Source organism: Mytilus californianus, unplaced genomic scaffold (assembly GCF_021869535.1).
Source record: "Mytilus californianus isolate M0D057914Y unplaced genomic scaffold, xbMytCali1.0.p SCAF_1, whole genome shotgun sequence".
Lineage (NCBI taxonomy): Eukaryota > Metazoa > Mollusca > Bivalvia > Mytilida > Mytilidae > Mytilus > Mytilus californianus.
Window position 1 is genome coordinate 91,949,888 of NW_026262581.1, and position 122,197 is coordinate 92,072,084.

The following is a 122,197-nucleotide window of genomic DNA, read 5'->3' on the forward strand; positions in this document are numbered from 1 at the left end:
GTAGTCCATTCCATAACACTGATCCAGAATAAATAAAAGATTTCTTAAATAGCTCAGCTTTTGGCTTAGGAACTATCAGATTACCTTGAGTGACACCTCTCAAGGAGTAAGGATTATTATCTGATTTCAGTTTAAACTTTTGAACTAGGTACATTGGTGCTTCCATACGCATCAATTCATATGGAAGTAAATATTTGTCTTATTTGATTATATTGTCAACTGTCATCCACCCAAGTTCTTAAAATTGATTCAGGTTGACAGAAGGCGCTTAAGTTGTAACAAGAAAGTGGCAGGGGACTTCGGGAACTGAAGTTATGTTTGTTTTGTTGCATGGAGAACATTATAATGTTTTGTGGACACACATGTATCGACTAGACCAATATTGTATGAAAAACATCGATCCGGTTTGAGTATTTTGGGCCAGTATTACTCTAGGTGGCAGGCTAGTGTGCTAATTAAACTAATCCAGCCATGTCGACATTTTGATAATATCACATCATTTTGACATTGATTTGAGGAAGGTTTAATGACCAAATTTGTATTTAAAATGTCTACCGAAGCACAACATATTACGGACAAGTACAACTAGGAGTGAAGTAAAGCGTGCAAATGTTGATTTTGATATTTTGGTCAGTCGAAGTGCCAAATTGAGGTAATTTAAATTTAGTTTACAACCTGTTTAACTTACTTTAATGAGGATCGTACTGTTGTAGGAATTTTTAATGAGACTTATCGCCGACTTTGGACATTAGTAACACGATGGGTGTCATATGTGGCTCAGGATCTGCTTATCTTTCTAGAGTACATGGGATCACCCCAGATTTGTTGGGGTTCGAGAAGGTTAGTATTTAGTTTTCTTTGTTGTGTTTTGTAGATATTTTTTTGTTTTGCCTTTTCGTCGTTTGTCGCTTTTTGTCATGTCGTTATCAGTTTGTCCTCTACCTACGAGTTTGAATATCTATTGGATATAAATTGCTTATTTTCACATGTCCGTTGACTATGATACCTCATTTATAACCGACATACATTGAACAATAACTTTAAATGACACCGAAGTAAAAGTTTACGGTATCAGCGATAAAAAAAAGTTTCTAACAAAGATCATTTCCGTAGAATTTCGTTTTTTATAGAGACATTCCATCCTGTTCACGTAACTGTTCAAATCAGTAAGAATTATTTTTGAATCATTTGAAGCTACTACAAATACACCATGAGACAATGTATTACGGCTTATATTACAAATCAATCTATGAAAATCCGATTCGGGGTTTCAGTCTGTAACAACCTGTTAGCTTATACACGAAATATTGAATTAGATGTGTATAGAGATTTAGTAATTACTATACCAACAGACTTCTTAAAAATCAAGTTCTGTACCATTCGTTTTGTCGGTACTGGAAAATTACTGGTGTTTAAATTCCGTTCGCAAAAATTCGGTTGATGTTCATTTCGATTTTAGTCTTGGCATGCCGAAATATTATCGAAGCATAGAGGCAATCATTCAATCTATGAAAGAGGAGAAAATATAAAATTGGTTTAATTGCAGATAAGGTATTGACTTATGTAGCTATGGGATTGAGCTATTCTTGTAATTTATTGAGAAATTCAGCTCAGTAATTCATTGAATTGCTGAGAGAAAACTAGATTTTTTTTTACATGTTATACCTCCATTTTTTTTAGTTTTGTATGAAGAATATGTCTTCTTAGTAAATCTGAGAAGACAGTTGCCAACAACAAATTTGTATCATTCGATCTAGAATTGGATTTGGTGGATATCAAGCTTCCACTAGACAAACGGGAAAAGAACGTTTGGTAAATTTGTCCACAGGAATTAGACGCCCAAATTTTAAAATACATTTTAATTAAATCAGAGTATTTAAAATAATCTCAGTCCTTGATCATGTAAACTGGCGCTAATAATATAGATTTAGAGGTTTTCTAGGATTTCATTGATAACAGCATAAAGTAACAAAAATAGTAAAAAATCAACATTTCAGGGCCAATTCCAAAAGGGGTTGTCAAGTTTTCCGATCTACAATTCACACTTTTAACCTGGCCCGTATTGGTTTCAAAATAACAGCAAACAAATGCGAAAAATTGAGAAAAATGTATATTTCATTTGTTTGGCAATATCTCTAAAACAGGCACCAAATTAGGTTTAGAGATACTAGAACTTGGTAAGCCATCTAATGAGTAGGAGTCAAAATTAAGACTATTGTATTTAGTTGGCTGGTATAGATCCATTGGTTAATAGCAACCATGCTGTAAAATGTATGTATTTAAGTATATTGTTAAATTTTTAGTTGGTTTAGTTTTACTCTAACAAGGTTTGCGAGGAGTCTTTGAACACTGACTGGCTTGGTTGTGTAAAAGGAATATTCTATACATTTGAAGGATATGTATATGTTATACGTTTGCATCGGGGACATGGATCCTTGGCTCAAAACTCAAATTTGAAATACTGGTAATAATCAAGCAATTCTATAAGTTGTGAGTCAAGTTTTAAAGTGTTGTATATAACTGCCAAGGGGACATTGGATGCATGCAACCAGAATAAGGGCTGATACATATATTTATAAGTTATATTGTTGCATTTTCCGTTCCGTTTGGTCACCATTGGTGTTGTCGTAACCCGGTTGTATTGGCTTATCATTGGACACTAACTTAGATTTGAGGTATTGTTATAAAAATTGGATTGTGAATGTAACTCTATCTTTCATGAAGGGTTTTTATTATTCATTTTAATGTTGTTTAATATATGAATTATGGATATAATTATATATGATTATCTTTTAAATGTTTATTTATCAATTTATTTTCTATTTCATTGACCATGCAAACGTTCAACACCTACGTATCCTTAGAATGTATAGAGTGTTCCATATAAACCAACAAAGGCAGTTTCCAAAGACTTCACGTTAGAATTAAAGTAAACGACAGTTATACTGAGTAAGCCTGTGGTGTCAAAAAAATTACTTTTTATGATTAAATGTAGCAAATGTTTTGTCCAATATAAATTCATGTGTATCTAACAGACAAAACGTACACGTAACTTTAGTTCCAGCTGATTTTTGGTTTTTGGTTAAGTATCATGCTTTATAATACATATAATTACTCAACATTTGCCAAAATCTACCAATTTGTAGCGTTGATTCATATTATAAAATTGAGAATGGAAATGGGGAATGTGTCAAAGAGACAACAACACAACCATAGAGCAGACAACAGCCGAAGGTATATAACATTTGATTTCATATTCCAACTTGTTGTTTAAACCTCAAAAATCGCCTATAAAGCTGTCATACTGTGAAATTAAGATATCTTTAGAAGATTTTCAGAGAAAAAAACCTAGTGTGAAATTAATCATGGCAAAACCAACTATTTTGTCGACATTAGCGTCGGAGATTTAACTGAAATATTACCCATTCTTGTCGCAAATGCATTTTCCTTTCCACTTCTTGGAATAAATTTACATGCGTTATTACAAAAACTAGTTTCATGGTACAAGATTGTGTTAGCAATTAAAAAAATCATTTCGCAGTAAACCTATAAATGCTCTCATTATCTGTAGAAAAATGTTATTTCATGTTTCCAATAGTAAATGATAAAACTAAAATTTCATAGGTCGTCTTTCATAACAAAAACATGGCCAATGATGTAGAAAATTAACATAGAAAAGTAATGTTTATGACATTCCGTAAACATTGGCTTCCTGCGCTCCTTCGGAAAGTTAGATTAATGTCATTTGTCTGATCAGGGAAAAAATAAATCAGACTTATGTATGATCGTCGTGAAATATTAAGATCACTATCACCGCGGGTTAGTCGAAAGCGCACGGTGCGTGAAGATTGTACTTTCAATCTATAATTTACGATTACACAGAAAGTTTCATTTTTCAATGATTAGTTTTAACAAAAACACAATAACAATCGTGCTGTTATTCCTCGAATCGTGTATCGCAAAGACAATTGGAATAGAGAAACAATTAAGACATTTAAGGTCGATATTAGAAACTAACGCCGATGTAAATGTTCAGGTGGCATTTTATACAAACAGAACATTTATCCACGATGATTGTCTGTGCTAGTTTAATGTTCTGTATAGTAATGAGGCAATAATCAGTTACTGTATAACATATAATTAATTATGATATTCTTACTTTAGAATTTTATAACACTTTAAAAAGTATGTTGTCATATACTGGACCTTATTTAATGACCACTGTAAAGGTAAAACATCTGGATCATAAACACAGAACATATTTTTTGTTTGTCGAGTGTTGTTGTATGACATTTCTGCCAATTTCTTTTTATTCATTAATTTAGTAATATATTGATTAACTTTCAGTGGCAAATATTTCAGGGTTTCCCTTCCAGAGCACCTTAGATCACCCCAGTTTTTGATGGGGTTTGATTTGCATATCCTTCAGTTTTCTATGTTGTATTCAAATATCCCTTTGGTATCTTCCGCCTCTTTTTGAAGAAAAAAAATCTAATTGATAGGTTCTGCAAAGTTGGTAGATTGAGGTTCGGAAATTTAGACGATTTTCACCTTAGGAGCCTTCCTTTAATCTTGTTGATACCTGATTGTTTATAACTCATAACTGATCTCAAAAGTCTATCTTTTCGCCTAACAATATTCAGTTTAAATGACAAAAAGTATAAAAACTTCTAGGTAAATAAAAAGGGTGATAGTCCATAAAACCTGACAAAATCAAACACTCGACTATATCAACTAACGGAACAAATGGAAAATAACTGTCATATTCTTGACTTGGTATAGGTATTTTCTGACGAAAATGGTGGGTTGAAGTTCAGAATTTCGTGGCTATAGGTGAATTTATCCACCAAATTAATTTCCCTGATGACACAGTTTAGCTTCATCTGCGAAATTAGTAATCACGAACATAAATGAATCCAAAAAAAATTTCATCAATTGATAAAAGAACAGAGTTTCAATGTTCCCCGCGTTGCACATGTTTTATCTGTCCAAGGTCCAAGGGCAATGACTAAAAAACCTTCTTTTTTTTTTTGTTCTTTAATTTTTTTTATATGAAATGAAGGCTTGAGTGCAAATCATAATGCAATGCAATTTCCAATATAATCAATATTTCCAAGGGGCCTAACTCGTTAATCATATTGGATCAGCAGTTATTTTCGTGCCAAGACATTGCAGATATAAACCTATGATATAAATTTTCATAAAAATACGGGGAGAATTGTATACATGAGAACGCTCACAATGCAATTTTCCATATAATCAATATTTCCAAGGGCATAACTCTTTTAAAAATAATAGATAGGTACTGATTTTCGAACTTGTCCAAGACATTGCTGATATAAACCTATGATATAAATTTCATAAAAATATGGGGAGAATTGTACACATGAGAACGCTCACAATTCAATTTTCCATAGAATTAATATTTCCAAGGAGCATATCTCTTTTAAAAATAATTGATCAGCACTTATCCGAGACATTGCTGATATGAACCTATGATATGAGTACTATAAATATCTTGCAAGAGTTGTACACATGAGAGCGCTAACGATGCAATAATCCATATAACTAATGTTTCGAAGGGGCATAACTCTTTTAAAAATAATTGATTGGCACTGATTTTCAAACTCGTCCAAGACACTGCTAATATAATCTACAATATAAGTTTCATAAAAATCTGGCAAGATTTGTACAAATGATGCTAACGATGCAATTTTCCATATAATTAATGTTTCCAAGGGCATAACTCTTTTAAAAATAGTTCATTGGCACTTTTATTGAATAACAAAAGAGCACACTAACGACGAATGACAAAATATGGGTGTTTTTTTTAATTCAATATTACATTTGTGAACTACATTTAGTTTCCGCAATCACCGAGCCGTAATGCTATTTTGTGAAAGTTTCCATTAAATCTATTCACAAGTTTTATGAATTCGGACGAAGGAAGCTTGTATTATTATCTCAATCACTATCTCATATCCATTTAATATATATTTAATGTCTCTTCTGCATTTCGAAAACGAATTCGGTGACCTATAAATTTATGTAATTTAAATCATATCAATATCAATAATAAAAGTACATAAATAATTTTGCAATAACAATAAATTTGTTTTTGCTTAGGTCTTCAATGTAATAAAATCGTTTTGTTTAGAAACAATTTATCTAAAATGTTATCAGATGTGCTTTAGTGTTAACTTGTCGTAGAAACTAGAAATCGACGGAAAGTGGAAATGCATCTAGTTCAACTAATTCGAAGAACTAGAGCAGAAAAGATACGAAGTGAAACAGGGTAAACGTAGCAGTATTCCAGCGGAGCCTGCATATGGAGTATTTATCTCCCAGTTGATACGATATTCCAGGGCTTGTATTTCCTATTATGATTCCTTTGATAGAGGGTTACTGCTCACAAGGTAGCTATTAAACCAAGAGTTCCAATTGGTGAAGTTGAAATCATTCCTTCGTTAATTTTACGGACGCCATTTCGAGTTTGTCGACCGTTCTGGAATATCTATTTCACAGATGACGACGAATATATTCCAATTGTCGTAACGACAATCCGGTCCTCTCTTCCCCGAATATGCCCTAACGAATTAGACTTATCACCGGGTTTGTACTTACATGAGCAACACGACGGCTGCCACCTGTGGCGCAGGATCTGTTTGCCCTTCCGGAGCACCTGAAATCACCTCCGGTTTTCGTGTTGCTCGGTCTTTAGTTTTTCTATGTTGTGTTTTGTGTACAGTTCTTTGTCTTTTTGTCTTTTTCTTATTTTGCCATGGCGTTGTCATTTTATTTTCGAGTTGTGAGTTTGAATGTCCCTTTGGTATATTTCGCCTCTCTTCTAAATAGTTTACAACAGAACACACATTTAACTATGCTGAATTATCAAATAAAGGTGACCGTCTGACATTAAATAATCTATTGTACAATACTACATGCAATGAAGACAACATGTTTCAATTAAGAGTCCATTTCGGGATTGGAATCTGAACAAATATAGTTAAAGGATAAAATATATTTTATTATAAATCAGCATCGTGTATTTCCGCCATAGACTCCAATTTCCTGATTATCGTAAGTTTTTTTTATGAAGAACATCTAAAGTGCTGTGAAACGTTTTTACTGTTTGCGTTAGCTTTCGTGTTTATATGAATATGAGGCCTGAATAATATACAAGTATCAGTTAAAATAATAGATGTTTAAATAATATAATTTTAATTCAATCTTAAAATGAATTGTCAAAAAGCTTTTTAGAATAGCAGTTAAAGTAGCCTTTCAGTTGTCTCCCCTTTTGTACTTCTAAACACTCAATCATTTTTCAAATAAAAAAAAAGTAATCGTTCATATATTACAATTACGTCATCTTGTAAAACATCCGGGCACCATCCGCATACAGATGAAAAGTTATATCTAAGTGGTTTGTATTTAATCACTTATGAAATAAATAATTAGAAAATTAATTAATTTTTTTTTTCAATGTCGAAATAAAGCGAACTCATTATTAATTCAAGTAAAATTTGTTTTTATCGAACAGAGTGTTTTAAATGTTGACTGCTGTACCCCAATTATTGACATTTTTACCTATTACGTCTGTTTGTTTTGCTCACACATTGTTGTCAATATAATGAAATTCTATGCATTGTTGTCAATATAATGAAATTCTATGCGATTGTCATACAAGTGAGAGGTTTAGCTAGCTATAAAACTAGGTTTATTCCACCGTTTTCTACATGAGGAAATGCCTGTACCAAGTTAGGAATATGACAGTTGTTTTCCATTCGTTTGATGTGTTTGAGCTTTTGATTTTGCCATTTGATATGAGACTTTCCGTTTTGAATTTTCCTTGGAGTTCAGTATTTTTGTTATTTTACTTTTTTTAGTTCACAGTGTTCATTTTCATTAATTTGTAGTTTTTTTTTGTACAAATGACGACTGAAGATGTTATTTGTAAATAAAAACTGTAACGCTACACACATGAAGGAAAAAATAAATATGAGATTTTCAAACAATAAAGTGGACTGGTATTTGTAGGATATACATCTAGGATTTATGTTTTTCAAATGTAGTGTCATCTTGGCACAAAGAAGTTGAGATATATATTATATTTCAAATTCAAAAGTAGGTGGTCACTCTCGTTTGAATTGTTTTGTCATGATGGGGTCTTTTATAGTTTACTATACGGGATATGGTTTTATGTTTTCTTATGTTTTATGGCAGCACAGCCATGACAAACAAAGGGGGGGGGGGGGGGGGGTTAAAACAAATAATTATAAGATCTAAACCACAAAGACAATAATTGAAGAAACTATTTACGCAATAAAATACAATTAACTTCAGTATTGAATGTGATTGTGTAATGAAGTTCAAGAGAACGGATTAGAAATCAGTATTACCGTTTATGGATATGAGTACTATAACCATTATACAATGAATGCAAAGTTTCAGATTGTATTATATCCTTTTGAATATAGATTGACATGAAATTCCACGTGTTGTGCCGCAGTATTTGCCTTTTAAAACAATTTGTGTTATCGATGCACAGATCTTTAAACTTGTATATCTTAATTGTTTTTATTTTTTTTTTTTTTTTTTTTGCTTTTTGTATAGTTTCGTTATTTCCAGACGATTTACCTATTGAGTTTGCTGGTTGGTTGTTTTCTTAATGCTCTTGAATATTTATGTTCCCTACTCATTCTCATACCGTATGAAAAGACGTAGATGAGAAACAATCATTCCACCAAAAAATGTCATTAAAAAGCTTATTATTACCTAAGTTCGCGAATAAACAGTCTTTGTTTGGGTGTTTCTTTGGCATTACAAGATTTATGCGTAACTGTTATTCAATATCCCGTGATCGTGCTGACTTAATGTTGACAAATGTGTCAATGTAAGTGGTGTAAATGTAAGATTATGGACATTTGCCTTGTCCGGATGTCGAGATGATGACCAATCACTGATTGCTTTACTGATTACTACAAATATATCATGGATTTATTGACTTTCATGCCAACAATTTTGTCATGAATAAGGTTTCTGTCTTTTATAGGATCTAAATGCTATTCAGTGGCATTGCTATAGATGTGTTGAAAATTATTATGCGTTGGTAAAAATTGTAATTTGAGACTAAATTTTAAAAAAAAGGAACATACACGTACGATATAGAAATATAAATATGTTAACTTATGATTTAAAAAAAAAAAGAAATATTTAATTTAGATAATCCAGACAACTTCAAAATTTATGGTTGTTTGTTTTCTGCAAAGAATAACTTATCATAGAAATCGAACTTTGATGTGGACTGTGAAAAGGACACAAACATGAGAAGGTCCGGTAAGGGCTAATTTTGGCCTAAAATTCGAAGTACATCTGATGAAAGATTCTTGTCATTTTTTATACAATTAAGTGTCTTCTTCAGTCGATTCAATCAATTAATATTAAAGTTTTTCACTGATTTGGTCATCAAAGAGGCTCAAATTCAAGCTTAAATATGAAAACTCTGTCAAATATTCCATAAAACGTCAATTTTCAGATGGTTTTTGTCTAAAATGGAAGTGGCCGCATTCGTGTTCAGTCTCAACATTAATATATGTTATGTATTATCAATAAATACAGCATATATCTAAATATCAAGACTGAACACAAGTGCGGCCACTTCCATTTTAGACAAAAACTGTCTTAAAATTAGCACAAATGCTAAAATTCTGAAAATTTCAGTATTTTTGCATGAAATAATGATGCTAGTACCTGATGCATGTCCATTGTACTGTCAAAAACAGCCCATATTTATGAAACAAAAGTATTCTACTTTCCAATAAATAGCTAAAAGTTTACATTTTCAACATCTTTGTAAAACGCTGTATTTTGGGGCCATAAAGGGGTCTTACCGGACCTACTCCTTTATAGTAAATTGTTCTTGTGATATAACCCTTCGATTATAATAGAAGAAGAATGCAATAGACGATATAGCACACTTCCATGTCATTCTATACAGCTTTCGACAGGAGAAATGTGGTGCGTTAATATCAACTATTTTCACCTAAAATTGATATACTTAATTTTTAATATTATACAGACTAATGCAGAGTCGTTAATCTATTCTTGGGTAATAATGTCCCTCGCAGTTATAGCAAGCTTCGCAAGCTATTGTAACATGGTACATGTATACTGCTCGGGACAATACTCCTCAATGTCAGTACTATAACCATTTAATAAATTTAATAAATAGAATTCAATATTTCAGTAACATTCATTAGACTTCGTCCAATTCCTGCAGCGCTGGTGCCTGCAGTAAGGACGAAATGTTCATTTTCATCATCTTGCTTGTTTCTCGTTTGCATGCGTGTAAATATCTTTTTACTAGTAATCGGAACTTCTCTTGTGCGTACCAAACTTTTAGTTGAATTATTGAATGCAATATCGGTCAAGATGCAATATTTTAACTCATCGGAAATGCACTACTTTTTTATAGGTATATTTATAAATAAAGGCTAGGAAAAATGTCGTCAAATATCACATTTTTACTTTACAAAAGCATCAAGATGGAATACTTTATAATATAATACTAAATACCGTTGTTTCTATGTTTGGGGGAAATAGAACATGATATGTTTAGTATATACATGTAGTTAAAAAAAATTGTCCTTACAAAATACGCGTAAAAATCGAAATTAAAGTGTCAAGTCATCGTATCGAACCATCTGCATTTGTTCTTTTCTAATTGTTATAGATAAAATTTCATCAAACCGAATAAAGATATTATTTATTTAAATGTCAAACAGGTATTGTTCTGTTAGGTGAAAGATATCATTTGTATACGGACAATGTAACACTGCAACGACTACATCTAAAGTTAATTAATTTTTACGCTAGCTTACGTGTAACTACAACTTTGATGTTAGTTTGTACACAATCCTTCATGTTTACCAAATTTATGTAATTCATTCAGAATATAATGATGATAAAACATGGAGTATATTCAGGGGCGGATCCAGGATTTTGGAAAGGGGGGGCGTAGTTTGTAAAGTTCGCCGAGCGGCGCGAGGCGAAATTTTTTTTTACCTTTTTTGGGCTAAAAAACATAAAATAAGTGAAAAATGCACATTTTTAACGATTCCTGACGTGGGGCATGTATATTTTATATTTAAAGTGTAAGCTAGGGTTGGACATTTTTGATGCCGCATTCTCCCCATTAATTGTCTATTATAAAATGATTGAATGGATCCAAAGCTATGTACTAATATATTTGAAAAAAATGGACATATGGAAAATTCTCGTTTGTTGTATGGTTAATAAGAATAACCTCACAGATTTCTTGTTGTAAACATGATATACGGCTATTCAATGAAGTTTATAATACGACCGACACGAACAAAGACAAACAAGCAATTTTTATCCAAATGTTTGGTTGAAATGTTTCACCCAACAAGGGAAGTGAGGGGTTCCAAATCAACCAAAGGCTACGAATGAGTCTGAAAATCAAATGACAACGAAGTTGTGAATGACGGTCAACAAATGGAGACATAAAGGCCACACCCAGCAGGCAGGTTGCAGTTGGGCCTTGAAAAAAGTATTCAGTATATCAGTTCGGCGAAACAGACATTCCGGTCACATATGGGATTTACATGCAAATCCCCCCAAAAAATTACGCCCGTTTTTTATTCACCATGTTCATTTAATACTGAATAATTTTGTTGGATTTCTTTTTTTTTCTTATTTCAAAAAAGGGGACACGATAATTGTTTTCAATACAGATACGGCCAGAATTTTTGTTTAAGGCAAAAACCAGGGTCAAAATTTTTTCTCTAAAATATCTGACTGCCCTATCAAATCAAATGGTCCGTACCTTAGACTTTAAATCTATCTAGAGCTTACTGACTGGGGATCATTATTCAGCAATGTTATTAACTGGCTGGGGCGTGTGGGGTTACACATATTTTCGTAGGTGAATAATATTGCTTTGGAACTTTTTTTTTCATGAGAGTGTAATAGAGTATTACTTTCTGTTGAGTGGAATTGTGAAATAGAAGTCAATACGTTCTTGCTCAATCCTTTGTCGCTTTGAAGGCGTCATGCTTGTCATCTTCCGCCTAAGCAATGTGTTACCGGTACTGTAATTTGAATTTCAAATTGCATGACTGAGTGTCGTTTTTTCGACGTACTGATCAACTCAACCGTAGCGAATCACATGACTTCAACATAATCAATAATATATTACAGTAAATACGAGCGAAAAATATCTTTATAAGTTAAGAATTGTCGCATAAAAATTAAATACACTGCCGGGAAATGGCAAAGTTCAATAAGTCTAGTCTGATTAATAATTTTACAAATAAAAAAAAAAAAAGTTCAAGCAAAGGGGGGGCGTACGCCCTCTACGCCCCCCTCTGGATCCGCCACTGATATTATCACACCACTCACACTGCTGAAAAAATATACTTTTCTTCATACGAATCTGTGAAACAATTTATACAGGATTACCCTTCCGTTACATAACTATTTTTTTTTAAGCAGTAAACAAGAAAAGCAATCACAATTAACAAGTAAAAGAAGGACAGACAAATGCGCGCCTAAAGATAAAAAAAAACCCAAAACAACGAGTAAGAAAACACAACACCTAAAGGCTGAGCAAACAACAGAGTTAGAAAACACAACACCCAAAGGCTAAGCAACCAACAAAATCAGAAAAAAACACAACACCTTGAGGCTGATCAACCAACAAAGTTAAAAAACACAACACCTAAAGGCTGAGCAACCAACAAAGTTAGAGAAACATAACCCCTAAAGGCTGAGAAAACAACAGAGTTAGAAAACACAACACTAAAGGCTGAGCAAACAACAGAGTTAGAAAACACAACACCTAAAAGCTGAGCAAACAACAGAGTTAGAGAAACACAATCACTAAAGGCTGAGCAAACAACAGAGTTAGAAAACACAACAGAATTTTCATCGACATTTGTATGGCTATAAGGCCGTTTAGAGTCCAGGCATTTTTTATTATATTTTCTTCCATTTTTTTTATGTTTAATTTCTGGACATATTAATTGAACATCTCGGTCTATAGTATTTACTTAATAACGAATAAAGCACAGGTATCGGGTATATTTAAACTGCCTTGTGATGTTTAATTGTTTGGTTGAAATATATTTTGATCAAGGAATTTACGATCATCAAATGTTGGTGGATATCCAACATCTTTGAATTCTTCCTCTGACATCCCTTTCTGGTATAATTGAAGTATGTTTACTTTTCTTTAACTCAATTTGTCACATTGCACAGCATCAAGTACCATCCTAGATTCCGATATACAGAACTGAGTGATACTTTAAAAAGATAAAGAACTCTTAGGACATTGATTTTCCTACATTGATAGGAAAATGTCATATCATCGGTTTTCTTGTTGTTTTACCCAATATAAACGCTGGACATCATTGAAGCGTTTGAAACATTACACAGTGATACATGATATGCATGCGGAGATCAATTATCCGGAAGAACGTAATGAAAGCATTATAACAATGATTTATAATTAGTAATTTTTGATTTACTACAAGACATAATTCACACTCTGGTCTAATACTGTATAAATCTAAGCGATTATATTACAAAGCGATGTCTATAATGGATATAAAGACATTACGTGTATTGAATGCCAGAAATATTTTTATAAAACTGAGAAAGATAGTAGGCTGCTTTAAATGTTCCGTATTAATGAAGAATAGTAGTTTACAAGAAAATCATTCAGGGTTGTCAAATTAATTGGTTTGCGTCGTCTCAATAATACAGCAGCTGTAAATTACTCAGGATAAATGTTTGTTGTTGAATAACATAGCATCCAAAATATCAACAAATTTCAGCATTATATTTTATAATAAGGCATTAATAATTCTCGGTAAGATAAAGTTGATGAATAAGATAATAGGTTTATATTAGAAAGAGGGACTTGTAGCAGATCCAAATGGCATAGTATTTCTAACAATTCAACGCGGAGGTGCAAAGAATATTTGAATTTTGATAAAAGAGAGGCGGACAAAGCCATGGCAAATAAAAGAAGAAAGTGTCTTAGGACACGAATGCCCCCGCTCAAGCTTTGCAATTTTACAAGTTAAAACGGGGCGGGTCATAACTCTATAACAGTAAATGACTCACTGCCCAAATTCGAACTCTGTCTGCAAGTTTTGGTTCTCAGCATTGTGTACGAGTTTCATAAACTTTAAATGATGCAAACTTAAGTTAGAGAGCAGAAACGAAAACAAATAGCAGTTTTCCAAGTTATAAAGGGGCATAACTCTAGAATGGTAAGTGACTCACTGCCCAAATTAGAACTCTGTCTGCGACTTTTGGTTCTTATCATTGTATATGAGTTTCGTGAAATATGGAAAAGGAAAACTTAAGTCAGAGTGCGGAAACGAGAATAGGACGGACGGAAGGACGGACAGTCATCGGTAATACTAAATACCCCTTTCACCTACGATGGAGCGTAAAAATGTAATACGACCAAAAGAAAAATAACAGTATACCAAATACAGCATAGAAAACTAAAGACTATCGCTTTGCAAAAATTTAAACGTAAAATATATTGTTTGTCAACATCTGTTCAATTGTTCACAGTCACTCTTATTATCCTTTAAAGATTGGAAATATACAGTATTAAGCAGTTGCATTTTGTTTTCGAAATACAATATAACTCATCCTGTTTTCCTCCATTTTATAGACCGGTATACTCGTATACTCATTACCTTATTGACGATGTATATTCTTTTTAAAACTAAAAATTCGGACGGAAATATCTGATTAATCTTCATTTAATTGCTCTATATTTTAGTCTTCTTTACCTTAGTCATATATAATTTTCTCAGGAAACAATCTCTATGTTTACGATCAAAATAAAATATCTTGTTTCTAATTATCTATTACTAACAAAAAAAGACGATTAGCTAGCTATATAGCTTTTATTACACAAATTTAACTTAAATTCAAAGCAATATATAATGATGTGTCCTGCTTGCCGGGTATGTTTTTATTCAGTGAACAACTATATATCGAATTTCATCGTTGTCAGCTGATATCTTTTGTCTCTTTCTTCTTTTTTTTTCTCTCTCTCTTCCATTTTTCTTTGGAGGCGTGTGGAGGGGGAATCAATATGTATAACTGTATCAAATAACATGCTGCTGACATTCACAAGATATCAGTCCGTCAGGTATCAATATTTTTATTTTTGTCTTGCATATAAGTATTTTGTGAATTTTGTTTGACAAACAGGGTTTCAAACGGCTTGCATTTAATGCAAAGCTATACAACGTTCCAAAATAGTAACATATTAGTACATGTAACACCAAAAAGCACATTTCTCTACAATATGTCTTATACAAAATATACAAAGATAGTTGCTTATTACATAGTACTTTAAGAAACTTGGATATGTTTTGTGCATGTACTTTTGTTTTAATGTGTGTTATGTGTTTTATATATTCGCACAACATATAGACCTTGTGTTTTATTGTTTTAAGCTTTATGAGCCAAAATAAAGTTTTTATCTTTTCTTATCTGATCTTAAAATTTAATCAGCGGCGTAATCTTAAAAAAAGAAAAAAATATACAAAATATGGGATAAATTTTAGTTAGAAGCTATCTTTTGTCTTTTCTATATTTGAGTTTTACAAAAGCTATTATAGATATTGAACTGATGACCTACAAATTATGGACTAAGTGTAAGAAGACAAGGTTATTTCATTATCAACAGATAATGTACTTAAATGCATTTAAGTTACCGTATCCATCTCTTAATATTATTAAGTCTTGTTTCTATTTTCTATTTGCCTCGGTGATGTCGGCGTAATTAGATAGTTCTTTTCCAGTTTTTACTTGTGTCTGTATTTGTATGTTTGTTTAAAACTAAAAAGGGCAATGCCGAGCACTCAATGAACTTATTCAACCCGACTCGTGGTTATATGCATGTTCTAAATCAGAAATATTGCGAATGGTTGTCGTTTGCTCTCCATGATTTGTCTAATAGCGAAAGTGGCATTACATGTAGTACTAATAGATATTTATGTGATCGTCCCTGTTGAAAAGATACCATGTGATCGTTGAAAAGTCAAAATTTAAATAAAGAGCTTGTTATAGAGCCGATAACAAATAACCATATACATCATAATGTAGTCTAAGAGCTTTCACAAAATAGTAAACATGAATATGGGCACATTGAAGCTCGTATAATGACTTTCAGAGGTCTATTTTTGTTAAATTTTATTTCTGGCTTACATTCTTATTGAAGTTGACATCTCCTTTTTATGTTTTTTATGAAGGTTAATTGATGTTTTTTGAACGAAGTCCTGTTAAGAAAATTACTTTAAAACTCGAAAATAGACAGATTATACGTTGAAAAATACCTATGGTAGAAGTTCTGGTGTGTGTTTTGTTATCATGTTAAAACAGTATTAGAAGTATGAAACATGTCGTGTCCAATATTAATAATCATAAACAAGAGTTTAGTACGTTAAGCGCTTTTAAAAAAGTATCAAAGTACAAAGTAAACGATTCAAATGCACAGAATTGACAACTATGTCCACCCACAGGCAATACTAATATTTCTATTTGGCTTTTTCGTTCTCTAGTTCTCAAAACTCTGGAGAGTTTTCGTTAAATCTGGTAACACCTTCGTATCAAATAGTAAGTCTTTCATATTATAGAATAGATGAAGAATAGACTATTTTCATACTACCGACTTTTGACTCCGGATTATATAATTTGTCGACTGGTTACCTTGGACATCATGGTACCAAGTCAGGTAAGAGCAAGCTAAAGAAGTAAAACCAAGCTTTCAATCGGTACAATTTTTGGGGAAAATTACCTGCTTAACATTTTTTTTTCACTATAAAATCATTGGAAAACAGTAAACTTTCCCCTCAAATTACACCGATTATATGTTTGATTTTACTTATGTTGGTTGCTCTAACTTGACCGAGTACCATGATGTCCAAGGTAACCAGTCGACAAATTATATAATCCGGAGTCAAAAATCGGTATTATGAAAATAGTATATTGACCTGTCGGAATCTTTTTATAAAGGCAAATACACTGCGAAAAATGGAGAGCAAAACATTTTGTGAATTATTTTAAAATAAGAATTGGAAGAAACAATCAACTTTGCTTTTTTTTAAATCATGGGTTGCAATGTAAACTTTACAATACTAATTAGTGAAGAGATTTGTTTTAAACTCTGTTGCTAACTAATTAAGACCATTAAGGAAACCTCCATACTTTGGTTGATCATGCACGCTAAATAATTATTTATTCATTATTCATGTATAACATTAAATGCATCAATTTAATGTCAAGTTTTCGTGTATGTTGAAATGTTTAATTTAAAAATTATGCATAGATTTTAATGTATAGTTATGGTAAAGTGCTCGTTTACTTTAGAAAATTAAATCACATGCTTTCAATATAAAAGTATTTGTACTATATCCATTACCTTTTACAAAATAAACATTCATTATTTAATTGTAATGAAAACCACAAATATTGCAATTATAAAGTTAAAACATTAAATTCTCAAATTAGCTTAATAATTAATTGTGTAATGCATTGTAAACAACACGAATCAAAGACCATTAGATCTAAAACTGCACTTATAAATTTTATGTACCTGAATAGTTAATTAAAATTAGCAGATGTTGACGTCGGTATCAATTAGAAATCGCCAAAGTGGTAACGTCACCCACATTTTACATTTAAATAATACATTTATAGTAAATAACTAGTCAGTATATTTGATCACAAAACCAATATCCAATAAAGCTAGAATTAGATCAAACTTTTTCAATTTGGTTATAACCAAGTTGTTAATAGCTAAATTTAATTTGCTTTGTCTAGTAACCATATTTTATCTGAATGTTGCCAGTTTTGTCGAGGTTGATGTATTAGCCTGTTGGGTAATACATCAGATAACGATATTATCATGTTTGTCATGGTGATTTCTCAATACTACTGATCAATGTGTGGACGATTTTTTTTCTTTTTATTCACGTTACTAAAGTCAGACCTTTATTAAACTGTGGAACATTTGGTCGTTCATAGCGAAATTTGTCGTAAGCACGTTATTTGTTTTTTTACAAAGTAATTGTGAATAAAAGATAAATAATTGGGGTAAAAGTACAACGGGACAGGAACCCAACAAAAAAAAATCCAAGAGACATCTAGAGGGCGAAATACAGTCATTTACTATACCATTTTCTATCAAATATTCCCGATATACTAAGTAGTGGTGACTATAAGTACTTCAATTTTTGATAAAACTGCTAGTGCTTTCGCATTCACAAAGAATACGGGTTGAATTCTTTAACTCAATATTAAAGTTCCACTATTATCCAAGGGATACCAGGAAGCAAGGAAAAAGCTTCTTCATTACCATTCCTTACCGGGGGAAAACTTAAGGGTCCACAAATCTTAAACTGAACCAGACTTTGTGAAGTGTTGAGATGTGTTAAAACCTTATTTAAATAGGTAAAGTCTTAATAAAGATTTTGTAAAAAAACTTTGTGTCGACAGGCGGACAACAATAAATCGCCAATATCACGATAAGATCGTGAAAATTATCGTTTAAGGCAAATATTCTAGTATATTCAAATATGGTATGAACTATTATACTATAGCATTATATTGTATTGGTATATATGAAGTACTCTAATTACAAAGTTTTGACTGCAAATTTTAACGACTATTTAGAACTATTATAAAAATTGACTAAGTCTATAATTTCTAAATGTATAATTACCGGTACTCGTACATGTAACTACTTTTTGATAGTCATACTTAAATCCATTTTGTCAATATAAGATAACAAAGGTTCGAGATGCAATATTGTCAGGTCTTTATAACGCAAAAGTTACTTTAAACTTAGAGATACATCAGATGTATATTTACACTTTAATTCGCATCGACTTCATTCATTAAACTAACCAATATCAATTGCTTATACATAACAAGATCATCATGTTGCATATATTATAAAAAATATATTTGAAATGTATTATATATACTAGCATCTTGTCTCTTTACAAGAACACAAATGTATTTCGTTACGTTCATTTTTTGCTTTTTCTTAGAAACACGTTGGTAGTATTTAGTTTTATCTAAATTCTGTCGGATTGTTTGACAAAACTCATACAATATTACTTTATTTTCACGTTCATGCTAAACTATACATAATTGAAATCTTAATTATCAGTTGAAGACACTAATTCTATTAATCACTGGGAAAGCATGAATTTATGTTGACAATACATATAACCATGAGTGAAGTGCTGGTGGAACTATCTCTCAATACTTACTATAGGAATACAACTCAGTTGTTTAAAATATCCATGTGATAGATTTGGATGGTCTTATAAACATCCATCTATTAGATGGAGTATTATCAGAATAATTGGTTCATCCAATTTGATAAATGGCATAAACAGAAAATAAATTTGAATTTCCATGATGTACAGAACGATTTTGTTTTAACACAGACTAGAAAACAACAGCTTTATAGAGGCAATAATAATAGGTAGTCAATTTCAAACAACTATCGAACTTCAGTTCTGTTTCATTGTCTTCTGTCTGTATAATTCATTGTCAATAAATTCCCCTTTTTTCTTACTCAATAATCAAATTCCGGTCCGAAAGAAAAAATGGAAAACTGTATGAATAAAATGAAATTTGAATTTAAATAGAGTGATACTAAATTGATCTGTTAAGTACGAAATTTAAGACAAAACATGTTAAAATAAAAAGAGCAAAATTATAGTTTTTACTTATTTCAAATTCGTCTGTTATGTAATTATAGCTTTGCTAGGCTGACAGCATACGAATGACAATAAGCTTAAGCACTAGGTAGTCCATTAAAAACAATCGCTTGACAGTCGAGGAAAATTAAGTGGTCTACATCAAAATCAAATCTCCTTTCAAATTAATTAAAACACCAGTTTTAGATTAAAATTGTCATTTCTGTTCTGTATTCTTTAACTTTTTTTTTTTTTTTAAATGTTCATCAGAATCGATTAAACTAGAACAGTTGACATTTTTCCGTTGGGTATTTTTAAGTTAGCATCTTAAAACGTTGTCAAGTGTTACTTGTGTGAAATAAGGATGAATGGATATAGTGAGTTGGCCTATACCCCACATTTTCAATCTGTTCTTAGAAAAAAATAGATACTAATAATGATAATACAAGTTTGTAAATAGAATCACGTGATAGGACATTTGTCCTATTCAGTAGTAATTAATATATATAAATAAGGTGTGGTATGAATGCCAATGAGAAAGCTCTCCATCCAAGTCACAATGCATAAAAAGTGAACAATTATAGGTCAAAGTACGGCCTTCAACACAGAGCCTTGGCTAACACCGAACAGCAAGCTATAAAGGGCACCAAAATGACTAGTGTAAAACAATTCAAACAAGAAAAAACGAGAAACGAGAAACACTTATGAACCACACCAACAAACGACAACCACTGAACAACAGGCTCCTGACTTAGGACAGGTGCATACAAATGCAGCGGGTTTAAACGTTTTAACAGGCGACAACCTTCACCCTAACCTGAAACAGTAGTGTAACATTACAACATAAAAAGACACACTATAAAATATCAATTGAAATGGCTTAAATCGATCAAAAAGACATATAAACAAAAACAAGTAAACATACACTGAACGAATAAGTTTGATCTATGACACAATATAGATGCAATATTAATGAAAAAAGATGTACGAACAATGTCAAAACGACAACTCTAACCTGGGACAAAATGACGTTGAATAAAATAACGTACACAGGTAAATCCAAATAGAATAATTTTGTTGTTAGGAGTACGGAAACATTTTTTAAAAAATGGATAAATTTGTTGTTCACAGTACGAGTACAGAAAATTTATCGTCATACTAAATACTTATCAAAGGGGGGACATGTTAAAAATAATGTTTAAACATACTTGTTTTAAATAGAATAACCTGTATGACTATATCGATGTTTAGATTTGTTACATGAATGTTACGTAAAGTATTGTGTGTTTTGTGAAGGATCATATATGTATATGTCCTTCCAGGGACCTTATTTGGAAAATAAAATATCGTGTATTATGAGTATATATAACACATAAAAAAAATCAGAATTGAATATACTAGTTCTTACAATGTAATTTGTATGCAACTTCCCAATGATTTTAAGAGCGTCAAAACAAGTGTTATAAATAGAACAAAATATAGGTGCGTTTGGGGTTCTTATGCGTAAATAAAAGAAATGTGAATGACTGCTTATTGTGCAAGTTATATTCTTTATTCGTGATTTATGTAAGAAACCACTGTGTTGTCTTGTATTTTCAGCATCGTATATCCCAGCAGTAATAACCGTACTGGTTCATCAGACTTCCTTTATTTAACTTTTATTACTTATTTACTGAATACCAAATGATATTATACAAGAATTGGACGCAAAAACGTCAAAGAAATTCGTTTATTTTACTCTCCTTTGTTTTCTTGAATAGTGAATGAGTACTTTATAGTCGCTATAAAGCTGATGTTCCACAAAGCAGGAGGAATTATCTTCAACTAATCAGCTTAATACTGATTAACTACTTCAACGTGAATTTTCTTCAAAAGACGTCCGTCTTCGTGCATATGTATCAATGTAAAATGTCTTATTTATTTCTTTCTCGACTGATTATCCTTTAAAGCTCGGTGAAAAGAAATCAAACAAACAAAGATATGTTAGAATATATAATTCTTATGGATAGTAAAACCTGTTTGTTTGACACTTTTTAATGTCACTGAATATTTACATTATAAAAAGAATTTAAGCACTGAACAAACACATTAATGGTAAGTATTAATGTTCAAGAAAAAATCAATGTCCTTGCATAGGTATTAAATGAAAATGTAAGCAATGGTGTGATAATATGAAATGTATAATATGCTAATGTGATTGTCATGTATAATTTCCATCAGTTTAAACATTTTTATTGAAATATTTGAAAATGAAAATAACACATTGAAATGTTGGAATAAGCTCCATGATTCCACAAATAAATTCCATGATCCCACGAATAAAGTCCATGATTCCACAAATAAATTCCATGATCCCACGAATAAAGTCCATGATTCCACAAATAAATTCCATGATCCCACGAATAAAGTCCATGATTCCACGAAGATAAAATATAATAACTACACTATCTTAATGAATGATGACATCTAAAAAAAAATTCTATAAAATGTCATTAACCAAAAAAGGTACGAATCCGATTTTTGTTTCTTCATCACTTAAAGACTGTGCGATGGCATGCAGGCACTTAAACAATCAAATAAAACATAGTAGTATAGTCTCAGCAACTGATTTAGAACATAAAAGGTCTACACAAAATGCCTTTTCCTCTATATCATAAGTGGTAGGGTGTGAGTTTCAAAACAAATTTAATGCATTTTGGCCGGTTTGCACGAAGTGTAACGCCGGCTTATAATATAGTGATGTAGAAAGATGGCACACTTATTGAACTTTTGCATATGGTATTTTGCAATTGTTTGAGGACTTTTCTTTCGTTTTTGTGTAATCAAATCCTTCTGCAGTTTTCAATCTAGATCCTTTCCAACATATTGCAATTGTGCACCTGGTATTATGAAATTGTTTGATCAATGTTTTCCCTTTTTTTATTCAAATTGGGAATTTAGTAATTTTCTATTTACATCTTCTATTTTCATATATTTGAATGTTCATTATGAACCATTCTCCATTGTTTAATATATATATATATTTAAAAATTACCCCTTTACAACGGGGGAACTTGCGGACGGGGTATCCATAAATGCGTCTAACAGCATATACAATGAATGTATACAGACAAGTAAAAATATTCATATGTCATTTTCAGAGTTAAAAATTGGTACATTATAAAATAAGACATCTTACATAAGAAAAATACACATTATGTACAATATAAAATATGAACTAAACTAAGAGTTACGTAAAACATATTACATAAACAAAAAAAACATTTAAAGTTTAGGTTCCAAAACCAAAGATCTCTGAGAGTACATTTCGCTCAACTTTTTCTTACTTAAACTGTCCAAAGTATTACTGATATAAGGATCAACCTGATAAAAATAATCACCAATAATTATTTGTATTTTATCGTAGGACAATAACTCTGTGAAGCAGAGGCCCGGGAAAGTAAAACTTAACTATTCATTTATATCAGTTAAGTATTTATTTCGGATTGAAGAAAAGCCAGAACACTCTAGAAGGAAATGTTCAATAGACTCGTCAGAATAACATAAACATATTTGGCAAGTGGGACTCTCGCTAAGTTTCATCCTATACAAGACTTGGTTCACAGGTAAACAATTTGTGCGTGTTAAAAATTTTAGTTTTGCAGACTTAAAGTCCAGCAAGTTCGACAGATAGGGTTGCCTTCCTTGTGCAAAATTAAATTTGGAGAAAATGTCTAGACTGCTTTTATCATTTGTTTCTTGTTCCCTTCTACGAACAAACCTTCCAAAAAACTGTTTAAATATATTAGAGTTAACATTCAAGTTGTAAAAGTGATCCAGACCAACCATATTGAATAAATTTATCACATATTGTGGATAATCCCACCCCCTGTGAAGCGTTAGGGACTTAAGCTCTTCAAATACAAGTCGACACAATTTACTTGTGTCAAGGCCTTGAATCCTAGCAAAATAAGACACCCTTTGTCTATCAAGAAAAACGTTTATATGCTCCCATCCCAAGTCTAGGAAAAGGGCAGCTTTTGGGATATTCATCTTAGTATAAAAAATCAGTTTCGCCGTTTTATATTGCATTGTTTCAAGTATTTGTTGACTTGAAGCTTGGCTTTAATAAACATTCCGTGCAACCCGGCCATTTGAGTCTTTAATCCTTTTTATACTTATGAAAGTAGTTGTTTTAAGTCTGTAATCATAGTGATTTTTCTGCAATTGACAAATATTTCATACATATTCAAGACGAGAACGAATTAACAATGATATATTGGTAGGAAGACTGGTGTGAATGTAAAAATAGATAGAATTTTTTGTCTGCAACAGTCCACCTACGGACCCATCGGAGATTTATTGCAAGGGTTCTTTAAAGTGCAGAGAGCATGACACTCATCCAACACGGGGTAATGGATCTAACGTCCCTATTCCCCGTTCCAACCGGACGTGGCTGTGTAATCATACATCATGTACATAATAAACTACCTTTCCACTTAAACATGGGTTTAACTGCCATCTAGGGAAATTCCAAGGATGACCATAATTCTGCACGTCTGTGTTGGCATGATTTATCATTGATATGGCTATATTTATAAATCAATTGTTTACAAAAACTTTAAATTATACGAAATATTTAGGATCTTCTACCCCAGGAATAGATTACCTTAGCTGTATTTGGCAAAACCTTTCTGAACTATGGGTCCTCAATGCTCCTCAACTTCGTACTTTATTTGGCCTTTTAAACTTTTTTATTCGAGCGTCACTGATGAGTCTTTTTTGCGTCGGTATACACAATTATAACATTGGTATCTTTGATGAGTTTTTTCCATACCTCAACCATTGGAAAACATGGCTTCTTTTAAAACATCATTTTACACGATACACCTTTCGAAATAATACGGGTTAGGTTGCTATGCAGTGATATATGCTGCTCGTCAAAATTTTGCCCAAAAGATAAGTTTATATCTTTTCAATTATCCCCGGATTACTATGGCTGTTACTATGTTTTTGTGAATTCATGCAGTGTTGTTCAATAAAAATCGAAGGCATGGTACATCCTATACATATCGCATGTTATCACATTCAACAATCTTTTGATACAACCTCTGACAATAAAGTGTCGTCTGTTTAAAATTTATTAATCACAAATCAGCATTTAAGTGAAGCATATTGAACGATAAAATCTTGAAAATATCTTTTATTTCTGTTTATTTTTTATCAATAGGAATTATGGGAAAACAGCATTTAGCACTTACACAACAAGACAACCGGTCGTGCAGGCGAAGACCCATCATAGCTTTATATCTTGTAGATAGCATTTCGGAAGGAAGTTTTTATTCAAATTCAATAATGGACGGACTTGGGTGAAGATTGTAAGAACTGATATTGACTGTTTTATTCCATTAGCTACAGAGTTGTTGCTAGATAGCACTTTCGTATAGGATTTACCAATATTTAAGCTTATCAGTCTTCAGTTTTGTCACTTAATTTAGCTAGACCATTACTATCAAGCAAAAATGACTCTAGAGGATATATGATCGTGGTAATAACATTTGATATTTAATAGTTGGTGTTCTATGCAGAAGTTTTTTTACGAGATCAAAAGATCGTGTGTCTCTCAAAATTATAAGTAAGTGTCACAATGTTAATTATCTTTTTTGTTTACTACTTCTGGGTCGATACCACTGTGAGTATCCTGTTAGTCCTCAAGGACATCGTATACTATTTAGTCTATTTTTCTTACTAGCCATGAATTATTGAGTATATGTTAATAAATTTCAATTGTCAGTTGTATTTATATTTCAAAAATTAAAGTTGGAGCCCTGTAAGATGACTTTCAATGATATCAGCTCCTCTTTAAGATTTCTTTTGTATATTTTTCTAAATGTATGTATACATATCTTTCGCCATGTTGTATCATTTATAAGACTTTATAGACAGAAAATAAAATTGTTTTATTGTAAAAAGGCAAAACAATAAGAAAAAATAACAAATTGGAATTTAAAAAGATGTAGCTAGGATATGCGTCAATGAGACAGCAATCCAACGACAAAATAACCAAACGAAAGACATCTAAGGGGCAACATACAGTCTTCAATGATAGATAGGTGTCTCTACAAAATGTCAAGCTATAAATCCGAGTCTATAAAAGTTGTGATATATAATAAGACAAGCAATCAAAGTTCTTTCATCAACACCAAATGGTTTTGTCAATATTGTTCAACATAAAATTATAACTGTTTTTACAAAGTTCAAGGCATATCGGAATTCTCAATAATTGTTTCGTAATGGGATTAAAAAAAACATTTTTTCTAATTTCTTTTGTCTAACTAATGTAATTCAATATTTGAATTCTCCAAGGGTCGGTGAAAAACATTTTAAACAACAATTGTACTCACAATATCTGCAAAAAATTAAATATCTATATAATAAATCTCGACGCTTTTCTCCTGAGGAATAGGGTATCACCACTTTTGCCCATGAAGATGTATCGTATGACGTTCTCGACAAAATAATGTTTAAGCTATTTTTCTTAAATTTTACACACTTAGATTATAAAACTTAAATATACAAACTGAGAAATACAAATTATATATGTCACCGTACGGCCTTCGGCAATGATCAAAACTTATACTGCATAGCAAGCTAATAAAAAAGGCCATGAAATGACAAAGCTTAAGTCAATTCGAACAAGAAAACAAATATGATACACATCAATCGATAGTAAGTGTAGGGCGGCATGCTTTATTACAATGTATCTTCAGATTAAATACTTTGTGCTTGCTTTCAGTAACTTCGAGCATTCTATGATACAGTATAGTTTGATAGTTATTTTGTGTTTTGTTTACTATTATATCATTATTGTAAAGTTATGTGCTTTCCCTGTACTATATTTTATTGTATATTCTTTTGATGTACATTCTGTTTATCTACTGATCGAAAATATAAAGGGGAGGTATGAGATGATTTGACATTTCATATGCCTGTATCAAGTCAGGAAGCTGTCCAGTAATTGTCGCATGTCATATCTTTATGTTTTCTTTATTTGGAGATTGGGGTTTTAAAGGCATTGGTTGTTTCTGTTAGATTTATTCACAACTTTTATAGATTTAAGACGGCTTCCTTATTATTATCAAGAACTGGTGGTCCCATAATTTCTTAGTATGCAGCAACCTTCTTTTTAAGGACACGATGATAGGAAACGCAAGCTTTGGAATAGCGTATCAACTTGAAAACCTAAATATAAATGCAACAGTTGCTGAAATATTGCTTCATAAAGATGAAAAAAAGTTCGTATTGAGAAAATTGAAGTCATCTTGTTTTAAGCAAAAAAGGTTCTTGTAGTAAAAAAATAGTTTAAAAAAGATTGAATGTTAGTTTTCATAATTGAGATTTTGATTTTAGCGCCCCATTTCACCACAAGTAACAAAACAATGCATTTGTTTTATTATGTAAAATTTTCTTAAATAATACATTTTACAATTTACCAAATTATTTTAGGTTGGGAAATATAAACGTTAATATCAAAATAATATTTATCTCAGATGTATTGAAACTACGATCATACTTTCTTGTATATATGTAATTTCCATTGAGAATTGTGGTATTAAAATTTTCAATGTAAAATGTCGGAAAAATGAATTTTCTGCAGTTTATGATATTTAAGAATTACTTTTGTTTTTATTTAGAGTGAAGTACAAATATACAGGTATAAAAGAGAGGCGTATGATACCAAAGGGATAATCAATTCATAAGTCGAAAACGAACTGACAATGTCATGGCAAAAACGAAAAACGGTCAAAAGACAAACAGAAATATACAAAACACAACATAGGAAACCAAAGACTGAGCAACACGAACCCCACGTCTAAACGGGGGAGATCTCATGTGCTCCGGAAGGGAAAGCAGATCCTGCTTCATATGAGGCACTAATTCTAATCTAAAAACGGGTATAAAACTGGTAGTTTTTATTTATTTTATTTTTTTTTATGATCAAGCCATTTCTAACTGATTTTTACAGTCTGTTCTCATATTGTGCTGTAGCACAACAGGGGAGGATTGAGCGCTCGCAAGCGTGTCCAACCCTGTCAGTCATTCGGACTCTGGTGGATAATTGTCTCATTGACTAACATAACACATGTCCTTATCTAATTTTTGCAGTATAACAGATTTTATTTTTCCAAACTGAAAGTTTCTTAAATATCAATATAAAAGTAATATCAAACCAGCGTAAAATGGATGGCTTCCGAGCTAGTATTACCTACTTAGACTTGCAGAATATCAAAGAAAATAACACTTTGTCCGTCTAATGTAGTATACAAAAATTAAAAATTATCGATGTTAATTTGCTTCATAAGAGCATGTCATCATTGTTCTCCTCTTAAACGGAAATTTTCAACTATAATTGATGACATAGTAATATCATTAATGCTACCAGACTAATCAGGAAGAAACTCAGTAACTACACATTATACAATTATGAACAAAATATGAATCAATACCCGTATATACAACATATGTGAAAGCTAATATTTAAACAAAAATTATCATCAGTAACTACATGTACGTGATGGTGTGTTTTAATATAACTATATGGCATATAGTCGTTACATATCCTTGCATGCCAAACTTGATTAAACCCATGATACAGGACTTCCATTTCTGGCTAAATTTCAAAAAGTCCTAACAAATTCGTACTGGGTAAATAGGTTAACGATATATGCAATATTTAGACAACACTTTTTATTCAAAGACGAATAACTCAATAATCACTTTCTAAAAATATCACACAAGGCTTTTATGAAAGGTTATTACAGTGTGTGCAGTATGTTAAAATATTTACATTAACAAATAGTTTTTGATAAAAGATATCCAGTTTAGTCTTCTGTGTGAGAACGACATAGATTAGATCGCTCCCGATGAGAACAGTTTACAGCATATGCTGGATGTCCATATGGTCCGACTGGTGCTCACATGGAAATGTCTATCAATATGAATAACGTCATTCTTTTATTTTAATCCGAACTGTTTTGGATGTTTCAATCATATAATTGATTGCTGTGACAGTTGCACATGTTTAGGTGTCTGTATAAATGAACATTCAATCTTTATTTAGAAAAAAAAATTAATGTACGGTAGAAGCTTTTTGGTCACGAAGCAGTAGACATGGAATACAGCGATTCAGAAAAGATCCTGATAATAGTTTCTTTCTGTTCGAAAAATAAATCAACTGCTGCTTTAAAAGGAGATATGAGATATATCTTGTTCAGCAAAACAGCAAATCAACTTTTGTAGACTCGTATGTATTGATGACACAATTATATCGTAAACAATTTGGAAGTGTATTTCAGGAAGACAGAAAGCGTGAACTTTTGAAGTAAATATGACCATTAATGTGTTTATTCGTAATCTTTAGATTTTTTTTAAACGCAAATGCAACTGCTTTAAAAGAAACCCCAGAATTTTCAAATAAACAAGCTTTAACACTAAATACATTTAGTGTTAAGTGGAAAAAGCACAGATTTTCTTTTGATTGCTTTGTGTTACATAAAGTTCAAGTAATACCTTAGACAATAGTCGACCCCTGTGCTATTTGTCCCCTCACCCAGGTTACAATACCCATTAGTTGATGTTTTATGCAAACGATATGTTGTTGTCCGAACCATGACTAAAATTCTAATCTAAAAAACGGGTTAATGACCATTCACATAAAATACGATTGAACCAAAAGTTTCAAAGTCAACAGACCATTATTGAGGGGACAGGGCTGAATAATCTCTATGGAAATGAGATGTGCCAATGTGTATACAACTGCATACCAAATATAGATCATTTATTTACCATTAATGGTCCCCTTGAACTGACCTAATAACAAACTTTAACAAATGTCGACGCCGCCGCCGCTGCCACCGGAAACACATACTAAACATAGCTTTTTGACTCTATCAAGACAAGACAAATGTTCGATAGACGCGAAACATCTATTTTTTTTCTACCTAAATATAATACGAACCTATTCAACGATAAGTGGAAGATCTTGTTCGAAGACTTTTTATTTTATGCAGATCGGTTGACATTTATGGTGGTTCTTATACCAGTTTATAGGGACATCCATTGAACAATACTGATAATCATATTTGTAATTTCTACTCAAGATTTTTATTATCATTCTGACCGGAATATTCCATTGAAAGTCGTTTATAACCATTTCTCAATGTTCGTGGTAATTTAGACTTGGTCAATAAAGTTTTTGAATAAAATTTGTTTCCCCATGGTAAAAGGGAACGATTGTTACTTGTCACTTGTACACTGTAATTCACTGTATTTATGTTATAAATATCAACTCTGTCAAATAACCATTATCATTCATGTATATGTTATATAAAGTCTCTATAAACTAATATGGTAGCTTCGGTTAGCTCTAAGTCAAGGTGGCAATATTAATTTTATATATCTTTAGTATCGAATGTGATAAACTATACAGTGTCTAAATTGTGGGCAAACCTAAACATGAAACAGCGTAATAAAACTGAAATCGGATTCTGAATGTGTGGTTTTCTAGTATGCTTTATTTGGATCTAGTAATTTTAAATTCAATTGAAGGAACATACAACATAATACTACTAATGGAAGCCTCTTTTATATCAATTACTGAAAACTGTGCTTAATTTGAAACGAGCTTATCAACACTCAAAACCAATAAATGAGAGTTAATTCGTAAAAAGACATGAATCAACCTATCTGATTGCTGCCTCTTATAATGTTACAACATAACATCCCATGAGAGTTTATATCATTGAGATATTTCTAGGAATTAAACGGAAAAAGGCGAGAGACCGTAAAATGCGTCAACAATGTATGTTATAACACTAAGTGTTATAATCATTATGGATTCTGGAATTGTTTAATCAAAAGATAGTGTCTCAGTGCATATACATGACATTAGGCACTGATACTTTTGAACGATTCAATAATAAGTTTTACTTTAATAGAACAAAACAAATCTATTTTCACAACGCTACATGCATGACTTTCGTATGTTTTCGAGACAACAAACTACTGGATGACTAATTGATTATCATTACCCACTGTCATGTAGCTTATTCTTTTGCAATTCTGATAACACAGTATTGGGAATCTTTTCAACTACTTTTAAAACCCGACTTATCCTGTTAGGTAACCTTTGTCACATTGAGTTTACCATAAAGACTGATCAACTTTAGTCTTATTTTTTATACAGAACATTCCGTTTTTCTTTTTTCTGGTTTTTGTAATTTTCTCTTATAAAGATCAGTAATATTCTAATTATTTTTATCACAACGATGCTAAAATGTTACATTTTACGTACTAGACAAGTTTCGTTTATTTTGTCTTCCTATCTGCTCAGTGACAACTCTATATGGAATAAAATATTGTTTCAGTTTAGAGTTATTTTAAGGATTGTTCCGCTGACATTTACATATGACATTTTTCATCTGAATTTATATTGTCCTATTTTCCTTTTTCTACTTGAGCCTTTTTATTTAAAACAAATGCAAACCCTTTTGAAAATATTGTTACCCATGGAAGGGCCGTTTGCGAAGTTTGTCAATATCAACATTCAAATACGTGACCGTTGACATTTTTCTTTACAGACGCAATTGATAGTTATTTTGATAGGAGATAACTCATGTATATACATAAAACAAATTACACATTTATGATGGACGACCGTTAATCTATTATTTTCCCACTAAACATATGGGGTCTATTTAATGTGATTCTCTCTCTTTAATTTTACTCCCGCATAGTTAATAAGAGATAATATTCATTAAATGCATTTACGTCGTAAATAGTTATTTGCTCGTAACAGAAATTCCCCTCAGTCCATGTGAATTACAACTGGAAATACATATCGAGTGTAAAAAAGATTTTGATGGTGATTAATGTGTACTACAGTGTAGTTTCCCTTCTGAGAAGAACACAGACGAGTAGAGGATGGCAGTTAACAATTCCTGAATACTTAAAGAAAATTTTGGAAATCAGTTTTAAATCTGAGAGAGGATTGGATTTCAGTTCGGACATACATTTTCTTGACTCTGAGAGATTCGTATATTTTGTTCAAAATTTCACATAAGAAATATAGAAATAAAAGGGGGTAGCATTAGATATCCGATACGACGACAACCCTGTTTTAACTAGGAATCTTGTTATTTTGTATTGTGGTTGCGATACGATTATTAAATATAGCAAACCATTATGATTGTTCATATGGAATATAATCAATGCAAAGGGGTTAAAAGAAGTTCCCTTATAATTGGCTACGTGTTATGCCAACTAATAGCATGGGCTATAATGATAGCTTGCTGTATTAAACCATTTCGTCCTGCTACTGAATTAAAATGAGTATACTATCAAACAAAATACCGACGTTATATCGCTTTTATTTTTTCATATGCACTACACAATTCAACTTCAAACAGAAACATTTTAAAATTAAAATAAACACAACATTCTAAATTTGAGTTTGACGTACTGTTAATTTTTAATTAAATTATAACAATATGTTAATTAACATATAAATATTAGTGGAATCTAAAGCGCGATGATATTTCTTCCAAAATCATATAATCAATTTGATGTTGGAGTGTAGTAAAATTTTCTCTCGCATCGGCTTGCTAAAAAAAAAAAATACAAAAATTATTATGTTATATTTCTGATTAGATAAGGATTATGTTTTAAATGCGATTTACTTTCTCTGGTAACAGGTCTAATCTGCCATAATTATATGGTTAAATATAAGTAAAATAGTAAAAAAAAAAAAAACGACAGTCGTCAAATTTCCGTTATACACCAAATTGGAAATTCGAATATGGTTTTAGGACAACTAGAATTACTGATTCAAGATTGGTTATTTCCCAACAAATAGTATTCCTTCAATTTCATTTGTACTGTCTGGGAAACAAAACACTAATGCACGTTACAAATGTATAATCAATACAAATTGGAAAGTTTTAAGCAAAACTCGAGAAACCGGGAATGACTATGATCTTCAAATTTACACATCTTTAGATATTAGCATGTGTTTGCTAAAGTAAACAGCTTTTATTGTATCAATCAAAACGATTCAATAAATATATCGTTGCATATAAAGAAAATTTGAAGAAAATTTAGATACATAAAACTAGTGGTACTATGAGAAAAGGAATTCTGGAATTCATTGTTAAGGTATACTTATTATGATGGAATAGTCTGTCTGTTAAAAATTGAGTAACACATACGTTATGATTTAATCGTTTTGTAATTTTTGACATCATGATTTTTCAATCAATGTCCACATACAGAGAACCCTGCTGTAATAAAATGTCTACATAATTGTATTGGCAAATACTTTATAAAGGAATGTAGTCACATTTTGTCTCACGGCGGCTTGCTAAAAATAAGAAAAAAAACCAATTGTGTGTATTATATTTTTGATTAGATTAAGATTATGTATTAAATGTGATTTACTTTTTCTGATAACAAATTTAATCTGGGAAATAATTAATTTGTGTGTTAAAATATAAGCAATATATTAGAAAAACAACCGTTCTCAAATTTCCGTAAACACCAAACTGGAAGTTCGAATACAGTTTTATGACAACTAGAATAAAAAAATCCCGATTTTTCAAAAAGTATTCCTTTAATTTCATTTGTACTGTCTAGGAAACAAAACGCTAATGCACGTTTTAATTAATCTAAATTGGAAAGTTTCAAGCAACACTCCAGAAATCGAGAACTACTATCTTCAAATTTCCACATCATTAGATACACATGTACTCGCATGTGTTTGCTGAAATAAACCGCTTTCATCGTATCAATCAATATGATTGAAGAAAAACATCGTTTATTGCATATAAAGAATACAATTTAAGACAACAAATACTATAAAACACATTGAAATTTATAAAACTAGTGGTACTATGAGAAAAACTCACAAAATGATATGACCCTTCCCCACATACAGGCATGGTTACGTCCAAGAATTGCTTTTAAAAAAGTTAAAAGTTGCCAAAAATAATTCGGTTCAAAAATAAAATAGGAAGCGTTCCATGGCATTATTTGTTGCAGATTCTGAGAAATTGCATTGAACTCTGATAAAGGGTAATCCACGATTTTCTACATAAGGAAATGCATGTACCTAGTCAGAAATAGGACAGTTGTTTTCCAATCGTTTGATGTGTTTGATGTTTTGATTTTGCCATTTGATAAGGGACTTTCCGTTTTGAATTTTCCTTGGAGTTCGTTTTTTTTTGTTATTTTACTTTTAAGAAGGAGATGCGGATACTAATGGGTATAACAGAGTGCGGTTATGAGTCTATGTCATGCTAGAATAAACCCCAAAAATCATTCGGATGAAATAAATAGTGCGTGCTAAAACATCATTTAAGTAATATTCTGTGAAAGTTTCAAAATTTCTGTCAAGCGTTTCAGGTACAAACGTGGGACGGAAAGACAAACAGACGGACTCTCCCATCACTATATCCATCCAGATTTAAAACGCGAAGAAAAATAGTAATAGTAAGCAGAAGCGACGGAGGCGTCTTTCCAATGTTGAAAGTCGTATGGTCATCTCTAGATTTTAATTTTAATTAACAGTTTACTTTCAATTTGTTGGGTTTCTATCCCATGTACGTTAACCTCTAATTTTCTTTTATTCATAAATTAGTACTTATAATACTACAGGCAAACTTTGATGATTGTTTGACTTAAAGCATATCTGAGTTTTGATTTTGTTTTTAAATTGAAAAGATACTGAAACGGGAGTACAGTAAACACAAGATTTTAATTTCGAAAAGATTCTGCAAATATAACACAGACGAAGTACTTTTTCTTTTATATGAAAATATTTGACAGCAAATTGGTATCATATTACGTTCTTATGTAATCAGGTATATATTAACGTAATCCTGATTATTTGGTTAATACTGGACAGATCAGCACGTATGATTTTTAAAAGATAATACTATAAGGATTATTTCTTACTTGTAATGTATTGTTTATATTATATGTCAATTTGGATTACGCCTTATCTTTCTTGTTTTAAACAAAGACAAAAACATATCTGAGTTTTGATTTTGTTTTTGAATTGAAAAGATACTGAAACGGGAGTACAGTAAACACAAGATTTTAATTTCGAAAATATTCTGCAAATATAACACAGACGAAGTACTTTTTTTATATTGTCTCCTATATGAAAATATTTGACAGTAAATTGGTATCATCATTACTTTCTTATGTAATCAGGTATATATTAACGTAATCCTGATTATTTGGTTAATACTGGACAGATCACCACTTATGATTATTAAAAGATAATACTACAAGGATTATTTCTTACTTGTAATGTATTGTCAATTTGGATTACGCCTTATCTTTCTTCTTTTATACAAAGACATATAATACCAAAGTTTCTGGTTTATCTTATAAGAATTAATACTTGAACTTGAATTAAAGAGTTATTGTTTCATATGCAACTGCATCATATTTCATTAGTTATCACCATTACGACACACAGTTCGCCATATAGTATCATATATTTTCACAATCACGTATTGAATAACTACAAGGTACTAGAGCACTGATAATGAACAACATATTTCATTACTTCCCTTTCTTAAAACTTTACTGTATCTTGGCATTGCACAAGGTCATGTTTTTCTCGGACTGTTTATGACATCTTTACACTAAATCCATTCGATGTTGGATGTGTACTGATTGATAATTTAGTCTTAAATGCATGATTTTTTTTTATAAATTGTTATTGGCTTTGAACTAGCTGTCAGTAACTGCGAGTAATTTCAGATCTGTACTTAGTGTCTTCTTGTTGTTTGGATGTACAAGTACCCGTCCACGTCCACTCTGTGGTTTTGTTAGATGTACAATGTATTTCTATTTGAATCCATCTGATGAGTTTAACCTTTTTCAACTGATTTTTATAGTTTGTTCTTATGCTGTACTGTTACACCATTGTCCCAGGTTAGGGGGAGAGTTGTTAATTTCTGTGTCATTTGGTCTCTTGTGGAGAGTTGTCTCATTGGCAATCATACCACATCTTCTTTTTTATATGTTAATATTTTTCCTATATCTATATTAAAAAAGGAGATGTGGTATGATTGCCAATGAGACAACTATCCAACCGAGACCAAATGAAGCAGATTTAAGTAAAATAGGTCACCGTAAGGCGCCTTCAACAATGAGCAAAACCCATACCATATAGTCAGCTATAAAACGCCCTAACATGACAATGTGAAACAATTCATAGAACAAACTTACAGCCTGATTTATGACAAAACAATAATTTTTCAAATACAGTTTAGACGGTTTTGAAAAAGCGTGTCTTTTGAATTGAACATTTGATAAACAATGAAAGTAAAAATAAAATTGACAGTAAGACATTGGATATTCAACGAAGTCACAAAAAGAAGGATTGTGTTAGGATGGTTGATACCTATCTTCTTTTCTTGTTGATAATACAAACATGAAAATTACAACGATTTCATGATAGGGTATTGCAGGTATAATTCAAGTATTTTTCATGATTTTTGAGATGTTAAGACTTTAATGTTTTTTTTAAATATTCAATGGAATCTCCAGTAAGATTTCGAAGATTTTATAATCTCTGGCATTATATGTCTCTTTTCTGGATCAACATATATTCCTGTTCTAATATACTGTTATTGCCAATTATTCATCAGAAAAAAATCTTGCGCATATTCCATGTCTACGTTTATTACATAGTAACTACCCCCTGTTTCCCTCATAAAACTTTTAATGATTATGTGGGGTTCCAACAGTTTATTGCAACATAAGGTCAAGGAACAGTATATGGGCTATGTCACAGATTTTGGTAAAATTTTGCATGCAAGTTTGGCTCTATGAACTATAATAACTGAATATCGAAAAAAAAGTAATGCATTTATCTCTTTTACTGTCTGAAAAATAACTGATTAAATTCTTTCAATTTAGGTGATCATTTGTATAGAAAGCACATAAAATAAACGAAAAACGTTCTTAAATTTGTCTTTGAATCATAAAATCTCCATTTTTCAAGTCCATAGATTTTTCTCATAAAAACTATATGTTGTTGATATCTTCATTTCCGTTTTAATGATATAAAATAATCATAGGGTACCGACTTCGTTTTTGGTGTATTAACCAATCTGTTACATAGGTGGTAGTGGAAAACGTAAAAAATCGACGTTTTACGGCCATCAACGCGACGACGTTACGCTTATTTCGACGTTTTGTGGTATTTTTTTCACCGAGAACACTACTTTGAATGAAGTGTACCGTATAACAAAGTCGGTGACCCTATTATTATTTTACATCATTAAAACGGAAATTTATGTACCAACAACATATTTTTTTTAGAAAAACATTCCGTTTTCCTATTTTCTGGTTTTTGTAATTTTCACCTTATAATGATCAGTAATATTCTAATTATTTTTATCACAACGATGCCAAAATGTTACGTTTTACGTACTAGGTCAAGTTTCGTTTAGTTTGTCTTCCTATCTGCTCAGTGACAACTCTATATGTAATAAAATATTGTTTCAGTTTAGAGTTATTTTAAGGATTGTTCGGCTGACATTTTCATATGACATTTTTCATCTGAATTTATATTGTCCTTCTATTTTCCTTTTTTCACTCGAGCCTTTTTATGTAAAACAAATGCACATCCTTAAATATAGCAGTCAAAACATACAAGAATGGAGTCCATTATACTTGACCAATTTTGACTTGCTAAAAGACAAGTTTGGAAATTTAATAAAAGCAAAATGACATTATTGCTCTTCTTTAAAACATGGAAGTTTGAAAGTTACCTAATATTTTGTGACTCACATGTCATGAGAATGTAAATAAGAAAACCTTTTTAAAAAATCTCAATTAACATTTTTAATAGAAACTTGAAATTTTAAGAAAAAGTTTTTTAAGAGTATATATATAATTTTACAAACAAATTTTTCCATAAAAATAAAAAATGCAATCAAATAATCGGCATTGAAAACAAAGCTTGTACAAATGTTTTCACTGTTAAATAGTGCATGTATAAAAGTTGTAATCTAGTGTGTTGACATTTTTATGATTTTATCCTATATGATATAGCTCTCACATGTTTTTGGATAAAAGTAATTGAATTGTAACTAATTACATTGGCAATGTAATTGTAATGTAATTAATTACATTTGGAAATCAATGTAATTGTGATGTAATTAATTACATCAAAACAAATAATGAAATTGAAATGTAATTAATTACTTTGGCATGTAATTGACCCCAGGTCTGGCTAGGAATCTTGTTCTTTTCTATTGTGGTTTTGATACGATTATTAAATGTAGCAAGCCATCATGATTTCTCCCATCGTTGGTTAACATGGAATATAATCGATGTTAAGGGGTTAAATTAAGTTCCCTTATAATTGGCTACGTGTTATGCCAACTAATAGCATGGGCTATAATGATGGCTACCTGTATTGAACCATTTCGTCCTGCTTCTGAATTAAAATGAGTATAGTATCAAACAAAATACCGACGTTATATCGCTTTTTTTTTATATGTGTTACACAATTCAACTTCAATCAGAAACATTTTAAAATTAAAATAAACACAGCATTCTAAATCAACTCATCATAGATACCAGGATTGAAATTTTGTATTTACGCCAGAAGCGCTTTTCGTCTACAAAAGACTCATCAGTGACGCTCGAATAAAAAAAGTCAAAAAGGCCAAATAAAGTACGAAGTTGAAGAGCATTGAGGACAAAAAATTTGAGTTTAAAGTACTGTGAATTTTTAATTAAATTATATCAATATGTTAATTAACATATAAAAATTAGTTGAATCTAAAGCGAGATGATATTTTTTCCAAAATCATATAATCAATTTGATGTAGGAGTGTAGTCAAATTTTCTCTAGCAGCGGCTTGCTAAAATTAAAACTAAAAAAAATATTGTATGATATTTCTGATTAGATAAGGATTATGTTTTAAATGCGATTAACTTTCTCTGCTAACAGGTCTAATCTGCGATAATTGTATGGTTGAATATAAGCAAAACAGTAAAAAAAAACGACCGTCGTCAAATTTCCGTAAAACACCAAATTGGAAATTCGAATATTGTTTCAGGACAACTAGAATTACTAATTCAGGATTGGTTATGTCCTTACAAATAGTATTCCTTAAATTTCATTTGTACTGTCTAGGAAACAAAACGCTAATGCACGTTTTAATTAATCTTAATTGGAAAGTTTTAAGCAACACTCCAGAAATCGAGAATGACTATCTTCAAATTTCATCATCATTAGATACACATGTACTCGCATGTGTTTGCTGAAATAAACCGCTTTCATCGTATCAATCAATATGATTGAAGAAATACATTGTTTATTGCATATAAAGAATACAATTTGAGACAACAAAAACTATAAAACACAATGAAATTTATAAAACTAGTGGTACTATGAGAAAAATGCACAAAATGATATGACCCTTCCCCACATACAGACATGGTAAAGTCCAAGAATTGCTTTTTAAAAAGTTAAAAGTTGCAAAAATAATTCGGTTCAAAAATGAAATAGGAAGCGTTCCACGGCATCGTTTTGTGCAGATTCTGAGAAACTGCATTGAATTCTGATAAAGGGTAACCCTCCATTTTCTACATAAAGAAATGTCTGTACCTAGTCAGGTATAGGATAGTTGTTTTCCAATCGTTTGATGTGTTTGATGTTTTGATTTTGCCATTTGATAAGGGACTTTCCGTTTTGAATTTTCCTTGGAGTTCGGTTTTTTTGTTATTTTACTTTTAAGAAGGAGAAGCGGGTACCAATGTGTACAACAGAGTGCGGATATGAGTCTATGTCATGCTAGAGTAAACCCCCAAAATCATTCGGATAGGAAATAAATAGTACGTGCAAAAGAACAAAAGAACATCATTTAAGTAATATTCTGTGAAAGTTTCAAAATTTCTGTCAAGCGTTTCAGGTACAAACGTGGGGCGGAAAGACAAACAGACGGACTCTATCTACACTACATTCATTCAGCTTTAAAACGCAAAGACAATAGCAATAGTAAATAGAAGCGACGGAGGCGTCTTTCCAATGTTGAAAGTCGTATGGTCATCTCTAGATTTTAATTTTAATTAACAGTTTTCTTTCAATTTGTTTGGTTTCTATCCCATGTACGTTAACCCCTAATTTCCTTTTATTCATAAATTAGTACTTATAATACTACAGGCAAACTTTGATGATTATTTGACTAAAAACATATCTGAGTTTTGATTTTGTTTTTAAATTGAAAAGATAATGAAACAGGAGTACAGTAAACACAAGATTTTAATTTCGAAAATATTCTGCAAATATAACACAGACGAAGTACTTTTTCTTTAATATTGTCCCCTATATGAAAATATTTGACAGCAAATTAGTATCATATTACTTTTTTATGTTATCAGGTATATATTTACGTAATCCTGATTATTTGGTTAATACTGGACAGATCAGCACATATGATTATTAAAAGATAATACTATAAGGATTATTTCTTACTTGTAATGTATTGTTTATATTATATGTCAATTTGGATTACGCCTTATCTTTCTTCTTTTATACAAAGACATATAATACCAAAGTTTCTGGTTTATCTAATCAGAATTAATACTTGAACTTGAATTAAAGAGTTATTGTCTCATATGCCACTGCATCATATTTCATTAGTTATCACCATTACGACACACAGTTCGCCATATAGTATCATATATTTTCACAATCGTGTATTGAATAACTACAAGGTACTAGAGCACTGATAATGAACAACATATTTCATTACTTCCCTTTCTTAAAACTTGACTGTATCTTGGCATTGCACAAGGTCATGTTTTTTCTCGGACTGTTTATGACGTCTTTACACAAAATCCATTGGATGTTGGATGTGTACTGATTGATAATTGAGTCTTAAATGCATGATTTTTTTTATAAATTGTTATTGGCTTTGAACTAGCTGTCAGTAACTGCGAGTAATTTCAGATCTGTATTTAGTGTCCTTTTGTTGTTTGGATGTACAAGTACCCGTCCACGTTCACTCTGTGTTTTTGTTAGATGTACAATGTATTTCTATTTGAATCCATCTGATGAGTTAAACCTTTTTCAACTGATTTTTATAGTTTGTTCTTATGCTGTACTGTTACACCACTGTCCCAGGTTAGGGGCAGAGTTGGCGCCTACAAACTAGTTTAACCCCGCCACATTCTGTATGTGCCTGTACCAAGTCAGGAGCCTGTAATTCAGTGGTTGTCGTTTGTTGCTGTGTTACATATTTGTTTTTCGGTCATTATTTTGTACATTAATTAGGCCGTTAGTTTTCTCAGTTGAATTGTTTTACATTTATTATTTCGGGGCCTTTTATAGATGACTATATATGCGGTATGGGCTTTGCTCGTTGTTGAAGGCCGTCCGGTGACCTATAGTTGTTAATTTCTATTTCATTTGGTCTCTTGTGGAGAGTTGTCTCATTGGCAATCATGCCACATCTTTTTTTTTATATGTTAATATTTTTCCTATATTTATATTTAAAAAGGAAATGTGGTATGATTGCCAATGAGACAACTATCCAACCGAGACCAAATGAAGCAGATTTAAGTAAAATAGGTCACCGTAAGGCGCCCCCAATAATGAGCAAAACCCATACCATATAGTCAGCTATAAAACGCCCTAACATGACAATGTAAAATAATTTATAGAAAAAACTTACAGCCTGATTTATGACAAAAAAATAATTTTTCAAATATAGTTTAGACGGTTTTGAAAAAGCGTGTCTTTTGAATTGAACATTTGATAAACAATGAAAGTAAAAAAAATTGACAGTAAGACATTGAATATTCAACGAAGTCACAACAAGAAGGATTGTGTTAGGATGGTTGATACCTATCTTCTTTTCTTGTTGATAATATAAACATGAAAATTTCAACGATTTCATGATAGGGTATTGCAGGTATAATTCAAGTATTTTTTATGATTTTTGAGATGTTAAGATTTTAATCTGTTTTTTTTAAATATTCAATGGAATCTCCAGTAAGATTTCGAAGATTTTATAATCTCTGGCATTATATGTCTGTTTTCTGGATCAACATATATTCCTGTTCTAATATACTGTTATTGCCAATTATTCATCAGAAAAAAATCTTGCTCATATTCCATGTCTACGTTTATTACATAGTAACTACCCCCTGTTTCCCCCATAAAACTTTTAATGCTTATGTGGGGTTCCAACAGTTTATTGCAACATAAGGTCAAGGAACAGTATATGGGCTATGTCACAGACTTTGGTAAAATTTTGCATACAGGTTTGGCTCTATGAACTATAATAACTGAATATCGAAAAAAAATAATGCATTTATCTCTTTACCTGTCTGAAAAACAACTGATTAAATTCTTTCAATTTAGGTGATCATTTGTATAGAAAGCACATAAAATAAACGAAAAACGTTCTTAAATTTGTCTTTGAATCATAAAATCTCAATTTTTCAAGTCCATAGATTTTTCTCATAAAAACTATATGTTGTTGATACCTACATTTCTGTTTTAATGATATAAAATAGTCATAGGGTACCGACTTCGTTTTTGGTGTATTAACCAATCTGTTACATAGGTGGTAGTGGAAAACGTAAAAAATCGACGTTTTACGACCAACAACGCGACGACGTTACGCTTATTTCGACGTGTCGTGGTATTATTTTCACCGAGAACACTACTTTGAATGAAGTGTACCGTAAAACAAAGTCGGTGACCCTATTATTATTTTACATCATTGAAACGGAAATTTATGTACCAACAATATAATTTTTTAAGAAAAACATTCCGTTTTCCTTTTTTCTGGTTTTTGTAATTTTCACCTTATAAAGATCAGTAATTTTTCTAATTATTTTTATCACAACGATGCTGAAATGTTACGTTTTACGTACTAGGTCAAGTTTCGTTTAGTTTGTCTTCCTATCTGCTCAGTGACAACTCTATATGTAATAAAATATTGTTTCAGTTTAAAGTTATTTTAAGGATTGTTCGGCTGACATTTTCATATGACATTTTTCATCTGAATTTATATTGTCCTTCTATTTTTTCTTTTTTCACTTGAGCTTTTTTATGTAAAACAAATGCACATCCTTAAATATAGCAGTCAAAACATACAAGAATGGAGTCCATTATACTTGACCAATTTTGACTTGCTAAAAGACAAGTTTGGAAATTTAATAAAAGCAAAATGACATCATTACTCTTCTGTAAAACATGGAAGTTTGAAAGTTACCTTAAATTTTGTGACTCACATGTTATGATGAGGTAAATAAGAAAACCTTTTTAAAAAATCTCAATTAACATTTTTTATAGAAACTTGAAATTTTAAGAAAAAGTTTTTTTAAGAGTATATATATAATTTAAAAACAAATTTTTCCATAAAAAATGCAATCAATGAAAACAAAGCTTGTACAAATGTTTTCACTGTTAAATAGTGCATGTATAAAAGTTGTAATCTAGTGTGTTGACATTTTTATGATTTTATCCTATATGATATAGCTCTCACGTGTTTTTGGATAAAAGTAATTGAATTGTAATTAATTACATTGGCAATGTAATTGTAATGTAATTAATTACATTTGACATTCAATGTAATTGTGATGTAATTAATTACATTAAGAAAATAATGAAATTGAAATGTAATTAATTACTTTGGCATGTAATTGACCCCAGGTCTGGCTAGGAATCTTGTTATTTTGTATTGTGGTTGTGATACGATTATTAAATGTAGCAAGCCATCATGATTTCTCCTATCGTTGGTTCACATGGAATATAATCAATGTTAAGGGGTTAAATTAAGTCCCCTTATAATTGGCTACGTATTATGCCAACTGATAGCATGGGCTATAATGATGGCTTGCTGTATTGAACCATTTCGTCCTGCTACTGAATTAAAATGAGTATACTATCAAACAAAATACCGACGTTATATCGCTTATATGTTACACAATTGAACTTCAAACAGAAACATTTCAAAATTAAAATAAACACGACATTCTAAATAAACTCATCAGAGATACCAGAATTGAAATTTTGTATTTACGCCAGAGGCGCGTTTCGTCTACAAAAGACTCATCAGTGATGCTTGAATAAAAAAAGTTAAAAGGGCCAAATAAAGTACGAAGTTGAAGAGCATTGAGGACCAAAACTTTGAGTTTAAAGTACTGGAATTTTTAATTAAATTATATCAATATGTTAATTAACATATAAAAATTAGTGGAATCTAAAGCGAGATGATATTTTTCCAAAATCATATAATCAATTTGATGTAGGAGTGTTGTCAAATTTTCTCTATCAGCGGCTTGCTAAAAAAAAAAATTAAAAAGATTATTGTATTATATTTCTGATTAGATAAGGATTATGTTTTAAATGCTATTTACTTTCTCTGCTAACAGGTCTAATCTGCGATAATTGTATGGTCAAATATAAGCAAAACAGTAAAAAAAAACGACCGTCGTCAAATTTCCGTAAAACACCAAATTGGAAATTCGAATATGGTTTCAGGACAACTAGAATTACTAATTCAGGATTGGTTATGACCTTACAAATAGTATTCCTTAAATTTTATTTTTATTGTCTGGAAAAAAACGCTAATGCACGTTACAAATGTATAATAAATACAAATTGGAAAGTTTTAAGCCAAACTCGAGAAACCGGGAATGACTATCTTCAAATCTCCAAATCTTTAGATAGTAGCATATGTGTTTGCTAAAGTAAACAGCTTTTATTGTATCAATCAATATGATTCAATAAATATATCGTTTATTGCTTATTGCATATATAGTTACAGTTATAGACAAGAGAAACTATGAAGAAAATTTAGATATATAAAACTAGTGGTATTATGAGAAAAGGAATTCTGGAATTCATTGTTAAGGTATAATTATTATGATGGAATAGTCTGTCTGTTAAAAATTGAGTAACACATACGTTATGATTTAATCGTTTTGTAATTTTTGACATCATGATTTTTCGATCAATGTCCACATACAGAGAACCCTGCTGTAATAAAATGTTTACATAATTCTATTTGCAAATACTTTTTAAAGCAGTTTAGTCACATTTTGTCTCACGGCGGCTTGCTAAAAATAAAAAATACACAATTTTGTGTATGATATTTTTTATTAGGTTAAGATTATGTATTAAATGTGATTTACTTTTTCTGATAACAAATTTAATCTGGGATATAATTAATCTGTGTGTTAAAATATAAGCAAAATAGTAGAAAAACAACCGTTGTCAAATTTCCGTAAAAACAAAATTGGAAATTAGAATACAGTTTCAGGACAACTAGAATAAAAAAAACACGATTTTTCAAATAGTATTCCTTAAATTTCATTTGTACTGTCTAGGAAACAAAACGCTAATGCACGTTTTAATTAATCTTAATTGGAAAGTTTTAAGCAACACTCCAGAAATCGAGAATGACTATCTTCAAATTTCCACATTATTATTTACACATGTACTCGCATGTGTTTGCTGAAATAAACCGCTTTCATCGTATCAATCAATATGATTGAAGAAATACATCGTTTATTGCATTTAAAGAATACAATTTAAGACAACAAAAACTATAAAACACAATGAAATAAAACTAGTGGTACTATGAGAAAAACGCACAAAATGATATGACCCTTCCCCACATACAGGCATGGTAAAGTCCAAAAATTGCTTTTTAAAAAATTAAAAGTTAAAATAATTCGGTTCAAAAATGAAATAGAAAGCGTTCCATGGCATCATTTGGTGCAGATTCTGAGAAATTGCATTAAATTCTGATAAAGGGTAATCCTCCATTTTCTACATAAAGAAATGTATGTACCTAGTAAGGTATAAGACAGTTGTTTTCCAATCGTTTGATGTGTTTGATGTTTTGATTTTGCCATTTGATAAGGGACTTTCCGTTTTCGAGTTCGGTATTTTTGTTATTTTACTTTTAAGAAGGAGAAGCGGATACCAATGTGTACAACATAGTGCGGATATGAGTCTATGTCATGCTAGTTAAACCCCAAAAATCATTCGGATAGGAAATAAATAGTACGTGCAAAAGAACAAAAGAACATCATTTAAGTAATATTCTGTGAAAGTTTCAAAGGTTCTGTCAAGCGTTTCAGGTACAAACGTGGGACGGAAAGACAAACAGATGGACTCTCTCATCTCTATATTCATTTAGCTTTAAAACGCAAAGACAATAGCATTGTAAACAGAAGCGACGGAGGCGTCTTTCCAATGTTGAAAGTCGTATGGTCATCTCTAGATTTTAATTTTAATTAACAGTTTACTTTCAATTTGTTGGGTTTCTATCCCATGTACGTTAACCTCTAATTTCCTTTTATTCATAAATTAGTACTTATAATACTACAGGCAAACTTTGATGATTATTTGACTAAAAACATATCTGATTTTTGATTTTGTTTTTAAATTGAAAAGATACTGAAACGGGAGTATAGTAAACACAAGATTTTAATTTCGAAAAGATTCTGCAAATATAACACAGACGAAGTACTTTTTCTTTAATATTGTCCCCTATATGAAAATATCGACAGCAAATTGGTATCATATTATTTTCTTATGTAATCAGTTTATATTAACGTAATCCTGATTATTTGGTTAATACTGGACAGATCAGCACTTATGATTATTAAAAGATAATACTATAAGGATTATTTCTTACTTGTAATGTATTGTTTATATTATATGTCAATTTGGATTACGCCTTATCTTTCTTCTTTTATACAAAGACATATAATACCAAAGTCTCTGGTTTATCTTATAAGAGTTAATACTTGAACTTGAATTAAAGAGTTATTGTTTCATATGCAACTGCATCATATTTCATTAGTTATCACCATTACGACACACAGTTCGCCATATAGTATCATATATTTTCACAATCATGTATTGAATAACTACAAGGTACGAGAGGACTGATAATGAACAACATATTTCATTTCTTCCCTTTCTTAAAACTTGACTGTATCTTGGCATTGCACAAGGTCATGTTTTCTCGGACTGTTTATGACGTCTTTACACTAAATCCATTGGATGTTGGATGTGAACTGATTGATAATTAAGTGTTAAATGCATGATTTTTTTTTATTAATTGTTATTGGCTTTGAACTAGCTGTCAGTAAATGCAAGTACTTTCAGATCTGTAATTAGTGTCTTTTTGTTGTTTGGATGTACAAGTACCCGTCCACGTCCACTCTGTGTTTTTGTTAGATGTATTTTTATTTGTATCCATCTGATGAGTTAAGCCTTTTTCAACTGATTTTTATAGTTTGTTCCTATGCTGTACTGTTACCCCACTGTCCCATGTTAGGGGGAGAGTTGGCGCCTTCAAACTAGTTTAACCCCGTATTTTGTATGTGCCTGTACCAAGTCAGGAGCCTGCAATTCAGTGGTTGTCGTTTGTTGCTGTGTCACATATTTGTTTTTCGTTCATTATTTTGTACATAAATTAGGCCGTTAGTTTTCTCGTTTGAATTCTTTTACATTTGTTATTTCGGGGCCTTTTATAGATGACTATGCGGTATGGGCTTTGCTCATTGTTGAAGACCGTCCGGTGACCTATAGTTGTTAATTTCTGTGTCATTTTGGTCTCTTGTGGAGTGTTGTCTCATTGGAAATCATACCACATCTTCTTTTTTATATGTTAATATTTTTTCTATCTTTATATTAAAAAAGGAGATGTGGTATGATTGCCAATGAGACAACTATCCAACCGAGTCCAAATGAAGCAGATTTAAGTAAAAAGGGGCACTGTACGGCGCCTTCAACAATAAGCAAAACCCATACCATATAGTCAGCTATAAAATGCCCTAACATGACAATGTGAAACAATTCATCGAAAAAACTTACAGCCTGATTTATGACAAAACAATAAATGAAAACAAATACCAACGACAACAAAATTTATTACATGCTCCGGACTTGGTACAAACACATATAGAATGTGACGGAGTTAAACCTGATTGTTAGCTAACAACCCTCGTTCTTAACCTGGGACAGTGGTGTTACAGAACAAATAAAGTACGAACTGTAAAAATAAATTGGAAAAAGACTAGACTCATCGGATAGACACGAAGCGCACAAAAAAGTAAAATTAAGACAAAAGACACAAAGTACCGATCTAAGACTACTCACAGTTACTGAAAGCTAGTTCAAAGCCAATAACAACTAATAAATAAATCATGTTCTCCCATATTTAAGTATTAATCAGTACATATCCAACAGATTTGATGTAAAGACGTAATAAACAGTCTGAAAAAAGTATGGCCTAGCTATAGAGACATATAATACCAGAGATTTGTAATTCCAATAATGAACATGGTATGTATTGAAATTTTATAGGGTTCTTTAATAATTGTTCAAACTTACTTTCACGTACTGACTTATTCCTTCTGTTTTATTTTTATTTTTTCTCTTAAGAAATTTTTAAATATAGTTTAGAAGATTTTGAAAAAGCGTATCTTTTGAATTGAATATTTGATAAACAATGAAAGTAAAAAAAATGACATTAAGACATTGAATATTCAACGAAGTCACAAAAAGAAGGATTGTGTTAGGATGGTTGATACTTATCTTCTTTTCTTGTTGATAATACAAACATGAAAATTACAACGATTTCATGATATGGTATTGCAGGTATAATTCAAGTATTTTTCATGATTTTTGAGATGTTAAGATTTAATCTGTTTTTTTTTAAATATTCAATGGAATCTCCAGTAAAATTTCAAAGATTTTATAATCTCTTGCATTATATGTTTCTTTTCTGGATCAATATGTATTCCTGTTCTAATATACTGTTATTGCCAATTATTCATCATAAAACAAATCTTGCGCATATTCCATGTTTACGTTTATTACATAGTAACTACCCCCTGTTTCCCCCTTAAAACTTTTACTGCTTATGTGAGGTTCCAACAGTTTATTGCAACATAAGGTCAAGGAACTGTATATGGGCTATGTCACAGCTTTTGGTAAAACTGTGCATACAAGTTTGGCTCTATGAACTATAATAACTGAATATCGAAAAATATAATGCATTTATCTCTTGTATTGTCTGAAAAATAACTGATTGAATTCTTTCAATTAAGGTGATCATTTGTATAGAAAGCACATAAAATAAACGAAAAATATTCTTAAATTTGTCTTAAATCATAAAATCTCAATTTTTCAAGTCCATAGATTTTTCTCATAAAAACTTTATGTTGTTGATACCTACATTTCCGTTTTAATAATATAAAATAATCATAGGGTACCGACTTCGTTTTTGGTGTATTAATCAATCTGTTACATAGGTGGTAGTGGAAAACGTAAAAAATCGACGTTTTACGGCCAACAACGCGACGACGTTACTCTTATTTCGACGTTTTGTGGTATTTTTTCACCTAGAACACTACTTTGAATGAAGTGTACCGTAAAAACAAAGTCGGTGACCCCATTATTATTTTAAACCATTAAAACGGAAATTCATGTACCAACAACATATAGTATTTTAAGAAAAATCTGTGGACTTAAAATTGTAAATTTGATGATTTTTAGACAAATTTATGAACGTTTTTCGACGATTTTATGTGCTTTCTATACAAATATTCGCCTATTTTGAAAACAATATTTCAGAAAATAAAAATAATAAATGCATTAGTTTTTTCAATTCACAGTCATAGTTCAACAAGCCAAAGATGTATGCAAAATTTTACCAACGTCTGTGACATAGCTCATTTACTGTAACTTGACCTTAAATTCACACATAACTCATTAACAACATTTAGTCGGTTAGTTGATGCACAGTTTTCCCATATTTCGTAGAAATCTATGCACTTTAAAGTAATCTAATAACATGTTCTCTGATGAATATATAGTGGAAAGCCTACTTGGCACTAATAGTCTATATCAAACTAGTTAATCAAATTTTGAGAAGAAAACAATACAAATTTCAGTACTATTTGCAGCTTGAAAAGAAGACAAACAAGGATTGTTCCAACTTGAAACAATATGGTTAGTATTTCACAAGGAATAAACAAACCCAAAGTAATCACGATATATAGTTTGCTAATTAATTAAAATCCAAACTCTAGAAAGATCAAACATTATCTTTAGTGTTTCTAAAAGTGGCGTGTTCATTAAATGCCTTTAAAACTAATCTTGCATTGTATTCTCTTCTCAGTAATTTTATTATAACACATAAAAGTACGGCTGTCAAAATTTGATCTTCATTTTCTAATATTGACTAAACTTAATTGAGTAGACAAACAAATTCACGAAGGTAATTCAATTATAATAACAAGACAAAGTGATCCAGTTGTAATTTGAAATACTACAACCGTAGTTAAATGCCTTGGTGGTTGATATAAAACATAAAATTGTTAAAACAAAACACTTACTTGACTTTATATTTACTGGAAACACATAACACCAACATTTCTACAGGTTATTGCAACAACTATCAGAGCAGACTGGTACGTTGTGTTTCGAAAAGAGAGATTTTTAAAGCAATACAAGACTTCTTTTCGGTAGAACCTACAAGAAAATGTGTGTGCGTAAAAGATGTATCAATAGCTGGACACACAGTACGTATCAACAATGATTTGAATACTGAAAGTCTCATCTTGAAAGGGTCGTTTGAGATTGAAACGCACGAAAATAAACGACTCAAGACAGATGACCAAGACGAAGATGTTTGAGCAACAAAGAACATTTTTATTAATATTTTGTTGAATATTCATATAAAAATAAGGATGTGGTATGATTGCCAATGAGACAACTATCCACCAGAGAGCAAATGACGAGGATGTACATAAGGAACTTAATATTTTCAGACAGAAAAGGGTCTCATAGTTTTAAGACATAAATGAAAATTCAAACATTTTCAGTCTAACGTGATACTGGACAAAAGAAAAGAGTTAGATAAATCCCGACTTCGTATCTGAAATATTGAAAAGTGAAATGCAGAGTCATATCTGAGGATTCAAGTGGTAAATGAAAAAAAGAAAAGCAAATTGACATGTGAACTACTACTCACTAATGATACCCCGCTATAAGTATTCGATATAGCAATAGCAATATGTGTGAAAACCCATCACACGGAATACGTGCTCACAGGAAAAATGTTACCAAATTTCGACCTAAGGTGTTCTGATTCATAGTTTCTGAGAATCTGCGACGGAAATATCATGCATGGCCATTATGTGTAAGAAAATATCAGTATTCGGTGAACAGGTTGATGAGCAATGACATTGAAAACGTGTCATATGGTATAGCATGCTCGCAAGAAGCATGCCACCAAATTTATTGAAACTCTGATTCGGAATTCCTGAGAAAAATGCAACGGAAATTTCATACATGACCAATATGTGTATGAATGTAGAAGTATTCGGTAAACAAGAAGTTAGTGAGCGATGAATGTTGATGCGTTACACGATAAAGCATACACACTGGTAGCTTGCTACTAAATTCAAGGAAGTTCTGATTCGTAGTTCTTGAGAATGATAAGACAAAATTTAATGGAACGGACTAACAGACGGACGGACAAGTAATAGTATACCGTTTTACTTGGCGCGAGGTATATAAAATGTTTCTTATCTTATCACTGTTATGATAGTAGTTTACAACTAGACAGCAATGCCTATGTTTTAATATGATAATATTTCTATTTTTATTGTGTTAGTGTTTGGATAATATGTAGATAAATTAGTTTTGCCAACATCATTTATGCAAAAAGGTTTCTTTTTTCAGCTGATTAACTTAATACCACTAATCACGTCTTAATCTATTTTCAGATATTGGGATAGTATAAAAGTCTCACAAGGAACTTGCAAAATAAAGCAAACTTAAGGTGACATGCAAATATTGTATTACTTTTTCTTTAAGAAGAAATTGTATGTCTAGAAAATTGTGAGGAAAATGATCCCTGAAATAAAATGTATCCTGAAATCACATGGTCACATGGCACTATTTATTTGCAGAGAGGTAAACAAGTTGAATAAAGAAAATGAAACTTTTACTTATCTGACAAATGTAAGTCAAATGAATAAGGAATATTTATCAAACTGGATACCTTATTGTAATCATTTAATATATGTGTATACCCTGCTACCACCTTCACGTTTTGCAACAAACTTTATTGATCACTCGGTCATATTTTGCATGTTCAACAAGAGGAATACAATAATAAAATACACTAGTAAACCAATTTTGAACTGAAACGGTCAATTTGATCTGAACTGCTCTTAAAAGACTGAACAATAAATTATCTTGTCATGTTCAGTCTTTTAGTCAATTTTCAGACTGATCCGCCACCGATAAATTCAGTATTGTTTAGACAATTCGATTGCAGTCAATTAAGATCGGTTTAGTCTACGTTCAGATGTTCAGTCGTTGTCATTTACCTGTACATAACAACAACTTACTGAATTGTCTAAAATAAGCTACTGCGTAGTACTGGATTAAATGCAAGCCAAACGTATGAACGATTCTGAATTTACAATGAGGAAATATCTGAAAATCAACTTAAACTCATAACACGACTTACGCTTATAAGGTTCAGACTTCTCATATGTATGACAGTTTAAGACTAAAATCCGTTTAGCTACAAAAAAAAAAACAACTAAACTGGATATGACAAAAAAATACACAAAATATCAAAGTCGATTCCCAAAACTTTCAGAAGTTTACTGATAAACTGTGATATATATATATATATATAAACAAGTCTAAATTGAAAACAACGTTCAAACCTATGACTGCGTTAGATAAAAACCGCAATTTTTGTACGTGTGCATGCAAAACAAATTTCTTGGTAGAGGGGTCTAAATACAGCACAAACAACATTTTCCAAATGACCAAATAAGTGAAAAAGTATATTTTAACAAGACGCATTTGACTAGCAGGTCGAACAACGGATGTTCTTAAACCCTGCTGACTGCCATTGGCGATTGCCAAATAAACAGATCACCAGATGTAACAAAATGGATCTTAACTATTAACTTAATACCAAACAGAAAACAATAAACTTGCGGAAAAAATGGTATACCAGAAACAAAAGGTGCAAAAATTAGTACACCATATCCGGATTTCGACAATTAATGTCTCTTCAGTGATGTTAGGAATCGAAACGGTATTTGGAAGGCCATATAATTTACCTCAATTTAGGATAGACTCTTGAAATTTGAAGAGTCGAAATAGGATGAACGGATCATATAAACCCGAAGGCAAATATAATACAATCCCAAACGAAAAAAATATAAACAAGTCTAAATTGAAAACAACGTTCAAACCTATGACTGCGTTGGATAAAAACCGAAATTTTTGTACGTGTGCATGCAAAACAAATTTCTTGGTAGAGGGGTCTAAATACAGCAAAAACTTCATTTTCCAAATGACCAAATAAGTGAAAAAGTATATTCTAACAAGACGCATTTGACTAGCAGGTCGAACAACGGATGTTCTTAAACCCTGCTGACTGCCATTGGCGATTGTCAAATAAACGGATCACCAGATATAACAAAATGGATCTTAACTATTAATTCAATACCAAACAGAAAACAATAAACGTGCGGAAAAAATGGTATACCGCAAACAAAATGTTATATATATATGTGTGTAAAACTTTTACAAACAAACCTATCATTTTAAAATTTGGATATTGAATATAGTAAATAGGCATATGTGTATCTTGTATGTCTACGACTTTCGGAAACTGACAGTGAAAAGTTAATGATGCTCAGTACCAATATCCAAATGACATAAGTGACATATTCCTTCTTCTTTTGGAACTATTCTCATTCTTTCTGTTCCCTTGGCTTTTGCGTATAACTCTCTTTTCTCTTGAAGGTAATTTAAGAACGTTATTTCCAAAATTAAATTATTATTTTAAATTGACCATAAAATTCTCATTTTTTTTTTAATAAACTAATAAATCTGTGTCTTTGTTTCACAGAAAGTTTTAATTGAATTGAATGTACTGGATATTGCTGAATCAATGCATAACTAGATCAAATATTATCAAATATAGACGTTAGGTGATTAATCTATTTGAAACTGATATTCTGTATGATATACTGCTTTTAAGTGTTGTGATTAGCGAGACGTTTGTTCAAAATCTAACATTTTCAAATAATCAACAACTGAATTGGAGTTCTGCCAAGTTCACCATTAGAAATGGAAATTGCTGTCAGTGTTCTTATCTTCAGTACATTTCTACCGAATTGAAAGTGAGACTTTTCTAAAAATCTGTACTAACATTGTCGAACCCCAAACCTTACATCCATAAGATAGAATGGGAAGAATGATATATGGTATCGAATAATCTAATTTGCGAGTCAACTGGCATTTCTATATTGCGTATCTGTCTGTAAAGTCTGAATAATGCTTTATGTGCCTGTTAGACTACCTTTTCGTGTGGGTTTAACAAAACACATTGTAACTTAAAGTTACTTCTTTTAAAATATGAGTAAGAATCTTCTATTTCTTGATTATGATGAAAAAGTTAAAAAGTTAGTTTATGTTTCGAAATTCTCGACTTGTAAAACAAGATTTTATACTTTCATACAAATCATGCAGACTAAGTACGGGAAATTCGTTTATAAAAGGAAAAAACAATAGTCTGAGACGTCTGAGATTAGTCAATTTCAAATTGGTCATTTGAAACGAATTCAATTAAGAAACTTAACATGAAAGTCTTTTGTCCTTTTTTCAGGTGTAAAGATACACACGACTTCAGTTTTGACAAATTTTGGCAAACATTTTCATATTTTGGGGGAGTTAAAAATGAGATTTTTTGAGAAGTCAATACTGAAAAAAACATCAGTTTATGACATCAAAATTATTGTGTCAAAATATAAAGTTATTTGCAATAGAATTTTTTATCCCAAAGGAATAAATGGAGTCCGTGAGTCTCTTTTGTTGTTGTGTATAATATTAAAACGTTTAAAAAATATTGGAAACATTAACATAACTTTATTTTAATTTGTTTATTCACAATAGTATCATACCCACAGGATTTTTTGTTTTTAAGAATTTCATCCTCAGTAGTTTTAAAATCAATATCAAGTTCTTCTTCATTGTTAACATTTAACTTTTTCAACATTTATAAAATTGAGAATGGAAATGGGGAATATGTCAAAGAGACAACAACCCGACCAAAGAGCAGACATGTATATATAAAAATTTTTAAAAAAAACTAGTCCAAAGTGACTTTGTCATTAGGATTAAATATATATTGTTCAATTATTTCCATAAGCCTTGTGGATCAATCTAAGATTTATGTCTGAGAGTATCAGCAGTTTTTATCTGATAGTCTTGAAAAAAATCAAATATAGCAGGCTTACAATTTTGTTCGCCAGGCGCGCGTTTCGTCTACAAAAGACTCATCAGTAACGCTCGACTCAAAAAAGCGAAAAGGCCAAATCAAATACGGATTGGAGAGCATTGATGACTAAAAAAGTCCGAAAGGTTTTGCCAAATACAGCTAAGGTAATCTATTCCTGGAAATCTCCGGTTTATCTCACGTTTGTATTCTATTATTGTCTTCTTCATTGAGGTTTAATTTATCTGATTTTTTTGAATGGCAATATTTACCTAATGTTTTGTTAAAAATATTCTTTTAGATGCACACATTTTCTGTGGTTTGTCATTAAGTTTCCTATATTTAGCAGTCAAAAAAATTGATAGACGATTTTAAGCATATCAAACACACTATTCACAAATTGTACCAATATCGCACTGTACTGCATATTTCCTGTTGAACAATATTTTCTGTATTTCAACAAGTGTGTAAAGAATAAAAAATAATTTTAATAAACACACAAGTGGACAGTATAAAATAATTCACAACACTTGTGTCGTTTCAAGTAGCATTTCCTATATACTTGCCGCTCTGAACTCTATAGAGTTTGCAATGTCTAAACTATTTTTCTTTCCGTAGTTCCAAAATTCTTCACTCAGAAGTGCGGGGTCTCTAACTACAATATATCTGTGTAATGGTATCCCGATTTCAAAAAGATTATGTTGATCATCAAAATACTTTTAAAATTCCTCCATCGGTATTATTATTTATAATTTGGATTTCACAAGTCTGTTAAATCCTAGGCATTGGCTTTGAAATCACTAACCAGAGTATATATGTTATTATTATCTAATAAATTAATTTTCAACTTCAGTAAAGTCATCTATTGATGATTATGTATGATTATATTTACAGAACTTTTCTAACCTACTGTACATAATTTGCATTTGACTTTCGATTTTGACTTCCAACTGTTTTGAATTGAGCGCCACTGATGAGTCTTATGTAGATGAAAACCGCGTCTGGGGTACGAAATTATAAGCCTGGTATCTTTGATGAGTTTTGATAACCTGTACAATGTCGGTTTATCATTTACCATTAATGTCCCTACAAAATATTTGGGGAAGTGAATACTAGTACATGATTAACTCTTAATTCTTATGTGTTTCGCTTTAAGAAAAAAATCAATATAAACCAAATGTACTAGCTACGCTACAGGGAGGACACTATAGTGAACTTTAATTAACACAATTAGCTTTCAAATACCGATAGAGTAACACGTATCAGTAATTTAAATCTTATGACAAAAGAGTCAATTTTTCATGCATCTGTTTTACTTGCAGGCTAAAAATCAGATAGGTTTGGAAAATCAAAATAACACCAAATACATTTCGTACGTCTGAAACGCTTTTTTGAAATAGTCGTCAAACTGATATGTATTGATAGTAGTGGAACTTTATAGAAAATACCGGATTTGTAATAACATAAGCAACACGACGGGTGCCACATGTGGAGCAGGATCTGCTTACCCTTCCGGAGCACCTGAGATCACCCCCAGTTTTTGGTGGGGTTCGTGTTGCTTAGTCTTTAGTTTTCTATGTTGTGTCATCTGTACTATTATTTGTCTGTTTGTCTTTTTATTTTTGGCCATGGCATTGTCAGTTTGTTTTCGATCTATGAGTTTGACTGTCCCTCTGGTATCTTTCGTCCCTCTTTTATAGAAAATATCATTGATCTATCACAGGTAGTTCCTATCAAATTGACTTTAACAGAAAACTTAACATTGAAAATATTTTGCTGTTGGAGGTATATTGTTACAATATTGCATATTAACATGTTTTTTTTCTAATTCTGCATGGAAATTAATCCATCGCTATCAAAATTAAGTAATATGTTCCCAAACGCTTTACTTCCAATAGAACAAAACTCTGGCAGATCTATAACGGTGACAGTGATAAAGTTTGAAGAAATGATAATTTTCAATGCATAATACAAGCTCTTGAGAGATAACCTAAAGTAATATGTATATGCCATTCCAGATAGATAGATTCCCCATCACGATTTGCTTAATAGGAGACTGCTGCTTACAAACAAGATATTAAACTTTTTTTTCCGAAGTTAAAGTCGTTATAACTATGAAAGTGTTACGGACATCATGATTTGGTTGACCGTATTAATAATATTGGTATACACGATGCGTTTATAATACGGAAACATTGCTAGTTACAGAAGGAAAATAAAAAATAAAAAATTCTAAAAACCAAGTATGACATAAAGGGTTGTGTTCAAACATTCTTGTCATTGGTGTCTATTGGTAGATATATACTCAGTTATGACGACAACCCTATTGTTTTAGCAGAGTCCATATGTTTTCGAATGTGTCTTCTCATCCTTTCAAATTTTATGAAACTTAATGTTAAATTGTCTGTCCAAATCACATTGTTTTACACCTGCAATCAATTAAAATTGTTATTGTTTACGTCTGACGTAGTTTGCGGTTATATCTAAAGGTGAGAGAGAGGAAAAAATTTTCACATATGATTATGACGTTTATTCGAATATTCTGACGAACTTTAAAGGTTGACTTTTACGTTAATGCTACATGAATACGAAAATCACTATAAGATTATAAAACGAATTGTCTTAATATAAATTTGAATTTATATAAAGCGATTTAAGAATAAGTGTTGATAAAAGATAATACATTTGTATTGACAGGTGACATGTAATAAGTACTAAACCGGTATTGAAAAGTTGGAATAAAAAAATAAAATATAGAAGGTTAACACAATAACGAGACAAATCTTAAAACGTAAGAAACAGGAAAAGGGACCTCATGACGTATACGAACAATTAAAAGTAAAGCGTTGAACATTAAAAAATCTTTAATATTTTGGAGATAAATCACGTGTTGCAGAGTGGGTAGTGCTACACCGTTTTTACTGACTTAATTGTAAACGCAAATACTCTACTTAGTCGAAATCTTTTACAAACGATATCAGAGCACTTAAGGAAATATTTCAACTAGCTTTTGTGCCCTTTTGCCTTAAACTTAAATAGTGATAATACTAGTGCAAGATGAACATAACTTTGAAACAGGTGACTGTGATTAAGATCTGAAAACAGGAAAAGGAAAATAGCGGACTGTATATGGTTTTAAATATATTGCCCTACGCTTTTATATGGAATAATTGGATTTCAAATGATGTCATTCCAATAAAGATAAATTTCGGTGATGTGTTTTATAACAATATTAATTAAAAAAAAGCGCATAGAAACCATATATCTTTGCACCAATTACGATGTTAACTTCGACATGGAACAGTTTAATTTTAAAAGGATGCGATTCCAATTTCGGTAAATTTGTAGTCTCTCAGAACCATATTATTTTAAAAAAGTACCCAGCCACTATATATTTTTTTGGAAACGATGTGACCTTACTTTGTCATAAAGCAATAGAATACGAAAGGATATGATTCAAAATGTGGAAAATTTCCTGAAAGTGTCACAAAACAATTATGATTTGTGAAAGCATAATAACCATATATTGTATAAACCGTTATTTTTTAGACTTTGACAAGGTACAATTCATTATCAAAAGATGTGATTCCAAATTTGGTAAATTTCCCTAAAGTTTTTGACATGGAATAAATGAATGTTATAAGGATGTGACTGTGAGTCTCTCAAAACATTTTTTATTTGGAAAAGCACATAGCACCTACCAAAATTTATGTCTTGGAAACTTTTGTGATTTTACCCTGGTTATGGAACAAATAAAAATTCATAAGGATGGGATTCCAATTCTGGTAAATTTCAAGAACGACTCTCTCAATCCTACAATTTCAAAGAAGGTAGCTAGCAAACATACATTTGGAAACATGTTGCCCAACATTTTATATGAAACAATTTGCTTCATAAAAGATGTGATTATGGAGGTATAAGGGGACTTTGTTTAAGAAACTTCATAACAGCATCTGTTACAATCATGACTTCTTGTTATTATCTTGAATATGCATCCGATAATTGTCATTTAACAGCAACTGGAAACTGTTGTCCTTTCTTTTTTTCTGAAACAACAATTTGAGGTTTTTTTTATCTATGCCTATATCACAAAATAGTGTTATACTGTTTTTCTATTTGAATCAATTCATATCAAACATTCTAAAAAATCATTTGAATTTTAATGATTCCACATCCGATTAACGACATTAGCAGAGTATACCTTGTTATCTTATTTCAGAAGTCCTACATTTTTTTATAAAAGATAGATACATTACATCTACTCTTTATTTAATGTAATGCTAAAAGTTTTGAATTGTTCAAAAGCATAAAAAAAACATTGACCTACCGCCATTGACACTTAGTGTGCTCATTTATTTGTTTCGGTGTGTTTCAGTTTTTGTTTTAAGCAGCAGAGAAATTGCACTTCGGAACTGCAAAGAGCCACTTTCATCACTTACAAACGCATGCTTCAATTAATAAAAGGAGTTAAATTGAAAGCAAAATGATTTAATCAACTTTATCGCTATTTTACGAAATTTTCCTTTGATCTTGCTGACTGATAATTTCCTTTCTCAACGGAGTCGAGTGATATGAAAAAAAAAATCGTAAGGGTTCCGCGGAACCCAGTGTCTCGCCTACTTTTTCTGTTAATCGCAGGCTCAACAAAAATGAGGAAGTAAATCAATAAAAATATTCCTCTTGATACTATCTTTTGATTGTAAGAAGCTTCTGTCCAAGTTTGGTAAAATTCCAGGATAGTTTATGAATCTAATAAATGTTTAAAAACTTTAACTGCAGACTGAATGTAATGTTAACTGGAAGAAAACAAAATTTCCTTCTAGATACTAGCATTTGATCATAAACAAGCTTCTGTCCAAGTTTGGTACAAATCCAAAATAGTATAAGAAAGTTATTAAAATTTTAAAAACTTTAACCACAGAGTGAATATGTTGTTTCCTGGAAGAAAATCTAAGTCCATTTAAAAGTAAAATACGGAAAAAATGGATTTCTTTTTTTACAAAATTTCCTTCTAGATACTAGCTTTTGATCATAAACAAGCTTCTGTCCAAGTTTGGTACAAATCCAAAATAGTATAAGAAAGTTATTAAAATTTTAAAAACTTTAACCACAAAGTGAATCTGTTGTTTCCTGGCAGAAAATCTAAGTCCATTTAAAAGTAAAATAAGGAAAAAATGGATTTATTTTTATACAAAATTTACTTCTAGATACTATCTTATGATCATAAACAAGCTTCTGTCCAAGTTTGGTACAAACCCAGGATAGTTTAAGAAAGTTATTAAAATTTTAAAAACTTTAACCACAGAGTGAATGTAATATTTACCGGCAGAAAAACTAAGTCCATTTATAAGTAAAATACGGAAAAAATGGAATTTTATTTTTACAAAATTTACTTCTGGATACTATCTTATGATCATAAACAATTAAGCTTCTGTCCAAGTTTGGTAGAAATCCAGGATAGTTTAAGAAAGTTATTAAAATTTCAAAAACTTTAACCACAGAGTGAATATTTGTGGACGCCGCCGACGACAACGACGACGACGACGACGACGCCGACGGAATGTAGGATCGCTATGTCTCACTTTTTCGACTAAAGTCGAAAGCTCGACAATTATCGCTAGAAACTAAGGGGGCACGTGGCGTTGTCAATGAAATTGACATGAAATTGACAACGTCGTCATAGGTAAAATAGCGAAAAACAGATTATCATTGGTCATCTCAACTCGATTGTTTTTCTCTCTTTCGCCGTACCGGCTCAAGCGAGAAAATCAATCTCGTTGAGATGATCAACGATAATCTATATATACGTACATGTATGAATACTGAACATCCAAATTAGTTGCAGGATTCATTTATACCAGTTCATATGCATTAACTAATCGATTATATTTGCCTACATAAATCCAATTCAAACAAAACTATATAAACTGTGAGCAAAACTCATGATACACGTCCCCTAGCTACCATCTCTCAGTTGATATGATATTCCACAGATTGCATTTCCTATCATGTTTTCCTTGATAAAGGGTTGCTGCTTACAATGAAGCTTATTAGCCACGGGTTCCAAGTAAAAAAGTTGAAGTCATCTTTTCGAATATTTTATGAACGCCATCACGAGTTGTTTGTTCGTTATGGAATATTTGTTTCACATATGACGACAGAATTCCAGTTGTCGTAGTCAAAATCCCGTCCTCTTTTCCTCAAATGTGACATCACAGAACTAGACTTACCATTCAATGTTTACTTACATGAGGTGTCACATATCGAGCAGAATCTGCTTACCCTTCTAAAGTATCTGAAATCCCCCCCGGTTTTTTGTTGGGTTCGTGTTGTTCAGTCTTTAGTTTTCTATGTAGTGTTTTGAAGACTTGTGTTTGTGTTTTGGTCGTTTTTCATTTTTTGAAAATAAACAAATATCATTCACATCAAAAACATAAAGAAGCAGGTACGTATATGATACTGAAGTTTCGGTAAAAGTGTCATTAAAATCAGGTGCATGATTGAAGAGGTGTGGATACAAGATTTGTATTCCATTTGTAAAAATGACAACGGAAATCCTCAAAAAGTATTAGAAATTATTCCGGATGTACAATATTGTATTATTTGAATAACTCTGTGAAACTTTCGATGAAATCAACAAAGTAAACAGGGAAAGTTCACCCGAGTAATACCACCATTGATCGTTTTTCCCAATTAGTCTTTGTTAAATTGGCACTTTTCAAATAATTATGCAGAATTTATCTTTGTTTTAAATAATGAAAAAGCCTTGGCATGATAAAGTTTTATCCTGTCCAGTACTACAGACAAAATTTCACATCACATTTCACTGCAAATATGATAATAACCATCACTGGAAGTTAAACAATCAAATGTTCACCCCTTTTTTTTCCTGTTTTCAAGCTTTAGTAACCATGTAACCTTAAGTTTCCAAAATATTTTATAGAAACACCAAATAAGAAAAGAATGGTGCTCTGAAACACCCAAGATATATGTTTATGACTCAGGAATTTGTTGCTGCAATGAAATGCAGGGTTAACTTCCTACAACTGTCAAATTCAAGGGAATATTTTGTTCCTATCTTTCGTATGAAACAGGATGTGGCGTACTATGATTTGGTGGTATTACACCTCCAAAGAACGTTGGAACAATAAAACAAAAGTATATACCCTATGGCATTAGGTTATTCATATTCTGTGAAGGTTTCGATGAAATCTATTCAAAATATTAGGATTAACGGAAACATGATGTAAAACCTTTTCGTAGTTGTGGAAACAAAATTGCTGTGGGAAACAACAAAAATCATAAAAAAACTGGAAGTGAACATATAATTACGAACTGAATATTTTCGATGATAATTTCATTAAAATCAAATCACTGGTATAAAGATTTGAGGGTGCAAAGTGCTAATGAAAAAACAGACGAACGGACGAACAAATGAACCAAAACAATGATCTAAATATACCGACACTTCTCTAAACGAGGCGCCTATAACAGTTCTCACGACCGATTGTTTTGAATAATTTCCAGAAAGTGCGTTTCCTGTGCCCTGCCATGCATAGTTGCATATCGTTATTTTTGGTATTTATAATATTGATTCAGTGCATGTTTAACTAATCTTGATGAACAAACATTTTATTTTCAAATGTGAATCCTGTTGCAATCCTTTAAACATAAGGTTTTATGTAACACTAGAAAACCTGGACACGAACTTTTCCAGAGGGTTTGAAAATTCGTGGCTCAAAAAAAAGAAACTTGAAACAGATTGAAATATTGATTTTTTTTTCGTATAAAGAAAGATGATCTGGATTTTCAAAACCTGATACGTGTAAATTGACAAATTCCATCCAATCAATTGATTCTCACTTTTGAATCTTTACAATTCTTTAATAAAACATATTAGAAAAAAACAGATAGTATTTTTTCAATAATTTAGCTTTGTAAAGCCGCTTTGAATATACCAACCAAGAGAACAAAATCTGAGGGAATCGCGTGAACCCTAAACGGTGCGCGATCGGGTGTGTTTTTAACTAAGTGTTTATCGCTGTTAGTAAAATCTAGTCAACTGAGATACGTAAATGTCATAGGATTGGGAAAAAGCAAATTATCGTTTCAGAATGAGAAGCGGACAACTGGAAACCTGAAATCAGTGTTTGTCATATCTCAAGTTTACCCAGTCACTAACAGGCGTCAATTTCAACTAGAGCTGTCCACATAGCAAGACTTATACCCCGTATATGCATTTTAGTTGCTGCTGTAAAATTCAGTATTGAGAGAATGACATTTTGAGATTTCATTTTGGGATTTTTAGCTTTCAGTTTAAGGATTTCTAGGGTTAAGGTAAAGATCAGAGTAACCTGATTTTGATATTTGACACATCCAGATCCTAAAATGGTTCTGAATACAATCTAAGTGCTACTGTACAGAAGTTATACACCGTACACAAATCCGACAATGTTTTACTATCATAGGGGTCAAAGTCTGACTATGGTATATGACACGGTCCAAGATCATGATGCAACAGCATACCAACTTCGGTCAACCTAAGTTCTACTGTTTCAAAAGTTATGCACCGAACACAAATCAGACAATGTTTTACTATCATAGGAGTCAAAAATTGAAGTCAAGGTCAGAATTACCTGATTTTTGTATATGACGCACCCCAGCCCATGATGCATCTATATCCTAAGTTTGATTAACCTAAGTTTCACGGTATAAAGGTTATGAATTGGACGAGGAGTTGCTTTAAAAGGAGTCAAAGGTCAAAGTGACCTAAATTTAGTATATAACACACCCCCAGCCCATGATGCATCTGTATACCAAGATTGATAATATTCAATGGTACAAAACTTATGCACCGGACACGAAGTCGGACGGACGGAAGGACAGAAAGACAGACAGACAGACTTCTATATACCCCCCGCCCACTTTGTTTTTCGAGGGGTATAATAATTATGTCTTAATATGCAGAAAACCTGCTTGCCTATTTATAGTATGATATCCTTAATTTTAAATTCATATGAATATTGAGATGATAAATACTAAATGTAAAAGGAGTGTGACTAAAGCACTTTTGAAAAATATAAACATTGAAAGAAAGTACAAAACTTAAGGAGTCTTCACAATCTTGAATGATCTCAAAATAAATATATAAGCAATACTTTTCAAAGATGGGCAAGTTTGTGGATATTTTCTAGACATGCAATATCAGGAATATTATTGCCGTAAGAAAACAATTTCCGAAAAAGGTAAAGCAGAATGTCAGTAAACATTAGCTTCTTTATAATTCATGATTTTTTAATAAAAGCATGCATCAATTCACTTAATCACTTGTGATTTATAAAAGCATCATTTCTGAAATATACAGAGTTATAACACACAACCGGATTTACTGTTAGTTTCTGAATAATGTGTCAAGTTTGCTTTGCCCTTTTCTGTATCTCTTTCAATTTATCTCCATAATACCATTCAGCTAATTTGTTAGACGGAACACCAAGCTTGTATGCAAGAACTATCAAGTTGGTCATTCCAGTAGTCTGTAATACATCAAAACGTGCGCATTACATCTGAAGTGTTTATACTGATTATATATATCAATAAAACGAAGTGTGCTGTTTACTTATATGTGACTGAACTCAAAAATACAATAACCAAGACACGCGAAAGGGCAACATATAGCAACAAAAGACTGTGAGTTTTAAATTTTACTCATTACTTTAGGACATGATTGTTGAAATTATTCATAGATATGACCTGCTGTCAGCAAATCATTTGTACATAGGCTTATTTAATTTATCGATAAGGATGGCTTATTTTTTTTGGTGACGAGAACAATTCTCAAATAGACGAATAAAAAATGAATTTTCAAATTGGATTTGCTCAATACAACAGAAAGGACAAATAAGACATGCAAAATACCAACATTCGTACACATTTTGTAACATATCGAATTTCATCTGTACGAAATCAATTATGAACTGGGGGTCGATACCTCTGCTGGGGACTGTTAAAAGGTATAACTAGCTCAGTAGCCACTACTTCGTTCTGTCATGAAAAGACAAATATTGTTTTATTTGCTGTTTTAACATTTTGGAAATCAAAGTAAAGAATTGTCTCCTCCAGGCCTCGGTGCTCTTCGGCTTTGTACTTGTTTTGGCTTTCAAGCTTTTTTCATCTGAGTGTCACTGGATGGTCTTGTGTGGACGAGACGCACGTCTGGCGTATTGAATTTTAAGCCTAGTACCTTTTGTTAGCTATTATTCGTGTGTTTCTTTGTCCTATATGTTCTCCCATTTATTTGTATTGTGGTCCTGTCATGTGATGTTGTCGTTTTGGTGTTGTGTTTGACGTTGCCATTAAAGCGGGAGGTTTGGCATGCCACAAAACCAGGTTCAACCCACCATTTTTTTCTTAAAATGTCCTGTACCAAGTCAGGAAAATGGCCATTGTTATATTATAGTACGTTTCTGTGTGTGTTACATTTTTAATGTTGTGTTTTTGTTGTGTCGTTGTTCTCCTCTTATATTTGATGCGTTTTCCTCAGTTTTAGTTTGTAACCCGGATTTGTTTTTATCTCTATCGATTTATGAGTTTCGAACAGCGGTATACTACTGTTGCCTTTATTTAGTTCTGATTCCTTGTCCAGGTATGACCTTATTTTTGGTTGTATCGGCTCTTCAACGTTTGTTTTATGTTTTGGATTTTTAAATATTTTGGACTCGTGTATCACTGAGTCATTAATTGTAGAAATGCGCTTATGGTGCAGTAAAATTTGCACCGTTGATGTTTTATCAATCAGGCAATGCATTTCCTTCCTTTGAAATTGCACGTTCCCCCCACCCCCCACCCCCACCCCCACTAGCTATTAAGATGTGACAAATAGTTCATAGTTCCATCGTCACATACGTCATCTGGCGACTGCAGTGCACTCAACTGCTCTCTTGATATTCACGTTCAATTGTTACAATAATTGATTTTATTTATATAGCATAGTTTAGAATATTTGTTATTTTCGTCATGGTCATTATATCATAAATTAGAATATTTACCCTTATCAGTCCCATTTTTTTCCAACGTCGTGAAGATGTGATAACAGGATCAGCATCAGCAATACCTATGTGCCCAAATATATTTAGGTTTTCAACCTAATGAAAAAAGAGGAACCACCGATAAATACATAAACTTTCAAAATAATATGGAAATTAGAAATATGGAATACCACTTTTTTTCCAAGAATAACTCCAACTGAATCACACTTGGCTGTATTTGACAAAACCTTTCGGAATGTTGGTATCTCAATGCGTTTCAACTGCTTACTTTATTTTGCATTTCGACTCTTTTGTTTCTAGCGTCACTGATGAATCTTTTGTAGACGAAACGCGCGTCTGGTGTATAATATCAAGAGCCTGGTATCCTCGATTATATTTTTTTTCATAAAATCATAAAATAATGTTTTTTGCCATGCATATTAAGTTACTATCTCTTATAGATGTTGTCTATTATTTACTTCTTGCATGAAGAGATAAAATAACGAAATAACGACATTTCCATTGGCTATTCGTTAGGTCATCGATGACTTTCAAAGGTTAAACCGATGTACATTTCGTTCATCGTTCATGGCAACAGACATATGCAATACTTCAATAATATACAAAACACTCACACTTTTCACCCGGAAATCTGCTTTTGGTCAAATTTTATTACATTCTGAAGCGTAGAAAACTTTTTAAATATCTGATGTTAAAGTTTGACGCCGCAACAGGACATATGACGACATACTGGTATGTGCAAAAGACTAGATCAGCGATTCGCGGAATTTTTAATCTAACACAATAAGTCGGTTTACCATAAGAGAAATAGGCTTAATAACTTGTGAGAATTTGATATCGCTTATTATCAATAACTCGAGTTGATATCAAGCGAAATCCAATTCTCACTCGTTATGAAACCTATAAGTATTACATGTATACGCCGAAGTACAGCCGAAAATGTTGGAGTGATAAACATCGTGATTTATATAAACAGTTTAAATATTTTGAGCCCTCTCTCAATAACAGCAAGCCGGATTCTTGCGTATTGTATTATTTCTATTTGCTTTACTTGTACCCATGCTTTAGTTGTCTGTTATAACTTTATTATAGAGTAACTTGCTATTTCTAACCTGTTATTTAATTAATCTCTTTATATATCTATAGTTATTCTAATGATTGAGATCAAACAGGGGAGGTTCAAGTTCTAAATGTGTATATTTTTGTCATTTTTTAGCATGTGTACATCAATATTGATGATTTGTAACACTATACAGTAGCTTTTCAAGTTATATATACAATAATCATTCAATGTCAGAAAATATCAAAATCTTTTGGTTGAGACTAAGAAGCTGGAAAAGGGTGAGGTTTTTACCGAGTCTTTCAACAATTCATGTTGAAACAAACCTTTTTTTTTTTCTAATATTGATCTACTATAGTTTTAATACTGCAGCTCATGATGGATATCATAAAAGCTAATAAAATGATAATACTACAAAAAAGTGGAGAAAAGTGATGTGACATAAAAATGATATTGTACAAAATATTAATTCATAACTACATTTACGATACAAAGACAACAAAAAGTGTTCAAGATGCAGTATAAATAAGATTTTTCCTCTCTTACTTTCTAAACCCTTACAGAAAAGCATACTTGCATTTAACTCAGTATCTGCATATTTTTCCTATTAACGTTCTTCCCAGAATAAGAAAACTTCTGTAACTATTTTTACAATTATCTTACCATCATATAATCCTCCATCAGATAAACTTCTTTAAAACCACCAGCTTTGTAATAATTCTCCTTTGTCATAAACAAGATTTGATCACCATATGGACGTCCTATGTAAATGTGAGAGTTCAATAATGTTGAATACCGGTAGCCTTGTTCTACATCTTTGGCAAGTTTAAACTATCTTACCATACTTACATAAATATAAGCTTTAATTATCTTCTGTCTATACTTGGGTTTCCAGATTATCTCCATACAACAATCTTAAGTTCTATCAATCAAATCTTCATGCTATTCAATAATCATCAGTGCTCTGGACTGATATAATTTGTTTTACATTTTGTATTTTTTATTTTTTAAATTTGCAACATCTCAGGTAAAATTTACCTTAAGGGAATACGGTTTGGCTTCAAAAACATTTGGCTCTCATCGTTGTTTATTAATATTATTTTAAAAGGCGCTAAGAATGCAACAAAATAAATCTGGTGAAAGAGAGGTAATTCAGACGGTTCCAATAATTGCTTTTTTTGTAATACCAGTCAATAGTAATAATAATAATTATATCATTCTTAGCAACTGATTTAAACATTTCCAAACCGGTTGATTATAATTTTCAACGAATGATAGTTTGTTGTTTTCAGTTCTTTTGTCAAATTCGAGAACGTCTAATAAAATAAGGAGATATGGTATAAGTGCAAATGAGACAACTATCTCATAGTTCAAATGAAGCGGATTTAAGCAACAATATGTCATCGTGTGGCCTTAAACAATGAGCAAAAATCATAAAGTATAGTCAGCCTTATAAGGCCATGAAGAACAGCAATAAAAGCGCTGTTCCTTTGCTTTTTGCTGTGCATGTACTGATTTTGTGTCATGGATGGATACCCCATATTTTTTTGTTCTATTATGACATGACAAGATGTGAAACAAATCAAACCAATACTCTAACGGCCCCAACATCGTATGCATATAGATTATGTCATCTTACCGTAGGATTTCATCAAGATGAAGGGGTCAAAATAAAAAACTAATGTCGAATATGTTAAGTGGAAATCTACTAAAATCATTCTATTTGCTTAATGCATCCTATTATACGAACAGGGTGGTTCCTATAAATCCTCTCAAAATTGTTTCGGGTGTATAATAAGGGTATATTGTTTCTACAAAATGTTGTATAGTTGTACACATTCACTTAAATTGTCAGTGATTTGCACTAAACTAAGTTATTTTCTACGTTCCATCTTGATGCCATAGTTTTACTATTTACTTATACTGAATATTCTTTTATAATGTGGCATCTTTTTACTTGTGTATATTCATTCACATTTCTATTATTTACATCGTATTGAAATTGTGAATTCGGAACCTCCAACTTTCTAGGAGCCAAAGAGTTAAAATATATCTTACCTAGATATTTCACTCTTATGTTATTTGTAGTCCATTGTAAAAAATGCATTTTCATTTTAAAAATTTGACTGCAATCTTTTTCCCTGTGCAAATACAAAAAAGGTTTGAAATGAGTATTCAAATATATTTTTCCTAATATATATGATACTACATACAAAAAGATTTTATTAATACATAAACAGTAAACGACATAGCCTTAATTAACGAATAGAGCTCATTTGTCCTTTAGGATGTATTCTTCTGATGTTTTAGTTTCGTTGAAATCTCGTTCGTGAATTTTTTCCAAAACATATGATACAAGTGGAAAATATCAATGAATTTTTAAAATATTATAATCAAACTAAACTCTGTGAAAAAACTGTGTACTTACAATATGTAGTTTTTGAGTAATAAAATTTCAAATTTCATAACCAATCCGGTTAGTGTCATCAGCCAAAATGTTGAGAAAATAGGTGAGGGGTACAAAGAAATGATTTTACAAAAATAAGTACATCCCATATAATTTTTTTCTTTTCAAAATTTTTAGATATGTAATTTTTCAATCATTTATAACAAAGAAGTTGAAATAATATGCTTTTTGTTCTAAAAAAAAAGGAGATAAATACCAAATTTACCAAGTTGACAGCATGGTCAATTTGATACGAAAAAGCTACAAAATTTTATAAAACTTTCTGATATTAACACCAACCTATAGTTTTTTAAAGTTTGTATTCAGATTGGTCCACTTTATCTTTAGTGAAAATATGAAAACAAGTTTAATTGTGAAACTGTGATTTTTTTCATGATAATACCCCAAAAATGAGTAAAAATTGATGAAAAATGGGAAAATCATTAAAAATTGGGTACTTTCAAATGGCCGTAGCAAAAAAAAATGAAAATATGAAAAAAAAGTTTAATTGTGAAACTGTTATTTTTTTCATGATAATACCCCAAAAATGAGTAAAAATTTATGAAAAATGGGGAAATCATTTAAAATTGGGTACTTTCAAATGGCCGTCGCAAAAAAAAAAGAAGTGCACCACCATATGATTTTTTTCTTCATATACTTTCTTAGTCGTATAAACCCAAAAATCAGGTTAAGAAAAAAAAAGTTTAATTCTAGAAATTTTTAGCTCCTCAGAGGTGTACATCCTTAAATGTATCAGTACCACTCTTATATATCTCTTCCACCTGATCATGTGTCATCATCGCCTTTGATTTAATAGATTCACCTTACAATTAGAAATTGGTATTTCTTATGTTGGCTTATATATTGACAATGCCAGATGCCTATCATTAAAGATGATAGGCACATGCTTTATGTGCCTGGCACAAGCCAGGAGCCTGTAATTCAGTGGTTGCCGCTGGTTCATTTCTGTCATATTTTATTTTTCGTAAATTGTATGGTTATAGATTATGCCATTAATTTTCTCATGTCAGGGATTTTTATAGCCGACTATACAGTATGGATTTTCTCATTGTTGTAGGCCATACGTAGACCTATAAATGCTTATTTCCATGTCAATTGAACTCTGGTGCATAGTTGTCTCATTGGCAATCATATCACATCTACTTAGTTTTATACAAAAGCACTGAAAAATTACTACACCATGAACGTGCATTTTTAGGTCTTAAAAAAGAACTAAATCAATTTCCACTTACTACTTTTCATTGGGTAACTGTATGCAATCTACTTGAAACTACAGCAGTTGATATAAGCAAAAAATCAAGATTTCTTTTAAGCAGATTTAGTACAGTGTGGTAGCCTTTAATAGCTGTGAGTATTGTTGTATATGCTATGTTAAAATTGTTTTTCTGTTGTCTGTATTACCAATTATTTATTTTATTATAAAGCGGTTTTTTACAGAACTTAATTTAATTTGTGAATTTAAAGCCTGAGGTGGTAAGAAAAATCTTGAATACTAACAAAACTACTTAACTCTACCACTGTTTATAAACACCTGTCTATAGTCGGGAACTTAGATAGTGGCTGTCGAGTTGTCTCTTAAAATGTGTTTTTGACGATGAAGTTATTTCAGTAGACGTTGCTGAATTCATTTAGAACTTGTGCAAGACTCATTGTGTTATTGGGTCCTCATTGATATATAGTCTGAATCTACTTTTGTTTAATAGTAGATGGCTTAGACTGACGCATTCGTTTAGTGCTAGTGTCAATGTATTCTTTAAACTTTGAACAAATTTTCATAAATATTATATTTTTAAAAATAAAAAAATGTTTTTTTTAATACCAATTGATAAGAGCAAATCAACAGACGTTAATTCAAGTATTTACTTGCAAATATACTTAAACCATCGAGAAATTTTCTTAACACGCATTGTAATCTATCACATATGTTCCTTATATCATACCTTTGCTGAAATACTCTTACTTGAAAGCAAAATAAAAAAAATCTGGGGTAGTATCTCATAATAAAAATGCTCAAATTTCTATCTCGAAAACTTGTTATAATTGTTTATATTTTCCTAACATGTATACCTTTCAGGGGCTTCTACCACATCAAAGCCCAATCTGAAACACCCTCCTACATTTCCAGGTTTCTGCAGGCATTTGACTATTGCATGGTCGAACTTATCTGGTGCTTCAGTGTCAGCATGAAGAAACATAAATATATCTCCCTTTGCTTGTTCCGCACCATACCTTTGCTGAAATCCTCTTCCTTGAAAGCAAAATTAAAAACATCTGGGATGAGTGTGCCTTAAGTCCAATCTACTTTACAGTAAAAATCATTTCTTATAAAAAAAATTAAATCAACACATTATAAATTTCATGCGTCCAAAGTGTTTTTAGGAAACGTAAAAATACAAGGATAAATTGCATTTTTGTATAAAAAGAAGGAAAGCATACAAAAAAAACTTGATTGCAATGGCTTTGCAGTTATTATTATTTATTTCATTTCATTTTGATATTCACAGTGTATCCAAAAAATCAAATAAATAGTTAATATCAAGGTCAAGTATAATGTATTAAACCTGGAGAACTTTGCACCACTTTTATTGCTACATCTATTGTTTTAGCGAAATTCTCAACAATAGAAATTGTATCATCTGTACTTCCACCATCACTAACAATAATTTCTTCTATGGCCTTCTTCCTGGTGCATTTCTTAATTTAAAAAGTATAATAAAAATAACAATCTTTTACAGCAACGCAATTTGAAAGTGTGTGTTAAAGGTTGCAATTAATTTTCAGTGCAGTTTCAAATTGTGAAAATGCGAAAGTACAACTTCTTTTAAATGTAAGCATATTTGGTTTAAAATAGATAATTCAAATAAAAATGACTTGCAACTGCTCAATCAATTACTATAAAAAAAAGTATGACGAAAATAGGAAGACAGAGTCCATTCTGAATGACTAAATAACTACATATCATTTACAAATAACATTTCATTTTCAAAAGAGAAAATTCCCATTATAGGAAACACATCTGTTCATTTCGAAAATTAACACTTTAATAAGACTCAGTAATATTACATGCACTTAATTAATGCAATCATGACATTCAATGATTAAATCAATTTTGAAACGGGTTGTACTACTAGAGATAAAGTGATGAGTTGTTAGTTCTGAATGTGATTACCAGACTATCCTCGTCTTTAGCTTATGTAATCATACACTACATGTAGTATGTGTCAAATTTAAAACCAATAAACCGATGTCGAATTTGCAGCTTGATTGTTTTCTGTAAATTCATTTAAAAGTCATATAATTGAAAAGCAGCTCCATAGTTAACAGAATTATCAGCCACACAGCTTTTCAAAATTGTCATCATGAAGTCCCTTCAATATACTTGGAAACCCCAAATATTTATATACACATCATACCTTTAAGACTGTCTCCAGTGTTAATAAAATAGTATCTGCTTCATTGTATACAGGTATGATAATACTGATTTTTGGATGAGCAAGTTGTTCTTTGGTTACTTGTAACTCCTTTTCGAGAACCCCCAGGTCTTCTGCGACGTCCTGTAGTAATTCAGCAAAACAATAAATCAAGATTAGCAGTTTTTCTTTTCTACAATTTTCCACTCATTTAAAAACATAATCCACGGAAACATGCCAGTTTGAGGACAACAACGTTGCAGTGCGAGTCTTGAAAATGTTTGTTTAAGAAGACACATTAGAATGCACACGAAACCTTGCGGATATTTAAGGTTTGTGAAAGGCTATTTCTTCACTAAATGGTTCTGACTTTAAGGTTAAAACCAGTAACAAATGAGCTATTTTTATTTCATTGTATATTGTCTCAGATTTAAAATCGTTCTTGACGCTCGAATACAGCATCAATTAAATATGTGCGTCTTTCACAGTTCCGTTTTTAGCTTTAAAGAACATAATTAATATGGTCTTTAAGTCTGCATATTACAATTTTTATTAAACTACTTACCACATCATTTAAACATTTTTCTAATATGCCTAATGAAATTCCTAGATCTTTCGCTCTTTCTGACTGTTCCCTGAAGACTGTTTCTGAACCCCAGTTTATATCACTGAACACGTCATCTAATGTTAAATTTGAATAGATGAATTAGTATAACCATTCAAAAATCCTGAAATTTATAACAAATAACAGTGAGAAAAGGAAGCTAATTCTCCCATGAAAAGCTATTCTATGAGAATTTTCTTAACATTAAAATATATTGCAAAGAATGCTAAGAAAGATAAAATCAAAGCACTGCGAGTGCTGAAGGCAGTTAATTGAAAACCAAGGCAAAAGTAATGATGAAAATTGTGAAAGAGTTGGTTTAGTTATTTATCACAGCTTATACCTCTGCTGGTGGACTATCAGTCCCAGAGGGTATCATCAGCTCAGTAGTCAGTACTTCGGTACTGACATGATTTATAACAAACTTTTCTAAAATTGCCCGTTTATAAATTTTGAAATTATAAAGAAACTAAGGTTTCAACTCCCTCAGGCAAAGTTGACCTTAGATGGATTTGGCTATTTGTTTTAGGTATTTTTGTCATATAGCTCTTCAACTGTTTCGGTACTTAAACATCCCTCGGATTTCAAATGTTTGGCTTTGAGCGTTCCTGATGAAGGTAAATCCAGAAAAGCGCTTCGGACGCATGAAATTATTAAACGTGTTGTTTTCAATTTTTTACATCACTGGGTCGATACCTCTGCTGGTGGACTATCAGTCCCCGAGGGTATCATCAGCTCAGTAGTCAGTACTTCGGTACTGACATGATTTATAACAAACTTTTCTAAAATTGCCCGTTTATAAATTTTGAAATTATAAAGAAACTAAGTTTTCAACTCCCTCAGGCAAAATTGACCTTAGATGGATTTGGCTATTTGTTTTAGGTATTTTTGTCATATAGCTCTTCAACTGTTTCGGTACTTAAACATCCCTCGGATTTCAAATGCTTGGCTTTGAGCGTTCCTGATGAAGGTAAATCCAGAAAAGCGCTTCGGACGCATGAAATTATTAAACGTGGTGTTTTCAATTTTTTTATAATAAAATGCTTCGCGGGAAACAGCTTGATACTACCGCAGAGGTAGAACCCTGAACAGTTGGGGCAATTTTGGACACTACATTCAAGTGTTGACAGCTCTGAGTTTGGATTGTGATTAAATATTTGACACAGCATAGGTTTGTGAAACAGACTGAATGTGGTCAAAGAACTGAAAAAAATGAAAATTTGACTTTTACCTATTCTGGTCCAATATCCAAAATTTAAATACACGCTTAGATTCAGCATACCCAAGATTATTTTTTTGTTGAAATCAAACAAAAGTTTTATTTTTTATCCTTTTGACAACCATTTGAACCAACTTGAAAATGGGGCCCAAAATCGAAAATCTGAATATACGGTTAGATTCAGCATTTCAAAAAACACAAAGAATTCAACTTTAGTTGAAAGAAAAGAAAGTTTAATTTTGGAACCTTTGGACCTTGATGTAGACCAATTTGAAAACGGGGAGCCTAAATCGAAAATTTAAAAGAACGGTTAGAATTAGCATATCAAAGGACACCAAGAATTCAATTTTTGTTGAAATAAAGCAAAGTTTAATTATGTGGAACAATTTGAATGTGGGACAAAAATACAAAAAAAAATCAAAAACACGGTAAGATTCAGCATATCAAAGAACCCCATTGAAATTGATCAAGAAATAAGTCATTTGTACAAAGTTCTATAAAATGCTTGTTTTTGGCCCACAATTCCTAAACGGTTAGGGCCACAACCCCCAAAATCAATCCCAACCTTCCTTTAGTGGTATGGAATTTTGTTCTACAATTTCAAGTACTCAAGTTATTGTCTTGAAACCAAATGTCTTCGGACCATTTTACGGCCGAAAATGTAAATGTTTTGCGGTCGTATAAAATATCCCATGCAAGTATCAACACATTTTGTACTGTTCTGTTTTCCACTATCCTACACACTTTTCTCAACCACTATACCATTTGTTTTTAAAAGTTGATACCAGGTTTTACGTTACTTTAAAATATGTATCCTTTTTAAAGTATCAACGTCTCCATTGAATAATTGAAGAAAGCAAATTCATCTATATTGGGAATTTATGAAAAGATGGTTTAGTGAGTTTTATGGAAAGCTTCAATCTTAGGATGCATTTTTTACACAAAATATTATATAGAAGGCTAATATTATTTTCGTGATTATGCTCCTTGCTTTGTTCATGACCAGCACACTGAATAAATGGTTTAATGTACTAGTTACAAGCTTACAACTTTGACTCATCATACCTACCTCATCAGGTAAATCAATTACAATCAAGATGTTGGTTAAATTTCACCTTGAATTTTAAACTACACGGAAAAGATATAACAAGTCGGGTAAAATTTTACCGATATACTATTTTTTGACGAAAATTAAAGCACCATGGACCAGAAATATAGGACAGCGCTACGGCTGATAGGACTGACCACCCTCCAATATTATATTAGCCTGGGGAGAACGATGCGTTTGATCGACGTAAATTTTGTATATATACAATACAAAAGTTATGCGCAAGACGCAAATTGGGTCAAAGTCAAGGTCAGATTGACATGCCTTTGGTAGATAAATATGAGATGGCCATGAATTGGACAAGGATATACTTTAACATGATTAATAGAGGTCAAATGTCAAATTCAAGGTCAGAGTGACATGACTTTGGTATATGACACACCCCTATCCAAGAAACAATCATTACTTTTACTTAAATTTACAGTTTTACTGAACTTGCTTTTCCTACGTTGTGTGTACGGAGTTATCACTCATTGATCACCACTTCGTCATGAATAAGCTGACACAATTTCATGTCTGATAAATTTGGGGTACATAAAATAACATAACAACTAAAAATGGTTAAACTTTATATTATATACCTCTCTATGCGTTACCATACCTATTTAAGGAATAATTTGGGATTTTAAGTGGACCTATGGCAGTATGCAAATTTTTCAGAAATTGTTATCACTTCATTCACTTTAACAACACTTTTTAGCAATAAAGGTGAAGTATAATGAAGCTTATTCACTCAAGAATTCAAAACTTTAAGCTTTATTTATGTACGTGTACAGGCCGGGGCTGCTCTGGCTCCCAAAAATTTGGAGCCAGAAAAATAGCCAGCTTCTATATTTTGTCGCCAGTTTGGAATACCTAGCCTTGATTTCATCTACCCAAATTGATGTGTCTGTGTAGTTTGATATTTTTTCTTCCTTTCTATGCAAAAAACCTAACAGGTCCACTGACACTGTTGTCTGAACTTGTACATATGGAACTATGGCCAAATACTGATAATTTTTTTTAACTTTGACCAAGGCGAATTTTGAAGAAAAAAAAATTCTCTTCCTTATTCATAAAGTCAGTTTGAGGAGTAACCATTCTTTCTTGGCAGCAGTAGAGTGGATTTAGGCTACTTACATTTGCCAATTTTTAGATCGCAAAAACGGTATGCAGCTGGTATCCGAAATCTGAAATTACTGATTCAAACACTATCGGAAAAACATGAAACCCCCGAAAAAAGGATGGAGAGCTATGATCGACATATGTCACAGTGTTTAATCAGAGAAATATATGTCTCTTGTTAAATTCAATGAAATATATTTGTCTCATATAATATTACTTCAATTCTTTCAATAAAGATAATAAACAACGTTCGGTCTGTTTTATGTGTTCTTAACCGGCTCTTCCTCTCGTCTTCATGACAAAAGAAATTATAAAACAAGTTGCTTTCTTTAAAAAAAGAAATGCAATCGTGAACCTAAATGGCTTTTTGGTATATAAGATTAAATAATTGTTATATCATATACATGGTTTACCTCATATTTATAAAAACAGATGTAGAAAAACTGACATGGATTCTTAATGAAACTTCTGTTCAAAATTGGGCATAATTCTCTTGTTAAAGAAATCATCTCTCCCATCCCTCTCTCTCTTCCGATAGATAACATTACAACATGCTAAATAGGAGGCAACCACTGTATGTTCAATTCAGAGATGCTGTTTTGAAAATTAGAGGTAGCTTCCTGACTAAAGTCGACATGTAAATGTCAAAACAGTCTTTGTTCTGAAGAAGTTTAAAGAAATGAATCGTGATTATTTGTTTTTGTAGCAAGTTTGAAAATAGTTAGAAACCCTAAGCTATATTCTTATTTGTTAATCCCGTACTAAAACCGTTCTGGAAAACCAATTACACTGGTTTGTATGGTTTGGTCTTTGGCTATCATATTCAAGATATGATTGATCTCTATTTATTTATACCCAAGGCAACAAACTTCAATCTAACTTTTAAGAGTAGAAACAATTTGAAACTTCAACTTTATACTTCAATTAGTTTGTTCAAACAAATCTCACTTTTTCATTTCATAACTTGTCCTTTTGTAAATTAGCCAAAATATAATGAAGTTGTTGATTTGTTGTCTTTAAACGATTGTGTGACAGACAGAGGAAAGCAGGAATAACAGTGCCAATTCAGTATAGCTCATGTCCAGTACGCAATTTAAAAATCCTGTTTTTGCAATCGCATGTCGGTTGAATACGGATATTGATTTAAAGTAAATAAAAAACAGAGTTCCGATGTCCTCCGCGTTGCACATATCTTATCTATCCAAGGTACAAGGGCAATAACTAAAATAAATAGGGAATGTGTCCGTGGGACACAGATGATGCCCCCGCTTGCATATAATGTTATAAAGGGATATAACTCAAGAACTGTAAAAGTGACGCTACCCAAATTTGTACTTGATCTGAGTTTTGTGGTAATAAGCATTGTGTATACGTTTCATAACATTTGGTTGAGGCAAACTAAAGTATGAGAACGGAAACGAAAAATTCAGCAATTTTTCCTTTTGTAGAGGGCATAACTCTAGAACAGCAAAAGTGACGCCACCAAAATTCGAACTTGATCTGTGTTTTGTGATAATTAGCATTGTGTATAAGTTTCATAAGATTTGGTTAAGGCAAACTTAAGTAAGAGAATGGAAACGAAATATTCAGCATTTTTTTCCATTTGTAGAGGGGCATATAACTCTAGAACGGCAAAAGTGACACCACCAAAATTCAAACTTCATCTGTGTTTTGTGGTTATAAGCATTGTGTATACGTTTCATAACATTTGGTTGAGGCAAACTAAAGTTAGAGAACGGAAACAAAAAAATTAGCAATTTTTCCATTAGTAAAGGGACATAACTCTAGAACAGTTAAAGTGATGCCACCAAAATTCAAACTAGATCTGTGTTTTGTAGTAATAAGCATTTTGTATAAGTTTCATAACATTTGGTTGAGGCAAACTAAAGTTAGAGAACGGAAACCAATTTTGGGACGTACGTACGGACGGACGTACAGACGGACAAGGGTAAAACTTAATGCCCCCTCCGCTACGGCGGGGGCATAAAAAAACACTTTTTGTTTGTTCTTTATAACAATTTATAAATATCTTAGAGAAATAAAGGCTTCAGAGCAAATGCAATGCGATTTCTGTTTTGATTAATATTCCAAGGGCATAACTCGTGAAAAATATTTGATCAGCACTTATTTTCGAAAGTGTCAAAGACATTGCTGAAATAAACCTACGATATAAGTTTCATAAAATTCTGGAAAGAGTTGTACACATGAGAGCGCTAACAATGCAATTTTTCATATAATCAATATTTCCAAGGAACATAACTCTTTTAAAAATAATTGATCGGCTCTGATTTTCAAACTCGTTCAAGACATGCTGAAATAAACCTACGATATAAGTTTCATAAAATTCTGGAAAGAGTTGTACATATGAGAGCGCTAACAATGCATTTTTTCATATAATCAATATTTCCAAGGAACATAACTCTTTTAAAAATATTTGATCGGCTCTGATTTTCAAACTCGTTCAAGACATTGCTGATATAAACCTATGATATAAGTTTCATAAAAATCTGGCAAGAATTGTACACATGAAATCGCTAACGATGCAATTTTCCATGTAATTAATGTTTCTAAGAGGCATAACTCTTTTAAAAATAATTGATCGGCACTGATTTTCAAACTCGTCCAAGACATTGCTAATATAAACTTATGATACAAGTTTCATAAAAATCTGGTAAGAATTGTACACATGAGAGCGCTCACAATGCATTATCCATATAATTAATGTTTCAAAGGGGCATAACTCTTTTAAAGATAATTGATCGGCACTAATTTTCGAAATCGTCCAAGTCATTGTTAATATAAACCTCTGATATAAGATTTATCAAAATTTGGTAAGAATTGTGCACATCAGAGCGCTAACAAGACCGGACGGACGGACGGACGGACGCCCGGTATATCTATGTCCCCCGACACGCGTTGTGCGGGGGATAATAATTTGTTACTAAGGTGTGCTATTTTTTGCTTATGAATACAAACGTTTTTGTATCGCATAATTTGTAAAGATATCGTCATATTTTTCGGTAAAAACGCTCTAGGCCTCTTTGTTGTTAGGGATGAGGGATCGATAAATACCCTGCCACGTCCGGTCTGTATTTTTGTTTGATGTTTTTCTGCTTTGTATGGATCTGATGAGTGAAGCCTTTTTCAACTGATTTTTATAGTTTGTTCTTATGTTGTGCTGCTACGCCACTGTCCCAGATTAAGGGAGGGATGAGCGCTCTCAAACATCCCCGCCACGTTCTTTATGTGCCTGTCCCAAGTCAGGAGCCTGTAGTTCAGTGGTTGTCGTTTGTTCATGTCTGTCATATTTGTTTTTTTGGTAAATTGTTTTGTTATAAATTAGGCCGTTAGTTTTCCCAACTAAATTGTTTCATATTTTTTATGTCGAGGCCTTTTATAGCCGACAATACGGTATGGGTTTTTCTCATTGTTGAAGGCCGTATGGTTGCCTGTAATTGCTTACATCAACTTCTTTTTAACTTTGCCGGATGGTTGTCTCATTGGTAATCATACCACACCTCCTTATTTTTATATAGATCCTCTAAATTCGCTTATGAATAGAGATTGCCTCAACTCCTTGAAAACAAATTAACGGAATTTCCAGAAACTTGCACTGATTCTTCTTCAGGTTGGACATTAGGTTGTGCACCTGCTACTTTAACTTTTAGCTTGATATTTTGTGTATGGGTTGGGAGGGTCAAATACCACAAAGAAGATCACTCAGTGTGACTGAAAATCGTTCATATTAAGTAGTTTTTTTATATATAAAAAGAGCAAGATGTGCTATGATTGCCAATGAGACAACTCTCCATCAGAGACCAAATGACGTAAAACTGAAGTTAACAACTATATGTCACAGTACGGCCTTCAAAAATGAGCAAAACCCATACACTATAGTAAGCTATATAAGCCGAGAAATGAAAAATGTAAAACAATTCATACGAGAAAACTAACTGCCTGATGTCATTGAGTTGTCGTTTGTTATTGCTTTTGTTTCCTTATTTATATTTTGATAAAAATGTAGAGCCTTTTAAAATTACTATAAATAGAAGTTCGTTATATTATTTCTGACTGTATCTGTCATCACTCAGTCTCTATAAAAGACATTCGTTTATATTTTTATCTCTGACCCTGTATTAGTATTTTCACCACTGCTGTTGCATATGGATAATATCAGACCTCACGCCCAAACATTTAATCTTTCAGAATCGTCATCATACCGCTAAAAATATTTTTATAACTTAAAAATAAAATGTTTGTCCCTTACAGAACTGAAATGTTTGCAGCAGATCTGCTGCAAAAAGTTAAATCACAAAATTTCTGAACTCCGAGGAAAATTCAAAACGGAAAGTCCTCAACCAAATGGCAAAACCAAAATCACAAACACATCAAACGAATGGACAACAACTGTCATATTCCTGACTTGGTACAGGCATTTTCTTATGTAGAAAATGGTGGATTGAACCTGGTTTTATAGCGCTAAACCTCTCACTTGTATGAAAGTCGCATCAAATTCCGTTATATTGACAACGATGCGTGAATAAAACAAACAGACAAAATAGGTACAAATCTCAAAATAGCGGTACAGCAGTCAACACCGAGTCACAATCTTAATCACAAAAAAAAAACCAAACAAATATTTAACAAAGAAGCACAAAAAAGCATATATCACATTTAACAACCTCATTCATTGCTTACTTATTTTTGTATTTCATTTATGTATGCCAAATCAACCCATAAAGGATCGAGAGATTTTAAGCATTGGGCCGAACTTGCTGCGGGTGTGCTGCAAACAAAAAGCTTGCAGGAACCCTATGAATAATGTTTGCAGATGTTTGCAGCTAGCTGCAAACCTCCTGCAAACATTGCAGCTTTTTGCTGCAATCTTGCGGCAAGTTTGCAGAAACAAATATGTTTGCAGTAAGATTGCAGGAAAAACTAGAATATAAGGGATGTTCGCAGCTAGATTGCAGAAATATTTGACAATTCTAAATGTTTGCAAGAGCATTGCAAGAACTACATAAAATGACTGAGCATGTCTATTGGTAACTTCCTGGAAGATAAAGATTTGAAATTTGAAAATGTTAATTGTGTTTGAGTCATGTTATATATTAGTGTTCAGGGAGGCATTTTAGTTTGGAAATTAAAAGTTTAGTTTTCAAAGACCTTATTTGTAAGTACAAATTATTCATAGAAGTGTAAACTTATGAAATTCGTCCCCTTCACAAATATCTGCATGCATGAAGGTTTGAAAAACATTTTCAAATATGTAACCATGCAATATACAGTACTCTCTATTATATTTGGAGATTGTAACTTATTAAATATTTTCTTGTAATAAGTAAGGTTGAATTTTGTGACTATTTTAAATTAAAAAGCTGTATACATGCACAATCTAAATTTCAAATAAACCCTTTTTTTGAATTTTAGATATTCATTCATGCAATTCATTGAAGCACGTACTTGAACGACAAAAAACACTTTAAATTGATTTTTAAAAGGTATTAACTTATGCTATGATAATTTTTCACATGATAAAGTATTTAAATTATTGCATGTATGTATGTAACATAACTTTTTCAGAATTGTTGTGTAATATAAATAATGTAATGTGTACACAACATGACATTGGTTGATTGTATAACATATGTAGTTCCTGCAAGTTTGCAGCAAACACGCAGGAGAAAGAAAAATTTGTATATAAATGTTTGCAGCAGGTCTGCAGCAAACACTCATTTACATGGTAAATTGTTTGCGGCAGACCTGCAGCGTATTTGCAGCAAACATGCCGCAAATACAGACTCTGTTTTCGTTGCAAGTCTGCAGCAAGTTCGTTGCAGACTTGCAGCAAATGTTTGCAGGAGGCTGATTTTTTCAGTTAGGGGTAGCATCTTATATGTGCATTTTACACATCCGAACGATTCTAAGGTTCAGTTTGTTTTTCTTTAATCTATTTTCTATTTAATTTAATTTGTATTTTGATAACGATAAAGGAAAGTTTGTTCCGATATTTTATCAATTAAAGTAATGGACTTCTAATTATAATTCCATTTTTGCTATTTGAAATGAAAAAGGAACAATTTTAGAAACTCCTTGTTTGTTCACATCTTTCCTGGGCGTAGAATTTTAACTGCTGCTTAAACAGACTTTGATCTTTTTTAATCACGCTAAAATGGCTCAGTTTTAAAACGCCCTATCCATTGACCGTCACTTAATCTGCAATGTGAACCCAGCTTGTAATTTAGAAAACTGAACATATGCGACGCTAATTTGATTAACTACTGATGTAGGATATCAATCCGCCTCGATTAACACTTATCTCTATAGCAACTGTAAAACGCTAATACATATTCATTAGATCAATTAATTACCTATTACGCCGGCGGCTATAGAAAAGAGATGTATTTCGAAAAGACAGAAGGCATTTCCGGTATTCCGAAAACTCTGACCTTTTGTCACGTGACCAAAACCTTGACCTTAGAGGCCATTAAATCGTTTGTCGTCCAACTATAACAACTTCAATTAACAGGGCCAGTTATGTAATAAAACGGAATAATATGATAGAAAGGAATGAAAGCGTTATTAAAGTGATCATTCAATGCATGACTGCCAAAAGACTTCCACATGACTGCTACGCTTAAACGACACTGTAATAGGTACGATTCATGTAAACAAAGTTGCATTAAAATATAGTATCACTGCTAAAAGTTTGTAATACATCCTTGAAATCAACTTTTCGTCTACTAATTTAAAATTACCGCCAAACGATATTCATTCGCATTTTTGTCATTTGGCAAATGTAAACGCCTTGTATTTAGAATTTTTAGGCGATGAAATATTTCATACAATTGTTCTTTAACATCGATCGTTATTAAAAGCACAGAAGATAAAAAAAAACAATGTAAGGCTTTCCATAGGGCACTATTTCCAATGTGCTACTACATTGATTTTGGGTTGTTCGACGATCATTTAAGGTTATTCTAGACATATTTAATGTATTCCAGAACTAAAAGCAAGAAAAAAGTGTCCAATTAGTTATACATTACCTACCAGCCTGCTGGAATAGACAATGGCACCGATTTCAGAATTCCAGGGGGGAGCAAATCTAGAGTGCTAGCATAAGGCAGCTTAACTGTCTAATAATTGGTAAAAAATTTCAAAAGATTAAAGCCCAAATTCATTTCAAACCTCAGTACGACATCCCTCCTACCGAACAATTGATCTACTATATTGAAGTATCCACCATATTCCTGATTTCAATACAAATACTATCAAAGAAAGAGGATTGATTTAGAAAGATGTTATCACCAAAATCTATATTATAGCTTGTATTATATCCAATGCATTGTTCTATTTAAATTAATGCTCATATTTGTATATTGTCATATTGTATTATGAAGAAGACTTCATAAGAATGTTTTACTTGTATCTAATCCATTTTGCTTAAATTGATCAAATAAAATATATCAAAACAAATTCTGATCTGAGGGACGAAATTGTCCAATATATATGCATGTTCCATGCCTCCCCTACACCATGTGTCTTATGCTGCTTTATTAATGTGTATTATCAAAAGTGTTATTGTCTGATCAGTTTGGTGTTAACAAATGTCTGTTGATGTTTTGTGTCGTTTGGTTTCTGTCCCATTACTAATCTCCACGTCATTTATAACTGTTGCATATAATATATATTTTTGAACAACGTAATTTGATCATAAAATTTTGTATCTTAGGGTGTTAGCGTCCGGCTTACCAAACCATAAGCCTGGTATCTTTGATGGCTTACCAAATCAGAAGCCTAGTATCTTTGATGGGTTATTACAACCTACCCAATTTAACATTAGCTGACTTTGAGATTCCGACTAAGTAATATCCACCATCGGCGGCTGGTCCTAACACCATGTCAGATCCGTTCTGTAGTTTGTGGTATGCTTCTGATATTACATTTGAATTTATTCCAGGAATATCACTACCTGCATTTTATATTTAAAAAAGACATAATAGATTCATCAAATAATTGAATGTTGCTGTTGAAGGTATTTTGATGTTCTTCTAATACATTTTTGGAATCAATACTTAGAATTTGCCAAAATATATGCGACTGTCCTACGGGGGTCTCATTGGGGGGTTCTGATCCCGGATCCCGCTTACTGTTTTGTCAGATTCCCGTATCCCGCTAGACTTCATTTCCTGTTTTCACGGCACAATAATTTGACTTTCACGTGTCACGCTTACAAAAAATCGGCAATCCCGGGTCACGCTTAGACCCCAATGAGACCCACTCCTACAAGTGAGAGGTTTAGCTAGCTATAAAACCAGGTTTAATCCACCATTTTCTACATAAGGAAATGCCTGTACCAAGTCAGGAATATGACAGTTGTTTTCCATTCGTTTGATGTGTTTGAGCTTTTGATTTTGCTATTTGATAAGGGACTTTCCGTTTTGAATTTTCCTTGGAGTTCTGTATTTTTGTTATTTTACTTTTTATAATTACGGTCAAGGCACAATAACTGGGCTATGTCACACATACACAAAATAAGCATGCCTTTATCTCGATTATTTTTCTAAAATATTACTTAATGAAGTCTTTCAAAATTAAGTGAACATATGTATGGAAAGCACATAAAATCTGCGAAAAACGTTCTTAAATTTGTCTTCAAATAATCAAATCTCCAATTTCAATTCCATAGATTTTTGGTATCTTAAGTTATTTGTACATCTCGTCTAACTGATCATATTTGCTGTTCAAAGTATCTCTTCGTTTATTTTTAGTTTTGAAGAAACAAAAAAAAAAGGTAAACATTTCAATAAAAGGCCCCGGACATGAATGAAACATGTGAAACAATTCAAATAAAAAAAAACCAACAGCCTAATTAATAACAAAACAATTTACGAAAAGCAAATATGACAGACATGTATCAACGACAACCACTGAACTACATGCTCATGACTTGGTATAGGCACATAAAGAATGTGGCGGGGTTAAAATAAAACATGTTTGTGAGCGCTCAACCCCCCCCCCCCCCCCCCCCCCCTCCCCCTCACCTGGGACAGTGATGTAAAAGCATAACATAAAAACAAACTGTAAAAATCAGTTTCAATTCGCTTAACTCAAAAGATCGTATACTACATATGTTCAATATGTGAACTTGTACTAGACAGTTCTTTACATATAGTATGTATTATCAATTAAAGAATTTTAACGTACTAATAATTCGGTTTAGATACGGTTTTATGATCTTTATATAGTTAAATTTACGCCTTACTGGACACTTCATACCTTTACTTTTTACCACGCATGATAGGTTAAAATGTTTGTTGGCAGAAAATTGTTCTTACCTATATATTTTCGACCTTCGGTTTTCTTGAACAAAAGAAAACTGAATAGTTAAAATGCCATCTCTCGGTCGATATCGCAGTAAATAAAAGCACCAGACCTTGTAGTTAACTGACAGATATACCTCAGTAAAGTCATATTTTCAATTTGATTACATCTACCAATAACTTACACGTGTTACAAGTTTCTATTAAGCTATTTTGTTTACTTGTTTTGTTTTGTTGCTGACCTTGAAAAAAAAAACAGAAAATGTTGGATAGGTCGTCGATCTCGACTGATACGTTTGAAAAGAATGTCTTTTGTTTGCCGTAGTTATATATATATATATATACGGATACTTATCAATTCGAACTATTCTTTTTAAAGAAACGAGCCTTAAACTTTTAGCGAATTTTACTAAACTTAAAAGCGTCAATGATTAGGATTGTTCCTTGCAATTATAGAGGATTTTCTCTTACAAGAAAGTACTCGTTTACTTGTTTTGTAGTATCATATGACTTTAATTTTAATAATGACAAAATTTGAAGAGAAAAATTGACGATCTCTGTACCGTTGTCTCTGTGTACAGTTACTTGGTGATAGAGAGTACAGCTACTTGCGGTTCTTAAATTACAATTTTGACTTAATTGTCATGTGTTACCTTAAAACAAATCTTTTAAGGGGGATTTTAAGGAGGATTACTCGATTTACGTACATGTACCCCTAGGCCCGTCACTTGAAAAAAAAACCATTAAGGTCGATTATAAGAGTCCTACAATGACTATTGTGCATTATTTTAATAAATTTTATACTTGTAGATCAATATTAATATATAATTGTTTCATCTTTAAAGAGGATTGAGCGATGGAAAATGGTTAGCACCGTAAATATTCTGTATTTACATATCCCTAGTCAGGCGCCTGTAATGCAATGGTTGTCCTCTGTTGTTTTTCTATCATATTTGTTTTTATTCCATCATTCTTTTAAATATATGATACAGGCTGTTGGTTTTCTCGTTGAGTTATTGTCATACAAGTGAGAGGTTTAGCTAACTATAAAACCACGTTTAACCCACCATTTTCTACATACATAAGGAAATGCCTGTACCAAGTCAGGAATATTACAGTTTTTTTCCATTCGTTTGATGTGTTTGAGCTTTTGATTTTGACATTTGATGGGGGATTTCCATTTTGAATTTTCCTTGGAGTTCGGTATTTTTGTTATTCTACTTTTTCATATTTTGTAATGTCAGTGTCTTTTTAAGCTTAGTTTACAGTATGGAATTTTGCACATTGTTGAAGGTATAATGTTGCTAAAGTTGCTTACTTCTACAATTTGTATATGGATAGTTGTTTCATCAACATTCATGCCACATCATTTTCCTTATTTTCAATACATGTAAAAAAAAAAATTAGTGGAGCGAAAAAAAAATCTTTGTACTAAACAAAATCATTGTCTTCGATTGATTGTTGCTTGCCTTAATTCCGAAAGGAAATGTTTCATGCATGTTAGGGACGAAAACGTCAAGTTAACAACTATTAAAAGGGACGACCAAGATGAAGGAGAGTAATTCCGAAGGCCCTAGAAAATGAGCATATACTGGATGTGGACAGAAGCCTTACAACTGGCCATCAACGGACCCAAAGAGTTATTGTGAGGTGTCTTTAATGTGCCTTCTTTCTGTACGAGAGTGGATTTAAAGTCCCCATTCTGATTGCATTTTGCTGTGAATTTAAAGACACCAACAATCAAACGAACGCCAAACTTTGACAAGGATTGTACTGTTGTTAGCAATATGACAACACATTAACTTCTAAATTATTGTCTTTTAAATCAGCACACTCGTTAATTTCCAATTTATGAATGTCTTTAAATGCCATTTATAGTACAACATATTTGTTTATTTTTACAATACCAGGTACACTTAATACCAATTACCAGTACACCTAGTCTTCAGTTAAAACAAAAACATTTATGCTGATTTGAAGCATTCGTTAAAAAAAAAACTCTGCAAAGCAACGTATATCATAATAAATAAATCCGATGCCTAGTGTAGAGAGAGTGTGTCACGCTATCTGCACGTTAGGAACTCTTTGTGGGGTCCGTAGGTGACCTGTTGCAAGACTTAATTGATGTCCCTATCCAATATACCCTAACTTTCCAGTGGCAGTCTAAATTCCCAGACGGACCCAATTACAACACCAACCTATTGTATTTATTGTTAATTTGTTCTCACAAGAACATGCATGAGATATTTGCCACTGGACATTCAGCAACCAAAAATCAATCAAGCCACTAGCTTCACAAAATCTTACTTTCATAATGCCTTTGTGTACCTCCTTTTCTATTTCTTGTTGCGAACATTCTGCATAGTTATATACATGTACATAACAAAAAATAGACTTCCCCACATCTAATCAAATGGGAGCGAAAGGTGTGACTCCTAGTTTATTTTATAGTAATTTAAACTTTCCAATGTTTTAGCATTGTAATTTTCTGGTTTGGCACTTGCAAACGAGAAATGTTCATTTTGTTTGTCCTTTCTAAGAAAAAAAACATATCATTTTTTTTTTCGTGCATGATATATCACACCGTGCAAAAATAAGTAAGATTTTTTTTCTTTTTTTTTTAATATTAGTATTTATAAAGTTTTTTTTATCTTTTCTTGTGTGTGTGTATTTGTTGGGTTTCTTTTAAATTTTTTTCTTCATTTGAACGATACGGTTTTTTTTCATCTTTTCTTGTGTGTGTATTGTTGGATTTCTTTCTATTTTTATTTTTTTATTTGGACGATATGGTAAGCTTAAAGCCATTGGAAATTTGTAGGATAAAAACTTATAATTTCAATATTTTTACAAAACACTGCTTATTTACCTATTACTATAGTATATTTTGAGTTCCTATTAAAGCTGTCTTGGAATGCACTTGATAGTTTGTTTCCTAAACCTCCTTTGGCTTGCTGCTGCCATGTAACATCATATTTCCTTCGTCCTAACCAATATTTCATTTGACTATCTGTCCCGCCATTATAGTATACTTTCACAGAAATATCATCATCTTTCCGATAGTAATCTTCTATGTTGTTTAAAATATGATCAGTCTTCAAAAGCAATAAAACAATTCATTATAATGAAATACATTATGTACCAGCTAGACAAAGATACATAGCTTACGTTAGGACTAGACTATTTTTACTTTAAGTATCTCCTAGAATACTTAAACGCTAACAAGATTGTGATTTGTGAGGCATAAAACAGTATTTTATTTTAAATTTTACATTAATAGGTATAACGGGAATTTAACGTCAAAATATTCAAAAAGCATTTACTACAGCAGCTGGTTGTACGAACGTGTCATAAGTCTAATGAGTCATTAAGTCTTCACTAGCATCATAAAGAGTGAAATGATCTTAAATTGTTTCTAAAATGCAGGCTTCCTACAAAAGACCACTAGCTATTTAATAAAAGTGAAGATTACTTTAAAACTATTTTGCGAGTTTTCATGAAAAGACAACATTGTCATAGTCATATGATATGATCTTAGTCGTTTTAAAACATGAAAACAGAATGTTTGTTATTTAGTTTTCAGTAGTAATATTGTTTTCAAGTAAAAAAAAATCCAATCTTTGCTCTTGTTCTGTTTTGTGTAAATGCTAAAAATTCTCTGTGATGTAACTAATTATAACGTCAGGCAAACACTTACATCGTAAATTTGCTTTCTTATTTCATTTTCACTACTCTAAAAAGTACAGGGTTAAAAGTTGTTTCTAAGATTCACTGATAAACTTTTCAGTACTTATTGACAAAGTTATTTACCATCTGCTAAAAATCAGATGTTTCACTCGCTGCGTAAGATTTTTTTTTTCTTTTTCGTTGCCTGTAGAATAAAAAATCAAAACACGCCGCGACAAATCAATCTAACGCAGTCGGTTTCTTATGTTTTATGGCTGTTGATATATAATACAACATGATTGACCGATGCAATGTCCTACTTTAAACCAAAAAGTAAAGCAGAACCATCACGACGACCGGATGCGTTTACAGATTTCAGTGTATGTTGAAAATACATCTGAACTTATGTACTTGTGTTTGAAAACTATCGCAACATTCATACAATGGTTTAGAACCTTTGATTTCGTCTATCCCAGAGCACCAGCGTTCTGGAATGTGTTGTTCGAGTTGAATGTGACAAGTATCTGTTATCAGAAAGGTGACATATTCGTACCTCTTATTTGACTTGAAGATTGTTTGAAGACCATTAACAGCCTCTTATCGGCAAGTTAAGAGAATAGAGATGCGGTGAATAACCTACAGTTGGGATCAGTCCTAATCTCTCTTAAAATCTGAGAGAACTGTTCTAGAGCATTCTGTAGAACAATTCTTCTGACAACATTTGAACAGTTTTCTGACAGAAGCATTTCTAACTTTGAATAGTTTTGAGCAGTTCTAACTAAAAACAGTTTAAGACAGTTCTATCTAGAACTTGTTCTGACATTTCTAGAACAGATCCCGACAGTTCTTTATCTAGAACAGTATGGAACATCTCTATCCATGTATTTATATATTTACTTATTTTATTTATTTTTTAATTTATTTTCTTATTTGATTTTGTTTGTTTGTTTGTTTGTTTGTTTGTTTGTTACTTTCTTCATGTTATATTTATTAATCTGATTCTTCTCTTTTTTATTATTTTATTATTCTCTTCTCTTATTCTATCTATGCCACTTCAAACAAAATATTCTGAGATAACGCCATTACTTAACATGTATAATCATTTTTATACTTATTGCTGATTTTCTTTCTCAAATTTTTGTTATTATTTTTTATCTTTACAACACTGTCATTTTTACATTACTGCTACAATTTAATAGCATTAATGACGGCCACCCCGGATGCCGGTATTGCGCCAGATTAATATCATGTTTTAAAAATTATTTTAATCACAATGTTCATGTTATCTAACATAAATATCTACTAATGTGTAGAATATAATCCTTTACTTAGTATATTCTTTCTTGTGTGTATTTTACCCTGACATGTCCTGGTGTCATCCTATTTGACAACTGTTAATTGTCCTCGTATACACCTGATATTACTATATCTATGTGTTTAGTTATCTCAATGTGTAAAAGCTGATGTTTTTCTCTGACTGTTATCGACGTGCCTTGGATGTGTACTGATTGATATTTTAGTCTTAGATACATGATTTTTTATTTGTTGTTATTGGCTTTGAACTAGCTGTCAGTAATTGCGAGTACTCTCAGATCTGTACTTTGCGTCTTTTTGTTGTTGTTAGGGTTGTATAAATACCCTGCCACGTCCGGTCTGTGTTTTTGTTAGATGTTTTTTTCTGCTTTGTATCGATCTGATGATTAAGCCCTTTTCAACTGATTTTTATAGTTTGTTTTTATGTTGTACTGTTACACCACTGTGAGTGTCCAGGTTAGAGAAGAGTTGGCGCCTTCAAACACGTTTAACCCCGCCACATTATTTATGTGACTGTCCCAAGTCAGGAGCCGGTTGTCGGTGGTTCATATCTGTCTTATTTGTTTTTCGTATATAAATAAGGCCGATAATTTTCCCAATTGAGCCTATCATAGCCGACTATACGGTATGGGTTTTTCTCATTGTTGAAGGCTTTGTACGGTTGTCTATAATTGCTTAAATCCACTTCATTTGAACTTTGGTGGATAGTTGTCTCATTGGTAATCACACCACAGCTCCTTATTTTTGTACAAATTTGCATTAATTCAATTGCACCGTAGCTAAAACGTCCTTAGAGAATTGTGATTTTCTGCATGCATTGGATTTGACTAAATTACCTCAATAACATACATGCATTTACATGATAATAACGACAATATATCACTTGAATTTTATATAATAATTACGGAAATACATGAAGTATATTTCCACACTACTTAAGCATTATTATGTGCAAATAAAAAATAATTATGATAAACAATTAATTGTAAACATGGAGAAATAACTGAAAAACAACATACATTAAAGACTGATTATTTTTACTATTTAATCCTTAATTTATCTAAAATACCAGGAAGATGCATCTAATCGTCCATGTTCTAAACCACAGTCAGAGAGCTGCTCTAATGTACGTCATTTAGAACTATTTTATCTGGAAAAGAGCACGACACTTCTACCTAAGAACAGATTTGGACAGTTCTAACCAAGAACTCATCCTGACATTTCTACCTAAGAACAGTTTTGAAAAGTTCTACCTTAGAACTGATCCTGACAGTTCAATCCTAGAGATTCTGACAGTTCTACTCTATAACTGATCTGACAGTTCTACTCCAGTACAGTTCCAGGGTAGAACTGTTTCGAGCATTTCTATGACATATTATTCTGACGGTTCTAAAGAGAGGTTATAACTATTTCCAACTGTACTTTCAAACCTAACATTAGGATATCTGTCCAACTTATGTTGTCAGATGTACGTGCAAGATAGTTAGTGGATAATTGGTTGACAAATCTGATATCTCCTTCCAAAATTGAGCTCTTAATCAAAATCCAAATTGAAAGCAACTCAATTGTGCATCTTGCGCAACCATAACCTGTCAAATCAACCCCTAAATTGTTTTCATGTGTGCTCTAGATTTGAATCACTGCAGGCAGAGATTGCATGTGTCACGATAGGCAGTATTCTTCGCATCATGTTGGCCTATTCCATTTGTTATGTTCCATGAAGACGAACCAATGATGAAATCTTAAAGTGAGGAAAGTTAGATCCGGTGAGGCAGTTCGAAAACAAAGTATCGTCAGTTCTTTCTTTACCAAAGTTTGACTGTAGGTTGACAACTTACAATTTACATTAGAGATGTTGGGCAAAAACATACAAACATTTGGAAATCCTACTCGTGAGACTACTCAAGTTTTCAAAAAGTTGCTTTACAAAGGCACACTCAAAAGCATATATATGTTGATCGAAATTATGACGTAAAATTCCTTAAAATCAGCTAAAAGAGAGCCTCGTACCACGAGAGAAGCCAGAAATGTTTCAGACTGATTCTTAAATAAACAAACATACATTTATTTATTTTTTGGTTATCTCATAGTCCAATTCAGTCCCAGTAAACCGTTTTATTGCTCCCTGGATTCCAAAATTGTGTTTAAGTTGTTTCAGGTCAGTGGGTCGTTGAAAGTGCTAAATTTTCTAAAAGGATACAGTATTATAGTATTATAAGGACAGTAGGTGTTTGCCTATACACTCATTTGTGTTCTTCTCTCCCTGAAACCACTTAATATATAGTTCTTCTTGTCGCATACAATCGCCCCCTCCATTGGTGTGTCACTATCTCGTCTTTCTTTAGGACGGTGTATAAAGTGTTTAAAGATCAAGCACTTGACTTCAGTGATTATGACAATTTGGGAGTTTCGCCAAAGATGCTGACACATCTTGCGCTTAACGGTTTGTGGCGAGGCTTTATGAGCAGAAAAATAATAACGCATCCTACAAGCACAACATAAACACATTTCAAGTGTGATACGATACTGGTCAGATTGGCAGCCTCAAAAAACCGGTGCTTCGACATCATATCCCTCATTGCCTCATTCCTGAACAAAATGTGGCATGCGTCTTGTCTGGCTATAAACCACTACTGCCTTCGCCATTTGAATACGGATAGAGAACTGTCAAAAATTCTCTGTGTCGTGTAAACTTTGAGGAAAACATGTCAGCAGACATTTTTCATGATTTCGTGTTCCTTTAAGGGGAGACTACACTGTTAAAAGTCTTGTGTTTGTGCAGAGCAGAACCTTGCATACACGGACTTATGTTCCTACCAACTCGGTCATAATCATGTAAAAGCGTTTATACACGCTCACGGAAATCGAAATATTACTTATTTCAATAACTATTATATGAGTAAGATAATACATTTCGCCTTTTTTACAAAAGTATAAGTCACATCAATGTAACTGAACATTTTACAAATGATTGATTGATTGATTGATGTTTCTTAATTTTCAGTGGCAAATATTTCATGCATGTTCAGGAGAAGAAAAAAATAACAATAAATACGTATACTATAGGTTGGTCCTGTATTAGAGGCCGTCCGAGAAGAAGGTCGGGGAAATTCGGACTGCCATTGGAAACTCAGGGTATATTGGATACGGACAGAAATGTTGCCTTGCAACAGGCCACCTACGGACACCTCATGATACATCAGAGAGTTGTTGCAAGGATTCTTAACGTACAAAGTTTCTCTACACGAGGCATCGGATTTAACGTCCTTATTCTGATCGGACGTGACTGCGTACTTATACATCCCGCACAGCCAAACGGACGCCCACTTTGGTAATGGTTTGACCAAAGTGACCATATTCCTATTCCCCACACACCCCTGGAAGCTTTGACAAATGATAAACTGAAGGTAAAACCAAAATATTTGAAGAAAATTTTAAAAGTTGCAGAAAAAGTTCGGCCGCATCAAAGGCTTTTTTAAAGTTACATGTATGGCATGCGCATGAATGTATTCCACTATATCTCTATTTGTTGGATTAATGTTGAAACATATGGGACTATCATAAATTATGACAAAATTTAACACGAAACCAATCAGCAGATCAAAGTACTTCAGCTACCCTATCTGAACGCTTATCAGGCTATTTATTATCTGTCATATACAAATTCACCATTCGTAATAATATTGTTTATCAGAACCAGCTATTGACTTTTTTGTTCATGGTCTGAATAAGCATTGTGTCTGAAACTACTTTACTTTACTGTACATTGATGCTTGGTCAGCATTGTAAACAGACTTACATAGCGTGGTCGCGAAATGAATAATAAGGTCTCTCAAAAACGGACAGATGATACCAAAGCGGGAAATAAATCAGTTAGAACTGGGACTATTATATACTAGTATAGTATTAGTATAATAGTCCCAGAACGACATGAGACTACTATTAGACAATAGTCTCAGAAAAGACAGGTCGATCGACAACATGATCAGATAAAACAGACTAACAAACAAATAAAAGTCAACAAAACACTTCAAATTAATCAAAAGAGTATTACTAAGCAATATGATCACCTCCAAAAACTGGGGTTGAACTAATATGATCCGAAAGGGACTAGTAGTTCCTGTTCCACAGATGAAACTCGTATGTAAATCCTTTTAAAATCCGTTAATGAAACATACCCGTTATAACAGTATCATCTTAAGGAACATCAGGTAGAGGTATCATCTTCAGGAACATCAGGTAGAGGTATCATCTTCAGGAACATCAGGTAGAGAGCCGAAGTCGAACCTTATAATTATACAACCCATCAACCTTAGAAAAGAAGAAATTTCAATCCAAAAAATTTCAAACATTCAATAAAGAACATAGCTGAACCAATCAAACAACAACTGGAAGAGAATCTCTCCAACAAAGATACATTGTACGTATGAACAACAAGAGTCTTCATTTGGTAAGGCTATAAACCAATCCATAAACATGTTCAAAGTGACAAAGGTTGATAGCAAACTTATATAACCAGAGTTCGCATAATTAAAAAGCAGGCGCAGATTTTATGCTGAGGAGATCACCAAGCTACTGTAGTCGATTGGGTTGTTCAAAGAGCAGAATCGCTAAAAAAAAACTGCCAAAAGCAAACAGGTTGCCAAGGACCTGATAGGAGCCAGCACAGACTAAATATTAGTGGCATTCACAGATCATGCAGATGGTTCTTGTCAGGGTAAACCAGGACCAGGGATAGGAACAGTTAGTATATTCTGGAAATAGCCCAGGCATCAGTTTTAAGAAGCCAGTAGCTAGTACAAAATCAATACTACTGGATTACTAAGTAGATATTCTAATGGTTTTGGAGAACTGCAAAACAACAATTGAAGACCAGTTCACTGAGGTAAAAATCATATCAGATAGCTAAACTTCTGTAGGCATTTTGACTCTAAACTGGCAATCTTCGAACTATATATCGACACAATAACAGACATTAGAGAAATAATATGGACACTCTTGAGGCATGGCATTCTAACAACCTTTATCTTGGACATGTTGGATTCCTGTTCATGTTTATATACATGTAGCCGTGAAGGAGATAGCAGACTAGTTTGCAAAAGATACTCATCCCTAAAGACCAATATAATGGCTTAACAACGTCAGGAAGGGAAGTGCAGTCAAGATGTCAATAAAATTGAAATGAGAAAGTAGATGGACCATAAGTGAAACCATGAGAGACAACTTTTTGAACTGGTACTTATTGTTGGAAAGGCTGTCCAACTTGAGGTACCAAACCCCTAAATAGGAAAATATTGTCGGAACTAAGATCAGGTTACAACAGACTGAATGCATACCACAAATCAAATAGTCAATCTCTGACGCCATATTGTGAATGTAGTGAAGAAGAAACATAAAGAACATGTTAAATTGTATTGCCCAAGACACCAACTGGTAAGAGAAGACATGTTAAGACAAATGAGGACAATGAACATTCCAACAGACATGAAATCAGTATTGTCACCACCAAAGAAAAAAAAACTATGAATAAGTATTCAATTCAATTCAAAATATTTTATTGTTCAAATATCAAATGTACATTTAAACAAAGGGATTGGACAAAAGGCAATGAATTAGTGTCTCAAATTGTAGGTGAAAAGTAAAATAACAAAAATATCGAACTCCAGGAAAAATTCAAATCGGAAAGTTACTTATCAAATGGCAATATCAAAAGCTCAAACACACAAAATGAATGGAAAACAACTTCCATATTCCCGACTTGGTACAGGCATTTCCTTGTGTGGAAAATAGTGGATTAAACCTGGTTTTATAGCCAGCAAAACCTCTCATTTGTATGACAGTCGCATAAAATTCCATTATATTGACAACAATGTTTGAACAATAATAACAAACATAATAGGTAAAAATGTCAAAAATAGGGGTACAGCAGTCAACATTGTATTATAATCTTAATCACTATAAAACACAAAGAAAATCAAAACGGCACACAGACAAAGCACACAAGCAAAAACGAAAGACAAGAATACAAAAAATGACCACAACTCAACAACACAATGGCGGGATGCACAAGCACCGAGCCACGCCAAAAGGATATCACCAAAAAATCAGACCAAACAGCAAAGGCCAATGTCTTACAAAGACAAACCAAAGAACACAATAACATGTAATTTAAATGATAAAAAAAAACGTCAGTACCTAGAATCTATACTTCAAGACCATCATGTATTATTTTAGAAGTTGATACGGAACGTACATTTATCAACAAGGTCCTGGTATCCTCCGATGAACTTCCCCAGAAAAAGGACGAGACGTTCTTTGACAAAACCCTGGCTCATCAACTCTCTGCTCAGACACTGGTGACGTTTTATAAAGTCTGTGTTGCAGCTGCAAGCTCCAGAATACCGAATGAGCAAATACATACATATATGTAGTAAGAACAGGACAATTTCAAGTACTGACAAGTCCTGAATCCTGATCATGTTCTTAAACAGGTATATATAAGAATATGTACCATGAGAAATCACTTTGAGCAACGGCGTACATTATGAGGAAACCAAGAAATGCCAAGCTGAGAAAAGTTGTGATCAAGTTTGACCTACATGACCTAACTGGATCAGGATCAGCATTCAAATGACCCATTATACATATTTGACATGTCTAAGCTGTAGGCAGAGAACAGTCGTAACTTGCAATGATTGTGCCATATTGCCACGGAGGGTAAGCTAAACACGTAAATAGGTACATGTTGTAAATAAGTTTTGCTTACCATTCTTAATTGACAATTAGCCGCACATTCCTCTCCCAATTCGGGAATTAACCTTGTCTTTGTTGTACCAGGAATGGGATATCTAGAAAAAACAATCAATTCTTTGGTTCTAGTTCTTCGAAATATCTTCTTATAATATATAAACATTGACACAAACATTGTTCCACAAAAGACATAGACTAGTAGCATTTTTTATGCCAAATCACGTGACTTGTAAATTTAGATTTTCTGTCAATGTTGTAAGCGGTCATTAATGTTTTGTTTCATGTTTAATTTCAAAATAACTTGTTAGCGTAAAATGCTTTAATTTCCACTTGACAGATAGTTAAAGTCAAATTAAAGTTCCATTTAGTTAACTTGAGGTTAAAAAGTCCGGCTTACAGGTTATTGACATTTTTCAATGAGTCGAGCGGTAAATTGAAAGATGTAAACAAACAGAACAGTGAACCCAAGGACACAGCGATGGATTTACAAGATTTGTTTGTTAGTTGCAAGCGTGGAGATCTACAAAAAGTGCAGTAAGATTTTTTAAAAGAATGAGTGTCTCATTTTGTTTATCTGAATAAATTTACATTGTAGAAGTATTGATAAACATGCTCAAATTGCATAAAAATATTGGCAAATTTCCAGTTGCATGTGCGTTATACTAGTGAGATGCGGATGCTGATATGTAAATTTAAGAATGAGAATCGCCAAGCAGGAATATCCTGCCAATTTGAAATGAAATATGAAATGATTGGCACTGATTTGCATTGACATGAGGGTTAGTACCATACTTGTTTTCATAGTACATGTACATTGTGCATTCTTGGGTAGTCCAAATAATTATTTGGACTAATTCTTGGGTCAAAAGAGTTTCACATCTTGGATTATTCCCCTATATTAATGTTTATCATATACAAATTCATTTTTTGCAAACATTGTCCAAAACTTATTTCAGGTCGGATTGTGGTGAAACTTTTACAGTTAATTTAAACTCATAAATATGTGTAGTTTTTTTATGGTTATGATAAAATAATTTTATGACATCTCGTTACCATGATAACTGATCATGAGAAATCTTTTTTTTTTTTGAAAATTGAAATAAATTGTATTTTTTTCCAAAATAGCCATATTCGGCTGTTGTCTGCTCTATGGTCGGGTTGTTGTCTCTTTGACACATTCCCCATTTCCATTCTCAATTTTATTTTATATATTTTTTTGGTATGCAGAAATTCACAATTTTCTTGAAACAGTGCTTTCTTTACAAATATAAATTATAAACTTATAATATATTTATATGAAAGATATAGCGAAAATTTATAAAGGGTAAATGCTCAGATTGTACATTTAAAAACAATTTCAATTTTCATCTAGGTTACATTTGCATGTACAAAATATATCAACCAAAGCATTAAGGATATACAATGTATATAGGTACATCCTTAATCCTCCTCAATCTAAAGGCCTGTTGTCATAACTAATCTCTAGGGTAATTTAGCCTTATATTTTATCAGTTAATTTTATTTCAGTACTGGTAATGGAATAAAAGTTTTCTATGTCCTTAGTATGGATTGTATTTACTGTTATCACATGTAAATTTAGCTAACAACTGAATTGTCTTATATGTCATAGGTTTCATGTTATGACAGTTGGATGGGAAAGCATAAAGATACATGTCTCAAATAAAAATTTGCTAAATTAGAGACGATATTTAACAACAAAGATTAACTCTGTGATACATAAATTCATTATCAATTGATCTTTAAATATTACACTTTTAAATTTTATTTTTGTAATTTTTGTCACAATTCTATGTCTGTAGTCAAAACAAGAGATTAGCCAACTAGTTCTGATATAAAAGCATGACAATCTGGAATTTGCCTGTCAAAGGTAACAAAAATTCTAAAATAGAGTTATTTCCCTTTTGCCACCAAGCAATAACTGAAAAGGCTAGTTAATGGTCATGATTCTTTTCTGGTGCTTTTTACATGTACATATTTAATATAACTATTTTGGTATAACTGTGTGGTTGACATTTACAAATGTCATATGCTGTATTGAGAACTGTGTGAAATAAAGTGACAGTATATGATATGCAACTCAGGTAACAACCTGAAGTTGATGTGTTGTCTAAAGGATTAGAATTTTTTGCTAGAATGATAAGATCACAAAATGAATTTAACCTTTCAGACCCTAAGTTAGATTTTACAGACAATTGATAAACATTATATTGCATTATGTCTGAGAAGTTGCAGCACTTAATGTATTTCACTAATGAATACATTTCTGAAAAAATACATTGCACATGGTGTAAATATTTGTGTTTGAAGAAATGACTATCAACAATGTGTGGATAATTAACAGTGTACAAAAATGTAGCACTACATATATATAATTAATGAAAGGATATTTTCATGTAAATTATTTTTTTCCCCAGATATTTAGTAGAGCAGAAAGAAATTGAACTAAATGTTCGAGATAAATGGGATAGTACACCATTGTAAGTACATATTTTTTTAATTCATACATTTTAATATTGCCTTAAAAAATTCTGTTTGCATTATTGGAGACACCATCCCTACTTTCACCTGTCTACATATTGTAAATCCACATTTCCATCCTGTTCTCTGAAATAAATTATAGGTGGTATTGAAAATTCCCTCATATGTACAAAAAAATGTATATTTCTTGTCAGATATTTTGAAAATTCAGAACTGATGCATGTGTTTCAACAAACACTACCTCCCCTCCCACTAGCCAGTCCTCATATGCTTCAATTCAATGAATGGCATGGGTCAGTGTGTGGTCTTCTTTATTTCAAATGAAGACCTCATTATACATGTAGATAACATTTTATCATTTCTGTAATTTGTTAAGTTTTTGTCTTATTATATATAATATAATTCTTAGCCAATTTATCCTTTTCCTGACTGATTATTTTCATTCAATCAACGTGTGGTTCTTTGATCTAGGTTATTCATTGGTCAAAATTCAATTATGATGACACATTTTCTTGCTTTCCTCTGAATTTCCTAATGTGACATCGCAAAAAATGCGACCATGTCTGATGACGTTACATTAAAAGAACACATCTTTTTGCAGATCAGTTGGAAAAGAAGGATTAGGTTTGTCTGCATATCGTCTAAAAATCATTAGAGAAACAGATTCTATCACCAAATCTTGTGCAATACTATTGAATAGGATATTTCTCCACTCAAAAGTTTAAATTTGAAAATTTAACTGTCTGCAGTGGAAAAATATCGTATCACACTTGATACAGTGGTAGAATTTATATATATTGTGCACCAGTACCGTATATATTGACGAGAGACGTTGTCCGTCTTGTCTGTTTGTTACTTTTGTCAGTGGGTTGCTGTCTCATTGATGTTACCCCACATCTTTTATTTATATTTTTCATTTTCGCTTCAAGCTCAACTGGCCCACAGACATCTGTCATCTGTTAACTTTTACAAAAATCTTCTCTTAAAATACCAGCCCATATGGAACTAAACTTGGCCACAATTATCCTTGTGGTATCAACAAGTAGTTTTTAAAATGTATCCTGTTATCCAACCTGCAAACCAACATGGCTATTAAAGCCTATGATCTTGAAAACTATTACCGAAAAAATTATTAAAAAGACAAATAAGTTAGCAAGGCCGAAATCCTTAGTTGACCCCTTTTAAGAGTTATTGTCCTTTAAAGATGATTTTTACCAATTTTTCCTTTTTGTCTATTATCTTGAGAACTTCAATGTATAATAAATTCCGAAAACATTTGAATTGCAAATTTTAAAATTGATTAAAAAGATTACTAAGATCTAATAATAAGTCAACATGACCATGATGACCGAAATTGTCAGTTAACACCTTTTGGAGTTATTGCCCTTAAATGGTGAGTTTTAACCTATTATATGAATTGGCAAAACTATAGTAGAGAGGAACTGTAAATAACAATAATGATCAGCAATACAAAATCAACAAAAAAAGATTTTAGTCATGAATTATATCTAGTCTATAATGTTCCAGAGTGGCAATTGTTTAAGGTGCTCATAGATCCAATTGAGCGACACAGGCTCTTTAGACCCTTTAGTTATGCATGCACCTTATATATCAACTGTTTACAACTGTTTACAATGTATTCTATGACAAGTTTATTGATTGAATTGTTTGGATAATTTCAAAGACTTTGTAATTTATCATGTTTATAGTGAAATTTATAATACAAAAAGCAGTAACAAATTCGCATGTATCCTATCTTTTGCATTCTTTAGCAATTATAAAGTTCTTCATTGTAGATACTATGTTTGTTTATGTGGGCATGAAGAATTAGTCAAATATTTACTAGAAAAGGGTAAGTTTTTTACACCTGTATATATGTCCTTTATTGTCTGTAGTGGCACACATAAAAATACTTAATTGACAGAAAAATACAAAACATAAACCTTAGAGACACAAAGTTGATATAGAATCAATGCAACTACTTGAATATTTTGTTGGTCACCACTTCAGTACTATCTGAATTGTCAACATATTATAATTTGGATAAACACTAAAATGTGTGCCCTGTTGTTCAGTGGTTGTTGTTTTTTGATGTGGTTAGTCTTGTTTCTCGTTTTTGATATAGATTAGACCGATGGTTTTCCCGTTTGAATGGTTTTACACTAGTCATTTTGGGGCCCTTTATAGCTTTCTGTTCAGTGTGAGTCAAGGCTCCGTGTTGAAGGCTGTACTTTGACCTATAATTGTTTACTTTTTACACATTGTGACTTGGATGGAGAGTTGTCTCATTGGCACTCATACCACATCTTCTTATTGAACTATATTTAAGAGGATACTTTTATGATTTACATAAATTTGTAAAATCTTATGTTAATTTATGCAGAAGAAAACTATATTTCTAAAATTATACAACCTAAAAATTGACCCATTTCCAAAATTTTAATTGTTAAATACATTTCAGTAAGTGTTCAGATAAAGCAATATTCATTTTCAATTGTTAAATACATTTCAGTAAGTGTTCAGATTAAGCAATATTCATTTTCAATTGTTAAATACATTTTAGTAAGTATTCAGATAAAGCAATATTCATTTTCAATTGTTAAATACATTTTAGTAAGTGTTCAGATAAAGCAATATTCATTTTCAATTGTTAAATACATTTTATTCATTTTCGATTGTTAAATACAATTCAGAAAGTGTTCAGATAAAGCACTATTCATTTTCAATCATGATCATGTTTGTCAATTGTTAAATACATTTCAGTAAGTGTTCAGATAAAGCAATATTCATTTTCAATTGTTAAATACATTTCAGTAAGTGTTCAGATAAAGCAATATTCATTTTCAATTGTTAAATACATTTCAGTAAGTGTTCAGATAAAGCAATATTCATTTTCAATAGTTAAATTCTCATTTTTCCTATATAACACATGTATTTGTAATTGAAATGAAGGAGCTAAATGTCAAGCCAATACGTTTGATGGAGAAAGATGTTTGTATGGTGCATTAAACAACAGGATTAGGAATTTACTGAGAACATATAATGTTATATCATCTAAAACTATGAGAAGAGATCAATATGAAGAATTTCTCAGGAGGTAAACAAAAGTATTAGTAGCATACTCTAATTGAAATCTTTTGGCAATCTATATTGATAATAAATTTTCCTGCAACATTGATGATAATCAAGTGCAGCTTATTTTATGATGCCATATGCATGACTTAGTTAGCAGGATGTGTTCAAATAAAGAAGCAACATTAAGCAACCAATAATCAATCAACCAGAGAAGCACATCGTAACAACTGACTTTCAACATTATATTTACCGCAGTTTGTAATAGTAAATACTTTTAGGGCTCAATAGTTTTTATTTGTCAATAAGACTGATCAGAAATATTTAAAAAGAAATTACAAAATATTGTATTGTATAGTAATTATATTATTGTGGTGATATGTAGATTAACAGAGAATGGTAGCTACAAAGATATAGTGTTTAATGTCCATGGAGAAGAGTTTCCAGCACACAGATGTATTCTGTCGGCACGATGTGATTACTTTGCCAATTTGTTTAGAACAAGATGGAAGGATAGACAAGAAATAGTCCTCAGTCATCATCTGGTAAGACAATCAATAGTTCTCTGTCATCATTAGATAAGACAATCAATAGTTCATCAGTCATCATTTAGTAAGACAAGAAAAAGTCCTCAGTCATCATTTGGTAGGACAATCAAAGGACAGTGATTTCTTTTACATCACAAATTTGGCCAGCATGTTTACATGGAGTGGCCGAAGAATCACTATTATTGTTGATCTGACAAGAATAATTTTTCAACACTACATCTATATAGAATAACAGTTAACTCTTACTGACTGAACTCTGTTGATTGAACATTCTACTGTGGTCCCAAACTTTGGTCAACAAAACTAGTTATACTTTTGCTCCTGTTTACACATTCTTAACCAGATAATCATTTTAATATCTTTTTTGTTAGGAATTGCTGTGAATCAATATCTTTGTGGTCAACAAGCTACTGTCTACCTCTAGAAATCATTACTTCGTATATTAAAAATAATGTTTAACAACATACATTACTGTACATTGAAGTCATTGACAAGACACAAAGTTTAAAAAGAGTATGCTTATATCTGCTTACATTCACATTTTTATCTATTTATTGCAATAGAAGGAATAGTAAGTAAGCACATTTTAAAACATTTTTGAAGCCTTAAAACTGATCTGTACATGTGGATGAGTATTCTGTGCAGTATATGTTTACTGACAAATTTATAAATAGAAATTTTTATAGCTGCAAAACCGTAGCTCATAGGTCCTTATGATATTTTTGACAATTTGCGGTCTATGGTCCGCAAATTGTCAAAAAATATCATAAGGACCTATGAGCTACGGTTCTGTAGCTAAAAATTTTACTGAGTTTGACTACATTCATCAATTTCATGTATTCTGTCATACCACAAATGTGATTTCTCCATAACCATTGAACTATGAAAACTACCTTGTATGAATTATCATAATAGAAATATGCATACAAACAAATGAAATATGAGTTTTTCTAAGTTTTAAGTGTTTTATCTACATTTGTAATTTTGTTCATTTTTCTTATAGATAACACCATCAGCTTTCAAATCCATTTTAGAGTATTTATATACAGGTATGTAATATTATGATTTATAACATTGATTTTTATGCCCCCACCGTTGAAGCAGGGGCATTAAGTTTTACTCTTGTCCATCCGTCCGTCCGTACGTCCCAAAATTGATTTCCGAACTACCTTTAGTTTGCCTCAACCAAATGTTATGAAACTTATACACTATGCTAATTACCACAAAACACAGATCAAGTTTGAATTTTGGTGGCGTCACTTTTATCATTCTAGAGTTATGCCCCTTTACAAATGGAAAAATTGCTGAATTTTTCGTTTCCGTTCTCTAACTTTAGTTTGCCTCAACCAAATGTAATGAAACTTATACACAATGCTTATTACCACAAAACACAGATAAAGTTTCAGTTTTGGTGGCGTCACTTTTACCGTTGTAGAGTTATGCCCCTTAACAAATTGAAAAATTGCTGAATATTTGGTTTCCGTTCTCTCACTTTAGTTTGCCTCAACCAAATGTTATGAAACTTATTCACAATGCGTATAACCACAAAACTCTGGTCAAGTTTGAATTTTTGTGGCGTCACTTTTACTGTTCTAGAGTTATGCCCCTTTACAAATGGAAAAATTGCTGAATTTTTCGTTTCCGTTCTCTAACTTTAAATTAAGTTTGCCTCAACCAAATGTTATGAAACTTATTCACAATGCTTATAACCACAAAACTCTGGTCAAGTTTGAATTTTTGTGGCGTCACTTTTACTGTTCTAGAGTTATGCCCCTTTACAAATGGAAAAATTGCTGAATTTTTCGTTTCCGTTCTCTAACTTTAAATTAAGTTTGCCTCAACCAAATGTTATGAAACTTATACACAATGCTTATTACCACAAAACACAGGTTAAGTTTGAATTTTGGTGGCGTCACTTTTATTGTTCTAGAGTTTTGTCCCTTTTGAAATGGAAAAATTGCTGAATTTTTCGTGTCCATTCTCTAACTTTAGTTTGCCTCAACCAAATGTTATGAAACTTTTACACAAAGCTTATTACCAAAAAACACAGATCAAATTTTAATTTTGGTTGCATCACTTTTACTGTTCTAGAGTTATGCCCCTTTACAAATGGAAAAATTCCTGAAATATTTGTTTCTGTTCTCTAACTTTAGTTTGCCTCAACCAAATGTTATGAAACTTATGCACAATGCTTATTACCACAAAACTCATATCAAGTACAAATTTGGGTAGTGTCTAGTGTCACTTTTACAGTTCTTGAGTTATACCCTTTATTATGTTATATGCAAGTCGGGGCATCATCTGTGTCCCATGGACACATTCCCCATTTATTTTTTATCCTTCAAAATGAAAATATTGTATTTCAGAACTAATGAACATGTACATCATAAAATCTATGTTAATACATGTACCTGTTAGGTTGATATTGATTTCGGTTCCCAAAACAACTGAATACAGTCTTCCAAGACATTCCTTTTATTAGGAAGTCTTAAATCAATTATGAAAGAAGAAAACAACTAAATTTTATTATTTACTTTGAAAGAAAGTTTCTTTCATATAGTAAGGCATAAATAGATGAATATTACCAATTTGTACCAGGATGTCAAAAAATCAATGCAAACAACTTAATACACATTTTGTTGTTTTGTAGGTAGACTTGAAACCCATATAGACAATGTAGATGACTGCCAGGTACTTGCCAAACAGTGCCAATTACACAATCTACAAGAACAGATTTATGAAAGATTTAAGAAAACACTTTCTTTTGGTAAGTATGTTTGTAAACTTTATAATAGGTGCATGCGATGATATATCAGGTCTTTAGTTCATCATCACATTACAGAATAATTCCAAATTGCTTTAACTACAAGGGGCATGGGTCGGGCATGATGAATTCTGATGAATGTGAACAATAACACTCACTTTTGAAATTCCTATTTAATGATATATCTATTGAATTCACAAAAAAATGAAAACAAAATGTTTGATAATTTCATGCGTCTGTTGCGCTTTTCAAAGAGAGGAGTCAGACTGATTTACCCACAGTCACCAGCATACTGTTAAAAATGATTTTAATTGATGAATTTATTGTCTGTAACTGATAAACTGTTGTAATATAGTTACATACCTATTAGTTTGGAAAAAATACAAGAACACACTTACTTTGAAAGATGGAAAGGTTAAACACATAAAATGTGAAATCAAAATATGTGTATACTGTACTTGCATACATGTATGAGGAAGATAAATCTTTTGTTAAAACATTAATTAAGCGTTCTTATTAAAAAAAGTGGGTTTTCAATTTGGTAGATAACATTTTTAAGTTTAAATTTATTGAGATATCTGAGATAATTTTTAAAAAAATTATACAATGATTAAATGTTCAGAATTAACCAAACCTGGTGTAAACGTGACAACCCTTGTACTGGAACAACCATTAGACAGTAAAGAACTTCAGATGGAACTCAGTAGACTTGCTGATTTAGCACTGCCTACAGAACTCTGTACACAGGTAAATTCTAATGTTATTATATCATATTATTTTCTGTACTTTTAACATGATTATAAGGAAGATTTACATTTTAGATATAAACTTTCACAAAAACATGACACACACACATATATATTCAACTAGATTTGAAAATTTTATAGTTGCTCTACATAATTATGGTGTCACATGGAGAGGTATCCTAGGCCTTCAAAGGAAAAGGTACTATAAGACCACTTTTTTTGGCCCCTTGAATTATATTTTAGTAGATCAAAAAGTATAATAACTCTGCTGAGTAACATCATTCAGATGTCCAATAGACATTACTCAATCAGACATCAGTATTTATATTTATGAATATTTTAAGTCTTCAAACTTCTTACATTAAGTTCAAAACAGTAAAAATGACGAAATAGCCTCATCTTGAGAACTTGTCATTAATATTGAGATATGAGCAACAGCTTTACCATAAAGATGTTTTGCTGCAAAAGGTATTTTACAAAGAATTTAATGTGTGTAAAATATCTTTTTACGAAGCTTTTGTTCATATATATTATGACCAAAAAGTATGCAGGAAATAGCCGTTTTTGTCAATGCATAATTTTGACATGTTTGACTTTCACACTAATGTTCTTTTATGAAACATTCAGTTTCATATGGTTTATAATCTCTCTTATCTTTCATAGATGCACGGAGAACTTCCCTTTGAACCTGAGTATGAATCTGTTTATCCAGATATTTGTTTTACTGTGGAAGGCCACAACTTTTTGGGTCACAAAGTAAGTAATGGTTCATAATCTATAAGTCTTTTTTTATTCTTCACAGAAATAGTTAGTTGAATATTAAATATTACCAGAAGATTGATTGTCATGATCATACCTGCCAACAGTTGAAACCTTCAAAGAGGGAGATCTCCCCCTCAGCTATGACAGCTGAAGGGGAGATTTTGCACGAACAACATTTTCAAGATAAATATATGACCTGTTTATGTATTAATCTACAAAACACCATTAAGAGTTAATAAATATACTTTATTTCTTCAATTCATGATTATAATCTATACAAAGGTGTTTTTTTTTTTAGCCTTTTTCAATACCTCCGAGTCTCATAACTCATAACATTCCATATTTTGATTTTGTTGTGAGTCTCACACTAAGCATGCTTTCAAACATCGTACAGACCACCAGAAGAAATCGAAAAGTTGATTGACCATAATGTGCAAAAAGATTCATTGCCAAGTGAACTTGGTCGTAAAAATTGAAAATCTTTCATTCAAATCTGCTTGACATTTCTTCTTTTTTACACTGCCGCTTGGTCCAGACAAAGACTTCTATCTTGTTGGAGTTGACATAGCAGAACTGAATTTCGATTACTTGTATATCGAACATAAAAAACTACTTCAAATGATCGCCGATTGTTTATTTATTTCTATTGAAAGTAATGAAAAAGCCAGAAAATTACGAATGTGGGTTATTCCACATCAAAATATCCAAAAGCGGGAGATTTTATACTCCCACCCGGGAGCGGAACGGCAAGCGGAAGATTTCCGGAATTTCATTGTGTGCGCGGGAGACTCCCGCTCAAAACGGGAGGGTTGGCAGGTATGCGTGATAATGATAATATTGATTTAAAATGAAGCTTAGAAACGGGAAGAAATGAGAGAATAACAAAGCATTTCTATTCTGTGTTGTGAATACAAAAATATATATCTGCAAAACTGATTGGTATTCCTTCTATATTAAGGAAATGTTAAGAACTACACAGAACAAATGTTTTTGAGATGAAATGGTAGCTTGAGGCATACATTAAGATGATGTAAAAAACTTTTGCAAGCATGTAATCTTCCTGAAATTACATTCTATTAACAATTGTTCACACAGAAAACTATTATAAAGTGATTGGCCTAATTACAATAAACAAAGAAACCCTTTCCTAAATAGGGACATCTTAAAACTTGACATTGGCATGGACACCTGTTTAATGTTGAAGACCCTAGGTTAAGTTCTAGATGTTCTTTTGCTATATATTTTCCTGGTTTGATTGCTGTCATATAAATATACATGTATAAACCAATAATCTTTGTTTATATTTACATTGAAGTAATACAGCTAAGTCCCCCAAAAAATCATAAAATCTCAAATCTTATTACACTTATAGCTTAAATAATAAAAAAATTACTGTGAAATACAAAATTTGATAATATTCCTCCATAACAAGATAGTATGTATGGAGAAATTTTAATAAATGAACGAGATAAAGGAAATCTTAAGTTTTTTCTTTTCAATATCTTATTTAGAAAATTCTGTTAGCTCGCCTCCAGAATTTGAATGTTGAATAAAAAATTATTTTGATGCTCATTAATAAAAAGATGAGATTAAAGATATGCTAGACATTTATATGTCAAACCAGAAATACTTGGGATTCTTTTATTTTCAAAAGTGCATTGAATTAGTTTATGATCCAGAGATACTATATTATACATTATATATATATTTGCTTTTCTCCTCGCTTGGCGTCCATCGTCCGTTGTCGTTAACAAAAATCTTCTCCTCTGAAACTACTGGACCAAATCGAACCAAACTTGGCCACAATCATCATTGGGGTATCTTTTTTAAAAAAATGTGTCCGATGACCGGCCCGCCAACCAAGATGGCCACCATGGCTAAAAATAGAACATAGGTAAAATGTAGATTTTGGCTTCTATCTCTGAAACCAAAGCATTTAGAGCAATTTGACATCAGGTAAAATTGTTCAATAGGTCAAGCTCTATCTGCCCTGAAATTTTCTGACAAATCAGACAATCCTTGTTGGGTTGCTGCCCATGAATTGATAATTTTAAGAAAATTTTGCAGGTTTTGGTTATTATCTTCAATATTATTATAGATAGAGGTAAACTGTAAGCAGCAATAATGTACAGCAAAGTAAGATCTACAAATAAGTCAACATGACCAAAGTGGTCAATTGACCCCTTAAGGAGTTATTGCCCTTTATAGTCAATTTTTAACAATTTTTCATAATTTTTGTAATCTTTTACAAAAATCTTCTCCTCTGAAACTACTGGGCCAAATAGAATCAAACTTGGCCACAATCATTATTAGAGTATTTAGTTTTAAAAATATGTCTGATGATCTGGCCTGCCGACCAAATTGGCCGACATGGCTAAAAATAGAACATAGGGGTAAAATGCAGTTTATGGCTTATATCTCTGAAACTAAAGCATTTAGGGTAAATCTGACATGGGGGTAAAAATGTTCATCAAGTTAAGTTCAATCTGCTGTGACATTTTCAGACTAATCAGACAACACGTTGTTGGGTTGCTGCCCCTGAATTAGTTATTTTAAGGAAATTTTGCAGTTTTTGGAAATTATCTTGAATATTATTATAGATAAAGATAAACTGTAATCTGCAATAATGTCCAGCAAAGTAAGATCTACAAATAAGTTAACATGACCAAAATTGTCAATTGACCCCTTAAGGAGTTATTGCCCTTTATAGTCAATTTTTAACAATTTTTCGTAATTTTTGTAACCTTTTACAAAAATCTTCTCCTGAAACTACTGTGCCAAATAGAATCAAACTTGGCCACAATCATCATTAGGGTATTTAGTTTTAAAAATGTGTCCGATGACCCTGCCTGCCAACAAAGATGGCCGACATGGCAAAAAAAAGAACATATGGGGTAAAATGCAAGTTTTGTCTATTATTCTGATAACCGTTATAAAGAGAGGAAATCTGAAGGGGTAAAATTGTTCAGAATGTTGAGCTCTGCCAATTATCCATATACGTCAAAATTGTCAGATGATTTCCTGTAGGAGTTATTGCCCTTAAATGACAAATTTTACTACTTTTTTTCGATTTTTGTCTATTATCTTGAAAAGTATAAAAGATAGAGAGAAACTTTAAATTACAAAAATGATCAGAAGGACAAGTTCTACAAATGAGTCTTATGGTTGAAATCATCAGTTGACTCCTTATTAGAGTTGATGCCGATTTGTACAATTTTTTTTGCGTTTTTGTCATATATCTTAAAACTTATAATAGATAGAAAGAAACTTAAATATACAAAAAAAATCAACAAGACAAGATCTACAATTAAGACAAATGGCGGAAATTGTCCGATGGATCCTTATTGGAGTTATTGCCCTTTAATTACGATTTTAACCATTTTTTTGGCGTTTTGCCTTATATGATAAAAATTTTAATAGATAGATAGAAACTTAAATAATCAATAATGATAGGCAAGACAAGACCTACTAACATGTCAAATTTGCTGATATAATTTGTAGACTATTACTCTTTATAGGAGTTTTTTTACCCTCTTTTGTTTTTGGATAAGATCATGAAGATAAAGAGAAACTAAACAGACTTCAATGATCAGCAATATAAGATACAAAAAACCCCAGATTTTTGTCATTAATTCTATTCTGGTCTACAATGTTGGAGAGTGTCCTTTGTTGAATATGCATATAGACCAAGGTGAGCAACACAGGCTCTTGAGAGCCTCTCGTTTGTAAATTTTTGTAATCTTTTACAAAAATCTTCTTTGAAACTAATGAGACAAATGTAACCAAACTTGGCCACAATCATCATTAGGGTATTTAGTTTTAAAAAATGTGTCCGATGACCTCGCCTGCCAACCAGCTTGTCCGACATGGCTAAAAATAGAAAATAGGAGTAAAATGCAGATTTTGGCTTATATCTCTTAAACTAAATCATTTAGAGCAAATCTGACATGAGGTAAAATGTTCATCAGGTTAAGATCTATCAGCCCTGAAATTTTCTGACAAATCAGACAACCCGTAGTTGGGTTGCTGCCCATGAATTGGTAATTTTACAGAAATTTTGCAGTTTTTGGTATTATCTTGAATATTATTATAGATAGAGATAAACTGTAAACAGCAATAATGTTCAGCAAAGTAAGATATACAAATAAGTCGACATGACCAAAACGGTCAATTGACCCCTTAAGGAATTATTGCCCTTTATAGTCAATTTTTAACAATTTTTTGTAAATTTTTGTAATCTTTTACAAAAATCTTTTCCTCTAAAACTACTAAGACAAATTTTAACCAAACTTGGCCACAATCATCATCTAGTTTAAAAAATGTGTTTGATGACCCCTCCTAACAACAAACATGGCCGACATGGCTAAAAATAGAACATAGGGATAAAATGCAAGCGTTATAAATAGAGAAAATGTAAAGGGAGCAAAAATATTCAGAATAATGAGCTCTACCAATTGTCCATATACGTCTAAACTGTTAGACAAATTCTTATAGGAGTTATTGCCCATAAATGACAAATTTTACTATTTTTATACGACCGCAAAAAAAATTTTGTGGTCGTATATTGGTATGACGTTGGCGTCGTCGTCCTCCGAAGACACATTAGTTTTCGCACTCTAACTTAAGTTTAAGTGAATGGATCTCAATGAAATTTAATCATTAGGTTCAATATCACAAAAGGAAGGTGGGGAATGATTTTGGGGGTTATGGTACCAACAGTTAAGGAATTAGGGGCCAAAAATAAGCATTTTTGTAACTTCCAGACATAACTTGTGTGTAAGTGTATGGATCTCTCTGACATTGTACCACAAGGTTCCATATCACAAAGGGAATGCTGAGATTGATTTCGGGGGTAATTGCCTCCAAATTTTAGGCATTAGGGGCCAAAAAGGGGCAAAAAACAAGCATTTTTCTAGTTTCATGACAATAACTTGTGTGTAAGTGTATGGATCTCTCTGACATTGTATCACAAGGTTCTATATCACAAAGGGAATGCTGGGATTGATTTTGGGGGTAATTGCCTCCAAATTTTAGGAATTAGGGGCCAAAAAGGGGCAAAAAAAAGCATTTTTCTAGTTTCATGACAATAACTTGTGTGTAAGTGTATGGATCTGTATGAAATTGTACTACAAGGTTCCATATCACAAAGGGAAAGCTGGAATTGAGTTTGGGGGTAATTGACCAAAACGTTTAGGAAGAAGGAGCCAAAAAGGGGCCAAAAATAAGCATTTTTCTCGTTTCCAGACAATAACTTGTGTTCAAGTGTATGGATCTCTCTGAAATTGTACTGCAAGGTACCATACCACAAAGGAAAGGCTGGGATTAATTTTGGGGGTAATTCCCTCAAAATTTTAGGAATAAGGGGCCATAAAAGGGCAAAAAAACAAGCATTTTTCTAGTTTCAGGACAATAACTTGTGTGTAAGTGTATGGATCTTTATGAAATTGTACTGCAAGGTTCCATATCACAAAGGGAAAGCTGGGTTTGAGCTTGGGGGTAATTGACCTAAACGTTTAGGAATTTGGGGCCAAAAAGGGGCCAAAAGACAAGCATTTTTCTAGTTTCCAGACAATAACTTGTGTTCAAGTGTATGGATCTCTCTGAAATTGTACTGCAAGGTACCATACCTCAAAGGGAAGGCTGGGATTGAGTTTGGGGGTGATGAATCATAAGGGGGTTCAAAAAATTTGGGGGGGTGGGATATTTTTTCCTTTTTTTTCTTTAAAATTTTCCATTTTAAATTGGTTATTTCTGATTTATATATAAAAGCAAATAATAATGAGATGGTTTGAATATGTAAATTAAATTTTTTTAAGTTCTTAGACCACATTCATTCTGTGTCAGAAACCTATGCTGTGTCAAATATTTAATTACCATCCAAATTCAGTGCTGTATCAAGCTTGAATGTTGTGTCCATACTTGCCCTAACTGTTCAGGGTTCGACCTCTGCGGTCGTATCAAGCTGCGCCCCAGCGGAGCATTTTATTCTAGTTTCCAGACAATGACTTGTGTTCAAGTGTATGGATCTCTCTGAAATTGTACTGCAAGGTACCATACCACAAAGAGAAGGCTGGGATTGATTTTGGGGGTAATTTCCTCTAAATTTTAGGAATTAGGGGCAAAAAAGGGGCAAAAAAACAAGCATTTTTCTAGTTTCAGGACAATAACTTGTGTGTAAGTGTATGGATCTTTATGAAATTGTACTACAAGGTTCCATATCACAAAGGGAAAGCTGGGTTTGAGTTTTGGGGTAATTGCCTTAAATGTTTAGGAATTTGGGGCCAAAAAGGGGCCAAAAAACAAGCATTTTTCTAGTTTCCAGACAATGACTTGTGTTCAAGTGTATCCCGTACGAAATTATAAGGCGTATTACGCCTGGAAATCTGGCGTAAACCAGGCGTAAGTGGTAGTTACGTGTCCAGATCCAGGCGTAAGGGAACAGGAAACGTAAATTTGTAGTCCTTACGGGCGTAGAAAATATGGTAAACCTGGCGTAAATTGAAATAAGCAAGGCGTAAATTTTCCTACGGGCGTAAAACTGTTGGTATGGCGTAAATCATAATACCCATAATGCTTTGTTGATAAAGGATCATGGGATTTTTTTTTCAAAATTTTTCTCCTTGGTATTATTTTGCAAGAGTTGGACTTATGGCAGCTTTATATATTCAGGGATAATTAAGCTTGTTTTGTGCTTTTTGGAAGAATTTGAAATTGGAATTATGGAATCAAATTGATTAATGAAAATTGTGAAATAAAAGGAAAGTAATATACATTGTAAAAGATAATTATGTGAGTAACTAAGTTTTATTTTTTAACAGTAATTTTGAATTCTGAAAACCTTCATCCTTGGATGATAACATTAAAATCTTTCACATTAAGTTAAATTGCAGTATTATCATTGATATTTTGGTTCAAATGACATTAATTTTAAAAAAACACTTAGTTAAAATGCTGGTTTTATTTCAGTAAGAATTAATTGTCATAATTCTAATTTAAACTTAAACTTATTTGAGCCAGTGTCTGTCTAATATGTATATATTTATTTATATAGCTTCATCAATTAATGGTTAATATTTCAAGTTTCATGTCAAAAAATGAGAAATTTAAGCAATAGTACAGAAGTTTGTATCAAATACACAAAAGTACACAGCTAGGGTAATACACTGATTTAAAATAAGTGTAGTATTATGTAAGGATATTACGCCTGCTTTTTTTATTGAGAAGGCGTACTCATTTGCATATAACGCCTGGTTTTCTGTGGACCAGGCGTACTCATTTAAATATTACGCCTAATTTTACGCCTGGTTTCCGCCTCAGTTACGCTTGGTTTCCGCCTGGTTTACGCCTGGTTGACGCCTGGTTGACGCCTGGACATGCATTCTCTAAACACTACAATGACGCCCTGATAAAGTATGATTTCTACGCCTGGTTTCCGTGTCATTTACGGGCGTCCCATTTCGTACAGGATGGATCTCTCTGAAATTGTACTGCAAGGTACCATACCACAAAGGGAAGGCTGGGATTGAGTTTGGGGGTGGTGAATCATAAGGGGTTTTCTTTTTTTTCTTTAAAATTTTCCATTTTAAATTGGTTATTTCTGATTTATATTTAAAAGCAAATAATAATGATATGATTTGAATATGTAAATTAAAATTTTTTAAGTTCTTAGACCACATTCATTCTGTGTCAGAAACCTATGCTGTGTCAAATATTTAATCACAATCCAAATTTAGTGCTGTATCAAGCTTGAATGTTGTGTCCATACTTGCCCCAACTGTTCAGGGTTCGACCTCTGCGGTCGTATCAAGCTGCACCCAGCGTAGCATTTTATTTTCATTTTTGCCTATTATCATGAAAACTATGATATTAAGAGAGAAACATTTTTTTTCCGTTATGCCTTATATGAGTTAAATTATAATAGATAAATAAACACTTTTAATCACAAAAAAATGATCAGCAAGGCAAGATCTATTAAAAAGTCAAATTTTGCCGATTTAGTTAGTAGTCTGTCACTCTTCATAGGAGTGATTGCCCTTAAATGAGGATTTTTTTTACCATCTTTTGTGTTTTGAGCAAAAGCAAAAGAAGATAGAGAGAAACTAAACAGACTAAAAGATCAGTATTACAAGATCAACAAAATAGAGATTTTTGTCATGAAGTCTATTCTCGATTACAATGTTGGAGAGTGTCCATTGTTTGATATGCACATAGACCATGGTGAGCGACACAGGCTCTTTAGAGCCTCTAGTTTTTTGTTCATTTGTTCATCATGCCATCATGCCATTGCATTAAAAGGGTCAAATGTGCATGTTTTGTTAAGAGTTTTATGATAAAGTAAAATCAAATGGTTTTGAATTTAATCTTTTGTTGAATTTTCAGGCATTTTTCTGTGAAAGAAGTGATTATTTTAAAGCTTTACTCAACAATCATTTCGGAGAAAATGACACTGAAAGCACTATTCCTGTTGTCAGACTTTGTGAGGTCAACTCAGATATCTTCACAAGAATTCTGTATTATATATACCAGGATAGCTGTGAGGTAAGGTTCAAAGGTCATTCTGATGTTTTATATTCAAACAAGGTAGGTTGCTTAGCTACCCAGTATGCTATATTCAAGTCAAAGCTTCCACTGAATAAATCTGAAGCAGAGAATGGGTACCAATTTTCAAAACCAGAGAAAATAATTCAGAAATTATTAAGATAATTAGATTAAAAATGGGGGCTTGGAGGACGGTTATAAATTTTACTGTATTTTTTTTTTTGGTCGTAAAAATCAGTTGTGTTTACCTTTAATGGATTTGCTGTTTTAAGAAATAATTCCTTTATGTCATAATCCATTTTCATTTTAACAAGGGTAGGCATTATATTTGTCAATATTTTAACTGAGCATTAGCCAGGTGTAAAATATGGTCAAATATAATTCTATATTAATTTTAATAACAATATATATAATAAAATTATTATAAGCAGCTAAAATATATCTATTTTATACAGATGAAAATGAAAATAATGAGAATGTAAACAGTAAGTTTGTGCTCATGTGTCAAACATATTTTGTACTGGCTTTGTTAACAAAGCGAAATAACGACTTCATATTAGAATGAAAGATAATTTTATTTTCAATCTATTCTAAGAAATGACATATTAATAAGTATTGTTGGTTATAAAGATAACTATTTTTTAAGAAACAATGATATTTTGGATTAAATTTTGAAATATGTAATTATTGAAGAATTTTAAATCAAAAGAGTTCTTTGTAATAAAGACCAATTTTTTCTGGCTAGATTTGCATATTAGGATTTAATGGCCATTTGCACAACATATCTTAGTTTAAACATTAACTAGATAGATACTATGTCTTTTTTTGAAGATTTATGTAGCGTTGTTCTTTTTATAACATTAAAGTTAACATCAATTTCAATTTTACATATATCGTCTTAAATTCATACTGTGTTTATTTTTTATGTCAGTTATCTAAGTAGACTGTTTACAATGTTTTATGCATACTTGAACTTTGTTCCTGCTATCTGATAAGACTGTATATGAAGTTTATGCTATAATGATCTCTATTTCAGTTGTCCAACGAGACAGTGTTTAATGCATTACTAAACTCTATTTTAGCTATCTGAGGATACAGTATATGATGTCTTATGCTGTGCTGATCTTTATTTACTTCCTGGTTTGAAGAGACATTGTGCTAATTGTATAGCAAAACATCTGAATACCGTCAATGTTGTACAGGTTACAAGGACAGCAAAATTGTTTTCATTACCTCGTCTTGAAGATCAATGTGCTGAATTTATTGCTAATAATATTGAGAAGGTAAATATTTTCTATAGATTTCTTCACATTAAACTTTAGTTAAATTTAGATCAGATAAATGATTGAAGAATAAGATGGTGATATACTATAAGATACTATAAGGAATGAGAAGCAGATATCATGAAACCAGAAGTATCTAATTTTGTCTGTCTTATTTAGAACTTGATAGTATATGAACAAGATAATAAAATTTGATTCTGACAAGATAAATTATAATGTCATTTCGTTTTTTGATTGAGCTTTTCTCATCACTTGGCGTCTGTCGTCTAGTCCTTTGTCGTAGTCCATCGTCGTTGTCCATCGTCTTCGTTTTACAAAAATCTTCTTCTCTGAAACTACTGATCCAAATTTAACCAAACTTGGCCACAATTATCATTAGGGTATCATGTTTAAAAAAAATGTGTCCGATGACCCTGCCTACCAACCAAGATGGCCGACATGGCTAAAAATAGAACATAGGGGTAAAATGCAAGTTTTGTCTATTATCTTGAAAACCACTATTAATAGAAAAAATCTGACAGGGCAAAAATGTAGGATTGATGAGATCTACCTATTGTCAATTTACTTCCAATCTGTCAGACGACTTTTTATAGGACTTATTGCCCTTAAATAACGAATTTTACCAATTTTTTAAAATTTTTGCCTATTATCTTGAAAATTATGTAATAGGTAGAGAGAGATGCATATAGCAAAAAGGATCAGCAAGATATATACAACAAATAAGTCAACAAAGTTGAAATCGTCTGAAGACCCCTTATTGGAGTTATTGCCCTTTACCATGTTTACTGATGATTTTTACTAATTTTTTGCATTTTTGCCTTATATCTGAAAAACTATTATAGATTTACAGAAACTTAAATTGGCAAAAATGATCAGCAAGACAAGATATACAAATAAGCCGAATAGTTGAAATTGTCTAAGGACCCTTTATTGAAGTTATTGCCAATAAATGATGGTTCTGACCAAATTTTTTGCGTTTTTAGATAGAAACTTAAATTGGCAAAAATTATAAGCATGACAAGATCTACTATTAAGTCGAATAGTTGAAAATCATTGGACGACCCCTCATTTGAGTTATTGCCCAATAATGACGGTTCTGACCAATTTTTTGCATTTTTGCCTTGTATCTGAAAAACTATAGAAGATAGATAGAAACTTAAATAAGCAAAAATGATCAGCAAGACAAGATCTACAGATAAGTCAACACAACGTCCGATGACTCCTTATTGGAGTTGTTATCTTTAATAACGATTTTTATAATTTATGCGTTGTTGCCTACTATTTGAAAAACTATATTAGATAGATAGAAAATTAAATAAGCAAAAATGATCAGCAAGACTTGATCAACAAAGAAGAGATTTTTGTCATGAATTTTTATTCTAGTCCACAAAGATGGAGAGTATCCCTTGTTGAAGATGCACATAGACCTAGGTGAGTGACACATGCTCTTTAGAGCCTGTAGTTTATGCCCCCCATAGGCAAATGGGGAATTAAGTGTTACCCTTGACTGTCCTTCTGGCCGTCCGTCTTTCTGTCCGTCCTTCTGTCCTATTTTCATTTCCGCACTCTAACAAGTTTTCCTCATCCAAATTTTATGAAACTCGTACACAAAGCTAAAAAACAAAACTAGCACACAAGAGTTTGAATTTGGGTAGTGAGTCACTTACCGTTCTAGAGTTATGCCTCTTTTTAACTTTTTAAAATTGCAAAGCTTGAGAGGGGGCATTCCTGTCCTCGGACACATTCTTCTTTTATTAGTAATATAAATCATGTTAATTTATCATAAACAGATTTCAAGATAGCATTAATCTGATAATTTTTACAGATTAAAAGTCAAATAGAAATATTATATTGTAATTGAAATGATGTATTGAAAAAAAGGTATTGGAGGATCAAAAATTGTACCAGATTTATATAATAACAAGTTTATGTGTCCATAGGACACCATACCCCAGCTAGCACTTTTATATGTCCATGTTCAGTGAACCTTGAAATTGGTGTAAGATTGTCATTTAAATTTCACAGAGCAATAAAGTTATACTGTGATAAGGTTTTATGTATCAGTTTAGATATTGCAAGCTGTAGTGTGTCATTTCAGATCCTGGAACTGGAAGAGTTTGCAGAGTTGGTGAAACAAGATGCTGCTGAAGTGAAAGGTAGACAAGAGACGGATACCATAGATATTATTGACAATATTAGGTTTCATTTAACATTTAGTATACAGACTTATGGTGAGATGGAGGAAGCTAATGAAAAACTCAGACTTATTGATGATTTATTGGAAGAACTAGAACTTGAAGGCTAATTTTATATCATATTGATAGTTTATTCTTTAAAAGGAAATATTCTCAAGAATTTATGCAAGATTCAATGTTGGGTATTATTTGATATATTTATATAAATATTTATGCTACTGGAGATCGAATCAGGTACTACATATAATACTGGTATATATATTATACATTTAATGTAATGTAAAGTGATAATATTTATTGCTTGAATGAATGAATTCTTTATTTGCAAAGCAGCAGTTACATGCTATAGCAACACAATTATATTTACATTGTGACACACAATAAACAGCAGAGAACAATATTCTAAGATATTACAATAGACAAACAATCAACTAAGTAGATGTGATCTAATCTGCCAAGCAGATTTCAAATAATAACACAATTTTCCAACTAATGATCTTAGACTAGATTTTGTTTGATACAAATACCTTAGTTTTGTCATATTTGGCCACAAACAGTAGTACAATGTATTTTGGTAAAAACTGCAGCCTTACAAATCTATACATAGGACACACTAAAGTAAAATGGTACTCATCTCCAACACTTTTCATATTACAACAAGTACATAATCTGTTTTCTCTTTGTGTATTTGCTTACTGCCTAACCTCAACATTTAACTTCATAGTACCACTGCATAGCTTTGTGAAAAAGTGAGAGGTATAATTATAATCTACGTAATCTTCAAAGCAAAAATTTTATATTACTGTACATAGTAAGTTTCTCACAATTCTGTATAGATGCAAACCAGCTTTGAATATATTGATTTTTTATCCTAGTTTTTATAACATCTAATGATATGTTTATATCAGACTGCTGATACCATACATAGTTTAAACCAATACTAAACAACAGGTCACGAACATTAGAAACCCAATTATTTTTACCATTACTTGCCTCTCTGAGTAACAATATATAGATATCATACACAATAAGTGGTTTATGAGTTACAATATTTAACAAGTATTTTTTAATTTTTTGTTTTCTAATTAAAATTGAGAATGGATATGGGGAATATGTCAAAAAGACAACAACCCGGCCAAAGAGCAGATAACAGCCGAAGGCCACCAATGGGTCTTCAATGCAGCGAGAAAATCCCTCACCAGGAGGTGGTCCTCAGCTGGCCCCTAGATAAAAATGTGTACTAGTTGCATACATTGGCAAACACCCTAACTCGCCATACAAAAAACAGTTAGGGTTACTTTTATCCAGGTTCAAAATAGATCGACAAAAACGTTTATGGATAATTTCAACGTCATTTCCACGATGAAAACCCCAATTATTCAAAGCATAATTTATCACAGACGCAACCATATTTTCGAACAAGTGACATTTCTTTTTCTTCGTCAAGTATAAACCATTTGTAGAATTATTCAGACCTGCCAAAGATCGTGAACCTTGCAAGGCTAATAGCATCTTTGTTTTTTAAACATTTTCCATTAGAGTGAAAACAATACCAAGATGTAGGTACAAATCGACAATT

General features: G+C 31.9%; 2 protein-coding genes across 2 annotated transcripts; one reads left to right on the forward strand and one right to left on the reverse strand.

The window, feature by feature from the left end:
* Nucleotides 1–64,385: 64,385 nt before the first annotated feature.
* On the reverse strand, nt 64,386–98,438 carry LOC127726064 (uncharacterized). The gene is made up of 11 exons (XM_052233407.1): nt 98,228–98,438; nt 89,351–89,576; nt 84,990–85,133; nt 73,692–73,807; nt 73,130–73,270; nt 72,278–72,410; nt 71,784–71,964; nt 69,308–69,390; nt 67,913–68,010; nt 66,190–66,285; nt 64,386–64,677 (listed from the first exon to the last, which is right to left on the reverse strand). The coding sequence occupies exons 1-11, from the start codon at nt 98,414–98,416 to the stop codon at nt 64,555–64,557; spliced, it is 1,530 nt and encodes a 509-aa protein (XP_052089367.1). The 5' UTR covers nt 98,417–98,438; the 3' UTR covers nt 64,386–64,554.
* Nucleotides 98,439–98,622: 184 nt separating this feature from the next.
* Nucleotides 98,623–121,492, forward strand: LOC127726076 (ankyrin repeat and BTB/POZ domain-containing protein 1-like). The gene is made up of 12 exons (XM_052233416.1): nt 98,623–98,745; nt 100,647–100,709; nt 102,507–102,562; nt 103,663–103,807; nt 104,168–104,327; nt 105,334–105,379; nt 106,981–107,097; nt 107,717–107,841; nt 108,504–108,596; nt 116,982–117,140; nt 118,223–118,423; nt 120,522–121,492. The coding sequence occupies exons 1-12, from the start codon at nt 98,690–98,692 to the stop codon at nt 120,726–120,728; spliced, it is 1,428 nt and encodes a 475-aa protein (XP_052089376.1). The 5' UTR covers nt 98,623–98,689; the 3' UTR covers nt 120,729–121,492.
* The last annotated feature ends 705 nt before the right edge of the window (nt 121,493–122,197 follow it).

Coding starts and splice junctions, on each gene's coding strand:
- LOC127726076 (XM_052233416.1), top strand. CDS start 98,690: ATGGATTTACAAGATTTGTTTGTTAGTTGCAAGCGTGGAGATCTACAA. Junction 107,842..108,503: donor CTACAGAACTCTGTACACAG/GTAAATTCTAAT, acceptor TATCTTTCATAG/ATGCACGGAGAACTTCCCTT. Junction 118,424..120,521: donor TTGCTAATAATATTGAGAAG/GTAAATATTTTC, acceptor GTGTCATTTCAG/ATCCTGGAACTGGAAGAGTT.
- LOC127726064 (XM_052233407.1), bottom strand. CDS start 98,416: ATGCTACTAGTCTATGTCTTTTGTGGAACAATGTTTGTGTCAATGTTT. Junction 73,808..84,989: donor GTCAGCTAATGTTAAATTGG/GTAGGTTGTAAT, acceptor ATTTAACATTAG/ATGACGTGTTCAGTGATATA. Junction 73,271..73,691: donor AAAAATGTTTAAATGATGTG/GTAAGTAGTTTA, acceptor GAATTACTACAG/GACGTCGCAGAAGACCTGGG.